The sequence below is a fragment of the Trematomus bernacchii genome, unplaced genomic scaffold (assembly GCF_902827165.1).
Source record: "Trematomus bernacchii unplaced genomic scaffold, fTreBer1.1, whole genome shotgun sequence".
NCBI lineage: Eukaryota > Metazoa > Chordata > Actinopteri > Perciformes > Nototheniidae > Trematomus > Trematomus bernacchii.
Genome location: NW_022987698.1, coordinates 8,819,074 through 8,963,252, shown reverse-complemented (window position 1 = coordinate 8,963,252; position 144,179 = coordinate 8,819,074). Strand labels below are relative to the sequence as shown.

General features: G+C 40.0%; 1 protein-coding gene across 1 annotated transcript; it reads right to left on the bottom strand.

Annotated features, from left to right (window-relative positions):
- Positions 1-42,759: 42,759 nt before the first annotated feature.
- On the bottom strand, positions 42,760-117,327 carry LOC117489344 (cadherin-22-like). Its single transcript, XM_034138560.1, has 12 exons — positions 116,437-117,327; positions 106,408-106,702; positions 85,704-85,823; positions 82,180-82,347; positions 80,418-80,599; positions 79,331-79,587; positions 75,690-75,826; positions 66,974-67,095; positions 54,181-54,298; positions 50,474-50,623; positions 49,533-49,634; positions 42,760-44,538 (listed from the first exon to the last, which is right to left on the bottom strand). The coding sequence occupies exons 1-12, from the start codon at positions 116,665-116,667 to the stop codon at positions 44,003-44,005; spliced, it is 2,418 nt and encodes an 805-aa protein (XP_033994451.1). The 5' UTR covers positions 116,668-117,327; the 3' UTR covers positions 42,760-44,002.
- Positions 117,328-144,179: the final 26,852 nt, after the last annotated feature.

The window sequence follows — 144,179 nt, the reverse complement described above, 5'->3', positions numbered from 1 at the left end:
TCTAAAATCCTAATTAAGATGTGTGACCTATTGAAAATTACCATGGACTTCTTCTGTATTTCTTTACTAAGCCAACTAATTAATGGCAATATAGCATGGGAAACTATATTTAATCAAAGTGCAAACATTAAACTAATTAGCCCTATATCTGTAATATGCGTTTTCCTTACATAAATATAATGGAATAAATATTATATTGCAAGCATACTGTAGCTCTAAACGGATGTGAATTAATTCCTAATTGTATCCAACTAATTGTATATAAAAACTGCCCTTGATACCCTTTTCTTTATTATCTATACATATCCATTTTCACCATGGTATATCTTTTGACTAAAGTCTTTTATGATGTACTATGTACTTTGAACTTCAGCATGTGTGGACTGGATGTGCGTGTACTTGAGCAAATAGAGTACACTTGCATGCATGAATAGATTCCCTCTTCTGTTTGTTGATGTGGTTAAGGTCGAGTTTGCGTCGGCTTTGTTCTCTAGAGTGCAGAAGGGTACCGAGGTGATGAAAGAGTGTTTGCCCTGACAGCATCCTTGCAGGGAAGGATTTAATGACAAGCTCAATATCGTTGTAACAATGTCGTTTGGAACAAACAAGTCCTGCCTTCTCCATCATTGATGGGGGAGATAATTGTCACCCAATTTGCATAAAAAATGTTGTCAAACCAATTGGGGTCTTGGGCAAATAAGCGTGTGCATAATGCCGCTGATGCGTAGTTAAAGGTGAAGAGTCACTGATAATTTATCGGTGACCTTCGAAAATGTCAATCAAAATGTTATCTTCTGATCATAGGGCAAAGGGAACAGAAGTTGAACACAGTGAGAAGGACAGAGACTTCGCCATCCTTGCACTCTCTTACTGTGTTTTAGTCCCATTTAATGATGCATAATATCATTACTGAGCAAGTAAATCAGCAACTTCTCAGGGTCTGGTGACTTTTAATAATGGAATAGAAATTCATAATGAGTTGGAATTGTAACCTTTGGAATGCATATTTTTGTGTCACCACAAAGTAATACAATTGCAATCCATTATTGCCTATTAGGTCTTGGGGTTTGAAATCGAACACAGGTTTGATCAAATTACCCGTAAAAAAAGACAACCCTCCAGGTTTTAACTCAGTCCAATTTCATGAACTCACCTTAATTGATTCAGGACTGCCTCTCTCCAGCTGGCGTCAATCCATCACCAGTGCTGCCTGTGTGGAATGTAATACAGCCACCAGTTAGGCAGGCTGCATACCTGCTTCTGTTTGCGCTCCTCCACTCTCCTCCCTGTGTCACTCCCTGTTTGAAAGACAGATTATATTGGCCTCCTCTCAACACACAAAACCCACACCTCTCAGCCGTATCATAACAAGCTGTAAATGAACTCAAATGCTGCCGTCAACTGGAGAGCAAACTGGCAATGGACAGGCCTGTTCCTGTTTTCTTTTCCTCTTTTTTTCTCCCATATTTTTTAACCATGGGCAAGTACTTTGATTTACTGTTTTAATAAAACTACCATAACTCTTTCTCCACTATATTCCACCAGCCATATATTTATGGTACCATGAATTATTCTAACAAACATTGTGCTAGTAAGGATAGAGTTATGGGGACATCCCGCATCACCACAGATGTATCAGCATGGTGAAAGATTACAACACATACTGTATGTACTGCTCTGCCACTTGGATAGACGGTCAGAAGGGTTTACAGCAGCGAAAACAGAAGATATTTCAGATTATACCCATACTTACTCAGACTCAGACATCAGTCATTGCTTCCCTCCTCAGCCTCCCATATACGGCAACAGGTCCTCGATCAGAATAAATGCCTTTAGCAGGTGTTTCTAAAAGGGGTTATTTCAGAAGTAAAATGTTTTTTGTTGCCTCTTGTCTGCTCAAACAGGCTGTTTAAATCAAGGCAAGTCAATTCAAGCATGTTCTCTTATATGAGTCATTCTCAAAACAATTATTCTGCTACAGTTGAATCCCAGGGGCTGGTAGCTTTCCACAGATGATCTCTGATGTCAGAGTTTAGAAATCTGGAGTGGCATAAGAATGAGATCTATCCATTTATATCTATATCTCATGGCAAATCCTCATATTGCCTCCCTTCTAAAGAGTATTGTCTATAATGCACATAGGCCAGGGGTCGGCAACCCCTGGCACGCGTGCCACCATTGGCACGCGGTACCGTAACCAGTGGCACACTAGGAATAAGTGGAATAAGTGTGCAAAATATTAAAATAGTTTTTTCGGATCCTGAACGAGACCGCCGCCAGAGTGTGTCTCGCCGTTACCTGCAGAAGGAAGCCATGCACGCAATGCAGCCCCGCTCTCTTTAACTCCAGGCGACTTTCTGCCGCTTTCCTCCGTGGTACAGTGCTGATCGTTTCACCACAGAGGTAAAATAATATGCTACAAAGGGGCGGACTGGCCATCTGTGTCTTCTGGAGAATCACAGAACGGACGATCGTACTTATTATTATGCCGTTTAAACCATTTATTTACATTCGTTTGTTAAATTCGGCATCATGTAAGTTGCGCTGACAGGTCCACACACTGCTTCCCCGCAGCGAGGCCCCCCCCCCCCCCCCCATTGATAATTCACGATCGTCGGCACGCTGATACAATTTTTTTTTTTAATGGCACATCATATCAAAAAGGTTGCCAACCCCTGAGATAGACTGTATAAATGGACGTAGTGTCTGTGACGTCACCCATAGGATTCTGCAGAGTTGCTGAGAAGCCTAAAGTAGGCGGTGTCGGCCACTGCCGTCTCGACATTGACGTCAGAGTCTAACTCCCGCCTGCTCCAGCCTGATCCAAATAAGGGCAAAGAGGCGGAGCCGAGGCGGGACCTGCTGCCACCGAGCTGGAAGCTCCAGAGCTAGCTGAGGCTACCAAGCTAAGCTAACATGCTCCCCGTCTGCACACTGCCGTCGCATTTTACGTTTCTAAGGTAAGCGGACATGAAACTATTCAGCAAAACTATAAATAATAATCTAAGTTATTGAATTTTTAGCATAATACTTCAGAATCTTAACCTGTTAAGCCCGAGAGACCCCGGTACCGGGGCACTGCCGTAACATCTTGCAGGAAACAGTGTCTGAGGGCATGTTCATTTAATAAACTATGAATGTTTTATATCCATGTAACGGGAAGAAACTCATCTAACTGATCTTTTTTTTAATTTTTTTTAAAGAAAACCCACAATGCTAACACTGAGCCTCTGAATTAGCAACGAGCGAAAAATGCTAACAGATTACTGCACCGAAAATCACTCACAAAACCTTATTATTTATCTTTTCTTCACATCCATGACATCGATTCACATTGTGAGGTGACACAGAATCGATGGGTACCCTCATTATCACTGAATTATACGAAATCGCGACGTTATAAGCAAAAACAGACAACAAAACATTTGACGCTAGGTAGCTAAAAATGCTAACAAGGTTACCTTGGCTCTGTAGTCTCTCCAAAGTGGTCTTCAATGGCATTAAAACGATAAAAACACTGCTGAAGTTAATCCATAGGTTAATCCAATGTGTCTGTGTCCCTTTGAAATGATTTCTGATAATCCATGAGCAATGACATTGATAATCCATGCTATTCCGTTTCTAGATGTCAGAGCTAGACTGTAGCTTCACTCTAACGCAAAATTACATGCGCAAAGCCCCCACCTTTTTTTTTCACAATGAGTGTGTGTGGGGGACTCCCCCTTCGATTCTATTGGCTCTAACGGTCAGAAAGAGGTGTCAACCATCAAAATCGAGCAAGGGGGGCCAGAGATATGGAAAATCCACCCAAATGACCCCAGAAGTGGTTTCTTTTTGCTAAATCTCTCTATAAAGCTCAAATGTCACTTGTTTTGCATCAATCTTGATACAGGGTACTTATTATATGTTGTACTTTGGATTCCTAAAGCTTTTAGTCTACCTTACCATCATCCAAGGGTAGTTTTCACTATAAGTAAAAAAGAATTTTTGGACGGACACTATAATTTACAGTTTTTTACTATGCAACATGATTGCAGCGTCCAGGCAGCTCCCGTTCGAGCATATATGCCTTGAGCTGCACAGTGTCTCCACATTCTCACACACACACACACACACACACACACACACACACACACACACACACACACACACACACACACACACACACACACACACACACACACACACACACACACACACTTTGTATTGCATTATTGTATGAGAGAGGTTCCAGGTTGAATTGAGGCGAATATTTGTAATGTTCAGAGGTTGTTGTGTTTAATATTCATGAGAATATTTGTCATTGTTCAAATGATAATAAACAAACATATAAAGCATATTTGTCCACTCATATGTTGATAAGAGTATTAAAAACTTGAAAAATATCCCTCTAAGGTACATTTAGAAGAGATAAAAAATGTGCGATTAATTTGCGATTAATCGCGATTAACTATGGACAATCATGCGATTAATCGCGATTAAATATTTTAATCGACTGACAGCCCTAATAAATATGTGTCCCCGGTGCGTCTGGGAACTCACGCAGCGTCAGAAAATAAAACCCTCTCTCTTTTCCTCCGTACCCAAATCTTTTAAAAACAGGGGTACAACGAGCGGATACAGATTTGCTGCCGATCTGACGTCAAATCGGCAGCGGACCCACAGAAAATTGCTATCAGAAACAATGCCTGACGTGTTTTGGACGTAATCTCGTCTTTGTTTACATTAGCAAGCCTCACTAACACTCAGAGCTAACCTGTACTGTAGAGCACATGTGTTTAAAAAGCAGGAAATAAAAAAAGGAACTCACCTTGTGATAAACCCGCAAGAGAAAAAGCATTTGAGCTCCATACTGTTTCAGAAATAATCTTTGATGTGGTTTAGAACAGGATGGCGTTTTATCACAGCAGAATTTAACTTTATCTCCGGTAGAATTCAGATCAGGCATTAGCTCCGCCTCCTTTTTTTTTTTTTTTCAAGCTAAGGACCCAAAATCCGCGTCTAACAGGGCTGCAAAAGAGGGGTATGAGCAGTATGAGGCATGGCTACAATGGGTGAACTGTTTGGTATTTTAAGCAAAAAACTTCACAGACATGTTTTGTATAGGTATGGCCCTACAATATATTTTTCCAATATAGCATAAGAGGTCCACTTTAAGTCAAGCTAAGGTACATGTGATGGTAGCTAGTTAGTGCTCTTACCTGTGAGGCCTCCTCCAAACAGCATTATAACCAGACTGTATCATTAAAGTACCAGTTCTAGATCCTTGACTTTAGACAAACAATTCAAAAGACAAAATCAACTAAATGTATTTAAAGACCAATCTTTATTTTAAGGTGCCTCTTAACCTGAGATATTAGTTATACAGTAATAGTATTGACAATCTAAAAAAACTGAGCACTCAACAGTTAACTTTATATTTCTTATTGTCTAAAGCATTTATTATTTTCATTGTTCCCCTCTCATATTCAGTGTGGACGGATTGAGACAGCGTGGTGTCCAGAGAGCTGCAGAGACTTCAGGGAGAAACCTCAGTCGGATGGACGTCCTGTCTGTTTGTTTGGCCAGAGAGGACTGAGGGTCTTTCCTCTGCGAGGAGGACCAGGCCTGATGGAGGAGGACCAGGCTGATGGAGGAGCACCAGACCTGATGGAGGAGCCCATGCTGGGCATAGCTGATACCAACTGCACAGGCCTAGTCTGTCACTTTATTTGACTAAATGTGTTTACTTATACATTTAATAGGTTTACACCTTCTGTCCATATGTGCTTTTTATTTAAAACATTTTTGATTCACTTTTGGTTCACATTTCAATAAATTGAATGTGTATTTGCACTCCTTTTGTCCATTATTCTTACTGATAATGTTAGATTACACATTCACATCTGACTGAAGATTGGCCCCATTTATTTGTGATGTTGCAAACTCTGCGGTAAAAGGCTCAAGTGTTGTGAAGCTCATAAAGTGAGGCAAATAGAAATAATCAGCTGATGGAGCGTACATTTCCCCTCTGTGGGACTAATAAAGGTATTCTGATTCTGATGTGGAAATAGGTGCATTCGATCAGCTGACTGTTTTTCGCCACACTTTATAAGCATATAACCACACCTTCTCTGAGTTGCAGCGTCACAAACAAATGATGGTCCTGATAGACTACAAAAATATTCGGTGTGCAGATCTTTGTTTTCACAATAAAAGTGTAGTTTATTCGTGAGTGTCCTGTACTGGTCTTAAAATCTCATAACATCAGCTTTTAATTTTCCTCTTGGATGTTCTTCTTGACCCTCAGAGAAGGAGAACATGTTGAATCGTGTCTTTCACGCATGTCTAACAAAAATTACAGGAAACATAAAACATATTATTGCAGAACAAGTGTGTTATTTATAAAAGAGGTGTGTTTGTGTGTTTAGGGGCTGTAGATATAATTATTTTGTAATAAGCATTAAAGTGAGCTGGGCCTAACAAGGCCTAACAAAACCGTACTAAGTCGAGCGAGGCCTGCGGTGGAAATGCGCCATTAGAGACTCTAGGAACAACCAACAACCCTGCATTCTTGGAACGCAATGCCCTAGTAGGACAGTAGGGTATAATGAGTTCTTTAAGGTAAGATGGTGCCTGCCCATTAAGGGCTTTGTAGGCGAGAAGAAGAATTTTAAATTCTATCCTGTGTTCTATAGGGAGCCAGTGTAAGGCAGCCAGAACAGGAGTAATGTGGTCCCTTTTCCTAACTCTGGTTAATACACGTGCTGCAGCATTTTGAATCAGCTGAAGCGACTTAACTGACTTCTTGGTACACCCTGATAATAAAGAGTTACAATAATCCAGCCTTGAAGTAACAAATGCATGGACTAGTTTCTCTGCATCGTTTTGAGGCAAGATATGCCTGATTTTTGCAATGTTACGTAGATGGAAGTAGGCGGTCCTTGAAATTGATTTTATGTGGGCGTTAAAGGATAAATCCTGATCAAATATAACACCAAGATTCCTTACAGTCTCACTGGAGGCCAAATGAATGCCATCCATAGTTAGTATATCTTTAGATAATTTGTTTCGTAGATTCTTTGGGCCGAATACAATAACTTCAGTTTTGGCCGTGTTTAACATCAAAAAGTTTAAGGTCATCCACGTTTTTAAGTCCTTGAGGCAGTCTTGAATTTTATTTAGATGATTAATTTCATCAGGCTTGATTGATAAATATTAACATGTAAAAGTTATAATAAGTATGTTCCGAATGTCGAAAAGATGACAATAACTGCACTTAATTTTCATCTACCACTAAACTGTGTGACATACAGCTGCTCTTCAGCTACACCACCACCAGAATGATCAGACAGCTGAAAGATCACGGTTCACCCTTTGAACCATTTCAGCTTCATCTGTCTTCCAGCTCTTGCCCCTAACTCACTCCTTCATAATGCTAGACATGTCAATCAGAGCTCTGAGACAGAGCACTCATATCCCAAGGAGATTATATGTCATCAGAGGATGGAGGGACTTGCAAATCCCCCTTTCCTTTCTCTACTCCTGTTGAGGGCTGGAGGAGTAGCCTATCTCCTCCTCTGTGATTAAAGTGGAAGATTGAGTGTGTTTGCGCAGCACACAGAGAGGCTCATTACAATGCACTAGCATGTTGTTGGAAATAGCTCTGGCCAGGAGCTGTAATCCAGAATGTGCTTAATGAGGGGCCACCCAGCCTCTTCATGAGTCCAAGGAGTCAGTCGGACCTGGAGGGTTGAAAAGATACAGCTCTCTCCACCACCATATCAATCTTCACAGTGATTGAAAAATTATTATAATAGAGCTCACCGCTGATATTTCAGCCTCTCTGTCCTGGCTGTCTTTGCTTTAATGAGATTCGTGTCAGATGGCTGTTCAATAGAGAAAATGAGAAAGTATGGAGAGTGCAACAGGAGTGTGCTAACAAAAGATAAACAAAGGAGATGCAGGCGACAAGATGTTATGGTGATTAGGGGAATATTGAAGAGACAATTGGAATCATTACATTTGTGTCAAGCACTACAGATAGGGTGGCGTATTGTCTGTGCTAACAAAAATGCAATATGTCTGTAAAAGTGTACTTTTTATATTAAAAGTACACTTTACTTTCAAGGGAAGGAAAAGGAATGTGCCATTGAAGATTCCACTGCATTACAAAGCTCTTATGGCTTCAGTGCTACAGACCACATTCCATCAATCTATAAACACAGTGGTGTTGACAGTAATGCAGAAGCTCCAAACAAATAAAAGCTGATATGGATTGACAACTATAAAGCAAGGTTTTACCTGAGAATGCAGCCACAGCTCCAAGATAAAGTCCCAATCTTAATGGGACAAAATAGGCCCGCTCGAGATTTTCTTTCAAGCTTCTTTTCTGGATGGCACAATACTTTTAGTCACTTTTATCTCCAGGCAGAAAGTGTTTTGTCATCCCAACTGTCTTTGTATAAATATACCTTCAAAATCCAGCTTACATTTGCTTCTGCTTCCTATTTTCGATACTATATACTCACTGGCCATGTCCATTGGACATTTGCCCACAGCCAATACTGAGCATACCTAAATTGTCAATCAATACACTGTTGATTGGTGTCAGTGCCAAAAAACTTTTTAGGAGCAATGCGCTCATGGTATAGATGTGACGCATACATCTTAATTCCTACTCTTTTCCCTCAACCTATCCTAAGGGAGTGCATGTACGTAGACACGTTGTGCCTCTCCACCTCTGTTCCTTACTTCCTACTTGCTACCTTTTTCCCTCAACCTATCCTAAGGGAGTGCATGTACGTAGACACGTTGTGCCTCTCCACCTCTGTTCCTTACTTCTTACTTGCTACCCCTTATCCCTCAACCTATCCTAAGGGAGTGCATGTACGTAGACACCTTAGTTTAGCTGCTATAGGCTTAGACTGTCGGGGGACACCTTACTTCTTCATTCTGTCTGTCCGTACCTGTGTACTCTCATGTTTTCCGAATAACCCAGCTTTCCCCAAATTTCTTTTTGGTGTCTATATCTACGCCGGGATCCTGAGTCGTTTCTGATCCTGTTGCTGTGGTCCTGTGTCCTGGATCCTCTATCCTGAGTTCTGGATTTGAGGCCTGGACTTCGAGTCGTGGCTGAACCTGTCTCCTGCCTGACTCTCATCATACTACTTCCCTGAGGGCTCCAACAGGATTGTTGACATCCTCGTGGATTCATCTTCTTATTATAGACACATGCATTTCCAAACATTTGGTCTACCTACGCTGTAAAATGTATTATCTCTTCGATTTACACATGGCATCTATTGCACGTCTGTCCGTCCTGGGAGAGGGATCCCTCCTCTGTTGCTCTCCCTGAGGTTTCTCCCATTTTTCCCTTTAAACTGTGGGGTTTTTCATTTTTTGGAAGTTTTTCCTTGTACGATGTGAGGGTCTAAGGACAGAGGGTGCCATATTGTCATACTGATATTCTGTACAAACTGTGAAGTCCACTGAGACAAATGTAACATTTGTGATATTGGGCTATATAAATAAACATTGATTGATTGATTGATTGATTAAAGAAGACGATCTTAAATTGATAAACCAATTTAAAGTAAATAGAGAATTGATTCATGCAGATGAAGGCTGTGTTGCTCTAAGAGAAGAATACTTGCATAATGTTAACAGAGTAAGCTTTACGTTCATTGCTGTTTAGCATCCAAATAAGTGGAGGAATAACGAAGCATTGGAGGCGTGGCTTTATTTATACCCGTCATTGAACTTTAACCTGGTTCGCTATTGGCTTCCAGCCATGCACAACAAATCACAAACACAAATTGGTAACACATTTACCTGAATGTTAACACATAAGATGTTTTATTGTGTTTTGCAATATAAAATGGCAATCTGCTGTTGCTGGAAATAAGGAAAAAACTGTACTTATAGTAGACCTCTGTGTTGTATTGTACAATAAGCACGATATAATAATACATGTTGGTAGCGCTAAATTAAAGTATTATTATTGTGGGGGAAACGTCTCTGTAGCAATGCAGTGGGAGTCACCTGACTCATGAAGGAGACACGGGAAGAGCAGGAGCTTTGATGTCAAACACTGATGGTTTATTTAGGAGCTTCGGCCGGAGAATTCACAAAACAAGTCACGAGTCAGAGGTCTGACTGCACGGGAGAGTTGCCATGTCAATTCTGAAGAGTCTGTCTCTTGCTATACCTTTTAACTGGTTCACAGAGAGTAATCAACATATTTGAGGAGATAGACTGAACAGCTGGGAACACTGAATTACTTGCGTCTGACACTTATGGCCTCGAAGATTTCACACCTTGGAGTCCACAAACACCGAGAAGGAAGTATTCCAGCGTTCTCACAACAATAAACCATTTGTGACCGAGAGTTGCCCGGTCATAAACTGGTTACAACAACATATGGCTGAAGCAGCCCCTTTCCTTAAGGGAGATAGCAGACGTCAGGGTTGGTCATAAACGTCAAAGGGCAAAAAGGTTAGATATCTAGGAGTCCAGGAGAATTATTCCCTAACAATTATTAAAGTTACTTTTTACTTGTTTACTGTTATTTCTACTCTATGGTATTCATTGGAGTACTAAACCTACTAAAACCTGGTATTGTAATTTGATTTGTAAATATCAATGGAAGGACATATATCAGATCACATAACAAAATGAATCACTTGTATGCGATGACATATTATCATAAATCAAACACTCCTTTGTAGGATAACTGAAATGGATGAGCAACATAATTGTCAGAAAACAAAATAGGCCTAATTTGAAGAGATTACACGTACAAGTGAGTCCCAAGCTTCCAATGTTATATGAAACCGTCCATGGAACAAAAGCCTGATACATAATTGAGAGAAAATTAATTTTTCCATCCCTTGTTTTCTCAATACATCTCCCCACAAGCGGGACTGCATTCATATCTCTAAATCCTCTGTTTTTGAGAGTCTTTTCAATTAATTTACTTAATATGTTTTCATCCCCTGGCTTCTATCTAGTCAAAAGAAACTGCCTCCTTGTTGCCGGGAGACCAGTATATCACAGTCATTCATCCTTGCTGCACTCTCTTGGGTCAGTATGTGACTAGAGTACTGTGCACATAGCTTGTTGTGCAGTGACATACAGCTTGTCCTTTTCAAGTCCCAAATTAGAGAAACAATTACTCACACAACAAAGTGTTCTGCAATAAAGAAGAGCAAGTCGGTGTGGAAGAACATTGCAGCTTATTTTAATATGTACATAGAAACGTTTTTTTAAAGTTCTAAAGGTGCATGCTGCTTGGTTTTAAACATCAGTAAATCATTGTTTTTTAAACAACAGTATTCTGGCATTACCATAACGAAACCCTCCATTTTGATATTGGAAGTGTTTGCTGTGCTCAACTTTACATCTTACATGATGGGCCACTTTATTTTCCTTTATGGAGAGATTCACTTCCAAAATCCTCCTCTGATAAACACCTTATTTTAAAAAACATTAATCCTATACATACATGTGCATGCACCAACAAAAACGTTACTTATATTTTTCCATTAATGCTTTGAGATGTGGAAGCTAACAGGAAGTGAGTGAATGCCATGCATATTGACATTTACATTTGGTAGAGTTGTGTGACATGGAAATGTGTTGTAAGTTATAAAAAAAAAAAAAAAACCAACAACAAATGTTACCGATAATAAATAGTGCAAACCTTGAGATTCCCCGTTGGTTTCTAGTGTTGTTTACTGCAGTTTGTAGGCGAAGGGATTGAGTATATGGCTCATGGTGACAATCAGTCACCAACAATCAGCTGTGTGTGCAGTTGGCACATCTACAAAGAGCGATGTATCATATTTTGAGAGACACTTTCCAGGCCAGCACACATGGTGTAATTATGCCACTGCGAACGTGCAAGCTCATGAACAACAGCTGCAAGCGGCATGTAGGGGCTTTAAGCCATGAGGCTCTCAAGACATATGGTCACATTGTTGACACATTCACTGGCATAAGGTGCACTTTTAGTATTTATTTTATTTTAATAATGGGCAACAAATAATACAGAAGTAGTTTGAAAGTGAAGATTGTAAAAAATGTTCCTCATAGGTTCAGCAGCCCTGTATATGCGGGACTCTTTTATTGTATCCTGACTTTCTTCATGAAAATCATAATTCATGTAATACTTCAGATTCATTCTTTTGTTTTTAATATTGTATGCTTTTTTTCAATGTTCACATCACCAGCATTATTTATGGTAACCTATAAATGTAATACTCATAACATTATTAACGTATCTAGTGAATTGATTGGTGGCAAGTTAATGTAGCAAAGCGTTCCCACAGTTACCAAAGCATGTCATCAGTACGCTAAGTAGCATTTTTTCTAAAGCTGTTGTGTTGTTTACCCTTAAACATTCTCAAATATGTCTCTTCTCACCATTCAATTTACAAACCTTAGTGTTGTATTTCACTTGATTGTTTTCCTTTACTTGACAGCTATAAAGACTGAGTATATCTTTTTGATAAATTATTATAGGCCCATATTTAAATTAGGATTGGTCAATTCCTTGCACAGGCTATATTAATTACTGTACTTCACCAGTGCTAGCGGGAAGTAGCATAAAGTGCATCTTGTTGAATTTATAAATATTGGAAGGTTAATATATTTGTTGCCAAAAACAGTAAATCTCAAAAAAGCTGTAATATAGAATAACATCACATCAACCAGAAACTTCCTCCCTTATGATCTCTTTGGAGACCCATTTCGGAGTACAACAGAGTGCTTTTCAGAAATTGACTGAAATTAGCTCTGCGCCACAGAACCATAAAAACACAGCGAGGGAGGGAGGGAGGGAGGGAGGGAGCGGGAGATGGAGTAGCTGGTGGCAAAATGCCAGGTGAAGCTCTCCTGAGAGGACCATGGGCACTGTGGCAAAGAGATCCAGCCAAAGAGCTTTGTTGTGATAAATCAGATTCACAACCCTATTTTTACTCATCTATAAATCTCATTGGAGAAAAAAAAAACATCGGAGCCAGGCAGCCATGGAGGCTCCGCGTAGGCAGGAAATTAGCAAGTTACGTCTCCGGTGCTGCATTGGTTGAACATGCTCTAATGACCATTATTTATTTTCTGCTGTCGTCCTGGTCCCAGATTCTAATCTGCTGCAGATCTGTCTAACAAAATGAGAGGTTCATTAGGGAAGTAAGAGAGAGCGAAAGAAAGACATAGAGAGACGGGAGGCAATTACCATGCTTTGTTAATTGCACTTATTTGCACTTATCATGGCAATAACAGGCCTCTGTGAATACAAATACAACAATGGTGATACCCAATGCTGGAGGTACATTTATTGGATGCTGTTGTGGGAAAAATATGGATTTGGCTGTATTTCATATAGCAGCAGTTGTAATGCAATTATTCAAAGGATTTAATCTTGGCTATACCTTGGATGTCGTACTGCAATGAATTCCAGCTCTGCAGCAGATGATCCATCAGCACACCATACAGAAATCCATTTACATTATAAAGCAACAGCTTCTCTCACAGTTTATGAGAACAGTAGTAAACTAGTGATGTATAGTCATTGTATAAGTGGTCAGTCACCTACACAGACCGTGATTAGAAGTAATGTGGGCAGAGCTACTGTCAGAGCATTTCACACTGAAAATTACAGGCTATGGTTGACAGCAGGGCCGGTCCTAGACATTTTGGTGCCCTAGGTGAGGGTGCCCCCCCCCCCCCTCCAAGCAATACACAATAGAATATATAAAGAATAAATGAAAAATCTCTACAAAAGACCAATACACTACAAAAACTGAAACGTATTGACATGTTGGTTATATACATAAAGAAGGTTTCAAATGTATTCATTATTGTATGAACATGTTTTAATTGGGGGGTGGTTGTCACATTCTCTAGGGGGGTCCGGGGGTATGCCCCCCCAGAAAGATTGTTTTTAACATTTTAAAGTAAAATGCTTCAATCTGGTGCACTTTGAGCAGAATTACTAGAGACTAGATCTAGGGGTACAACTCTAAACACCCATATGAAAAAGATCGGTTTACATTTTAATAATCAAATAAGTATGTGAACATAACCAATAACCTACCATAGCCAATAACAAATAAATGTAATGTATTTTATTTTTGTTGTTCATTCATATCTTATTTTACCTAGTTAACATTTATTTATTTATGCATATTTTTTTATCTCTCCAGTTATAAACTGTATTTGTGGTTACTGTCCTGTAGTATACATTGGAATGATTTCAAACCTGTTTTTATTTATTCTAATAATTATAAAGGTGTGCCTTGGAAATATTTGTTTACATAAATTGTGACCAAACCGTTGGAGACCCACTGAGATAACTTAGACTAAAGTGAACTATCTAAACACTCAGAGTCCTTTACCTCACTGAGCTATCAGCCTCAATCCAACAACAATCCGCAGTACCTCTCTCTCTCTCTCTTGCTCGCTCGGAGGCTCACTCGCACTTTGGCTGTAAGCTGCGGGCGCCTGATAAGTCAACATCCCCCACTTTCATCACTTACAGCGCCCATCGTACAGGGCAAATGAAAAGTGTAACCGGGGTGAAAAGGATTTTACCTTGACTTAATTATGAATGTTGTTACATCAAGGCTGAAAATTAGGATGAGCCAAACAGTCAAAAATGTTTTTTTCCCTCCCAGAACTGCCAGCGCAACACCCCCCCAGATCTGGCGCCCTAGGCGACCGCCTATGTCGCCAGTGCTACGGGCCGGCCCTAGTTGACAGACTTTATAATATTCAGAGAGTTTATCGAGGTCATACGTCTTTCCAGCAAGATGTATGTGCCTCACCACACTTGATATGTGTACTAATAGGGGCATTTTAAGTAAATGAAATTATGCTGGCTAATAAAGCACACCGTTTATGCTCATGAATGGTACTTGTCCATAATTTAACCAACCCTTTCGCTTTGACAAGCATATTATTGATTGCCTATGCTGAATGTAAAAGGTCCACTCTGTCTGATCCAGGGTGTATTTCCAGACATCATGTCTCAATTCTGAATTATTCAAAGGGTGTCTTTACATTACATCACATAAATTAGAGTTCCTTGTTTTAATATAACCTTTTCAAAGTGTCTATTTTTTTTCTCTCTGGCCTTGAAAAGCCTAATGATCTGTTTAGCCTTTTAATAAGTGCAAGGAGAGAATCCCAAAATAAATTGACTGTACAATCACTGATAATTAATTGGCTGAGATATCTGCTTTCCCGGACTACTAACTCAGCAAAGGGCAAAAACTGTATGCTAGTTGTCTATAAATGGGGTTTTTAATCCAACACAAAATAAGGTTAACAGAGAATCTCAAGAATTAATATATTTTAAATGACAAACCTAAGATATTGAATACAGTGAGAGTGAAAACAACACAGCAGTCATTATTTATCAAACATCAATACTTATGATGGCACCAGGCTGAGACTGAAACTGAGTGGCACAAAATGGGGAAGCTAGGAACATTTCCTCTTTAAACAACTATTACGACAAGTAGAATTCATTTAGATTCAAACTGGAAAATGTTTTCTGATTCCCTTCACTAAACTAACACGCTTTAAAGCAATGGTTAAACATTTTGGATATATGAGAAGATATGTTGTTCTGATAAATATAGGACAGTCAGTTGCAGGTTAGCTTAGCTTAAAGATAGGAAACAGCGCATGCAAAAGCCATTATGTACAGTAATAGACTATATGTATTGGCCTGTTGCGGGGCAACTCATCTCTGTAAACATCTTCACATATGAATGCTTAAACTGCAGACAACAGGACAATATTTTGGTTTCTTTTGATTATGTTTCAGTTTGTGGTCTGAGGTTGTATTGACCAATGTGTGGAGAGCAAAATAAAAAGCGATTTTATAAAATGCAAGCTTGGAACCAATTGACAATCGTCTGAGGAAGATTTATATTATATAAGTTTTAAAATGTATTCATCTGTATTTCAACAAGTCCTCCAACTCATACGACCAAATAGGTCGATTGTTCAAGCCCTTACTACGACCAAATAGGTTGTTTGTTCAAGCGCTTACGGCCCGTCCACACAGCAGCGTTAAAAAATCTTGGAACGCTTCTGCCCATTCACTTTGAATGGGGTGACGTCACTTTGCCTCACTTTTCGCCGAACTGCATTGTGGGCAGCAGAGCGGAGATTTTCAGGATTTTCAGGATTCAAAGTTGAGCAATGTTCAACTTTTGAAGCTGAGGTGGAAGCGTCAGCCAATCAAATCCCGTGTATGCAAATCTGACAGTTCAAGCGCTAGCCAATCAAACCGCGTGTATGCTGGGAGAGACATACCGCAGGTCATTTCCTCATATTCCAAAAAATGGAGGAGAAATTAGCGGTAGGGAATCACCCGGTGCTTTATGACCAGTCCCTATTTACCTACCGGGATATAAACCGGAGGAGCCAGGCATGGAGGGAGGTGGCAGAGACAGTGGTAGGTTTTCGCCTGTTTGGGGAGTTTATATCCAGTTTACTTCGGGCTTTTTTGCTTCGTATGTCGGGGGCGGGAGATTCATGTGATTGGTTGTTGGTGCCTTGCTCGCAAAAAATCCCCAAGCTTCAGATACGCCCACCTCCAAGATTTTTTTAACGCTGCTGTGTGGACGGGCTGTTAGTACGACCTATAATCACGTTTTAAAGTTTTCGACCTCTAGTGCTCCCGTTGACTGCAAACGTTACAGAGGGTCGTTTATTCACAAATAACCCTCTCTGTAAAATATTAAATTGTAGGATAGTTTGGCCATTAAAATGCTTTTTGATTACATTTCTAGCGAGAAGTGTATATTGTACTTTTAAAATCCATGTCCAGTGGATGTGTAGGATCTATAGTTTGATAGATATTACGAAGATGATTTGAGGTTTCGCCAGGAGAACGTGTATATGCGGCAGCTTCCATGTAAAGTTGGCGTCAACCCTCACAGGGTGAAAACAGTATTTCCGGTCTCGAAGTTTTCACAATTAAATCCGGTATAATGACAGTTCTTGGAAAACAGGATCGAAGTTCTGCAAATGAAATGCTCATGTGAAAGATGGCAGAGCGCAGTGGACTTAAAGGTCCCATGTCATGCTTTTCTGGTTATTACCCGTCCCCTTGTGTGTTATGAAGGTTTTTCTGAATGTAAACGGTCTGCAAAGTCACAAACCCTCAAAGTACACCCTGTAGCGAGTAAAACTCTAACACAGAAAATACCTGTATATGCTGCCCCAAAACGCCTCGTTGGAGATTTTTCTTTTTCCATTTTGTTCTTCCTGAGTATGGTGACGTAACCATGCCCAGGTCCAAATGGACAAATCTGTGGAGCTCCTCACACACACACACTCACTCAGCCTTATCTTTTGTCAGCCGCGCTACTCCGCAGAGTTTCGCCGGCACACATCTTATCTTTTCTTAGCCTCAGCTCCGTGGATCTCCACTCACAGTTCGCCACACACTCACGTGTGTGTGCTCAGGCTGAGTTCCTCGGTGTCTCGCTGTCTCGCAGACCTCACGCAGCAACCAGGAAACTACACCAGTAATCCAGCTCACACTGTCCGCTCCTCGAGTCTCAAAGGGCGGAGCAGCGAGCCCCGCAACGTCCCGCCAACACGGCACCCAGACCCCACGCAGCATTCTCATCTGTTTGTCATTACTGGTGTCCTTTTCTGGTTGCTAACAAACACCATTGTAACACATAAACAAACATCAGAGCACAGTGGGCTCATAGGGAGGGGGGGGCAGGAGCTCCAACAAGGCATGTAGGACAGAGAGTGAATACACATACTATACAGAGATGCTGTATGAGAAAACCAATGTGATTTTGGAACATTGAACAATGTAAATCTATTCTAGTAGACCTCAACAATGGAATTATGATCAGTAGAAATGGCCAAGACATGGGACCTTTAAGCATGATAGAGCCTGCTTCTGGATTTTGCATGCGAGGGAGGCATAACTTCAACTAAAGCAAATATTTTGGATATACAAATAAACTTTTTCTGAATGAAAATATAAAATGACTTCACTCAATTCATTTGGTTAGTCCTTGTCAGACTTAATAATCCAGACACCAGATAGACCTTGATGCATTTTGAGGCCTGATTTGCCTGAAAAAAATGTAAGAGATCAAAATTCCTGTCATTCTTACATACTCTGCAGAACAGAAAAGGTACATGTGGTTCGGCAGATGCACTTAGGACTGAAAAAGAGGCTCATGTCCTGAGTGCAGTGAACTCAACAGGACCATCACCACTGCTGTCCAGGCCAGGACGAGGGCCATCTTCGTCAAGGATTGAGGGGGGGGGGGGGGGGGGGGGGGGGAGGAAACACCGCTCCCGTTTCAAGACAGCCATGGACAACATGAGTATTTACCCTTTGATTGAAAAACATTTTCATGGCTGCCATGGTCTGAAAGCACAAGACAGTGATATGAACATCAGTGTTTCTCAGGGCTCTTCAGTCACAGCAAGAGTGTTTAGGGCAGGCTTCTGTCCTGGAAAAGCTTGAACAGTGAGGATATTTTCTTGTCTATACAAACAGACAACTGGCAAGTGGCAACATTTCGAAAACAAACAGAAAAAGCTGTAACCAATTTTGAAATATATATCCTCTAATGGTATTGAATAAACCAGACTGCAGTACATGCACATCATGTTCGTTCAGAGAAATTATGAATTCAACTTTGTCTCTTATAAACTGATGATTATAAATCCATGTAATGGTCTTTATTTCATGTGTGAGAGCTGATCTAGATCAAAAATCCCCAATACAGTATTTAAAATCCTATCTTTATCTTTGGGACATCTATTCTGAAAATTATTTCTCAGTGCTAAAAAGGTACTGTTTTTACCTTCAAAATGAGTGACTCCAATTTTAGTAGCAGCCATGATTCTCAATTCCCTGCCCATGTCAGGATTCGTGTCAAGGGACAATTGGTTCAAGCATATGGAGAGTTTTATTTAATCAAAAGTATTCAATTAAGATCACGCTTCTCTTGTGAAGACTGTAATTACAGAAGCAGTGAACAGTTCCAAGCAGCTGTTTCTACCAAAAGTTGAAATGAAAATGACACCCTTGGGTCTACCTGTTGGGTCAGCCACAGCCAGCTGTACGAAGACAAGTAGGCTGTTAAAACTGTCCTCCTTCTGCACCGTTTTGTTGACTTCAGCATTGTATCGAGGCATTATGCAGATGTTGTCGTGGACTGGCGGAACGAAGCAGAAGCAACAACATCATTCTTCACTGAGCCATGAGTGGGAAACTTTGTTTACTTTGACATTATAATCCATTTACATGATTAATGTAAAACAAAAAGCCCACTGTAAATCTGGATGAACAATTTCATAAGAAACCTTACTTGAAACGTTTTTTTACCATTGCCTATTCATAGGGTTCTGTTAGGCAACAGTCAATTCAGAGCCGATATATATCTAAATATTTGTTCAACCCGTAAATGTCTGATATTTTTCTAGACATTTCTGTGGCACAATTGTCCTTCTATTGTCGTGGCTCTTCCACTCCTATAGTAAGTTGCACTAAAAGTGTGTTTTCAAAATTCTCCTATTGAGATGATGCTGAGTAAAACTTAGAAAGAAATAGAGATGACATAATCATATGTTGCTCAATATGTGCACGGTTTAGTTGCAGGCCACCAGAAGATCAAATGTTTTGATACAATTGATTGATCAATTGAACATTTTAAATGACACTGTCGTTTTTTTATCAACAGCAGCAACTGATAAATGAACATCAAACCATTTTATTTATTCAGCGGATGAAAATGATTAAATAACCAACCAAAGTGGCTCTCTTTGCTTTGCTAATGGCTTGACAATTCAAAGTTCAGCCATGCTGCATGATGGATTTTTCCCAGGTTACAATTGTTGTCAAAAGCTACATACTGTTCATTTGCATTCTAAAACACTTGTATATTCGGAAATGTGGTCATTAATACTTTTAAAAGGCAGTCAGGCATTCACGATAGAATAATGTCATTAATAATTTGAACACTTGGTAAATGTTGTACTAATACTCAAGTGTTTCTTATTATATAAATCAAGTATAATCCAGAATAATTAGCCACTGAACATGTCTCAAGTAAGCCTGATTTCTCCCTGTTGTGCATTTTAGCAACACCATTGAGCAGCCGGTGGGTGGAGGTTATAATCCATTTACAGTCTCCTTAAAGAGACTCATGGGTAATGAGATTGGTACATAGCTAATAATGCATCACCATAGACTTTTTAACAATTGTCCTACTTCCCAGCATTAACAATTATTGTTTTCTTCTTTTTTGTTAACCTCAGACTGAGCTGACCTTAACGTTTGGTCAGTCTGTAAATGCACAGTAAGTCAAATTAAGTCACAATAACAAAAAATATTTGCAATACACATTAGATCAATAGAGCCTCCAACTCTACTTCCAGCAGGAAGCAGAACATTTAACTTCATGCAATCTTGTACAACTGCTGTGCACAGTTCACTCATTAGTGAATGTCAAATGTGAGATATAAGTGTGTACTTACAGTTTTTTTTAATCAGCTACATACTAAAGCACAGACCTTTTCACACTCATGTGGATGACATATCACTTTGATGTATCTGCAATGACGTCCTCCTTTTTTCATGCAAAAGAAAAATAGATCAAAATGTAGAGAAGAAGGGGATCGTAAGGACACATCAGGCGGAGTAATAACCTTGCCATTGGCATTCATTTTCTGTATGGAATGGTCTGTGTGTGCGATTAAATATGTATGTGCGTAGCGAAAGGCACTTTGTCGATGTAGGCAGGGACTTGCCCCTATGCAGACACACGGAAACGTACAAACTCTACTAATAATTGGAAATAAACTACCGACACATTAAAGCATGCACTCATTGAATGTTTCCATGTGGAGAGGGGCTGCAACCCTCTCACTATGGGGTCTAGCCTGTTGCCTTCACATCACTTAACAAACTGCTTGATTGTGAACTCTTCAGTAATAGTAATCAAATGTGTCAAGAGTGTAGGTGGAACAGAGCAGCCATTTAGAGGAGACTTCAGCAGTAAACATGCCACCCATGCGAGAATATGTGCTCGGCATAATATGAACATCAAAGCAAATAATTTAAGTAATTTAAACTAAACAAAGATAAATCTAATCTAAAGTATTTTATTCTTGTGCTATACATTTCTTGTCACACAAGATACAATATTGAAAGTATGATAGTAATTTTAATATTACCACATCACAATTTCATAGACTGAGAAGAAGGTAGAATCCACCGTATCGCTGTAAATATTACATGAGCCAGGTCAATGAGAAAGTAATTGGCTTTTAGAGTTGGCTGATAGTGCTCCATTGTCTCCACTGAGATTTATAATGTTGACTTACTGTACAAGACAGAGAGAGTAATCTCAGAGACAGTTTATTCTTAAACTCCATCTGTCTCTCCCCCTCCGACATTGGGAAAGGAGTGCAGGTGTTTTAGGGCAAAACAGGTGTCAAACTAAATCAACTTTGAATACTCCATGTCAAAAAGGACCAGAAACAAAATGGAAGGTTTCAATCTATTGAAATTAGATCTAATGCTTCATTCCAAATTCATCTTGTGTTATTTCCTTTTCATCTTTTTCTAATTCATCTTCCTCTCCCGCCAATTCTCCCTCCCTTGCTCTCTGGTTTTAGCTGAAATGAAATTGATTTGCATAATGAAGGGCGATCAAATTTACCGTACAGAAGCAAAATAGAAATAAAAAGGACTTTCCTCTGAGGGCGGATGGGGTATGAGCCACAAGAGGAAGGAGAGGTGAAAGAAAGAAACAATAAAATGCAATTATACAGCTTCAATAAACCCATAATTCCAAGACGTACGAAAATACCCAGATATGCGGTTCACATTATTTCATTTGACAAAGCTATAAAGGCTCATTCAAAGCCGCAGCGAGCCTTACAACACCACAAATTGGCTAAATGCTTGTGTGAAAAAAAAAGAAGGAAATTAGAATGTCGCTAACCCTAGTGACAGCCTCCACTTTAGTTGTTATTAATAATTAGATTTCTTTATGATGGTAATGCTTGGCAATCTTCAACAACAAATATTCCTCTAATTATTCCGTCATTTGTTATATCTCTGTGCTGGGTACCTTTGTGAAGTGTGGGATTGCTTTAGTTTCTGATACAATCGGGACGGAGATCTCCTAAATGTTGACATGACGGAGATGAAGGGAATGGGACTTGACTTAATGTCCGTAAGTAAATTCAATTCAGTTAATCCGTTTTCATTTGAACTGTTTTATGGATTTATCTCAAACATTTTGTGATTATCATCTATTTTCCCTTTACAGTATAGGACTGGTGTATTGTCATTATACTGTGTTTGCAGAGGCATTTTAGTGAAATCATTAACCTTATGATGATCTCTGTTCATGGATTTTACTAGACAAAAAACTCATTATTTTCATTAGTGTCAGAGACATCCTCTCCAAATCAACTGAAGGATAAAGGAGTTTAACGTGTTTCAGAGGATTGATATATAGACAAATGCTGCAGTTTCTGCCCATCATGGCCTCTCCTCTCCACTGCCATGCAGTTAATAATGTATGAAGGCTAAGTCTTCCTGTCTTCTTCCTCTCTTCATTGCTCAAATGTCAGGTGAGTAGAAAGGAAGACCGGACTGAAGACAATTATTGCAGCATAGCACACCATTTTAAGCAGCAATGCAAGCTTCATACCTACAATATTATTTAGTCATTTTAGTTTCTTCAATTCCTACAACTCAAATACACACACATATATACATTTATATATATAAAAGTGGTACCACTTTACAATAAGACTACCCTTATAAAGGATTCATAAAGGGTTTATAATTAGGTTATTAATTAGGTTGTAAACACTTTATTAATCATTAAGAACCATTTATAAACCAGTTCTAACATAGTTTTCATACATCAACACAGGCTCACTATTTGGCAAGATGACTAAGCCTTATATAGGCTTCCTAGCTTACTTTGTCTTCTTCATCAGCCAACATCCTTGGTATCTGTTGTTCACTGAGTTGATTCCCCCCCCCTTCCATCTTGATGTTTCTTGGCATCTCTTTATGACCATTTATTTACGAGTTACTAATATTTATAACTGCCAAAAGGGAGCCTTATTGTAAAGTGTAAAACACATTCCCATTTATTAATGAGTTACCACCATTTCTAATAAGGCTTAGCAGTACAGATAAATGTGGGCCCACTATTTGGCAAGCAACCGGTCACAGTTGCCCTGTTTATCTCATGTCTTATAAAAGCTTATTAAGGATTTATAAAGTGTTCACAACCTAATTAATAAATGAATTACAAACTATTCGTTAACCCTTTATAAGGGTAGTCTTATTGTAAAGTGGTATCATAAAAGTATATAATATATGAACCAAAACAAAGCAAATATGCATGTATATTTGCTTTGTTTTTAGTTTTTAGTTTTTTTTTAAAAGTATTTTGTCCGCACTTCTTTTCTACTCACATGACATTTGAGCAATGAAGAGAGGAAGAACACAGGAAGACTTAGCTTGCATACATTATTAACTGCATTCTATATTTATTTTATATATATACACCTACAATTATTCATTACTCATTGTGCACAATTTCCCTAATGGGAAATCATGAAAATAATGTGATATAAATATTTGTATGTATCCAAAAGTCCTAAACAAATGTTCACACAGGCATGTGCACAAATCTGCAGTTGTTCTCTATTGCCATATGTTCTGTTCTCAAATAAGTACAGATCCACTTAACCTTGTTCTGAAGGTGTAGACAGAGCACCATTAGCAGGGCTAAGATATGTAGTATAATCAGGGGAGGTTCTAGGGGGGGGGGGGGAACAGTGCCCCCCTAACACTGACTTTGGAGCCCCCTGTGGCCCCCCTGAAAATGAAAAGTGTATGGTTAAACGATTTCTTGGCTGACGGAATAGGCGGAACTGACGTTATTAGTGTGAATGCTGTGCCACAGCATTCCACTATAGTACTTCAATTCTTCATTCTTCCCCTTATTATTATTTCACCAATACTTTAGCTCTCCATAACTTCAGCTTATTTTCAGCTACAGAAACCATTCAAATATTAAACTATTCAGCCTGTTCAGGAATCGATGGGAAACCTTCAGAAACCTACTTTTTAAAAATATGTTATACTTTTTGAAATATTCAGCTTTTTAAACTCTTTTTTTAACATGGAAGTCAATGGGAGATGCCTTCAAATCCTCTTTTCCTACACCTTGCGCCAAATGCTACTCCTTCCACATACTTTCAGCTAGACACTTCATTCCAACTTCAGCTATTCAATTCTTATTCAGATTTTTGATATCTTTTACACTTTTTGAGATATTTAACTTAGTTTGGAGCTTGGTAGAGAGGCCTTTTTCAGATGTTAACATTAGTGTGGATGGAGCAGCTCGTTAAGTCTAGAGTGCATTGATCTCAAAACAGAGTGCAGCAGTGCTTCAAATTCTCCCCAAAAAATGTTTTAAACTTGCCATAATTCCCAAACCCTACACTCCTGAGACATATTTTTCATGAAAAACGTAGGAAAACCTCTCCTAGGTTGGAAAATAAAAAAAAATTAAGAAGAAATATTAAACAAAATGCCTCTTGAGGGCATGAAGAGACAAAAAGTCCATCTAGCTCCCAATTGATTCCCATGTTAAATCTTTCCGGAACTTTCTTCAGAACAGAGAGAAGTACACTTTAGACAAACTGCTCCCATCTCCACATTTTACACACAAAACCAAAACAAACAACATATTGGGGTTCCCTGATGCTCACGGTCTGGTAATTTTTTGATAGGAGCCATAGTTTTTGAACAGGTGGCAAAATTGTCAGATATAATCCTCAATGCATTCTTGACTCAGTGCTTCAGTTGGTAAATCGTCATAAGTCGTCACCATGGTAACCTTTCATCTCTGGGTTTACACACACAGGTGTTTGTAAACATTCATTCACTACTACTTACATTTAATATCTTTATTTAACTCCTTGAGCCTAATTTCAGCTGCAGGAACCATTCAAATATCAAACTATTCAGCCTTTTCAGCACATGATGGGGAAACTTTCAACTTTTTCAAAATATGTTATACTTTTTAAAACATTCAGCTTTTTAAAGTTTTTTTTTAACATGGAAGTCATTGCAATGCATTTGAGCTGTAACAATGCACACACACTCTCTCTCTCTCTCTCTCTCTCTCTCTCTCTCTCTCTCTCTCTCACAGACAGACATACAGACATACACTCTCTCTCTCTCACACACACACACACACACTATCCCTCTCTCTCACAGACACATCAAGAGAAGAGAGAGAGGGCGATCAAGAGAAGAGAGAGAGGGTGATAGAAGAGTGATAGGGTGATCAAGAGAAGAGAGAGAGGGCGATCAAGAGGAGAGAGAGAGAGGGTGATAAAGAGGAGAGAGAGAGGGCGATCAAGAGGAGAGAGAGAGGGCGATCAAGAGAAGAGAGAGAGGGTGATAGAAGAGTGAGAGGGGTGATCAAGAGAAGAGAGAGAGGGCGATCAAGAGGAGAGAGAGAGGGCGATCAAGAGAAGAGAGAGAGGGTGATAGAAGAGAAGAGAGAGAGGGCGATAAAGAGGAGAGAGAGAGGGCGATCAAGAGAAGAGAGAGGGCGATCAAGAGAAGAGAGAGAGGGTGATAAAGAGGAGAGAGAGAGGGCGATCAAGAGAAGAGAGAGAGAGAGGGCGATCAAGAGAAGAGAGAGAGGGTGATAAAGAGGAGAGAGAGGGCGATCAAGAGGAGAGAGAGAGGGCGATCAAGAGGAGAGAGAGAGGGCGATCAAGAGAAGAGAGAGAGGGTGATAGAAGAGTGAGAGAGTGATCAAGAGAAGAGAGAGAGGGCGATCAAGAGGAGAGAGAGAGGGCGATCAAGAGAAGAGAGAGAGGGTGATAGAAGAGTGAGAGGGTGATCAAGAGAAGAGAGAGGGCGATCAAGAGAAGAGAGAGAGGGTGATAGAAGAGTGAGAGGGTGATCAAGAGAAGAGAGAGAGGGCGATCAAGAGAAGAGAGAGAGTGTGATAGAAGAGTGATAGGGTGATCAAGAGAAGAGAGAGAGGGCGATCAAGAGAAGAGAGAGAGAGGGCGATCAAGAGGAGAGAGAGAGGGCGATCAAGAGAAGAGAGAGAGGGCAAGCAAGAGAAGAGAGAGAGAAGAGAGAGAGGGCAATCAAGAGAAGAGAGAGAGGGCGATCAAGAGAAGAGAGAGAGGGTGATAAACGAGTGAGAGGGTGATCAAGAGAAGAGAGAGAGGGCGATGAAGAGAAGAGAGAGAGGGTGATCAAGAGAAGAGAGAGAGGGCGATCAAGAGGAGAGAGAGAGGGCGATCAAGAGAAGAGAGAGGGCGATCAAGAGAAGAGAGAGAGGGCGAGCAAGAGAAGAGAGAGAGAAGAGAGAGAGGGAGATCAAGAGAAGAGAGAGAGAAGAGAGAGAGTAATGTAACCTCCTAATGTAATGTATAACTCCTATGAAAATGTTCAAAAAGTGCTCAAACTTCACATGTGTGCTAACAGTCCAGCCGTGAAGACATCTAAAGGACAGTTTTGAGATTTATTCAAATGCCGTTGCCATGGCAACACAATGCTCACCATGAAACACGGTTTTCTCATAACTTCAGTGAAAATGCTCGAAATGGCCCAAAACTTCACAAGTTTGGTAACGATGCAGCCATCAACACATCTAAGCGTGTTATGGGGTGTCATCAAATGCCGTTGCCATGGCGACAGATAATTCACCATCAAGTTAGTTCAAAAGTTTGTAGTTCAAATATTCTGCTGCTTTCCCAAGCCTTTTTACTTTCTTTTCTCATCTTAATACAAATTAATTCACTACTACTTACATCTGATATTTAACTCCTTCAGCCTATTTTCAGCTGCAGAAACCATTCAACTATTAGATTATTCAGCTATTTCAGGACATCAAGGCTATACATGTTGTTGTTTATACCTTTTTTTAAACCTTTTCTTTTAAATATTAAGCTTTTTCTGCATTTTTGTAGCTAAAAGCAGCTACCATTCAGCTTAGGGGTGTAACGGTTCACATAATTCACGGTTCGGTATGTACCTCGGTTTGGGGGTCACGGTTCGGTACGGGTTCGGTACAACAAGAAAAAGCTAAAAAAAAAGTCCCAAATGCATAATTCCAGGTTTGTTGTTATTTATTTTTGAACAGTGATGCAAGTTTCAGTATAAAAATAAGGAACTCTAACATTTTGAATAATTAACTGTATTACAGTTAAAAACAAACCACAAACAGTACCACACACACTCAGATGGCCATAGTATCTATAATGGCTGATCTCAAACAAGAAGGTTTCATCAAGCTGTAAAACGAAAAAGAATGTCTTGAAAATATTACAAAATCTATTGGCTTCTTAAAAACAGCGGGGATAAGCTGTTGAACTGCTGTTGTCTTTCGCCAGGCTCCGGTGATTGGCAAATCTGGGTGATGCCTTCTGATATGATTTAGCATGTTTGGCGTGTGTTACCCAGGTGTTATCATTAGCATACCGCACTGCTGTCGACCAACGCTGACACACCGTCCTCCCGATCCACCACTCGCACTCCATCGTTATTGTAGTCCACAGGGAACCCGAAATGTTCCCACACAGCTGATTTAAAAGAAGCAGGTGGGTCTTCTAGCTCCTGTGTGTTATCTGAAATCGCCATACTAACTTCTCTTCTTCTTGTATTTTGTTCGTTTTGTTGTGTTTTCTTCTTGTTCTTCATTTGTTGTTTAAGGGCGGCAGGCAAACCGCTTTTATACCGCCCCCTGGATTATATATAGTGTAATGGATACTGCCCTGAGTGACAGACTTTTTTCCCTTCATAAAAAAAAGGCGTATTCGTCGTGTGACTGCATGTGCCGAACCGTGACGGTTCGGGACGAATACGGATACCGTTACACCCCTAATTCATCTAATAACATATTCAGCTTTTTCTGCATTTTCAGCTAATTTCAGCCACAAATGTTCACAGTTTACAGCATTCGCGCGCATTTTCTGCAGGAAATGCATTTTCTGCAGGAAATGCATTTTCTAGTTTGTCATTCTAGTCGGACCCATTAGAGCGTACAAACTGTAACTATAAGTATCTGAAATAAATATGTGTACTGAAACAAATACCAATAACTGTATTGCATTGTTTTCTTATGCGCAATTACTTCATATTGTCTTTTTCGTCCTGCATGTATTGTGCCCCTCTCAGAAAATAACTGGCCCCAGCCTGGCCCCCCCAGTCAAATTGCTCTAGAATCGCCACTGAGTATAGTCCAACAAGAACTTTCAGAATCGCTTCCGCTGCCAGGGCTTACAAACTTTGTGTCTTTGAACTGTGTGAGGAAACCCACACTGACACAGGGAGAAAGTGCCACTCACACACACAAATGCCCAGCTGGCCAGCTGTGAGCTGCTGACCACGGACATCCTGTGCCACTCTTAAGCACACTAGCCACACATCAACATTGAACACGTATTTCGGCTTTTGAGTCTGTTAGTTTGTTATCCTGGTGGCAAAAAACACGGTTTTAGAAACTACCACAGAGTCCATTTTTAAACACCTTGCAAACTGTGAGGTATGTTACTGCGATTGGATCACAACCATGCAAGATATATAAAAACCAGTTGTGTAGCACTAAAGCACGTGACGATTAATTAGCAACTCTCTTATCAATGCAAGCACATGTGATTTTCTACTCAAACAGTGAAGCCTGGGCAGACCATTGCTCTTTTAAATCCATCTTTGAAGTAGCCTCTTCAGAGTCTGGAGCCCTTTTACTGAGATGACCTTAAAACATTTTATGCTCATGAATAGCAATGAATCGTAAAAGCATTAATGACATTTCTATTAATAAAGTCGCAGCACATTTAGGACAACACAATGTTCATTCATCCGACATACAAAAGTGTTAGTTAGTTTGTATTATTTGTTGGCCAAAGTGTGAAAACAAAGTGCTTCTGAGCATATCAAGCTGGCAGAGCAAGCCCTTATAATTATTTTCACCATTTACTGGAGTTTATATAGTATTGTTATTCGATATTGAATGCCAGTTCAAGTGATTAGTCATTGTTGTTCGTATGCTCATGACTTGAGGGCCGCCATAACTGTATGAATAGTCAATCAAGAGAGAAGGAGCATAGAAACCCATTTTAATATTCATAAATACAAATATTTATCACATCCCAGAAAATGAGTCCAAAACAACCAAAATAAGATCTGTGAAAAGACTAAAAGAACAGATATTGAGGATTTTTTTCCCGAACACATTAAGACAGTTAACCCAGTTCAACCATTCACAAGTTTAGTACTTTCTCAAACCTCTGCTGAGTTATTATCTCCATTTAGAGGCAAATTGATCGAACCGGGGCAGAAATGGTTGAGGATAGGAAGAAGACCTCTGCATGGATTGAATGCTCTCACTGTGTCTTCCTCCAGTATAGCTTGAGGCACAAGAGACTCAGTCTACCTCCCTGTGGGAAAAGAGACTTTGACTTGAAACACCTCCCAGTAGAGGGATCAACTACCTCGACGCCATTAATTCATCCATAAATCTTAAATGTGAACGTCACTGATGAAGTGCTGAATGTTCAATAAAACAACTTTTGACGTGTAAGTAGGAGCCTATATCCTTGGATAAGTCTTTGCAAGGTGCCGGTTAAATGGCTGGATCACATAGTATTAATATGCACTCCGTGTTGCAGGCCCTGGATCAGAAACGGCACAATGAGGCTTGAAGGGCAAAAAAATAGCATTTTTTTTTGGATGTCCATATGATAATAATAATAATAATAATAATAGATTTATTTTATATAGCGCCTTTCAAGGGACCCAAGGTCGCTTTACAACTAGTATAGGAAAAAAACAAACATAACAAAACAAAAGTCGGACAGACAAAACAACAGATCGATTAGGGGCCGAAAGCCTTTGCAAACAGACATGATGACATCAAACATGATTGTCTTCAACTTTTTAAATGTGCCATTTTATTTCATTTATGTTTTAAAGGTTGATGCTTCAAGGGGCCTCATGTTAAGTGACAAGACCATTTTCTGAAAACATTCATGGTACTGTAGATGTGTTGATGGTTGATGTCAGCTCAGGTCAGTGTTGTAGTCAAGTCACCAATTCACGAGTCCAAGTCACTCTCGAGTCACCACTCTTCGAGTCCGAGTCCAAGTCCGAGTCACCAAGGGAGAGTCGTAGTCGAGTCCGAGTCCAAGTCCGAGTCACCCAAGGAATGTCCGAGTCGAGTCAGAGTCCGAGTCATCATTACCTGTGTTCGAGTCCGAGTCCAAGTCCGAGTTACCTAAGAAGAGTCCAAGTCAAGTCCGAGTCACAAGTCTTCATGTATTAATCTTTGTGGATATATGTGTTGAAATGTAGCTGCTCCTCTACATTGCTTTTATCCTGTCATGTTATACTAATCTGTCTATTGAACTGCTGTGAAGCCAGTTTGGCTACAATTCTTGTAATAGGTGCTATACAAATATAAAGCTTATTACTAATATTAATATTATTATTATATATAAATAAACTATGTTTAAAATTAGTTACCTTTTAGAGAAGTGATAATATTTGTATGCCAATATTTTCCTATGGTAAAGTTTTCGTTTTGCACTTTTATTTTGATAGTAATAAGATCGGAACTCTTATTTTGAAGGAACTTTTACCGGTTAAATCGGTTTACTGATAAAGATTTAGCCCCAGAAAGCACATGGCTACTTAGCATGCAAAATGACGTCATTCTGCATGTTAAGTAGCCATATGCTTTCGTGTTATCGGCTGAATCTTTATGTATTGATTAGATCACGTTACTCTGATGATAGTGTTCAAGACAGCCTATATGTCTGAACTCGATGTTTAGAGTAATGTGTTACGGAGCCTTCTCTTCAATATTGTTTCCACATAGACAGTGGCGTTTTTATATGTACAAAAGTGGTGGGGCACAAAAGACTTAGATGTCTATAGCTTCTGCAGTGACGTGCAGTGAGGTTCATGGCTGGTGAGGCACTGGCACTGACTCTTCAGGTTTACAAATATTATATTTTGACCTAAACCAAAATATAATATTATTTTCAAAAGCTTTTTTTGTCTGATGCTTCGATTAATTTTAAACAGACAGTTCAACAAAAGGATACCCAAAAAATGTAATTTTATCATTTAAATATTGAATTGTTCTCTCTTAGTAAGATCCCATTTTCAATAAAATGGCGGTCTTACCTTGACTTGAAGATGAAGTCCATTTTCCTATCCTTCTGGACAAACATTTCTATTACTTTTTTGTAAAAGTCCTCCTTATCTTCTTGTAGTTTCAAAAGTCTATCATAAATCTAATCCATAGATTTATGATAAAAAAATTATAAAAGTAGGGTAGACATGTGGATGTTATCCGGCTAATCAAAACGTGCATTTATCTAACAGGTACGTTTCCCACAGATCTTATTTTGAGCTATTTTCTAAAATCCTTTTTTGTGCTTACTTCCTGGTTTTGGGACGCGCCACTGCAGCTCTCTCGTCTCCTCTTCACACAGCACACTTTTCGCGGCACACGTACTTACAGCCAATCAGCTCTGAATGATTTGAGATGACGTATGGTGGGGATGGTAGCTCCGTGCCCCTCTGGTCATTATTTTTTTGCCACACACATTACATTACAAAATACTCTGAGCATGCGCAGTGTAGTTTTTACAGTCACGTTCACTTCACAGCGAGAGGAAGGGGCATAATCAGGTTTTGTCCCACATGGCTCTAAACAGCTCAATAGGCACACACTGTGACTGTAGACACACTAATTAGAAGAACACAGACTAAAACAGCAATGTACAGACGAATCAGATGATTAAACATGATCTTAAAATATATTTTATATATTTTTTTATTTATTTTTTTGCATTTTTGTAATCATTATTTGTAATACTTTCTGCTGACACTAGGTGGGGCTGTGCCCCACCTGCCCCTAATGACCAGTCGCCACTGCACATAGAGCATTTTGCGCTGCTCTTTTCCAATGTGGAAGCAGAATGTGTGAAAGCATACAGCACGATGCGGGGTGTGTCTCTAGACATCTTTAGACTGGAATAGCGGGCCCCAGTACGTGAACTCGCCTCGCAGCCGGTGCACACGCCAGGATAGAGGACATCAGACTCCATAGAAAACTTGCTCGAGTCCGAGTCCAAGTCGGAGCGTCAATGTACAAGTCGAGTCCGAGTCATCATGGGGGGAAAAATTCACGAGTCCGAGTCCGAGTCCAAGTCAGCGTACGCGATAATTCACGAGTCCGAGTCCGAGTCCAAGTCATCGTGCGCGAGAATTCACGAGTCCAAGTCCGAGTCGCGTCAATCAGTGCGCGAGTCCGAGTCGAGTCACGAGTCCCGAAAATCGGCACTCGAGTCCAGGACTCGAGTACTCCATCTCTGGCTCAGGTTGAGTAATGTTCTAAGAGAGGAAGGTATCATCTAACACAGGGGTGGGGAACCTTTTTCTTCTCTAGGGCCATTTCAATTTTTACAACATCCTCCGAGGGCCGTACAAATTATTGAACTCAACCTCTGCTTAAAAAAACTAAAATCACAGCCCATTCATTTCGCCTTTCTTTCATGATCTGCAAAGAAAAAGCAACCTCTTAATCCAGATATCTTACCATGACTCGCGTATGCATGCACGTGCACGGTTGTGGCATGACCACCAAAACAGAAAGATATGGACACAAGATGTGTGCAAATGTATTTAGTGTCCTATCCATGTGCAGATGATTTATGTGGGGGGGGGACCTAACCTCCTCTAGGGGGGTCCGGGGGCATGCTCCCCCGGGAAGATTTTTGTTTTAAATGTTGAAGTTAAAACCATCAATCTGGTGCACTCTGAGAGCTAAATTAAAGGGCCCATGTCATGGCCATTTCCACTGATCATAATTACATTGTTGAGGTATACTAAAATAGATTTATACTGTGCAATTTTCCAAACTCACATTGGTTTCGCATACAGCATCTCTGTCAAGTATGTGTATTCAGCAGTATTCACTCTCTCCACTAAACGACTCGTTGGAGCTCTTGCCCCCCCCTCCCTGTGAGCGTAGTGTGCTCCGATTGGTCAGCTCGGCCACTCTGTTCTGATTAGTCAACCACCAGAGAGGCTCCGCCCGCTTTTTTCGGGGAACATCAGTCTTATAATGGCGTCGGTACAGCCGTATATTTTATACGCTAACTAACCGAACTGTACCTACAACTGTTGTTATAGAAGAGTGTGACGGCCCCAGGGCCTTTGTGCAGGTGTGTTGCAGGTCTTACGATGGGGTGGAGCTGAAGAGGCTAATCAGCGCGATCACGGACACCTCCGTAGCCGAGCTGCCCGGAGTCACACGGCGGCCCGTCTCTCTCCAAAGCGGCTCGGCGATTCTCTCCCCTCGACCACCTATCTCTGCATTTACCACAATAAATGTGCCGTGGTTTTGTAAACTCGTGTATGTCTCCTTGTCTTTCCGTTGTGGCCTACAAGCCGGTCATAACAAAGAGTAAGTTATTTTTACCTGTAATAAACTACTACTGTTTGATGAGAAATCAAATCATGGTTTGCTATATATGAATGATATGTTATAGGAGCAAATAATTCAGGGAAGAAAGGATAGGCCTACTAAGTATTTCCATTAAACTTTATTTTTAGAAATGTACAAAATGAACATAAATATACATATATACACCGCATATCATCCATTCCTCCCCGCATCTTGCCTGGGCGCAGCCGGTGCTTTTTATGACGAGGCCTCAGTAGTAGTAGTCCCGTCCCCGTCATGTATTGTCCGCCAGGATCTGGCTGGACGAAATCAAATGCAAATCACAAAATATTAGAGAAACTTAGTTGTTTTAGATTCGTTAGTAGTAGTTGTGGTAGGAGTGTGGATCTATCTAATCCATCTAATGAACAGCTTGCCAGCTAATATGCTAACCTAGCTTTCTTGTTTACTTTGGTAGCTAACACGATATGAACGCTAGCTCGGAGGAACGGCAACTATAATGTAGTGTAATAAAACTACTATGAACAAAAGCTAGTGGTTCATATTAGGCTAGCAATAACGTGTTTATAATTGCAATCTTATACGGGTATTCTGCTACGTTCGGTCATACATTGTAACTTGCATGAATACATTGTTTTGCGCTAGCATGTACTGTATAGCTAGCCTTGTTAGCTATACATGCAGTATGTACATGTACTGTCACAATGTACGGTAAGTCTTTCTTATTATGGTCCTTGGTCTTGGAATGACCTTCAATCACGCCTTAAACTGAGGGCACTTGTCTCTATTTCATGTTTTAAATTGAAGTTGTCTGAAGTCCTCACCACCAGCTGCTCTTGCAGTAACAAGTAGTGTACTTTTTTTATTGTCCTAATGTGCACAATGTAGTGACTGCTTTTTTGTCTTTTGTTTTCTTTATGTTCTCTGTATTTTATATGTTTGTGTTATGTGTTATGTGTAACGTTGCTGCCTTCTTGGCCAGGTCAGCATTGAAAATGAGATTTTATCTCAATGTTTTTTATCTGGTTAAATAAAGGTTAAATAAAAAAAATAAATAAATAAAAAAAATCACCCGGAGTATACTGTATGAGTATTCCGTGTGTGTGACTGCAGACATTCTCCTGCCATGACAAACATGCTGACATTGTAGTTGATATATTTAAACGCTAGCAACGTAGCATAACACAAATGTTTTTCCGAGCAAACCCATGTCTAGCTCCGTCGATTAGATCGGTAGCATACACGCTATGCCAGCTATAATGTAATTACGTTTCGCGACTGACCGCACAGCAAATCACCCGGAGTATACTATCAATAGGTATTTTGTGTGTGAATGCAGACATTCTCCTGCTATGAGATACATGTATGCAAGGCCATCTGCTGATATTAGAGTTGATATATGGAAATGCTAGCAACTTAGCACAGTTAGCACTGTGTCAATGGCTTAGCAGTCCAACACAGTTTACACATTTAAACAGTCTTGTTTGATAAATACACAAATAACAATGCAAACTTACAGGTTGTGTACCCGAATCTTCCCCTGCTCCAAACGGTCCAAACAAACTAGGAATAGCATCGTCCTTCAGTTTCAAATGCTGTGCATATCCGGCCTCAAACTGGGCAATGTTTTGGAAGCTTTCGTCTGTGAAATGCCGGTTCTTCGAACCTCTGAAGGAACAGTTTTAAAAAGAAATTTCAACCACTGACTTCGTCGTGGTTCTTCCGTCGGTAGGACAAACAGCTCAGATTTCTCCTCACATTTCAGGAAACAGGTCCTTGGCAGTGGCATGACTGGATCGATTGTGAACTGAACCAGAGCTTCCAACAGTAAATGTTAGGCTGGCAGAGGGTGCGGCCAGCGCCGCTGGGTGTGGCCATAGCTCTTCGGGATTGGTCCATTTCGTTCCGGGTACCGCATGACATCATGCCGTACCCGGAACTAAATGGAAGACTCAAATGGGCAGTGACGTATCTCCAACGAGGCGTTTTGGGGAGGTATTTTCTGTGTTAGAGTTTTACTCGCTACAGGGTGTACTTTGAGGGTTTTGACTCTGCACACCGTTTACATGCATAAAAACCTTCATAACACACAAAGGGACGGGTACTAACCGGAAAAGCATGACATGGGAGCTTTAAGAGATCTATGGATACATCTCTCTATTTTTCTTTATGGATTTTTTACAAATCACTCCCCTTTCAAACTGTATTCTTGTTTATAAATAACAACTTTTTTTTACTGTCATATAGTATTTTATACCAGTTTTTCCTTTATTCTCTTAATGTTGTATAACTATAATGATCATATAAAGATGTGCCTCTATACCTCACTGGTTGTAGAAAAAGCTTCTTATATTCGTTAGCATAGCTAGCTAACCAGATGCTAATAACAACAAAGTTATTGACTGTATGATCAGTATGACAGATGAACAGATCGCCACTGGGCTTACAACTAAAGACACAGCCATGCGAAAACTGCGGCATGTGTACGGCTCCTTATGGGTAGCCTACTGCAATTTTTGAAGTGGCAGAGCGGTGTTCTGGTGCTCTCCTTCAGCATGTGTCATCAGATGAGACATATACCACGTGATGACACGTTAGCTCGTGTTGTGTTCAAGGACCCTGACCTTGGCCAGTAAAAACAGGCACTCACTTATTTTGCGGTCTAGATTTCTTAAATTATTTATCAAATGGTCTCGTGGTCCGTATAAGGCCCGGAGGCCGGAGGTTCCCCACCCCTGATCTAACAGATCTGGCAGAGCCTCAGAGAGTGCAAGGATATAGACAGAGCTTCTCAAGGGCATCTTTAAAAGAGATATGAGAGTGGATCAAGCTCCTTTCAACTATAAACACGTTAGTTAGATTGTCGGCTTTTTCTCCACACCAAGCTTTTTTTTCTTTTGTGGTATGCCAGAAATGAAGAAGAAAAGATGTAAGGAGAGCAGATTATGTAAAGCCCCTTACACACCGAGCCAATTATCGGCGTCGATAGATGTCGATAGATGTCGGGCCGTCGATGAGCGTTGTGTCGCCCTACTCAGATTGGTGTGTAGCCTACTGCACCGTCGTGCACCGTCGTGTCTTTTTGGCCGTGCCGACACCTTCCGCCGCCGATTCGACATGTTGAATCGGGAGGCCGTCGGCCTAAGACCATCGGCCAAATAAATCACTCTGATTGGCTCTTCAGCTTAGCGAATCAGTGCATGAGAAGCGAAACGGAAGTGAGGGACCCAAACAAACTATTAAGAAGGCAAATCTGAGATTTAATTTAACTCCAACTCTCGACACAGGTTCGGGAAAGCCCCATGAGCTTCTCGTTGTAGAGTGAAAATGGAACGCACACGCTATTTGTTGTTTGTTTATATCACGCAGTCTGTTCTTCTTCTCTCGGTTATCATGCAGTCTGTCTTCCGGTTGCCTCTTTTGAATGACGAATACACACTACCGCCGCCTGCTGGTAAGGAGAGTTATTGCCACTCGCGCATGCGCAGTTAGTAAGTGCAACTTGGCCGTCGGCTGAAGTCTTTGCGGTGTGTTCCAGTGCGAAACATGGCCAAGACGCAGGAGACGTGAGGCGACGTTCCGTCGGGACGTGTTCTTTGGTGTTCTTTGGTGTCAGTTTGGTGTGTAAGAGGCTTTACACACTCACATTTCATTACTTTTAGGAAGATTAATTTTTCTCTGCTACAACATTTTACATTATATTCAGAGTTCAACGTAAAATAAGTTTCTATTAAGATTCCCATAAAAACTGCTCTTCAATCAATTAGGAAAGGCTGTTTGGTGCTCAAACATGGTCCAAGTTGAGTTGGACAATGTTTCCCTGATGTCCAGTTTTTATTGTTAACATTATCTGCCTCTAATTCATTGTTTTTGTTGCTGTCGTTTACCTTCTCAATGAAAATGATGCACTTGAAGAACCAACTACTGGTTTTGTTTTGTCCAGTTGTAAATTATAAATAGACTTAGCTACAACTGCATTTTACTGTGAAACTTAGATTTTGCATAATGACGATAAAAGATCCTTTAATTCCTTGTTAGTGTCAACCTGCAGGAGCGGATAAGGGAAGTAGCTGTAACTGAATCTGCAAAAAAATAATTTTAACATCTTCCTTGAAAGAAATAGTTTTTATTCATACTCCCCAATATAATCAAATAACCCCCAAAAAAACACCAATAAGTGTGGCTTATGGTAAGTAAGGTAGTGTTAAAAAATGTTGTTTGTTTGTGATAGTTTGTTTCCCTACCAAACCGCTGAGGGGAGCGTGGTATGAGTAACACTAACATGGTTTTCTGATGCATATTTTTGCATGTTAGCAATGTGTGAAAATCCTTTTCCCTCATGCATCTAAAGCTGTGAAACAATTCACTTCACAGCATCCACACAGGCCACATGTCAAGAGACTACAACAGCACTAATGTCCTCCGCATTGTATATTGAGGCCTCAGTGAGATGTCCTCCGTTATTTAAAGTGACAGAGATGCTGTGGAGGCAGACTCAAATGTAGTAACAGAGACAGTGTCAAATCAATTGTCTGCAACACTGTCTGCCAAAGTGCAATGAGTTATGGAGGAGTCACGACTGACCTCTAAATGAGGTCTACACACTCTAAATAGACTGCTTCACAATAAGAGTATAGGAAAAGCTTTTAGAATATTAATCTCTCTGTGAATGCCAAGACATCCTAATTTTAGGTGGTTTTTTGGTCATCTTAAACTTGAGGGCCAGATGTATGATCCCTTTAGTGCTTCAAGAAATAACCAAAGCCTGTTGTTGGGAATGGATTTAGTGTTATTTTAAAAACGGTTGTGTAGCAAATCCAGAAAGCTGTGAGCAGCAACAATTAGACTTACAATCTAAAATAAAACGTTTCAGTGCTATGTTTTTTCAATCTACCACCTTCACTGAGCAAAACTACCATTGCAATAAAGGCAAACGTCAAAACAGCAAAGCATTTCCTCAGCCAACAGAGAGGAAACAGCTTACACACTTAAAAGTGTCAAATAAAAAACTAGTAACTAAAGCAGTTGACTAGTTTACATTCTGCATTTAGAGATTTAGAGACGATTTGACTCGGACTGGAAGGAAGATAAATTCAAAATACTGTATAATAGAAAAATAACCTGTGGCTTTGTTCCTTGGGTAAGATCCAAAACACTGGATAAAGCACTGATCATGGGCTCATTTTAAGAGACCATGATACCTGACCATAAAAATTAAGAAAACAAGAGAACAGGAATGTATTTTTAAGTGACCTATTACATGTTTTTAGTCACCTTGAAAAAGTGGCTGCTGGTTATAGAGGGCCTAAGTCCCGCCCTTCTACTTCCAACCCATGGGACCTTATTTCGGAAAAAGCGTGTAGTCAATGGCGAGAGAAATTATTTTTTGATCCCGTTTGAATTGTGTCATGAATTACACATATGATGTTTGTCAATTTGAAAGATTATTTTGCAAGTCAAGAAAAAAAAAGTAACACCTATTTTTGTGTGAAACTACATCTCTGGTCTCGTACAATACACATCACCTTGGCACATTTCACCTTCAAACTAGGTGAAAATCATTACACGTCTGGGCATGTTGAGAGCTGCAAATACACAAAAGGGGAGTTAGGCGGTTCTGTAAGGGCCAGCATGCGGACCGGCTGTACAAGGTTTCGGTGAGTGTTAAACGAGTTATGACATCACTTACAAAGATTTGTGGTCTTTCTAGTTGCATATTTTCATTGTCTTATATTTAGACAGTTTTACGACAAACTGTGACTTTCTTGACTTGGAAATTATTTTTTTAAATGTATAAACATCATTATGTGTAATTCATGGCACAATTCAAATGAGATCAAAAAATTATTTCTCTCTCTCTCTAACATACATATTTTTTCCGAAATGTGGTCCCATGGTAGCTATGTTCGTATGACAAAATAATAAAGAACCTTGAACCCTTGGTGGTCCACCGGAAAAGGAGGGAGGGGGGCTCTTTATAGAGTCTTCATTTTAATCGCACAATGAATTAAACTATCTTTAGTCAATGCTCTAGTCTAAACACGGTCTTAAGAGGTAACTCATTGTACAATCTTTGTCTACAGCAGGCGTGCTGTACATAAAGTGCTGTAGATAAAGAACATAAACAGTGAAGTGTATTTTGTCAGTGGAAAGAAGCTCACTTGAACCAGACCACAAGGGTAATTGCAAAACATGACTCATGCACAAAGTCCTGCTATTATTCATCAATGTGGTGCTAAACCATTTCATACATGATTGTTGCTTGGGCAGAAAACAACAAAATAATTACTTTACTTTTTAAGTACAGCTAATTTCACCTTATTTATTTTGGTTCTCTCTTATTTTTGTGTAATTTTTTGAACTTTTAGAATGAAAGTGATGGCAGATGAAGGGTGTATGTGGCGAAGTTGTGACGCCAAGATTGAGTCATCCACATACGTACACCAAGAAATCAAAATAAGTGAGGATCTACATTAGTTGCATTACTAAAATAAAACAAAACAGGTGCTTGATGGAGTGTTCAAACACAGTAATCCTTGTTTAGCCTACTGTAACTCTTTTTATTGGAGTATAAATCTAAATAATCCACTAGCCTTCAAAAAGCTAAATTCTCACTCTAACACCTTTTATAGCCCGGTTAGGTGTTGCCCCTGGCTATACTGCAATCCCACTATAAGCCAGTGGACAGCCTGTGATCTCCCAGCAGGGCCCCCCCCGACTGATCAAACATTCAGATTTAAACGAATGGGTATCCAGGGTGTTTTTGAGGTGATTAGGAACAACCTATACATAAGGACCTTGGGCAATAACAGAATCAATATAGTTTCAGCACAGCTTCAAATATATTTTCTGAATCTGTTTTGATTTGACAGAGGTACTGTTACCTCAAACTGAAAAAATAAATTGTCTTTTGAGTTCACAGGCTTTTTTCTCCGAGGGTTTTTCTCTACATCCACCGGTTTCTTCCTGCAGTCAAAAGGCATGCAGGTAAGAGGAAGAGGAAGCTCAAACAGCCCTGCGGCTCTCTGTTAGCCTGTGAGAGACCGGCATCATGTCCAGAGTTTAGCCTGCCTTTTGCCCGATGCATGCTGGGAAAGAACCACTGCTCCACTGCCATTCTAAACAAGGTAAGTGGTTCAGAAAACGGATGCAATTTTTATTCAATTAACTTATCTACCCTTATCCTGTCTTATTTCGTTTTTTCAATGTTTAATATCACAAGACTGTTTCATCTGATTTTCAAGCACTTCAACCTCAATGTTTTTAAAGTGCTGTACAAATAAATTGAATTGGTTTTAGTATAAATTAAATGATCTGAAAGCCTAAGCAATTTAATGTCACAAGAGCAGCAACAACAAAATCATCATCAATATCCAAGTTTTCCTTAGCATGGAAAAGGTGTGTGGGAATAAAACACAAGCTTTCGCAAATGCAGTTTTTGTTAGGAGTCAATGGCCATCTGACTATAATAACTATTTGGCTATTAGGCTATATATGATTGATATTTTCTGCGGTTCACATTCACATTTCCCCACAATTTAAAATCAATTGTCATTACACTGCGAAGCACAGAGAGAAAGATAAATAATATTTAACAGCGCAGAGCTGTCCTCTTTGAGATCTGTCCATCACAAAACACCATCTGCATAACTAATGATGGGCCTCACGTTGCCCTTGGAGATGTGGATGGCATTTATTTTTTATGGGAAAAGACTCATATGTTCACATTTACAGGTCATCTCTAATAAGGAATGACATTTTCTTTGACAATGATGGAAGATGAACAAAATACTTGTTTTGTGGGGGAAAAGGGTTGAAGTGACCAGGGGAGCTTTCTTCTAATAATGTGCTCACTCTTTAACCTCAGCTTTCACAGCATTAGTCAAATGACCTAGCCATCCGGATGACATTGTCTGGTACATAGGTTCTTTAAAGCCACTCGTGTTTTATCCTCTTACTGACTGTTCGTTTGTGACTCATGCTGACCTCCATTTGTGTATATTTGTCCAAACCATGACATTTGCTTGTCACTTAGTGAGTACGGTTGGGCCATGTTACTCATTGGCAAACATACACATGTACAATAAATATATACGCTGCAGCAGTATGAGTAAATCCAGTATGAAAGAGTTTGCCACATTTGATAAAGGAAGTCATGTACAAGGGAAAAATGCTCTGATATCACTTCCATATTACGATACCTGAATTTAAATAACATAAAAAACATTGCAATACCAGTGATTTAAAAACACTACTGTATACACCATATTATATCTGTTACCTAAAAAGGTTGGGTTTTAAGTCAGGATTCCGACTTTAGTGTCAGCACTCCAAAAATAAATGAACTTTTGGTCAGATGTAAATATAGCTCACATGTGGCCCTAATCCTCCTCCGTATTATATATATATATATATATATATTCATAAAACTCTGTATTATTATTGTTTTGGTCTATTGTTTTGGTCTGGCTCAGGTTAAACCTTTTGAACTAATATTTATTTTGTACACATAGAAACAGAGAATACATGTTTTTAATAAGCAAAACCCTAATCTGCTATTTGCAGTATCATTCCTATATTTTTAGACAAATAATGAGTATGACAGCTGCAATACTTTGTACTATTCCAAGTTGCTTCCACTTTAGCTTTAACAGAACCCTAAACGTGGAGAAAGCTTCTTTTTTTTTGATAAGCAGCGACAGATAACTCGGCCCATCTCTACTCAGTTCTCAAAAAGTAGTCAGTGGATACAGTAGACCTACTTATGATAAAAAAGCTGACATATTCTTTGAATTCTAGTTATGAAGGCAAGTGAATGTGAATTCCACTGGCTGGCTGGCCATTTCAGCAGCAGATCACAAAGATGAAAGCTGCTTCATATGCTTCAGCAACCTCTGGTGACTACCACAATTACAGAAGTTTTGGCAGAAGGCAGCCAGGAGGGAGCCGTGCGGGGACGTCTTTGTTTGGCTGTGGCCTGTCATATGGGCTTTACTTTGAATCAACCTCTGGTGTAAACCCAAGCTAGCTCCAGAATTATTCATTATTCAGGAGAAACTCTCTGCAAACAAGTGGTAAACAATAGTTAGTAATACAGATGCTCTATTTACTCCATCATTATGTTCTTATTTAGCAAGTAGTTCACTGAGTAATGTACGATTGTTGCACACAGTGAGATGCAGGTTTTTACCAAGAAAAATTAAATATTTATTTGTTTTCATCTTCTTCTTTTTTTAAATGTTCAATACATTTGCAAGTTAATGTCAACATTGAACAGGTTGTGGATATCAGGTGGATGTGACCAGTCCATTCATTACACAACCATCCTAGTTCCCCCCCTCCCTCCCTCCACTCAAGTAAACAACACATCAAAAGCAAAATCAAACGTCTCACGTTATAAAATGAATTAAACACATTGAACACATTCTCACACAAAATCTAAAAATGAAAATTGGCTCCCTGTGGGACAATGCTGGCGACCAGCCAATTTCATGAAACAGTCACTTTGTTTAGTCTTAAATCACTGTTGCGGTTTGTGCCTTATTGCCTTACAATTGGCTGTGGAGAGGATAAGAAAAGAAATGGTTAACACACAATTGTCCTCAGTTGGTGACCGACAAAACCCCTTTTATAAATCACTATAATACATTTAAAGTATGTCAGTCTCAAATGTTCAGACTGAACTGCCGGCTCTTCTTTTCTGCAGTTTTTCACTCAATCTGTTCCCTTTTTGCCTTTACATTTCATTTATGTCTTCAGTAAGTTGTTTTACAAAAGTGGTCATAGAAAATAAATACAAATATTTTCCAGAAGGTAATTTATATTTGACCCCTAATGTCACCTTGTTGCCTATATTTGTGTTGTCATCTGCCACTGCAGTCCATCTTTCTTTCTTCCATGTTGTCCCTCATTCTTTTCATAATGTCCTCCTCCCCTCACGTTTTCTTAAGCACTTCAGCAGAGTTCACTGTTATAGTTACCATAGTGATCATGGTGTTAATAAATAAATAAATAAATACATAAAAACAAATAAATATTTAAATATTTCCTCAAATAAATACATGTTTGTCAGACAGCTTGTCGTGGCATTGTTTTATCCTACCTACATAATGATGAGACTTTGTAACCCTGAAAACAGTTTTTACAGCTTACAAATGAAAGTTTAGATGACAGAAAATCTTCCCTTCGGACTAAATGGCAATTTTGGTGACTGCATATCTCTTTCTTTATTCTATCTCGTATCATCGCCAAAGATTTCCTGCTGAGGTCTCACAAAAAGCAAAGAATGTAAAAAAAAACAAGAGTTCAAAGTTTCACACTGGGATTTGTCTGTCAAGTGATAAAGAGATGGTGCTCGGTCTTTAAGGAACACAGTGCTGGCTCTGATGAGTGCCAGAGGGTGAGAAGAGGAGGCAGAGAAGAAGAAGGAGGAAGAAGGAGTTTAAACGTCTCTCTGCAGAGGAGCTGTGCTAGGACCCTTCCTCCTCAGGGTTTGCTGGAGCATAGTAGCCTGCCAGTTGCCTGAAACGTGGTCCCCAGTCGCTGAGGTAGGAGAAATCCTGCTCTGAGGTGGTGGACATCGTGTGGATGGAGCTTAGTGAGAGCGCCGGTGAACTGTTGCCCTCAAATGCGTATGTCTGGAAGGAGTCATATGGTGGCACCGACAGGTCTGCATCAGCTTGTTCCACCTTCTTCCGGATGTAGCCTTTGAATAGGGAGAAGTCTGCTGCTGCCGCTGCTGCTGCCGCTCCCTCTGCACCCCCACCCACACGGTTAGCCTGTATCCACTGCGGCAGGGAGCGGATGTCTGGGCCAGAGTCACAGCTCTTGGCCTCTGGGAAGTCATACAGGTTCCTCAGGGCGCTCATGTCGTACGCCTGAGTGTCCTGCTCCCCTCCGCCCTCATCGTTGTACTTGATGACGTTATCCCTCATGTCCTCCTCGTCCTCCGCCATCCTCTGGCCCTTCCTGTGGCGTTTCAGGGTCAGGATCAGCAAGACGAGAACTGATGGAGAAGGAGACATAGCAATAAAGAGTAATATTATGATTTAAATTCCACTCACACAGTGAAATATGTACAGGTTAATTGTTAGTTTACAAAGAAAACAATGATATTCTTAATTCATCATCATACAACCCATGTTTTGGCACAGCACAACATAACGGTTACATAGACATTGTCAGATCAATCTGAAAAGTGGGAAGGAATAAAAACCAGGATTGCAATTAAGGGATTTTTTAAAGCATTTTATAAAACATTACAACATGCTTCATATTTCTTGCAGCACAGAATCCAAGAGATATCATGCTGTGTTTAAAGAGCTTGCATGCAAACATCAAATCCCCTCATGTTGCTACTGCTATGAAAAATAACATACAGAAAAACAACACTGAAGAAAACAGTGTGCTAAATGTGTACATGGTGTATGTTGCTTCACATCACACATACAGTGTGTATGAGGGTTTACAGGAGTACTTCTTCATGGAGGTTTTTAACTACTTCCATTGTAACTTTGATTTCACCTGAAAGGGCAAAGGCACAGCAGGGGGAGGATAATATATGATCAAGTTTTACATTCCAAATGCATGAGCATGGATTGTTCTCAATGGTAATTGCCTTGCAAAGAGATATCATTCAAAAAGCCCTAATGAATACCAAACTCTATTTCAATACTCATCCAAATCGAGTGAAACTAAAAGTTTGAAGTTCCATCACTACTTGAAAGCAGAGGCAACCACCTACAAAGAGAAAGAAATGTCTCGTAAAATTAAGTCTGGATTAAAGAAGAGAAAGCAATTGAGATGGATCACATCATAGACTAATGAGACGAGAGGAAAACAAAGGTTGTATGCAGAGATAAATCAATGAGTCTTTAATTTCAGCTTAGTTATTTTAATTAGTGCCTACATTTGTGATTAGACAAGTCTCACTTAGCTCAGACACCCACCCCCTGACTCAATCAGCCCTCCTCGGGGCTGCACCCTTCCCCAATGTAACCACTACCACATTTGTCTTAGACGTGCAGCAACATGAAATGTCATTTTCCGTGATGATAAAATCATATTACAGGCAGTTATGAATTAATTATGCATACTGGAGAGTAATGAGCAACATACTGAACAACTCAATGTAATAGTCTCATAGATGAACCAAAATAAAAGCTTTGTTTGATCAACTTATTGATAAGCAAAGAAAGAAGTGAAAAGAGATTGATATGCGAAAGGAGAAAAATGCTCTAAAAGTATGCAGACGTGAATTCAAAAAGTCAACAAAATTATAACAAAATATAACACAATTTATGAATCCACAGTGGTGGTCTCAGTTCATTAATTTATTTTTCTATAATGAATTACTAATCAAAATAAATCTGACCCTTTCCAGTACGTGTTTTTTTCCTATTCCCCCACTTCACATTATCATCTGAATTAATAAGAGCTATGAGTGGCCTTTTAAGTAATTATCATACATGCTGAGAAAAAAATTGATATTGGCGATAACAATCAGGCTTATTAATAATGCATTTTGGTGGGAAAAAAATGTAGTACTTGTGAGGAAAAAAAGAACATGTTCAAATGTTATCTTAATTATTGAGGTTTGATTGGCAGCAGGATCTGTTTCCTGTGGCCAGACAGACATGGACTGTGAAACTGTGTAGTGGAATTAATCCTTTTTTCTTCCCTTACGCAGGGGAAAAAAGGGATGCCAGTGAAGGGGACATTTAGATAGATCATTAAACAGTGGGCACCATGCATCTTCTGGAACAGATAGCCTGTTACCTAAAACAAATGCCTACAAGCCCACAGAGATAAAAAGACTATCAATTATACCGGGGCCTGTGCTGTCTGGGACAGATTGTTTGATGCTCTGAACCCACCAGAACACCCATCCATACATTGTGAAAATGAGATAAGCCTAAATCGCTTCACAGTCTAACTAGATCAATGTCATGACTTTATGTGCTGTGAAATTTACACATGTTAAAGCACATATATTAGTGTGTGAAAAAAGCCTAGGACATAAGCAGCCTGTGAAAGTGACCTTGTACGTCAGGGTGTGACTATAAAACACACAGTCTGGCTTTCATCTCCTTCTGCTCCTCTTTCTTTCTCCGGAGAAAAGTGAAACCCGACAAAACATGGGTTTCAAACATATAATCTGTACAAATGACTTGTTGCTGCTCCTGGTAATTGTCTTCATTTGGTTTAAGTGGCCTAACAAATAACTTGCGGTGAAAACGCCCCATGTGTTCCTTGCCTGAAGAGCTGTGCCAGCTTAAAGAGCATTGCTGATCTTGAAATGGGGATTTGATGCAGTATCTCCGGATGATAATGTACGCTCTCTTCTAACATTGTTTGCTGGGCTCCATTGGGAGAGCAGTGTCTGTAACCATTGTGTTTATTCTTCTCCTCCATGAATGGGGTGAATTAATTGCCACTGGGTTGAGGAAACAGTCATGGTTTGTGGTAAATTGCGATGCACACTACCATGCATACTAAACCAGCCCTTAGACAATTACTCTAAATTTACACTAACGAGGAGAATAATAGGAGGTAGAAAACTTGATGATGTAAACTCCCTCATATGTGCAGATCACATGCTGTTCAGTAAACAGTATTGAAGCAGTGAGAGCATGTGGCAATTCACTCTGAAGCAAAGTCGATCGGATAACCGCTCTTCTGAAACACACATCTTTACTGATAACATGTGAGTGTCAGTGCCTATTAGGGTACTACGATGCTTAAACTGTATGCTATTGGAAACCTGTTTATTAGATTGGAGATAAACATGCCTCGGGCCATGTTAATACAACATCGTGTACAGAATATACCTAAGTAGGAAGTGTATGCACCTGTGTATGGCTCCCTCCTATATGTAAGCTAGTCCCCATGTGTACAGATGTTGTGATAAGCGTTCCTGACAAGACGGTTAATTTACCCTTGGGCTGCGCTGGTTGCCCCCACCCAGGAGTTCATCACAAGCAGATGGGAGGTAATTGGAATGGATACATGCAGATGCTGCGACGCAGTGAAATGGATTCATCACATCAGGCCTATAAATGAACTGATGGAGGGACTGTTTGTTTGTAAGGTAATTAGGCAGAGATTTGTTTTCATTTTTCTCATCATCCAACAATTGATGTAATAGAGGCGGTCCAGCCTCTGGAGAGAGGGAGTGTTGGCTGGCTGGTTAGGTAGACGCTGTGTGTGGGGAGGAAGAATGTGTGTGTGTCTCTGTGTGTGTGTAATAGCACATCGAGAGAACGCATTGCATTGCAGTTAATATGTGAGGAGGGATTTGTCTAAGCATGTGAATGTGTGCAAGGCATGCATGAGCACACCCACTGTTTGCACAGAAGTGTGTGTGCTAGTGTGTGCACAATTTAAGGTAAAGCAGAAGCAGAAAGGTGTTGTGAAATGTGCAATCAATAAGATTGCTGACTGTTATTCACACCACAGTAGTTGTGAAAACACTGCTCATCCCCCTGATCACAGGCCCTGCAGCCCTGAGTCCGTAGTGGACAGATGATGACTGGCAGAAGCCAGGTACTCTGATGCAGCTTGTCCTTCAGTGCTTTGATGAGGCGTGTTCAGTCCATTTTGTACCAATCAGTATCAGTCACTCAAAGTGGAAGGGACTGTGCCATTGACAATATTTGAACCATCGTTGCATCATTTCATGAGTCGTGTCTAAATACCACGAAACATGATATCATTAACTAATAGTAAAGGCATTACAGCTTATCGCACTCTGCCAAATGTATGTTTTAATCAAAATCACTTAGGCTGCAATGAAATACAAAACATGTTTTTGCACCACATCATTTGAATGTTCTGCAGTGTCTAGCTGCCCACAAGTTTAAAGGCCAGAGGATTTGTTTGACTCCCAAAGCCTTTGAGGGCATGTCATCTAGCCCAACACACCAAAAATATCTGCTGCACACTGATTTTTATAACCAGCAGAGGTTGCCTCAGATTTATACATAACATTCTTGTTGAGGCTTTTAAAACCATGATGAATAAATGATGCTCGGCTTTTGAAGTTCACTCCAGTTGATGGTTTGGTTAATGGAAATGGAGTTCTAACAACTCTCATTAGAAAAGCTCTTAAAATAAATACATAGCAATGTTAGTCACAGTTAAAGCTGTCTGGTATCACATCATCCATCATTCACTGCCTGCAAGATGTGAAACGCGTATAGGTGTGAGGTGACAAAACAACGTGACAGCGTTCTAGTTTATTTTTTTCCTGTCACTGAGGAGTGGGATGCTAAGAAGAACAGCGCGGGTAGGGGAACAAGAAGCTAACTCATACATTTTTTAGATTTGACAATACTCAACCTCTGAGAGGGTGAGCGTGTGCATGCATGTGTATGTTAGCATGTGTGTGCATGTGTGAATGTGTGTGTGTCTGTGTATAAACGTCTGGAAAGCCTCATCTATTTAAAGCATGCTGTTCCAGAGGTATACAAGTGCTGATGCAGCTCCTTTGCCTGTTTGCTCTCTCTAACCCCCCTCCACTTTACTCCCTTTTATTCCATCCCCGTCTGTGCTCCAACAGCCAAATTGGCTTGATATCATTCATAAACTCAGGCATCATCTGGGCTCCTATTTAAACAAAGCAATATTTTCAGAAAAGAAGCAATAACATGTCTAACAGGAAAAATGCTCATAGGGACATATCAAAAATGTATCTTGTTTTTATGTCACCCGACTTAGTTTTTCTGCCACTGCATGTGCAATTCCATTCTTGAAATATATATAACTTCCCAAAGTGTTCAATCCATTAGGGCACATGCTAGGTTGCATGATTTTATGAGCAGCAAACATGGAGTCATTTATTTAGGTGCAGCCCTCCATCTTGCTGGTTGAACTTAGGAATGACCCCTAAAGAGCAATACTAATATGCTGTGCTTATCCCTTGCTCTAGTCATCCATCATACACCCATACATGTATCTCCTCATATATCCATACATACATGAGTTCATCCATCTGCTTACCTATGAGGATGAGAATGCAGACCAGAAGGGCTATGAGTGCCCCGGGGCTGAGAGCCGCACTCATCGAATAGGCTGTGGCGTTGCAGGATTGGATGGCTCCCTCTGTGTTGCAAAAGGAAAAATAACATTTAGTGTAAATAATTTAAGTTATCAGGCATATCAGTGGACAAGGATTAGGTGCTGTATTTTTAAAGGTCCCCTATTTTACTGTTTTTCATCAATATATTATAGGTCTCAGATATATACAAATCATGTCTCTGAAGTGTTTGGCTCCAAATACCAAACAGATCACCCATTGTAGCATCCCATAAACCCCTCTGTTTCAGCCCTGTTTCTAAAGTGCTGATTCTCTGTCTGTTACTTTAGATGAAAATAAGGTGCCATTCCCCACGCCCCTCTGAGAGATATTTGGTTAGAAAAAACACAATGGTGCTCTAGGAGGAGATTCAGGTGATAAGGTGGACGGGGGTTACCTTGGTTGGTGATTGGCTAATGGTTACACAAGCCAACAAAACGTTATGACATCACAAAGTGGCCAAAATCTGATCAGCTCATTTTCAGACAGGTTTTTATATAAATGGATCAGGACAAAAAAAGAGGCAATATTTTTTCCTGAAACGTTCAGAATATCTTAACGCTGAGGGGACACATGTTTATGTATAAAAGACAGGAAAAACTGGATTTTGCATAATAGGTGACCTTTAAGAGAAAAAAACAGTTTTTATCAGGCATATCGTTTCACACCACTGAAAACCCTTCTGAGGGACAATAGTGTGCATATTTGTGGCTTTGTGTTACATTGTTTTACAAAATATAAGCTGATAAGAGCTGTTTTCTGACCAAACCAATGGCACGTAGGTGACCTTTTATAGCACTGCTGCTATTGGTGCTGATGAAGGTGACAGTGATGATAATGTTAATAATGATGCAGTGGCTCTCACCTGGGTCGCAGCCGCAGACATGAATGGTCAGGGTGCCTGTGGAGCTGAGGGAGGGAGGCCCGCTGTCTACCACCAGGATAGGCAGGAAGTATACATTCTGCTCATGGCGGTTAAAGCCTGACCGCTGGGTCCGGATTCCAGCTGTGTTGTCTGGGTGGGCGGTGTGTGTGTGTGTGTGTGTGTGTGTGTGTGTGTGTGTGTGTGTGTGTGTGTGTGTGTGTGTGTGTGTGTGTGTGTGTGTGTGTGTGTGTGTGTGTGTGTGTGTGTGTGTGTGTGTGTGTGTGTTGGGGGTAGGGGATAAGAGAAACAAGGAGAATTACACATGAGCAACTTAATATTTGAAAAACAAACTCTGCTCACTGATGCTTGGTTTCATCTGCAGTTGGATTGATCATACTCCATGTAGCGAGAGCTTGAATTTTTTTTTTTTCATTTGAACTCGACACTGTACTTATAGAAGTAAACACATATAACAGCAGGACAGTTGTTTATATAGGCCTATTTATCCATACTATAGTAAAAGGGTCAATATAAAAAAAAGCACTATCCTTGTCTTCTTCTGAATAAATCATTAGCCAAAATGCATGCTTCAAGGACTTTAGACAAAGGGTGGCACGATTATCACGTACATCTCGGGGTAGAATGATTTCACTGGGGAAGACTGCTTTTGTGCTATTAACATTTATCATTTTTTTTTTCTTTATAAAAAACAGGAGAGAAAATGAGTGAGAGAGCCACTGTTTGAAATTAAACTTCACCATTGTGTATATGAGCTTTCTCCCGGAGACATAGATAAATGTAGCACAGAAAACAGGAGGAGGCTTTGACAAATAGACTCAGAAGCTTTGTGAGTAGACTTGCCGATACCAAGCCATCCATCTCCCAGAGCATATATCACCGTTATCCATGTCGCCCTAAAGCTCCTCTGGCAAATGTAGAACAATCTTCATATTACTGTTTATGTGCGCGAACGGTACGCCCATGACTATGTCCTTTTGACTTTTAAACAGCACTCTCCTCATCGGCTGTCTTCTTTAAAAAAACATCTCTAAATACATATAATCTAAGGCATCTTGTGTAGTTTGCCATTAAAACCAATTTTCTAAACCAATTTTTGGAAGTCCAAAGAAACATATGCTTGTAGTGAAGTGAACTGGATAACAAGTCATTTTAACAACACTACAAATGGCAGAGTGATGACCCTAGTGGGAGACGGATATTGTCTAAAAAGGTCAAACCTAAAATAAAAAGAGTCAACAGCCATTCTAGTGGATCTGTGAGTCTGTACTTCGGCACAGTGGTGCTTTGTGCTAAAGTCAAATGTCAGCATGCTAACACCAACAATGCTACCATGCTGATGTCTAGCAGGTGTTATGTTTTCCATGCTCACCATCTAAGTTCAGCATACTGATATTTGCTGATTAGCAATAAACACAAAGTATGGCTGAGGCAGATGAGAATGTCATTAGTGTTTCAGGTGTTTGATTTTAGAACAATTTATTGAAACCAGTGACATTTTGAGCTAATGGTGATGCTGAAAGAAATGTCAGTGGATCACCAAAGTCATTTGCATTCATCCTCCGAGGAAGCTTCACATTTTTACACATTTTAATGGCAATCCATCGAATAACTGTTGAGATATTTTCTTCACTAACAAAGAGTAGGACTGACAAACAGCCCGAAACTGCCATCATGGAGCCACGTCTCTTGCACGACTAAAAGGAAATGCTTGTTTAATGTTAGAGAAAATAGAAATGTTGTTCTTTAGTGGACACGCTTGAAACTGACCTTAAGCTGTCACATTAGATTTACATTTACAGGCAGCAAGCAGAGAGAACAAATACAGCCATACAAGCCGAAGAAATACGCTATAACAGCCTAGAGAAGCCGTTGTATAACGTTAACATTGCCATTAACTCTTTATAAAATTGGCTGACATTAGCATATGTTCTCTGACTGACCAACCCACAGAAAGAAATAAACCCAAAAACGTTCACAATATTGAAAACAGAAGTACAAATAATGTGCTATAAAGTTTCAGTTGATATGGGACTATCTGGGTAACATGATGTCAGTTTGTCACATAACAGCACACTTTTTTTGGTAAAGATGAGGTTTTGCGCTACATACTGCCAGCAACGACCTAAAAGAGTTTAGCAACATGGGGGGAAACCTAAAAAACAACCTTTTCATCATTGTATGTCAAGGCTTGGAGACAGAACGCAATGTGAGGCCATGATGGGGAAAATAAGAAGTGACAGATTGAAAGTGACAGGTTGACAAATGTGTCAATGAAAAGAGACACCACTGTGGAAAAAGAGGGGTGGGAGGATCAAAAGTACGTGCAGGGTTTTGTTTGTCTTCACCAGAATATATACAGGGGTCTGCCTTGGTGTTTGTTTTCAAGAGTACATATATCTTTGGTACACACAAGACAAGTGTGTACACATCCACCCACCCACACCCACAAACACCACACCCACAATATATATACACACACACACACACACACACACACACACACACACACACACACACACACACACACACACACACACACACAAAAACACACACACACCATATATAAAAACAGAGAAAAAAGGACATTGATGGACTGTTGTAGTGTGTTTATATGTATTTATGCATGTGTGCGAATTTATGAGAGAAAAAAGGGCCAGAGGGTCATACCAATTCCTGCCACTCTATGCATATGTACAGTATGTGTGTACTTTAAACAATGTGTGTATCTTTTCACATGGATGTAAGTGGCAGTGCTGCGGGCCTTGCTGCCGTCACGCTGTGACATTTCCCTTGCTAGGGCTGCTCCCCTGACATTTTCCTGGTGTCAGATCAATCTTGATTTAGCCAGATGTCACATTCACTTTGCTACACATCTATAAACGGGGGATTTGCAAGTGCGTTTGCAAAAACACAGACAAGCATGAAAAAACTCATCTTCCTGACAAAGCAGACTCATCACGGGGGAGCACTGTGATTGTAATGTTTTCTTACATTGTGTAGACACGTGTAAATGTTGTGTTTTCACAGAATGCAATTTTCATTATGACACTTGAGAAAATTATGTAAGCTGTTCACATTCTATTCAAGAGGAATCAAGATGCTGTGTTAAACTGTTCAAAAGTGATACTACATTAATACAAAACATAGACCTGCTTAGACCAAAAAGCTATTTGAAAAATGTGTCTGATAATAAGTTGAATGATAAATAAAAAAACGAAACTTTTTTAGCATTTACTTTTAGAAAGCCTCCTGTGATTGTTAAAATCGTTTGGTAGTGTATTCTTTCAGGTGTCTTACTTTAAAACAGCAACCATCTGGCATCTCAATGAACTGTGACATTGTCAAAGTACACTTTTAGAGCTGCAGTCTTTCAAACAAACTCCATTTTTCTTAAAGGTCTACATTTGGAAAATACCCTCAATCATTTTACCAAACTCTCATAATGCCAATCACTCAGGGAAATAGAAATCTATAAGAACGTCAACACAATCTCGAGCACTTGTCAGTCAAGCATTGTCTTCCTTTACCTTTGCACATTTAAATCGTGTGCACAGCCACTAAAACATATAGCAACCAGTCTTACAGATTCTTACTTGTATGTATGGATGTTGACATTCATACCATAAAAATCAGATACCCAAATATGCTTCTTTACCAATAAACCATAAGGTTCTTTGCGCTCTCACCTTTGACATCCCATAAGGTGAAGTGTCGATTGCTGGAGCCTTCAGGGGCCAGGGTAAAGTAGAAGCGATGTCCAGATTGTGGCTCGTCTTTATCTACCACACTGATAGTGTGAATTAGCTAAGAGAAGAGAAGCACAGAAAGAAAAGAAACAGAGGTTAGATCATATCCTCAGATTCATTCAATGGAAACAAAATAATGAATACGAAAAGCACTTTAAACTTTCCATTTCAAATGCCTCTTTTATGAGGCAGGAAGTGAGTCTGAGTAAGTGTACTTGGATGCAACAGACTCTGAAGGCTTCCTGTGAAAGTGCAGTTCAAAGGGGCTACAGTCACAAAGAGATAAACATGTCTTCCTCCAGAAAGTTGACACAGCAACATGAAACAAATGTCTTAATGTTAGAAGTAAAAAACGCTCATAAAATGCATGCATTCAAACAGTAAAAGGAGGATATATTGTGTTGGGCTGGCATATGTTTTTGCTCTAAGAAAGAGCAAAGACTAGGTGCAAATGTGCAGAGAAAGAGAAAGAAAGATCTGCAACTAAGTGAGGGTCTAGTAGTCCTATCTAATGTCATATAATAATAGTGATCCACGTTCAAAGATACAACTCAAGTGTGATCCAATTTTCAGAACTCTGTGTGGATACAATAAGGTGAGATATGATTCACTGTGATCTGAACAGACATCAAACAACCCCTGGAGATCCTTTCACATTAACACAGGCCTCTCAGTGACAATCCCTCCTCCTCCAGGTCTATGAATCTGTAGCAAGCATCAAACCAAAAGCTGATAAATGATAGTTTCACATCCCATCTCTCAGCTCTGTTTCTGCTCTGCTGCCACACATTTCTTATTATTTTGATTCAACTCATCTTTGTTTACTGCACACTCCAACTTAAAGCAAGCCCTTATTGCCTATATTGAGTATTGTCTTTTGGTAAGAGATGAATGGGGGAAACAAAACCAAACAAAGTCTACTCAGCATAAAAGTTGAAGACATTTAGGGAAATTATTTTTCACTAACGACCGTTACGAGAGCTGACATTGCACACCTAGAGCACTGGAGTAATGGTACCTGTAATTGTTGGAGGTATATTTATTTTCGAAGATGCAATGCTTCAAAGAAGTTAGTTTATCTTATGCCATTTATCTTCATTTACCTGCGCTGGTCTGCATGCATGGGCATACTGCTCTCAGAATGAGGTGTGGTTTGGCACTAATGTTTTGACACCCATGAATAATAAAATAACTAAGATGCCGTTTACACGAGGACAAAACGGGTTGTATCTGCTACTTTTCTCTCGCGTATAGCCCGTTCGTTCACACGAGGCCGACACGTTAACGCGGAAACGGACCCCGCAAACGATAATGGGTCCCAAGGTGGATAGATCTGCAAACGGAACGCTCTGGGGGGCAAACGGCTCCGTGTGTACGCCCTATACGATCATTTTCTGATAACGATGAAATAGCCCCGCCTCCCTCTCCCCACCTCTCCTGCTCAGAGATCAGCTGCTGGGCTGTCAGAAGAGGGGGAGGAAAAGAGAGGCTCCGTTTATTATTCTTATATTATTATATAGAGTCGTTATCAATTTGTTTTAAAGCTCAATAAATAACAAAGAAGACCTTTGACCGGCACTTTTCTAATGTTGTCCGGAAGATTTAAACTTTAACGGACATGTTAACGGAAACTCTGCCGCACGGTCCCCTCGTCCCTTGGAAGAGGCGGAGAGGTGGGTGTTTTTCATCTGCTGGTGGACTACCGGAGAGATTTACAGCAGGAGCACACGCCGTCCACTGCGGAGAATAAACAGAAGGGCAACCATGGCAACCATGCTCCGGGGTCTTCTTCGCTGCTTTTGGTGTATTTTGTGGCGGCAGCAGCGCCACTTACAGGCCCGGCATATGTACTACAGCGTTTCCAGCGGGTCGAGCGGTCTCGTGTGAACGGACACGTTAATTGAGCCGAATGCATGTGAACGGAAGACATTTTTGAAAACGAATTCGGTGCGTAAACGCAAACGTACCCGTTTCGTCCTCGTGTAAATGGGGCCTAAATGAAACCCCTTTGCTTCTTGAAACGTACTTTGCACCTAAATTGTGTGCCATTAAACTACACAAAGTGGATTTTGACATGCCCGTAGAGCAGCCATTACACTGAAATTATGTTTTCTATGAATAACCATCCCTCCCAAAAGCAAGAAAAACCATCATATTTTATAAATGAATAGCAATCTGGACAATGGGTATGATTTCAGATTTGTTATATAATTTAGTTCTGTCTCTATCAACTTTTGTAGGAATACAGGCTGTTATTCCTGGTTCCTTTCCATGTGTTTCTGTGTGCTTCTCGAGTGCTCATATTGCAACACGCTAAGGAAGAATCAAGTGATTCACCCTGAAATCATGCCGTAGCATTTTGTAATTACAAAGTAAGCCATATTATCCCAAACAACCTCCCTGAGCTCTGGGTATGACTAAGCCTCTTCTATGTCAGGGATGCAACATCAATGCTGAGGAGCTTTTTATTGTGAAGGTACAATCGAGGCCCCGGAAGTGTGCTCGGCAGTATCTTAGTCACAGTAATGCATGGGCTCGGGATCATCATTCAGAGTTGTGTGCATTGCTACAAATGAATGAGGCTGTCTTGCACAGGCAGGCAACCTGAGCCTTTAAAGTTGCACAATAAAGCAGATGTCTTCATGTGCCAGAAGGGTATGGATTATATCTACAGTATTGCAGTTTGAATAATCAATTTGCAAGTGGATGAGAAATGAGAGACACATGTTTCTGAAAAGGACAAGCGTAAGAGTGAAATGCTTTGGAGAAGATAAATGCAAAGGACAAATATTCATAGGAAAAGAAAATCACAGTGATGAATAGAAAGGGCAGGTTTAACATTTTACAAGTATCCTGCCCCATAAAGAAGAGACTGCTCTTGGAACAGCTGAGTAATGGTTTGATAGATTTCCCTTGATCTTATCTGACACCGTGCGTTTTTTGTAAGATCTCGTAAAGAAATACCAGCAATCGAACACCCTGCTTCAATCATTCTGATAAACGCCTCAAAGTAATAGTCCTTCGGGTTGTTTATCATGTAAGTTGTTGTGGATCCATAACAGTGTGTTTCTGTGAGAGAAAAATAGGTATGGAAGACTCCGCTTATAGTCTTTAACACCATGAACAACTCTGATATTTTTCTACAGAAATAAAAAGGCTGGAGCTAAAACGTTGCAACAAACATTTCAAACATTTCCTTTCTCAGAAAATGTACCTTCCATACACATTTTGTATATTCATGTTTTATTAAATACACATGTTATGATGGAAATCTCCCTGAGCCTGTGTAGCTATAATTTGTGTAGCAATAATTTGTTAAGACCTCTAAATGCAGCTCATTGAAGAATATTCATTGAGTTGATTATAAAGGAATGTATATTAAATATTCAGAGGATATCGCTTTTGTCGAGAGACCTCTCTGTAGAATAAGGCAAATAGGAAAAACTGACTGTGTGTGCAATAGAAGCAATAATATTGATACTAGTAAAATAGTGGGATGAACAAATACAGGAGCTTTGAAAATGTGTTAGACAGAAAGGAAAATAAAGTTATAAAGTCAGTGTCAATACTAAGCTTTTTTCAACTATTGCGTTATTGATAAAGTGACATTGCCATCTGTGCTACTTGTCTGCTGCTTTTTGATAGACAACACAACAGCAGTAAGGTGTATGTAGTACACAGCAGATTTTCGGGATAAAAAGAGGGACACAAGGAAAAAAAGAGTGCAAACTTGTTAAAACTTACAATAAATTAGTGTTTTAAAGGAATAGTTCCAAAATAAAAAAAAGTTTAAAAAAATCGATACTCGATACAATAAATCATAACCACCTGCAAAACTGCTGTCGCTTTGGCTCAGCTTAGCACAAATAATTAAAACATAAACAGTTAGCCTGGCTCTGTTCAACATATTCAAAATGAGCCTAGTAGCCCCTTTAAAGCTCACATATTAACATGCTAATGTTGTTTGTTTGATTCTTAAAAAACAACAATACATTTCTGTAAAGAACTTGTAAATATTAGACTTTAGTTTGTGTACGAATTAGAATTAAATAGAACATGCCATGTTAATTTCTGGTCTCAGCTGCCACCATATAAGAACAGCAGTTCATTTTCTCCCATCCGGATGTACAATGACCAGTGTGTAGTACCACATTCCACTACTTGTTCTGGCTCTAATGATATATTACCAGCAGAATGTACAATGTCACAAGAACTGCCACAATGCTGCGAGACTCATTTAAGACTTAAAAACACATGATATAGTAAGTCTTGTTTCATTATTTCAAATATCACACCACACAACTTCACAGTGATCTATGAAGAATCCCACTGTGTGCGCTGTGTGTCAAAGCAGGCATGGTCTTATCTTCTCATCATTCTTTGGAGCCCTTTCAGCTTTATTTCAGTCTAAAGGTATGGCAATAATGAGCAAAAGAGATGACACTTAAAGCACATTTTATTTTATCAGCTGAGAGATGAATCTACTCATTTCTTTGAAGAAGTAGTGAAGATGCATTAAGTGAGTTGAGATCTGCGTCCTGTGACTGTGCCCTCAGCAGGGGGACTCTCAGGCTGCCTCTCGGGGTGAGTGCAAACTGCTGAGGGAGAGACAGAAAGTGAAGCGAGAGAGGGAAATGCGAGGAGCAGAGCAAGCGTGTGGGAGTTTATCGAGCAGCTAGCGAAGCTCCCTCAAGCACAATCACCTAATTAGATTTCTATCTAGCAGTCCCCTTCCCTGACCCCCTTAAATCTCTTGCATCTCTGGAAAGCTAGGAGGGGAGACTTTCCCAAAAGTGCATCTCATCTGCACTGGAGGTGTCTAAAAGGTCAAGGTTGTGAGAGGGAGGAGGCTTACTCATTTGAAGCAGATATCAACCATTTCAACAGAGGTAATTAATAAATAAATAAACAAACACACGACTACTTAAAATGCGCTGAGAAAGGTTCATCTTGGAAGCCTGGAACACACTATAAGCATCTTAGGTGTGTGTTCAAACACATCCATTATTTGTAGTTGTTAAAAGCGTCCTCATGGTGTACAGTGGAGCATTAAATGTCTCAATGCATTGCTCCGAACATGATTCCATTACAGGACAACATAGTGGCTGCTTTTATATGTTTGGGGGCCACAGCCATAGGATTTAAGCTAAAATCTTTGAGGCAGCAATATGCATTATATGTTTGATTCATTTGAAGGACATTCAAATTCAAAACATGTTATACTCATGTATTACACTGACATGTTAATCAGTTAGCATACATGTAGCTATTTAGTCTGGATCGAATAGACAAATGATATACAGCAGAGTAATGAGTATATTTTAGGGTTCTACTATATTTGGGTCTGAAGCTAGCCACATTTTATGCAGTTAATCTGAAACTGTTGTTACCAGAAAAAAAAAGAATATAAACTGTGTTCTGCAGAAATATTACAGAAATGTTTCTTGATTAAAACAATATGTTTGCATGATTGACAAAGGCATAAGTTGGATGAGGTTGTTATTACGCCTGTACAGGTTTAGAAAAATAAATCTGCTGGTATTGGCTATACTTTCTTGAGTTTGAGTTTCTCTCTTAATGTTTTGATCCATATCAGAAAATCCTCCTGTGTGACCTTTTGGACAGCACTGATAAACCTGGAACCAATCAAACAAGACATCAGAAGGTCCGTCTAAAGCACCTCAAGCGTTTTGCTGTAGACATTGATATGAGCAGGGTGAAACTAGCAAAATATTCCATGAAACAGTGAATATTGCAGTGTCTCTCTCTCTGCTGCTTCTGATTCAACATTGAGAGACAACAAGGAAGAACAGATGACTCACTCTCCTCAGTCTCCTACTCATGAAATACTGTCTGGCAAAACTGTGGGTGTGTCTGGCTTTTTTTCTTTGTCTGGGTTGGTTTGCTACTTCTTTTATTTTCTTCTATTGTGCTATATGTATGCATTTACATGTTTGTTTTAGTCGTTTTTCCGTATGTCCATGAGGTTAATACGAGTTGCGCTCACGTGAATGCAATGTGACGTGTGTGTTCAAGACAGGCCTAACATTTAGCTATTTCTAACTGCCTCTCCCAGGGGTTGGAAGTCGGCGGTGACGTGGTCAAACTGAGGTGATCTGTCGCAGTGACCCACTCGGCCAGCTGTAAGACAGCAAGGCAGAGCTGACATGCCTCTGTTTCCTCAGGCCATACTAAGTATTGTACCCAGCCTTTTCTCTGCACACATGGCACTATATGATATCTGTCCCTTTGCATTCAGTCACATAAATACCACAAGGTGGGTGAGGAAAGGGCTGAGAGGCGTAGATTGTGTTCGTGTGTCATTCAGTACAGTGCAGCCGATTGGGAAACAGGCTAATCTCACACTAAAATATACTATTTTGTCTTGTCTAATATATGGCTGAAAGATCCTACTTTAGTTAAACTGCATCAGATCACTCTAGGCTCACTGAGACATTGAGTTTTGAGCACAGTGATCTGTGTGGCACTTACAGTACATGTACATACATTTGGGGAAGGGTTCTGTTGGTTGTGAGGGCTAAAGGATACATTGCATCAATTAGGGTTCTCAAAATGACATGGGCAGTATGAGAGAGTTTTAAGGTCAGCAATAACCATGAGGTTATGCTTATTAGACATTATTACATGGTTTAGTTGAATACTCGATTCAGATTGGTCAATTCAGAACACGTGACACGTTGTTAATCCAGAACAGACAGAGCGCTGTCAAGGATTTATTGACCGTTGTTAAGGACGCTCACATCTGCACAAACAAGTCCGTTCGATTTAACTGTATACAGTTTGGCCGAAAAGCAAACTGCATGCAGTTCATGCCGATCTAGATCCCTCCGCTTCGCGTCGGGCTCCTGATCAGCCTGTCCGTGTTCTTTTCCCCATAATGACCGCGTCGCTGCACATTATCCCTTACATAACTCGCCTCCCATCAAATCCTAAGAAGATTCCAAACACATGAACACATTTCCACCAATGCATCTTTATATAAAAATCAAAACTACCAAAATAAGTGACTGATAGGTTTGGACCTATGTTTTAATTGATAGCAAAGCAAAGTGTAAATCCAATATGTATTTACTGTGTGACCTTTTCTTTGCATTTATCTCTTCTAATGCCTTAATGTCATTTTTTTTCTTTCTCTTTTCCTCTCTGTACATCTATATGCATAACACCCCTGAAAGACCCTGCTAAAAAAAGGTGAGAAGCTATTTAACACTTTGTGTCATAGCCCTGGCCTGAACCCTGTCCCCAAGAAAAAGCTTCTTAGCCTTTGTCACCCAATGTTTTTATTTACTTCTCTTGCCAACCCTTCATCCTCCCTCCACAAGCATTCTCCATTTAAACACAAACAAAATAGGTTGCTTTGCCAACTCTCAAATGGGATCAAAACCAGCCACAGTTAAAAGGCTTAGGTTAATCTGATTTTCTCTGTGGTTCCACCAAAAGCTAGACCTGAGTCAGGGAGCTGACACTCAATGAACAAGACTGGATGATAACACGGTGCACAACAGGAGACAAAGGAACGCTCCTCATTAGCTAAGTAAACCGGGGGTTGATCTGACGTATTAAGAGTGTGACAAGCAAATATGTGTGTGTACAGCATGTGTGTGGGTGTGTGCATGCTTGTCTTGATTTCATTATAGCATGCGTCAGCACAGGGACAGGCATGTACTGTATTATTGTGTTTATGATTGAGTTTGTGGTAAACAGAAGCTGATTCGGTTGAAAAAGAAAGACAAGATGGATGCATTGATGGTTATGTGCAGAAAGATTTACAGATGGTAGGTGCGTCCAGACAATGTCTGTATTAAAACAGCGTTTGGTCCCCACAATGTCATATATACAGACATACACACACATACACACAGATCCAAAATAACACAACACATAGACTGGCTGACCTGTGTTTTCACAGAATTTGTCACATCAGTAAACAATAATGAATAAAAAGACCCTAAACTGATGAAAACAACACATATATGGCTTGTTCCACTGACAGCTTGATTGAACGATTTAGTTATAAAATAAATGACTGTTTGCTTATAATTAGCCAAAATCAAGTATTGCTATCAATCAAGGGATACTCATAATGCCTCACGGATGGGTTTGAGCTGATTTGCAATGGCGACAAAGGAAAAGACCACTCTTTTGAGAAAAGCATACAATCTCCAGCCAAACAATTTGACAGTTGAGTCAGTTGAACGATAACAGGTGTGCTGTTTTTCTTTAATTAAAATTGCCAGTGTCGCAGGCCTATAAAGAAGGTGAGACATAAGGATGTGTCGGTCGCGAACGAGCCAGCTCAAAGAGCCGGCTCTATTAAGTGAACGACGGGAGCCGGCTCGCGTCCGCGAACGAGCCATTTTTTGTTGTTGTTGTTTTTTGTTAAGTAATACAAGACAGAATGATACGATGATCTCCACGCTACGGGTGCTCCGTGCATGCATGCATGCATGCAGTGACATGTAATATCCAAGGATTAGAGACTGTTGGATGCTGCTGTTTTGAGGGTAATTTCTACTTTTGAATACTTCAGTACTAAGGATGTATTGAATCATTTAAGTGATATATTTGTACACATGTAAATCATTAGTCAAAACAGGGCAACATTTGATTGAATTACAAAACGTATATGTGGTAAAATTAAGAGGTGTTTGGGAGCCGAAAGAGCCGGCTCTTCTTGGTGAGCCGAGCCAAATGATCCGGCTCACTAAAAAGAGCCGGAATTCCCATCACTAGACGACAAACAAAGCAGCAACAACCCTCGCTATGGTTTTATTTTCACAGAGGCCAGATGAGGTGAGCAAGGGGCTCTGAGTCCAGAGGCGTCTGTGTGAGGCAGAGCTCTTTGACGTCTATTCCAGGTGAAAGACAAATTGACTTAATTACGCCTATTTCCAAGAGCTGTTGCCCTGTCCAAGTTTCAAAATTGATTAACAACATTCTAGAGAGCTGAAACAAAATTGAGGTTCATTTTACAAGCAAACATCTGTTGGTAGATGTTTATATCATGGTCTCCTCCTTTGGCAGCTTATTTTACTGCATAAATAAGTACATCCTTGGAGGCAGTAGAAAATCAAAGTGTTTCAACATATCAAGCAACAGCCTCTGCCTCTACAGAACCCTTCGTCTTTTACTTCTGAATGTATATTGTAAGAGAACACCAGCAAAATAACTCTCAAAAGTGGGGTACCTTATTCTAATATTAACCTACACTTTTAAAAAGTTATTGTTTTATGTATGATTGTATAATTGACACTTCCAAGCAAAAAAGGTCTAAACATGTAGTATTTCCAGCATTGTTTGTTATGGTTAGCTTTGGAAATTGAGAATTGGATTGTAGTTTAATCATTACATACAGGCACCACACAAGTACATTTAGTGTCTACGTTTTTCCCATCCTAGTATTCGTAGCAGCACCTGGCAGTAACTACAGTATACAGTGCCCCAGGAGCAGCGTGGGGGAAAAAAATACAATATATTTGCATGTGTATTGGCTAAGGTGTGTGTGATTTTGTGACAGATATTTTAGAAGCTGCAGAGGCAGAATGAGAAGAGGAAAATATGGAATGATTTATCAATGGCAATGATTCACAAAGACATCATCTTGCTTGTTCCGAATCCCCGGACCAGTGCAAGTGATAGCTTGAATATCGGATGTGGCCAAATTGCTCTGGTCGGACACTTGATAAACAACTTGATTACCTCTCAAGTGCTTACACTTACACAAGTGCTTACACTATTTTGATTCAAAATGTCAGTTATTGATTCAGTAACTTCGAACTGTATTTTGTTTACGAGACCATTTTTTGTGTCAGTCCTGTGTATCCTGTCTTTACCTAAACCTGTATGGGTCTCGCTTGGATGGAAAGGTAGAACATGATCTACGGGTAATTAATTCAAGGGATTTGCTCATTCAATTCTCTCTTTGAGTTGGACAACAACAGATTGACAAAAATAATTTTCTTTTTACAATCACCCGCTCACGGCACCAGCGTAGACACAGCAAATCAACGGAGCAAAATCTTTTCTTCACACCACTCAATCCACTTTTCAACGGTAAAATGCCTGACAATAACTAGAGAAAAGTGTTTTTTTTATATTGTTCTGAAAATAACATGGAGGAGAAAATTGTTTCCCCCATGCCCCCCCATTGGTACCCCAGGGTGAACATAAGCATTAAAAAAACCTTTGACCCAAGGCAAACACATTTCATTCCATCTCGGCAGCCAACTCCAACTGAGCATCTCACAAAAAGAGACTGTACAGAGAAAATAAAATAAACAGATATTGTCAGATGTTCCGGTCATTTCATGGTAACTCACAGAATACAGAAAAACAGAGAGGGAGATGGACATACAGTGTTGCTAGATAGACAGACATACAGATCTAAAGCTGAATGTCATTTTCTCCTGTGTGTACTTTGGAATCCCTTTTTTGGTTTGTAATTACACTGTGAAATATTTTTGCTGCATTTGTCTCTAATGACAGCATTAAAAACCCTTTATTTTACAATGCTGGGAGCCAGCAATGATCTTTTTGCTGGAAGACTAATCAGCTCTGTGTGATTAGGAGCTGAAGGTTAATGTGGGCTCTTGCAGATGGGAGAGAAAGTGAGGTGGGAGTGAGGGAGATGAGACCAGACAATGTTCTAGAAAGGCGCAGGCATGCGGCGTAGCGGAGGCACAGGGGGGCTATAAGTGGTTAAGAGTCTGTGGATCAAGGGGAGGAGAGGCCTGAGCCTCATTACACATGTAAATGCAGCTTCCAGCATGGAGGCCCCACTTTAAAGCCTTGCTTTTTTAATTATTTCTTTGCTCTGCACATGATAATTGGGTTTAACTCAGCCCAAGGCCTGTTGACTGTGTTAGGAGAATAAAACACCCTAATGACTTTGTCCATTTTTAATGGTGATCAGTGGAAAGACCTGGCTTCCTACTGGATTGCAAATGACCGTGGCATCACCTTTTGTTTTCATTTTTTAAACAGACTCCCACTGTTTGACTGGTGCTGGGTAATGATGCAACATTTATTTGTTTGCCATTTAAGAATTCATGTTTATCTGTGTTAACTGCTCTCTCACATTTGTTTGAAATGGTGTCATCTCTCGCAAATTATGTTAAGTTTATTTAAGTGTTTTTGTCTTTGTCTTGTGACTTTCCCCTTTATTTAGATTAGTAACCTTCCCTCTCGTTTCAGATATTCTGACCTCCCTTCCTTGTGTGTCTCCCACTCCTGTGATTGTCGACCCTGCCCCTGATTGTTTCCACCTGTTCTCCATTACCTTGTGTATTTATTGTCCTCGTCTCCCTTTGTCCTGTGCCAGTTCGTTTCGTTCTTTGTGACAAACAACCAGCGTTATCTTGCCAGGAATACTCCCAAGCAGAGCTTCGAGCCACGTCTTGTTTAAGTATCGTTTGTCATTTATGCTCCCAGTGTTTTTCCTCATTAAGAGTGATTTTGTTGTGTTACTGTTTTTCCTCATTAAGAGTGATTTAGTTTTTTGCACCGTTGTTGAGCTTTGGTTTGAATAAACCCTTTTTTGTTTAATCCTGTGTGAGTCGTGCATTTGAGTTCAAACCCGTTTACTCAGTCGTAACAAATGGTTTTAAAAAGATCAGCAGAGAAACACCATAAGCAGACTGCATGTGTTTCACTGTAGCTTTCGTGACTGCAGATTTGTCATGAAGAGCGTGTTAAAAAGCATGACAAAATGGTTTTTTGGCAGAGATAATAGTCATACAATTTCTGGATCTATAAAATGTGAATTTCCCAAGTCAATTCGATTTAGTTTTTACAACAACAGTGCTGACTTAGATCAGAACTCCAATACGGAAATATGAGAAATATTAATCCTCATGACTTTTATTCTGCATTCAGCATGAAAAAGAAAGAGCAAATTCATATATTTTTTGGAAACGGGAAGTTTGTTTCTGGCTCTCTTTCTGACACTCTACGGCAAATTATACCTTTGCTCAAAAGCTGAGTTTTTCATTTCCTTCAGTACAAAGTGTCAGATAGATCACAGAAGAGAAGTACTGAAAGGTAGCAGTTATATGCTGTATCAATGCGATGGCACAGATATCACAATTTAAACTTGTGATACTGTCGTATAGGTATATTCTGCCATTATTACTGACATTTTATCTTCAAACTTTTCTTTCTGGCAGTTCTGCCTTTTACTAGTTTACGGTTTTTACATTTGAATGACAACACATTTATTTATGTTCCCATTTGTATGTTAAATAAGCTCAGACCCAATTTTATTGTTTTGTTTCTCACACATCATTGAAATCTTTGTTAACTCTTCAGTCTTTTCGCATATCCTCATGAATTATTGCAGATAAGTATGTGGCAATAATTCACACCGCACAGAATTGATGTTTCACTTACATGTTCTGTCATGGTGTCGTAACATCTGGGACACATTAATGTCTAAATCAAGAATAATGCAGATTGCAGGAAGATACTACACATTCCCAATCATTCACAAATGATAAATGACAAAGCAGGCTAATAATTTAACTTGAGATGAATCAGCCTTAAGACAACATGTGTTTTTTTGGAATCAAGAAGGGCTAAGAATATGACTGTTATTGTAATAATTTCTCTGTGTATTTTAACTTCCATGATTATTGCATTTTTTCTACATCATTCCGACTTGTACTAATTCACATCTTAATATGACATGTACACATTCTAAATTAGGGAAACTCACCTGTCCTGGTTTGGCATCTTCACATATGGAGGCTTCGTACGGTGTGGCCAGTTCAGGAGGATTGTCATTTACATCCAGAATCCGAATACTCACTGCTGAGTGAGACGCCATGGTGTGGTTTTCTACAGGAGAGATGAAAAGGAAATGCATCAACAACATCTGTCCAGACATGTTTTAATAGCGTCAAGAGCTGTGGCAGAAATGTTTCTTAGCTGCTGCTATGTGCTGGTAGAGACCACTGTAGAGGTGTAGAAGTCCATGGACAAGACCCTTAATACTATTCTTGTCTGCCTTCAGTATGACTGAAACAACACTGAGATGGATGCAATTTCCCACAAGAAAGCAGACATTTGGTTTGGAATTGTGGCTGAGTGCTGATGGGTTTTAATCTAATGCCTCGACAAATTGCACCCATTACCTGAAAAACACTTTGTGGCACCATCGAGCGACATGGAAATGGTACCAGAGATCCCATGTTTGTCTCTAGGTCCTCACTATCTGTTAATGACACTACAGTATATATAGCTGTTTAATAGTCTCAGTTAAAGAGCCACACCTCAGCATGATGATAATGACAAATAAACGCTTTTGACAAAATTGCAAATGTAGTGCTGCAATTTTATTTCTCATGCCATTTTCAACTAGATAAAACAAAAGGAATATCATTGTAATGCACTCAAGAGAATGTTCTTAATGGGCAAGATTGTAAACGTGGGAGTAGAGAGGATTATATAATTAGTACAATCAAAACCTACTTTACATTAGCTCCACTTCTCATTGAATCTTAATTCCCATTTGTAATCATATGATAATATCTGATGGAGTTTTCCTTTTACTTCTAAAACACCATATAGCTGTACTACAGGAGGGGGGCTAAGTGTGTGTGAGCTGCAGTGTGTGTATGTGAGAGGTGAGATAAAGAGAGAACATTAACTCAGTGTTAAATGAGAGATCTGGTTGCTTTAAATGATGGTCTGGATACCTTGCTGAATTAGAATACATAGCTTATGAATAAATCAGTATACACAGCTGTCAGCACCAAGTTCATGCACCCTACAGAAAATATAACAGCAGCCACTGACAATTATCCACAGATGAAAAAACACATAAATCCTTGCAGTAAAATTAGATCAAGCGAATGAATTCATATAGTTGTAATCATGTGATAGTTTGGTGCAAATTAGATGAAATCTCTCATTCAACGAACTATGTAAGGTGATCCAGCGAATCATTTTCAATTTGAATCAATGCTTAGTTGTTATATGTACTCATTGCAAATAAAGTAAAAAATAAATCTCACAAACGTATGTGAGCTGGCAGTGCCCTACATCCAACTACCTTTGAAAACATCAATATTACTTTGAACCAAGATGTTCTACTCAGTATTTGCTACAATTTTAACCTCAGAAAGCTTAAACTAAATTCATAAACCAAAATTTAAGACAGCAAGTCTTTATACAAAACATCATGCATCATTCTAGATTTGCTTTCCCTATCACACAGGCAGACAGACTTTTGGAAATTCAACTACCAATTCAAATTTAGAGTAATCTTTTGCAGAATTAAGGGTAAACTCAATATAACAATTAATATACAGAAACATTATACAGTATCTCTGGTTTTGCAAACGTAAAATGAACAATTTCAATAGACAACACTTGAATACGTTTTAATAATACAAATACATGTATTGTTTACATTTTTGCTGAAGTTCATTAGAAAAAAAGTACAAATTGGTAACTTTATCAATTATTTATATTTTGTTGTTTCTCATAATTGCCGCTGGGTCTTCCAATGACCTTGACAACAGACAGATGTGCTAAACTTCTCCTTACAAAGTCGATGTATTCCCTTTGTTCTCAATAGTGACTTCTCCTCTAATTTGTGTCCTCACAGCAGTTTTTAAAATTATTGTTCCGTAAAGAAGACATTAGGGCTTAAAGGGTGACATGTTTGGAGGCGTGTTTGATTTAATTGATAAATCTCTTCCACACTCAGCCGTGGTAATTGCTGCTTCATGCCCCACCTCAGTTTCACCCAATTTCCTCTATGTAGTCACCATTTGGATTTTTCTGGCTCCAGCAATTTGTCAGAAGATAATGTCAAGGGTAGACTTAAGGCTTAAAACAAAACCACAGGAATTGATTCCTGTGGGTAAACTCAGAGGCATTGTAGCTGTTAGTTTATTAGGTATATGAACAGGAAAGCTAACATTCAGGTTAGATAGGAAAAATGTACAGGACAGCGGGGCAAAGCGATAATTATCAGACTTTTGCGGGCAAATTCTGAAGCTCTCTCCCTCTTTCTCGTCACATAGTTCTGTCCAACAGTGGCACAGAAGCTTATGAGAATTCTGGTCTCAACTAAACGCATAATCCTCACATCAATGCAGCATTTTAATTGACTGTGCATTTATGTTCTTGCTGCTCTGGCAGAAAAGCAGCGCAAGATATTTCATCTCTTCTTCCTCTAATTTTGTCTTCACATTATGCTGCTGTCCCCTCTGTGCCAGAATAAAAACCAACAATCATCAGATGTAACACATTTTATATTTGAATTCCCAGAATTGAAAACAGATGAAACAATATGAGAAAGCCCCGCCTCTACCCACCCCAATCTCCCTCCATGGAAAAAAAAAAAAAGAGTTATTTTTTGAGACAGGTTCATTCATCTGGACCAAGTGGTGGTGTGCTAAATCTGTCTTCAGATACAGAAGGGAAAAAAAGGATTTCAACAGATTATTGGCATGCTCTGCATCTCTGTGGCACTCACCAGCTGTTGCAAATCTTTAAGAATGACTGTGTAGTAGATCTCTTAGGCACTGCATTACACTGACATAACTTCAGCGAAGACAGATAGAGGATGTGAGTGTTCGTGCATGTCTTTGCACATGTGTGTGCTTGCATGCGTGGGTGTGTGTCAGGACTCTCATGTTCATGTGACCTAACGGCTCATCTTCTCTTCTGGAGGACACAGTTTGGTCTGAAATGTCACTTTTGTCATGAAGGGAAATTGAGGAAAGAAATGTTCACAACAGTGTCTGCTTTTGGTCTCTTTACTGAGCCAGAAGCCTGGTCACGTAGGCACAGAGGCTACAAAGTATTAGTGTTATTTTTCTTCAGTTGCACTGTTGCAATATTACAAAAACTCACCATTGTACAACTTAAAGTTATAACTGATTTTGTGTGTTTAAGAACTGTCAGCTGTAAATGCTTTGAATAATTGCCAATAGTCTCTAAAATGGTTAAAGGTCCCATGCCATGGCCATTTCTACTGATCATAATTCCATTGTTGAGGTCTACTAGAATAGATTTACATTTTTCAATGTTCCAAAATCACGTTGGTTTTATCATACAGCATCTCTGTATAGTATGTGTATTCACTCTCTGTCCTACACGCCTTGTTGGAGCTCCTACACCCCCCTCCCTATGAGCCCACTGTGCTCTGATTGGTCAGCTCGCCCACTCTGTTCTGATGAGTCCACCACCGTTACAGCGGAACATCAGTGTTTATGTTAGAATGGCGTTAGCAACCAGAAAATGACACCAGTAATGACAAACAGATCATAATGCTGCGTGGGGTCTGGGTGCCGTGTTGGCGGGACGTTGCGGGGCTCGCTGCTCCGCCCTTTGAGGATCGAGGAGCGGACAGTGTGAGCTGGATTACTGGTGTCGTTTCCTGGTTGCTGCGTGGGGTCTGCGAGACAGTGAGACACCGCGGAACTCAGCCTGAGCACACACACACACTCACAGTGTGTGTGTGTGTGTGTGTGTGTGTGTGTGTGTGTGTGTGTGTGTGTGTGTGGGTGTGTGTGTGTGTGTGTGTGTGTGTGTGTGTGTGTGTGTGTGTGTGTGTGTGTGTGTGTGTGTGTGTGTGCGGAAATCCGCAGATTTGGACCAGTGGCGAGCCGTGACTTTTATACCTAGGAAAATAGGGTATAAAAGTCACGGCACCCATTTAGAGGGAAGATATGATCGGTCAATTGTACTGTCATTTGACATTACTCTCTCATTGAGTTACTGTAGCGGGCCCTCTGTGAATTTACAGCAGGACCACCAATCAGCTCCTGTCTTCACAGTAACTCACAGAGAAAAGCTTCTTTCATTTAACCCTTCACATTCCAACAGAAACTGAACAGGCAGATTCGAAGGATTTATTTCTTTGGAAATGTTATTTTAAATACAATTAAATCAAGTTATTTTGGTAAAACTAATGAAAAATATAACTAAACAAATATTTAAAAAAAATATATTTAAAAAAAATATATTTAAAAAAAATGACGGCTCGCCACTGATTTGGACCAATCCGCCGTTACGTCACTATGACCGTTACGTCACTAGGACCACCAACGAGGCGTTCTGGGGCAGCATAGACAGGTATTTTCAATGGTTTTCACTCAAGCTAACTGATTCAGGTGCTGATCCAGATAGAGACAGCCACACATTTCCATTACATTATACAGCTGAAAAAAAGGAAAATAAGTTTAACCTCAATACAGATTTTGCATGCAACTGGGAATGAACACATACCAAGGATATTACAGACATGCTTCTAAATGCATACGTTTTTCTTCTGTAATGTGCCAGCTGCTTGTCATTCAGTAACATGTCAAAATACCATTCAAGGATGAAGAAAAGCAATCAATAACCGCACAAAACCTAGGGTTTAAAACAACTCTAATAAATTCCAATAGGATCTCCCATCTGCACTAACTGAAACACGGTTACACAAAACGCTATATGAAAAGCTATCTCTCCCTCTGAGATATCCACACAGTCCAGATAAGTCATACGTTAGTGGACTCTTGGTTCACTGATGTCAAGACATCCCGTGTAATATAATACAATACCTTTTTGTCAACATCACTTGTCTAGAACTGGATGCTGCTGTCAGAGCTTCAATTTCTAAAAAGGAAATCGGTAAACATAACCTCACAGTCTCTCTGCCAAAACACTCTGCTGGTGAAGACTGTAGAAGAAGAGGCTCCATCATCTGATCATTGATTGTGGTGCATTTGCAAAAAGGTGCAATCCGAGTTTAGAAAACGTGTGTAATGCTTCTACTCAAGATTCAAGAAAATGGGAGATTTTGGTGTTAGTCTATTTTATATCCTTCCAGTCACATGAAACTTTGATTTCCTGCTGACTGCAGATAGATAGATACCACATCGACAACATTAGCAAGTAAAAAAAGTTATTTTAACTACAATAGTCAGAAATGTAATTGCATCATCACGTTATTATTCAAATAATGAATTGAACATGCTACCTTTAGATCAAATGCATCATCTTGAAAGTCTTACTCTTCGACTAACTGGAGAGATGCACAGTTTCAGGTTTCATAATAACTAATAGTTATCATGCAATTGTGATCACAAGTGAGGTTTGAATCATCGTGCAGAGATGATGAAGCAAAAAAAGGTTCCCTTCATTTTCATCCCACCTAAGACTGCTACTCTACAAGACACATCAATACAACTCTCTGGCCACTATATTGTATTTGCTATGAAAGGTGAATACAAATACGAATGACAACCTTTCAAATCTAGGAAAACACAACACATCAAATAACTGTTTAAGTATTCAGGATCTCCTCCTTCAGCGCAGCTACCCCGACAGAAAGGATACTTCAGTAATTATATAACAGGACAGACAAACAGTACACATCCGCCAGGTCACAGCCTCTGGTCCCTGATTACACATTATTATGTCTTCCCACTCTTGTTCACAGATGTGCTTTGCACTACAATAATATAATGCATCCATCCAAGCAGGGCACTTTAAACACTCTCTGGTGCATCATTTACAAAAGTATAATAGCATCTCCTGTTTTGTGCTTTACAAAATGTCATCTCATTTTGAATGTGACCCAAGTATTGTACTCCACATAAAGGAAAAGTTGTTTTTTTTCCTTTCTTCTTTAGATGAATTTTCTTTAGCATTTTCCAAGTGTGGTTGAAAAGAGACACTTATCTCAGTGTGTGTGTGATTCATTTGGAGTCAGAGACAATAATGTTCTAAAGGTATAAAAACCAAACCGCATGCATTTGATGACAGCAGGTAAGAAAAGTTATGCTGTAGAAAACGTCTGTTCCCTTCAAAAGTGCAAGAGATAAAGACTTTCCAACTACTTCGGTGTCTTTTTGCCCTCGGGTGATGCTCTTTTTTTCCACCTACCTGTCTGGGGGAAAAAAAAAGCGGTTTTGCAAGGCGATATCATATCAGTTCTCGAAAATTATATGTCACTCTAACTTACCCTGATACTTTTCTATGGAGAAGACTGTCAGGAAGTAAGAGTACCGCGGCTAGTGACAGTGCGGTTAAATGCTCCTCCTGTACTCGGGGGGGTTCTGTGTTCTTTAGAAGGGAGACAAGTGCTATACAGATGAAAGGCTGTTTCCTCATATTTTACTGTGACAATGTTTTCAGGAAGAGATGCCAGTAGATGCTACTATTAATTGGGTGAATTTGAAGGCAGGCGGGGTGTGCAGGTGTGTGAATGGTGTTGGCATTTATTTGCACTTGAACTAAAACATGTTTTACTTGGTGCACATGCTGGGGTAATTGACATTCAGGATATTTCTCGCAGTTTTGCAGCCGGGGTTAATCCTCGGGCACAGACTTCTCGCATTGTCAGAAAGCAGTTGTCACTTGTCTAATACTTATACGGTAGCAATACAAGAGTTCAAAGGTCAGTAATGGACTGGGGGAATAATTAAGGGCCACAAAATTCGAGCTTTAACAATGTCCTCAGACAAGTTGACCTTGTGTCTCTCCAGCCTTAATGAGCAGAGGGACTCAACAAAAAAACAGGAACAAAATCATTATGGAGAAAATGAAGTCCTGTCTTAAAACACTCTGTCGGCTCCTTCACAAGCCCCATCCCCCATCTATTCCCATCTCTCTTGTGGTCTCTTTTAGCTTTCTATGCCTGTCCTTGTTTTTTTCTTTCTGTCTCCTGCCTGCGTGTCTCCAGCTCTCAGGACTCTGTGAGCTAACTGGTGATAAAAGCGTTCTGAATGGGAATTGTGACGCCGTTGACCACTGACTCCATCTGTCCAAATGCTTTCTTGGAAGGAAATGTGAGAGGCTTTATCTATCAAGTGCAGGCATGTGTTTATCTCTGATATTGGGAGGGCTAGGGCTGTGTTAAATGTTCAATTAACATTAAAATGTGGCTATGACATAATGCCAAGCACAAAGAAGAGGAGCACAAAAGCCCAAATTGCCCTGGGAATTATAGCAACAACAAAAAGAAGAAGAAAAAAACACTCAGAAAGTCCAATGTTGTCTTTGTGTTTGTGTTGGGTGAGTCTGCTTGCTGTTCTGTTTTGGCTGTATTGATTATTCGAGTACTCACAGTCTGAGGGTATATGAGAGAGGAACAAACAGGACATTGAGGACATTTTAATATCTGCTTTGTTTATGTGCATTGTTTTCTTTCTACTTTCTCGTGTGCAATGGTGGTAACCAGTTAGATGTGGAATGCAATCTCCTCTGCTTTCACTGCAATCCCAAAATCACTTCATCTGAATGAGATTGAAAAAGCGGGGAACACCAGACCTCCTCCTCCTTTTCTCAAGTTTACTTCTAATGGTATAGTAATAACTTCCTAGCTCCCACAATTTATGACATTCTTCATTTCCGTTGCTTTTACAAAAGGACCCAATGAGAGGAAAACAATGTAAGCTCTTCGTTCATTTTCCGTCATGTGTTTGTCAGCTCTGAGACACGTGATAGAATGATGACGGGGTTTTATCAGAAAGATGGCACTGATGGCTAAGGACTTACGATGAGTGTTTCCATATGATAAGCCTCTGAAGCTGCACACACAGTGAATATATTTCACCCAAAAGTAAGGAAAATAATCTTGAAGTAGTGTATATATTAGTAATGCTTGTTAAATACATTTTTTTATTAAGACTGGCACATTAAAGTATGTAAAATGTGGTCTTACACAAATTAATTCCACTTAATATTGTACATTTCATTTTTTATTTAATGGTGTGGGCATTTTTTACGATTTATTAATCAATTTTCATCCCATGGCACTTTATCACATTATCTTGCTCTCGGATCAACATTTTGTTTTACAACAAAATCTAATGCATATTGAAGTGCTGTTCTACTACCGTACTAAGCCACAACACTTTTCAGCTGAAAATGTGCCAAAAGCTTTAGTAGCTAATGATCACAGCAGTTTGAGGATGTCTGTCACCCATTATCACACTGGTGGGAGTGAACAAATGTTGGGAGAATTCAACTCAAACACATTCTCCATCACTGGCAGGCTATGAGTGTCGGCAAAGCTTGCCAATAAGAGCAAAACCTTCTCGTTTAAAAAACGGAAGCTTGAACGAATAAAAGTGTTCTCCATCAGAGCAGTTTTAGATTACCCTTATCTAAGTTAGGTACATGTTTACTTAATGTAGCAGCCTTATTATCACAAAAATAACTAACTGTGATTGTGACAGCTTACGGCATAATGTCGAAATTTAATTAGTCGTTAATCTCATTCATTTTATTTTGTTGGTATCTTGATGGTTCATTGCTTTGAGGCTTTGTTTTGACATTTAGGAGTTAATTAAGCATTCTCGTTTAACTCTCATAAACTTGGGCAAGTTGAAAATGTCAACAGATAACAAAATCCCACTTATCGTAGCAGTATACAAATATACACAAGCGATAAGCACAGTCTGAAAAGGGAAGCAGTGTACCTGTTTCTACAGCCCTCACAGTGATATTGTGCCAGCCTGCGGTCTCTCTGTCCAAAACCTTCCTCAGTGTGATGGCACCCGAATCAGGATCAATATGAAAGATCATCTCCTGGTCTGTGGTCCGATCAATAGAGAACCTGTAACAATAATCACAAACAGATAAGATATAGATGTGAAGATCGAGAAGTAAGAGTAATGAGAGAGAGACTACTTTTACAGGAATCAACATTTTGCTGTGCTCTAAATGTTGAGTTTCTTTGTTCCTTAAAAGCTTAACACACCCTGGAAGAGTTCACTTATGTCTGCACTAAATAATAACGGCTCATACAGAAGGGAACAGGGTTAGAGTAATTATAATTAAATGGCATTTACTGGAGACTTGTCACCAATCCTGTGACCCTAATACCACAGGGTCCCTTCACTGCAAGCGACTAGAGTAACTCTTTCCTTGCCTATTCATAGTAAGAAAATAGTCATTACATTTTCATTGTGCTCTTTACAAAAAAAAGCGAGTGCATCTTTCCTTCTCGGGTGCATGGTTCTCGGTAAGGATGGGTGAGTCAACAGAATCTGCTGAAAGGTTTCTTTGTTCTTAGTTCCTCTCCCCACCGCACACACACACACAAAGACACAGACAGACACACACACACGAAGACAGCTGGCTGCCTTACTCATGCCCACATAAACCAAAAAAAAGTACCATGGGCATTATAAGCTCTTAAGGCTTCATGACAAACATGCCAGACAGCATTCTACTAAATTATAATAAAAGTCACATGTTTTGAATATAAAAGATATTTGAAGAGAACCATATGTTTTTTTCAAAGTCATGTGGGTGTAGAATTGCATTTGCATGTGTACTTAACTGTCGACATGAAACTGAATCCAGGAGGACTAATATTTCTTTCACTGCTTACTAGAAATCAGCTTTGGATCAAATGCCCTCAAGTTAATGTATGTTTGATTGCTCACATGAATAACTTGTTTTTAACCATGGCAGTGATCCACTCAGGGGCAAATTCACAAGTATTGCCTGACTTTAGCGGCAAATAAACCTGCATAAATAAGAGAAAAAATGAATATAACTCTCAAAGCACCTACGTACCCCTAACTGCGCTACCAAGCGAAAAGCGTCTCTTTGCTCCTGGGCTATTTGCACATATTTAAATGAAGTAATATGCATCGCTTGGTGCAAATTGGCCCTTTTCTAAGCAAATGAGCCTTAAGGCAAAAACGATCCACTTTACAAAGATCACCGCTTATAGCCCCATGCTGTTACAGTCAGATTATAAGTGTCCTCAGAGTAAGTGATAACAGAAGCACATTTAGTTATAATGGATGTCACACCCATACTTGTTAGTAGTCATGGCAACAATGATTGTAGACAGGCAAAAGCATCATGCTCCACACAGTTATGCATTTTTGAATGCAGTGACAGGATGAAATAAAACATATATACAAAAAGGCTTCTGTATATTTCATTCTTAAATGTACATAAATGAAGAAACAATAATAAATGGTTCATACATTCTATTTATTGGGATTTTTCTCTGCAAAAATAGAGCAGAATGCACTTCTTTGCAAAATTCATCAGCATGTTTTAAGGTTTCTTGGACCTTGAGACCGAGGCAGTAGGAACATTTATTGAGCATCTCTTGCAACAGTTACAAGCGGTCGCAATCCAGCCCATTTAATGAGGCAGTGAGTAGATTTGCATAGGACACATTTACTTGCCATATAAAATATGTCTCCAGTACAATACAATTATATTTCTTACTCTTTACAAAACTTCTAATCCTGCTTTAGAATGTCTTGGTTTAGCTTTCTTTCTTGTTCATTCAGTCCAGTCCTGTTTTCAATGATCATTTGCTTTCCAGTGCATGACTGTTTTGGTGGGATGAGAGTTGGGGGAAATCATCACAATGTCTTTAGTCTCTTAACAATCGTTTTGCACAAAAACAATGTGTTTCTCTCATACCACCAGAATCACAAAGCTCCTTCTTTCTTACAAAATCCACCCGCATCACAAAGAACAACGTTGGCTGCTTCAGAGTTGGGTTTCCACATCCCCAACATAGTCGCATGTAAGACCTTTAAACTGGAGGATAATTGTGTTATCTGTTTGTTTGTTTCAAAGAACATCTTTATACAACTTGACTGCCAGCTGTTTGACACCCTGCTTGCACCCTTGTTTTTCAAACATTCTTTGTTTTAGTTGTTACATGACTCATTCCTTTTTCAGCAGCTTGTTTTTATCGTTGCAGCAAGAACCTCTTAACACATATTTTGCACTAAAACATCGCCATTTAGGGAGCATAAATATGCATAGTTCACAGAAAGTCTGGCGCCTGAGGCCATGAGCCCACTAACTTTGCCCAGTAGATGGCTCCTAGCCAACCTTTCTCCCTCTCTTTCACAAACTCATCTATTCATTTACTCACGCACGCACACACATAAACACAGACACACTTATATATGCTTGCACACGTATCACGCGCGCATCTACCGGCTGCCAAGACAATGGTGAGCGACAGTTCTGTCACTGTGTTGTACTTTATTACACCTGTAACTCTGAGCTTCATGCATTTTTAAACGAGGTAATTTGCACAGGCACTGCGTGTGTCGGCGTACACTCTGTCAGTGAGACTGTCTTAGCCCTTATCTACATTCCCCTCTCACACTGAAATTGCTCTTCTGAGGACATACAATCCTCAGACCTTGGTACAGAAGATTACCAGACGATATTATTTTTATCACACGCAGTGATCTGAGAGACATACAGTACAGCTTTATCCATTGTACAAGTCTCACCGTTTATAGTTTGCCTCGGCTTTTACTCCATCTCGAAGAGAAATTGTTTTTTACTTGCAGTTGGTGAGTTATTGGTTCTAAAGTTACATTTTTTCTTGTACACATTTAGTTGGTAAAGTCATATACAGTTCATGCACAATGCATTGAGTTGATAATAGCGTGCAAATGGGGGGGCGGTGAATGTGGCAGCTCTGCAGTGTCCCAGCCATGCCACATAAAAACAATGGACTCATTGGCATGCAAAACTTTGTTCCGCAATGTTATTATTCCTGTTCAGCAGTAATCTTTCCATAGCAATATTTTATTGCCAATGTTTTGGTTGATATATTTTATTAGGCTACCTACTGTTCTAGAAAGCACCTGTATGCCTAAAGTATCTAAGTACTGTTTTCAACCTATTTCTTTCATTTTCAGTCATTTATTATATGGCACATTTTGAACACACCCAAACGATTTTCATATAGCAAATGTAATAATATTACTAAATCAAATCATACATGCACATTAGCTATCATGACTACTATTGGTTCAGACATATTTCCTTCTTTAAAGCTTCAGTCTGTTCTATTTATTATATTTGAAGAAGTCGTGATTTGAACATGGCTTATTCTTTCTAACTTTGACCATCTGCACATTCTTGGATAATTTTGCGCAGCTGTTTTATTTTTGGTTAATTTGGATACTTTAATGTGGACTAATGCTTTATAAAACACACTTTCATATGTTATCCATATGGTCAGTATACACCAGTCAGGGTTATTAATTATCTTTCTCTATCTTTTAGTGCTTTTTGAGTGCTTGGGTTAGTTAGCTGTGATTTGTTGCCTTACCTAACAGGCTTGTTCTTCACATCCGGGTCCCTGGCACTGATGACGCCAACCAGTGCTCCTACTTTAGTATCCTCCTGCACTTCCATTATAGTGCCATCTGCCGGTTGAAAGATGGGTGGCTCATCTATGTCTGACACGCTGACCCGGACTATGGTCTGGTCGCGGAAGGAACCCAGGTCCACAAAGCGAGGGTCCACATGCTTATTTACTGCCTCCACCACAACATTGTGTGTGCGCTTGCTCTCATAGTCCAGCGGCTGAAAGACAAACAAAATTCAGTTTTATAAAAATGGTTCAAACAAAGTACTCCTTAATCAAATCCAACTTGTCTTCAGTCATCACCAGTGCTAGAATGATTAGGACTGCCACATTTTTTGACAGTCCTAATCAACCCCTCTTTTCAAGCGAAATACTGCTACAGGCTGTGTGTTGTATTTTCATTATGCCATTCGCAACAGAACAGAAATATACTACATCTCCCATTTTTTGTAAAAGTTCAAAACAGTTTGACTTTTGAAGAAACACGGCATTGACGAAATCTATTAAACCCACTGAGAAACCAATGTTGATCAAGATTCAAAGACAAATCACTTCCCCTTTTCCATTTCCTCAGCAGGCATTCTATTTCTCTGTCCGAACAGCTTTGGCTAGTGGGAGCAAAACAAACCTTTTTGGTTGGTTAGTCCCTTTACCTTATGTCTAGCTGTCAGTCCCAATAACTTTCTTTAGATACTGCCAGATATGGTAGGGATTGCTGTAACTAAAGATGTAATAAAAAAACTAAAAGACAACTAGCAACTGGTGATGCTAAAATACAAAAATTCTTGTTTATAGTACGGGTGAGCTCAAAACTGTGTTAATACATTTGTAACACAATGAGAGAATGCCTCTAAGCTAGAACACTGAGACTGTTGGTAGCATTCCGTGGAGTAAAGAGACTGCATGACAAAGGTGAGTATTTAATGTAAATGTTTTGAGAAATCATTTTGTGTATTCTTATGAATATTTGCCTCTTTACTGGTGGACAAAAAAGTTGCTTCACAGACAACAATGAGAGCGGTGCAGAATTCATTTCAGTTTACTGTACCTTCTTGATCGAAACAATGGCTTCCTGTGTTTCTACATCGGTGGTGACCTTGAAGAGATCCCCTTCCTCTTTGATCAGATAGCTCATGTCGGTGTTTTCTCCCATGTCTGCATCTGTGGCAATGATGCGCCCAACTGGGGTCCCCACAGCCGCCCCCTCCGACACAGAAAACTGGTACATCTCTGGTTTTAAGGAGTAGGTGGTCGGAGGTGGAAATCGCATTGAAGGATAAAACGAAGAAAAGTGAAGTTAAGCACAGCAAACGAAGGATGAAGTAACAAAAAAACAATGTGGGTGTAGAAAACAATAGAACAAGGACAAAAGACAAAAGTAAAACAACACAAGAGGAGAAAATGAAGGGGAAATATATGGATGGCTGGCTGTAGGTGGGAAAAGAACGGTGGGAGCAATAAGGAGCAAAGACAGAAACGTGAGGAGGAAGGGATTTTTTTCAGACAAAAAGGCTGAAAGAAGAAAAAGACTTATGGAAAAATACAGTCTGGATGGGATTATATTAAAATAACTGCAACAGACTTCTGACACTCATTCTCAGAGTAATCATTGCATTCCCATAAAAGGTTTACAGGTGAACAAAATACAATTTAGCCATAGAAAACTGTTTCTGTGTTATTTGTTTTGTTTAGTTAGTAATCTGCATGATCACCTATGACTTTTATTTGTTTTTATCTCCTGTCTTCAAGCCTAAATCTGAATTTCAAATAACACGACAGATCCGCCAGAGTTCATTATGAAAAACATAAAAAGAAACAAGTAAGTAAATAAAACTTTATTGTTCCCAGAGGAAGAACTAATGTAAAAACATGAATATATACAGCATTGATCTTCTTTTGCATGAAGCTGCTTTCCAGCTTCTATCTTTCCCATACTGGAGATACTATAATCCTGCAGGGTTTATCCCTCTGACTGCATGGTAAATATGATTTACTGAAATGAAAAAAAGGATTTATACAGAAATAAGAAAAGTTGTGCAGAGACATATCGAATACAATCAACCAGGGCTGTCAGATGCGGTTTCCCCAGCTGTAACACAAGTAATAGTGTTATGGTTTAACTGTAAAAAAAGAGGGCAGAATAAAAAGTGCAAAAAAGGGGAAGTGCTATTTCACATAGTCAACATGGTGAAATATGTCTTCTACACTTATTTTTGAGTGTGCTACTTCTTTTTGTGCAATATGCAATATTTCAAAAGGCTTTTTTTTATGTATTTGTGTGGTGAGTTGCAAGTTAACCTTTGTGCATACTGTATGTGCACAAAAGACATGTGAAACCCATTCACACCACAAAGGAACTCACAAGTTAAAAAGCCATGACATAACAACGAGGGAACAATTAACTGTATTGATTAAATCCTCTCTCAAGCCTCACTTGAAAATAAAAATGAACCAATTTAAATAATCAAATGTGCAGGGGGTCGAATCAATTTTCCACATTTGATAGACTACTTTGTTATGGGCTGCAGGTTTGATTGGGCAATAAATGTAACTTAGTTGATTTCTTGCACTAAATGCAAGCCATTCAGTATGGTTGTTGATGCTGCTCTTATGTGGTGTCAGATACACGCATGTTACAAACTACATTGTGCCTCTTTTATTCACCTTTTTTAATTACTTTCTTTACTTTCGTACCTTTCACTTCTGTCTAACATTTTTTGCCATTTTGAAATTGTATTACCATACTCTCCTCCTGTGTTCCACCATCTTATCCTCTGCCCAAAATAAGATCTTGTGTGGGATGAACTCACTCTGTGGGAAGCGCGGTGGGTTGTCATTAACGTCTGTGATCACTATGGTCACCGTGGTAGAGCCTGAGAGTCCGCCCATTTGTCCTGCCATGTCTGTTGCCTTGACGACCAACTCATACCGATCCTGTGTCTCACGGTCCAAATCTGCCACTGCTGTCATGATGATTCCTATTGATTGAGAGATGGAGCAGATATTGAAGGAAACAGACAGAGTGGGAGACAGAGAGTGGGAAAGAGTAGTAAGTTGGGCCAATGTAAAGATTACATTAGTGGTTAGCACTTGTGCAACAGCCGACTAAATCCCCCCTCTCAGTTTGAATATCAACTTCTGGTTAGCACTGTATTATGGAGACACAAGTGCAGCACATTCCATTTCACCTCCTCAGACTGGCTGGATGGAGGAGATTGTGTCATATTAGCGCCTCTGCTCATACACCATTTTATGGCTCAGCTGTATTAAAATGAATCATATATAGGGGTATAGAATGAAGGCAAGCCTCAGCCACGGTGAATAGAATTTCAACGCCTCCATGGGAGGTAAAACTGCTCTCAAACCTTGGAAGTGGATTCTAAAAGAGGCTGGACGGATATGGAGAAATATATATAATGTAGTGGGTGAGTAAGAAGGTGCACAGGGGAGGTACACATTAAGTGCTTCATTTACCCCTGATTGCACAAACTGTCACATTTAGTGTTCAGTTAAAAACAGGTTGTTTTCTTGAGTCCTGCTGGTCTGCGAATTTGAAGAACTTTCATAAAATGTTAAAGTGAAATTCAACATAAGATCAGCAGAACAAAAAATAACTGACAAACCATTGCTGGAAAAAAATCTGGTCGGTTAACTATGACCATACGCAGACAGCCTGCTATTATAAGGTTATGTTAGATCTGCCTCTAGACCATTCTGTCTTTTTGGGTGAGGATATAGGACATCCACTTTGTAAAGTTTACATAAAAACTATTTGGTATCTGAGACAGCCAGTACTGTGGGGTCTGGTTGTATTCTATAAATATATAGCTAAGGTATCTCACAGACTAGCAGTTAGTCCTTCTTGGTGTAAAAGAGACATTATCCTTGTTGGCCCAGCAGCAGTAGCAGCAGTAGCTGGCTGTGCAGCAGTAATGTATTTTCAGTTTACCCCTTGGGATTTTCCACATCAGAATCTATTGATGCATTTCCTGGGCTTGGTGTGCTGTATCACTCCCAAAGGTTTGCATTGTGTTTGGTACACAACTCACTGATTCCACTCACATTTAGCCTAGGGCCATTTTCTATGAGTAGCCAAAATACAGTACATGCAGCAGTGCAGTTAAGGAGGGAGAACGATGACATGCTCCTCTTTCATCCACCAAAGGCCAGAGGGAACGCATCTAAATTAGGGCTGTCACTAGTAAAGCCTCAATCCACAGCTAGTACACAGGACCATTGCTCAAACATCATGGTAGAGCAGTCTGCATGACCCGTGTTCATGAATGCAGTCTATGCAATTCATTTCAAATGCACATCACACATCCTTAAAGGTCCCATGTCATGCTTTTCCGGTTAATACCCATCCCCTTGTGTGTTATGAAGGTTTTTCTGCATGTAAACGGTCTGCAAAGTCCCAAACCCTCAAAGTACACCCTGTAGCGAGTAAAACTCTAACACAGAAAATACCTGTCTATGCTGCCCCAGAACGCCTTGTTGGAGATTTCTCTTTTTCTTCCTGGGTACAGTGACGTGCCCATACCCAAATGGACCCATTGGTCCAAATGGACCAATCCGTGGAGCCGTTACGTTACGTTCCTCACACACACACACTCAATCTTTTCTCAGCTGCAGCTCCGCCGATTTCTCCTCCCTGAGACGGCAGGATGCGGCGAGGCTGTGAGTCGGTGTGTGAGCACACACACAAACTCCCAGACAGGCTGCGGGTGTGTGTGTTCGGGCTGGGTTTCGCTGTGTCTCGCTGTCTCGCAGACGGCCAATGGGCTCATAGGGAGGGGGGGGGGGGGGGCAGGAGCTTCAACAAGCCGTTTAGGACAGAGAGTGAATACACATACTATACAGAGATGCTGTATGAGAAACCAATGTGATTTTGGAAAATTGCACAATGTAAATCTATTCTAGTAGACCTCAACAATGGAATTATGATCAGTGGAAATGGCCATGACAAGGGACCTTTAACATTAACCAATATAAATGAGTAATTGGGCCGTGTATACCAATTGTGAAATAGAGCAGCCTCAGTATTGCAATGCATTACATTAATATAAAATACATTCTGTTGTTCAACTTTTTTTTGTTTACATTAATTGCATTTATGTTTCTACTCTAGTTCTGCTTCTAGTGAATCAGGGCCTTTACTACTATACAACTTTGGTCAGATTCTGCCAGACATTTTTTCTCCCAATTCCTGAATAATGGACACAGGGAAACCTTTATGAAAATCAAAATGAAAACAGAATAAATGTAAAATCAGTAATAGAACCGAAAATAACATTTTCATATACATGTGTTTTAGTAGGTGGTTAAAATGTTTTTATTGTTACAAAGGATATAATGATCTACAAACAAGGAGAAGTTTTCCTTTGATTCAGATACGTCTAACACCTACAGACAATTCCAGCATGGCCAAAGTGACAGAAACAACACAGTGACTTTCTCCTCAGTTTCTCCTCAGTTTGTTGTCAGGTTGAGAGAGAGTGATATTAACGAGGCAGATTTCACAGCTGTTTTGTCCCCTTTTTCATTTTGACCTCCTTGACTGTGCCTATTAGGCTGGCGCGTACAAAATGGGTAGAGGGGGTGTGTGGAATAGGAGTCCTGAGACAGAAGCTGGAATGAACCATCCAGTATCTTGGCTAGTCCCACGGAGGCAGGGCCATTTATCATCTACACACCCAGGCTGACCAAATCAAAGTGGTAAAGACCAAAAAAGGAATCATTAAAACTTTAGTGCTTTTCCCTTGTGGGGCATTCAAAGGCAACACTGATGCTAAGCTACTCATGGAAGACTTTGGGTCAAGCCCCAGGCCAGTATGGCATAAGGGAATTATTCATTGTATAGCTGCAGGAGGGCCTCAATAGGGTGAATTTGGATCTGCTGGAAACACAACACATCATTCTATAATAACGGTACAGTAGGTATACACTTATTATGATTTCATCCTCAGCACTAGTGGGCAAACAAATGCTGAGCACCCAGTGCATTTGTTCTGATTGGCATCAACAGAGTGCAACAAAATCAATAAAACAGCATGTAAAAAATGTATATATGTATTTATTATTACACTCTGAATGCCCAGGTGTTTTATTTGTATGCATATATTTACAAAAAAAGTATAGGGCTTGAAGGTGACACTGTCATTTATGCCATATGGTATGTTGAGTGCTTGCTGAAAGGAGCCGTCAGTTATAGGCTAAAAATATATAAAGTTGCTTGTTTTTTGGACAATTGATTTTTAGAAGCATTTAAAGGAGCACAGGAAAATCTCTAAGAAGGTTTAGGGAGGTCTGCATGTGTGGATGTAATCATTCTTACCTTCGTTTCTGTCTACCGTGAAAATCTTTTCTCCATCCATTACGCTGTACACCACTTTGGCACTGCTGCCGTATGTAGGGTCGTCAGCATCAGATGCATTAACCTTCATAACGGATGTTCCTGTTGAATGGAGAAAACATGGTCAGAAAATCAGAATAAAAGCTTGCGAGCCAAGAGACTGGAAAATAGCTGGAATTTAGTTACAGTAAGATAATATACACCTTATTATGGAAGAGCAGCTGTGGGGATGTGGGTGTTTTATTTGTGTGTGTGAGTGGTTGAGTGTAAAACTCGGGGACTTCTATCTCACTGTTTATGTTTCTGAGGATAACTATGAGTTTAAGACCTTGAGAGTGAGGACACATTAACACAAGTAGGACAGACTGGCATGTTTGAAGGATTCACCGTGTCTTCGGTTTAGGTACGTTTGGAGTTGGACACATATTTGTGATGGTTAAGGTTGTAAGAAAGTGATTGGAAAATATCAATTATGGGGACTCACAAGTATAGTAACAGTTATGCACGTGCAAGTTTGTGCACACACCTTTGCATGCGTTCATGCATACTTTTCTGTGATTATACTGATTATATGTGAGAGACAAAGGTTCATGTGTTTTTGCTACCGCTGCACCAGGTAGCTATTTCATCTCTATGCACATAATTTTCTAAACACATTTTTTGATGTTTCAAATTACGTTCTACTAAACTGATGCTTAGAGTTGTTTTGCTTCTAATCGGCACAGAAGTTGCGCTCATAGATGAAAGGAAACATGGAGTCATAAAGTCAACATTATATCTTCAAAGACTGTTAGAAGCTTCAGAATTCTACAACAAACAATTACTGGCACTTAGGGAGAGAATGGATTCCTTTCCACATGAATCCTCCAAATGTGGATTTGTGGAGCAACAGTGTTGAAGTCATTATTTCTCACTCAGAGCTTTATATTTGTCAACAGTGCTTTCTGAAGCCTCTGGCAGCAAATAGGCATTCATTGACACATCTCTCCATTTAGTAACGCATTTTAGTTAAAGCTTAGCCTGAAGCATATCAAACTTTTCGATTCTTTTTACTTGATTTGATTTATAATTGGCATATAAAAAGAAAAACGTTCACAAAAGACCATACTGTATGCATAATACCAGAACATGCAAGGGAGGCAAAAGCCTGTTGTTTAAACAGTACTGCATACCTGCCTTACAGCAAGTAAGCACATTCTGTCTTATTATGAATAATTTCCCTAACAAAAAAAAAAGAAATGAAAGAGGGGACGTTACTGGGTGCCAAAGGTCCTCAAGGACAAGGAGTCGGTCTTTGTCTCCAGCTCTCTGGCCAATACTATGGGTAATTACTGACAGCTGGTGTTGTCGACCAAAGGTCACCACTGTAGCCTTTCTTAGAGCCCTGTCATGCTACTGTCCAGCCACATAATGGCCATATGCTAATGATGCTAATTAGTGGGAAGTGTCAGAGCACTGTTTGTTTCCTGTCATCCAATGGAGCTCCTAAGGGGGAGGAAAGCTACTGGATTATCATTAAAGTCATCGAGCCATTAAGTCAGACAGCTCAGATCACTATTCTGTCCCTGTCACCTACTGTATAGCACTCTTTTGTTCCCCCTGTATGTAGGAGCTTGCAGATTAAGCAGCACTACCTGGTCTATACGAGTGTGACTAATGAGGGTTTGCTATTTTGAGGCTAGTTTGTGGCAATGGGAAAAAATAGCTCAAATGTAAATTAACCTAAAAGCCTATTGGGTGAAAAAGATGAGGACACACAAAATACATGGTGCGTTTCCTCAGCAAGTGCAACACCAAAAACATTTCAACCACAGTTTGTTGGTTGAATCCTGATATGTTGTAGTTCCCAGTGGATTCATAGCACTGCACATATTAGCTTTTCATTCATATTCCAAGTCACATCATACAGTCATTACCCCATCCATACCAGAATACAAACAACCTTAATCCTTAGAAGATCAAGATATGCTGTATCCCATTGCGGGATGAGGTAGATTTCATTCGTATCACATTGAAAACATAAGGCTGTATAGGTATTTTCATTACTAGCAGCAGGCAGGGGTTTGCTAATTCTGCTACCCAGTTGGCCCTACCGCTGTTGGTCCAACAAAGCCATTTTCGTCCAAGGGATTACTTCCTTATCTTAATTTTCCCCAGGTAACAATCAGTTTGATGCTGAGCTGTCTCTGGGTACTGGCTGGCAGCAACGTCAGATGGTTTGGAAGAACTATATAAATGCAAATGCTTCTTTATTGTGTTTATATTAAAAAGAGAAGTGAAGCAGTGAGTTTGGCACTTGGGTTCTTATTAAAGCATTGGCTTGCATCAGTGTTTTCAGAGAAGGAAGTCATTACTTACAGTATCTGTTGGCTTGGTTGGCATCTCACTTAAGCAGATTCTACAGTTGATGGACTTGTGGGAATTCAATGAAAATGATTGGCTTTCTCAGATTCGAATGTAATGCATATTGCAGTAATAGAAGTATGTCTAATGGAGAGAAGCTCCTGAAATTCATTAGCTTAAGAGTTGTTTTTCTCTCACCGACTAAAAGTTAAATTAAAAACTGCTCTCAGATGAAACAGCAGGCATTGTAGCAATAATAATTTTAATTACAAAACATAAGTTGGTTTCTCTCTATTCCTCTTCAAAAGCACATTTGTTTGGGCTGTGTTTGTTTGTTTTGGAACTTTCCTATTCTTATAAATATCAATATCATTGTCATATCAACATAACTACACCAATGAGGACATTTATTGACAATTTCATTTATACCTTGTGTAATTGCTTCAGTTTTTCTTTTTGATATAAATACTTTAAAATAAATGTTATTGTTAACACCCGATGGTTAATTTTCTCTTATTGCTGCATTGGTGTAGATGGGTGTGATTTCACTGTAGAACACCCTGATATACTGCTGGGTGACCTGTTCAGCCATTAAGCTGAGGTCAAAGGTGCTACTGTCAATGACATCAACATTATAACAGTTTTCAACGTGCACATTTATATTATGCTAATCGTCAAGTGTAACACAACTGATTAACTGTTAAATAATGAAATGGTATAACATAAAATGTGCATGTTTTGTTTCCTAAGCGTTCACCTAAGTGATTATGGGTGACTATAATGAGGATATAGGTTGCTTATTTATTTAATACTCAGAGAGCAAAAGACGTCAGACATAATTGGTGTTCCTGTATATTTAACGTTATTTACCACTTCTATAAATTCTTAATATTTATATAATTATATTATTGTAACATGATAACTCTCTTTAAGGCACTAACAATCCCATATGGTGTCAAGGATTAAAAGCTAATTAAGTGTATCAATTAAATAAATAAATAAGAATGAGAAGTTTAGGGATTATTCCTTTCTATGAATTAGTCTGTTTATTACCAGTGCACACAATTATTCCTAAATGCTGTAACATTGTCACGGATTGAAGAACATGAGAGAGGCAACAGTCCTTCTAAAAATAACCCCATACAGTCTGTGTTGGATGTACTATTAAAGCAGTTACAGTATCCCTTGAGGAATAATGTAAATACTGTAATATTCAGATGCAAACTACCTCTGAGGCTATCTTTGGTGAAATGGAGCAAGGGGTAGGGTTGTTTTGGGGGTGTGGAGGATTCAGTAGATTGTGGGTGACGATGGCTTTGTAGTGAGATTTATGCACAAGTTTGGTTTAATGGTGTCAACACAGGCTGTCGGAATGGGTTCCCACACCATTTCAGCACTCCGGGAGAGATGGTTCAATTACTGCAAGGGGAGCTGGAGGAGTGTGCCACGTGCGAGACACTAGACTGACAGCTATTTAAGAGGCAGCCTCGTAAAAGAGATTTGTGCCTACCTCAGCTGGTGCTGTACTGGTGCGAGCTTCAGTGGAGGGGTCTAACGGCTGCAGCACTGAGCCTCTTTCTCACTACGACCCGCCTTAATCTGCAGGACTGAGTGCTCCCCGCCCGCATTATGGATCATTTAGTAAAGCCATAAAAGCTGAGGTGTTTTCACATGAAAAGTTATTTCTTCACTACTTCCACAGTGATTCATTCCTCTCTCATTCACATAAATGCCCCAGGAGAGAGAGGTGGGGAGAGAAAAGGAGGGTGAGAGAGAATGTAAAGTATAAAGGGGAGGAAAACCCGCCATGTCATAAAAGCCAATAGCCTGCTTACATTGATCCCCGTCCGGATCTCTACGAAGATTTGAGGATATTTTTCATCTCTCCTGACACAAATTGTAAATCTATTCTTTGCTAACCTTTGAATTTAAGTCTTTTGAAAGATCCCACCATTATTTATTTTGCAGACAATAGTGTGGGTCACCGTGGCATCACAAGATTATATTTGAACCTCTCATTACTTTTGAATATGTGTCTCTAGACAAACAATGACACAAAGATTTTAACAAATATTGAAGCACCGCCACCTTCCTCTCCTATCATCCTCCCCCAAAGGGCCAGGTATCAACATTATTGTTTCAGACACAGCGTATTCTTTGCACAGTGTCAGAATAAATAATTCACAAGACACTTAAGACAGTGTCCCTGTTTCTCTGCTTGATCGCATCTCTGCAATATTGAAAGAGTGAGAGCCTTAATCAATTTCACAATTGCAAATCTCTTGTGCTGCTTTTGTCTTTCACATCTTCCATGCCTTCTCACACACTAAATCGCACATATTTCTCTCTCTCTCCATTTCCCCAACATACACACTAATTCATACACATGACACCACACGTCGGCCCCAATCAATTATATCAAGCACTGCAGTTGAGCACATAATGGTGGATGTTACTAGTCATATACATAAAGGAGGTTGGCAGAGAATATTGATTGTAAGTTGCTCCTGCCTTGTCGCATCTCTCTCTCCTGTGATCCTGCTGCTCCGAATGTCTCATCCTCTGTTAGCATGACAGGCCCCGGCTGTCCGTATGTTGACGGCAGCAATTTGCAGCCTCCTGGGCATCCTCTCTCTGGACCCCAACAACAGGGGGGGGGTGATTATGTCTTTAATCCCCTTGCCGAGTTACATACATTACATAGAAAAGTGGGAGGGAATGTATCTCTCATGCTTACGATGCAAATGGTTAGGACAAAAGACAGGAAGAGGTGAGATAAAAGGTCAAAGAAAACGGGACATGTTCTGCTTATTGTGAACAACCAGTCATTAAAGGTACCCAACTTTATTCATACAAGGGTCATTTATTTCTTGATTTTAAGTTGATGTTTTCATGCGCGTGAACAAATCACTTGCCAAAACAATACTGGGAAAAGCAACCATTAAAAAGGTTTGTAAAATATCAGTACATTTTCAAACCATTATTGACAGGGCTTTCCTTTTTACTGATTTTAATTGCTATGTTTTGTGTCAGTTCTCCATTAACACTCTTCAGATGCCTGTGAGTTTTGTTTACACTGTGTACCCCCTGATAGATGGGCCAGTGACCTTCAGGAAGCCACTTAAAACCTACATTCCACAGGGCTTTTATTATATTCTCCGGGCTTTCATTATTTTCAATCTCTATACTTCACTTCAGGTATTTTTCGGCACATGCTTAGTAGATGTCTTTGTAGAAAAAACATTCTATAAGGGTGCTGCAGAGCTCATTTTATTCGATAGGTTCAAACAAAGTGTGGCTTATACTTGAAACCAGTACAGTTAAGTATAATAACGTTCAAATAATCCAACAAAATGAACAGGATCATAGTATTTACAGAAATAACATACCTTTAGGTATGGAGGAATGCAAGAAAGCGTCAGATGCTGACATTTGTTTAGCAGAATGAGGCGCAGTGAATCATCTTAAAACATGTCCATGTCGTTAAATGGCCGTTGCAATGCATATAACAGACTATGTTTTTGATTTAGACTAGGATAGATGTCAGTCCAAGTTGGGTCATTCTACACTACATCAACTAGTATCATTAGTATATAATAGCTTACGATAGCAGTCAGCTCAATGTCTGTTATCAGACTGTTATTTGCCTGCCTGTTGTTCTTTAGACACTGTGACTTGTCAGTCAGTGTTACCTGAGGTTGGAGGGCACGACAAGGCCTTCATGTCGTGCCACATCTTTGTCACTCAGAGGACCTCGGGTCATCTCTAATGGAACCACATCAATCACAGGATAAGCTCCTTGGAAACGTTTCACCCTGTTGTGATTCCACCATCAAGAGCTGCCCCTCTTAGCCACATTTCCATCAGACTCCCTCGCTATCACAAGACCTTTGAGTGGTGGGAGAGGATGTCTGCCTCAGTGACTAAATGGTTTCAAACTCAACAAACTGTGCTACCATTCAGTCAGCTCACATAAAAACGAAAAAAAAAAACGAAAAGAGTTGGATGTCTTAGTATGCATTTAGTAACACAGTGTAATACGGATTTCAAATTGGTACAGGCCTGTCTTTATTATTCCAATATGAGCTAGGTGTGTGGAGCATATGCATTAGCTGCACAGTCACAACCAATAATGTCTCAGCAGCATGTGTCCTATATATTGTGTCTTAAAGGTCTCGTATCATGCTATTTTTAGTCATATATTATAGGTCTCAGATATATAAAAATATATAAAAAACATGTCTATGAAGTGTTTTGCTCAAAATACCAAACAGATCACCCATTCTAGCATGCCTCATATCCCTCTGTTTCAGCTCTGTTACTAAAGTGCTGATTCTGGGTATGAAGCAAAAAAAAGGAAAAGAAAGAGGGTGCAGAGCTTATGCCTGCTCATGCGGGAGAATTCTACTCAGATACTCAGCTAAATGCTGTCGTGATGAAACGCCATATCATGTTCAAACCACATCAAGGATTATTTCTGAAACAGTATGGAGCTCAAACGCTTTCTCTCTCTCGCGGGTTTACCAGAATTTTTTTTTTATTTCCTGCTTTTTTACACATACTCTCTCCAGTACAGGTTAGCTCTGAGTGTTAGCGATGCTTGCTAATGTAAACAGACCATATTACTTCCAAAACACATCGCGCATTGTTTCTGATAGCGACGTTTCTGATAGGAGCGTGGGTGTAAAGCCAGCCCACATTGCCGATATTACACCATACTGGTAGAAAATCTGGATCAGCTCAGGCCCCGGCTCCCCGAGGACAAATACGGCAAAACGCATCGCAGTAACGCAAATGCAACCGCAAAAAACCTTCCGTCCCCACGCAATATACACCGGATTGTGTCAAGCTCCACGAGACGGCTCCGTTTACATCCAAACGCTGGAAAAGCTGCAGTACATATGCCGAACCTGTACGTGGTGCTGTAACTTCCTCCACAAAAGCATCAACTTCCTCCACAAAAGCAGCGAAGAAGAATGGTTGTCATGGCTGCCCTTCTGTTTATTCCATGGGTGGGGGCCGAGGGATCCGCGCAGAGTTTTTCGCCGGTCAACGTGTGTTAAAGTTTAAATCTTCCGGACAAAATTATAAAAGTGCCGGTCAAAGGTCTTCATTGTTATTTATTGAGCTTTAAAACAAATGAATAACGACGATATAATGATATATAATCATCAAATACACAGAGCCTGTCTCTTTTTCCTCTCTTCTCACAGCGTCAGTGTCTGTCTCATGCAGCAGCTGATCCTGTAATGAGTGACCCGACAGTAAAAATGAACATATTTATAACTAGTTTATGTAGTTTGAGAGGTAATTAAAATAGCTAAGGGTGATGATCTGACTTGAAGTGTGTGTTTTGCTCCCGCTGCATCACAGCGGCAGGAGCTGCGTGTCTCCGTCCTGTCAGATTAGACTTCACTCGCGTTTATGTCCATATCGAGATAAAGATAAATAATCTGAATTCAAGGAGGAGCTCCTGTAGATGTTGCACAAAGAACTGTAGCATGGTCAGTAGCGACTGGAGCACGATAGCAACCCTGCGGGGGAGAGGCGGGGCTATGAAAACGAATGACCGTATAGGCGACTCCACGGCCCCGTTGGACCCCCCAGAGCGCTCTGTTCCCAGATCTATCCACCTTTGGACCCGTTGTCGTTTGCGGGGTCTGTTTCTACGTTTCCCTTACGGCGTCGTGGAGCTTAGAGGGCTATACGCATGAGAAATATGCGGATTCAACCAGTTTTCGTCCTCGTGGAGCCGGGGCCTCAGTTGTACCCCCATTTTTAGAGATTTGCGCACGGAGGAAAAGAGAGAGGGTTTTATTTTCTGACACTTTGTGAGTTCCCTGACACATCGGGTACACATATTTATGTATAAAAGACATCAAAAAGTGCATTTTGCATGATAGGTCCCCTTTAAAACTCAATCCATCCAATGCCTTACTGTAAAAGATCCCAAACTATACAGCAATCTATCACTGGCTGGCTACTACTATTGGCATACTAGTTTGACATTGCTTTTGCCTCTTGGTTTTAAAAACATGTGTGTATCTCAAAGCTACATAAATATGTTGCAACTTACCATGGCAATGGAAAACAAAGGAAAAACAGATTGATCCAATTCAAATATTAATGACGTACTGTAAATATGAACACAGCTTGTTATCCTACATGAGCTGAATGTACATACATTATGAAACTGCTGTTCATTTCATTTTCATTTAATCGTTTATTTGAAGAGGGACAATGCACATTGATGAACATTTTTAACAATTAATGCTTCAAAATGTAAATATGCCGGATTTTAGCTTTTAGCTCATTTCCATCCGTAGTCCCTCACATATAACATTAATACAAAAATAATTAATATATAAAAAATAAATACATGATATGCAGAAAGAGCATGAGCAGCATATACAAGCATTTACCACATGGCAGTACAATGTAGCAGCTACGAAATATAAAGTGCAGGAGAAGATAAAAGGTCTACATAAAGTGCAGGAGAAGATAAAAGAGCAACATAAAGTGCAAAAGGAGATACTGGGAGGCTATTCCACAAAGAGCTGCCCTTAATTGATAGTACATTTTGACCGAAAGTGGTCCGTCTACGGTAGGGTTGGGAACCGAAACTCGGTTCCAGATGAGAACCGATCAGAAAATGCCAGGTACCGGGTACCCGTACAAAATACACAATTTCGGTTCTGCTTAACGGTTCCTAAACGCGGTAGACTGTGGGTGTTTCTCAATCGCGAGTAAAGCTGCTTCAGAGCCACTATTACAAGCATACTACGTCATCGAGTGCCGCCAAAGTACTGTTCCAATCTCCAGCATACTTGGAAATCTACCGAGCCCGGCGTACTCCGTTTGGAGAAATATCGAGGCTGCAGATGAGTAGACTCCGCGGTCTTAAAATCCCCACAATGCTTTGCGCACGGACCAATTTCCCCAAATCTGTGGCGGAAGATGTAAGGCGGGGCCTCTTGCACCTGCACACTTGCTAGCGTGTTCCACTCTTCGTTTTCCGAATGCCAGGAAGTATTCTTGATTCGCTTCTGAAGCAAGATGCTCGGCAGACATGTGCTACCAAGCAAGCGTACTCGCGATTGAGAAACACCCCCTGTATTCCACCGGGTCCATCTTCGCCGCGGGTCCGTCTGCACCACGGCGCCGCGGTGACCCGGTGGAATATGGGGACTGGCGATCTGTGTGTTCTGGAGAATCACAGAACGGCCGGTCGTCAGTGGGCCGTTGGCGGCCGGTTCGGTACGCTGACGGCCGGCACCGCCCCCCATTTTTTAAAACGGCATCATGTAAGTTGCGCTGACAGGCGACAGAGGACCACAGTTGCCCCGCAGCGAGGCTCCCCCCGCCCTCCCGTAGACAGTTCACGAGCTCATTCACTTCATAACACCAAAGATGGATCGCGGTAAACGCTCTAAAGTGAGGCTCCACTACACTAAAAAAGAAAAAGACAAGGCACAGTGTAATGCCTGTTAATAGCTTGCCACAGGCATAGCTCAGTTAAAATAAAGCACAAAATAAAGCACAACTATTGTGCAATACATTTGTATTGCATGTATATTTTTTATTTGTAAAAATGTCAGTTAAAGCTTAAAAGAATAAAGATATTTTTGTTATCTAAACGTTTGACCTCTTTCTTTTACAATTTTGGAATCGAAACGGGGAATCGATAAGAACCGGAATCGATAAGCAGAACCGGAATCGGAATCGATACATTTCAAACGATACCCATCCCTAGTCTACGGTGGACTTCACAGTCTCCTCTGGTTTCTGACCTAGTGCAGCGTCCAGTGTGTTTCTTGTGGATGAATTCCCCTAAGGGAGGGGGGGCCAGTCCATGTAAACATTTATACAAAAAACACATACTTTTAAAAGACTTAAAATTGGTTATTATATTGAAAGGTAAAGAGCCTTAATTCTTATGATCACATTTGTTTGTGCTATGAGACACACACACACACACACACACACACACACACACACACACACACACACACACACACACTGCCTAAAGCAACACAGAATAAGGAAATTAATAAATCTTTAATACATCTACGGTCACACTTATTTATCACACTATGTCCGATGTCCATCACCCTTTAAGCCAGGGGTGGGGAACCTCCGGCCTCCGGGCCGTATACGGTCCGCAAGACCATTTGATACGGCCCTCGAGGTAATTTATAAACACACGAAAAAAAGAAAAATTAAAGAAATCTAGACCGCAAAAGAATTAAACAAGCGAGTGCCTGTTTTTCCTGGCCATGGACAGGTTCCTTGAACACAACACGAGTGTAACGTGTCATCACGTGGTGTAGTGCTGATGGAGAGCACCGGAACGCCGCTCCGGCACTTAAAACATTTGAGTACCCAATCCATAAGGAGCCGTACACATGCTGCAGTTTTTGCGGGGCTGTGTCTTTAGTTGTAAACCCAGTGGCCATCTGTTCATCAGTCATATGCAGGCCCGGTCCTAGACATTTTGGTGCCCTAGGCGAGATTATGATTTGGTGCCCCCCCCCCCCCTCCAAGCAATACACAATAGAATATATAAAGAATAAATGAAAAATCTCTACAAAAGACCAATACACTACAAAAACTGAAACGTATTGACATGTTGGTTATATACATAAAGAAAGTTTCAAATGTATTCATTATTGTATGAACATGTTTTAATTGGGGGGTGGTTGTCACATCCTCTAGGGGGGTCCGGGGGTATGCCTCCCCCAGAAAGATTTTTTAAAATATTTTAAAGTAAAATGCTTCAATCTGGTGCACTTTGAGCAGAATTACGAGAGACTAGATCTAGGGGGTACAACTCTAAACACCCATATGAAAAAGATTGGTTTACATTTTAATAACCAAATAAGTATGTGAACATAACCAATAACCTACCATAGCCAATAACAAATAAATGTAACGTATTTTATTTTTGTTGTTCATTTTTATCTTATTTTAAGATAAGATAAGATAAGATGGACCTTTATTAATCCCCGTGGGGAAATTCAGTTGTACAAAGCAGCAACAGGGTAAGCGTGAAAAAACAGGACAGCAAAGATTCACTCAGATTAATAAAATAAAAAATAAAATCAAGAATTATTTTTTAAATAATAATGATAATAATAATAAAAGACTATGAAATAGGAGATGAGTAAAAATAAGAGTAAAATAACTGTCAGCATATATACATATCTTTTTTTTAATTTAATTTTACATTTTTGACTCCTTGTTGTGCAGCCTGATGGCTACAGGCACAAAGGACTGTCCGAGGCGCTTGGTGCGTTGTTGTGGAGGGATGAGTCTGTGGCTGAACGTACTCCTCATCTTCACTAGCTCTGCATGGAGTGGGTGAGAGGGGTTCTCTAGGATGCTGTCGAGCTTCCTCCTCGTCCTCCCCTCTGCCACCTCCTCCAGATTGTCCAGTTGTACTCCCACTACAGAGCTAGCCTTCCTCACGAGCTTGTTCAGCCTGCCAGTGTCCCTAGTGTTTGTGTTTCCACCCCAGCACACCACGGCAAAGAAGAGCACACTGGCCACCACAGACTGGTAGAACATCTGCAGCAGCCTCGTGCACACATTGAATGACCTGAGCCTCCTCAGGAAGAACAGCTTGCTCTGTCCCTTCCTGAAGAGAGCATCAGTGTTGTCTGTCCAGTCCAGTTTATTGTTTAAGTGCACTCCTAGGAACTTGTAGCTGTTCACCACCTCCACATCCTCCCCCCTGATGGTGATGGGGCCTCTTCCTGCTCCGCCTGAAGTCCACCACCAGCTCCTTAGTCTTGCTGATGTTGAGCTGGAGGTGATTGTTGTCACACCAGCCTACGAAGTTCTCAACCAGGGCCCTGTACTCCTCCTCATTGTAATCTGTGATGCAGCTGACAATGGAGGAGTCGTCAGAGAACTTCTGTAGGTGGCATGAGCCGGAGTTGAAGCGGAAGTCGGAGGTGTAGAGGGTGAACAGGAATGGTGACAGCACAGTTCCTTGGGGGGCTCCGGTGTTGCTCAGCAGCACATCAGACACGCTGCCCTGCAGTCTGACATACTGAGGTCTGCTGGTGAGGTAGTCTGTGATCCAGGCCACCATGCTGTGATCCACCTGTATCACTGACACCTTCTCAGCTAGCAGGTGTGGCTGGATCGTGTTGAAGGCGCTGGAGAAGTCGAAGAACAGAATTCTTAGTGAGCTGTGCGGCTCCTCCAGCTGTGTGTAGGCTCTGTGGAGCATGTAGGTGATAGCATCCTCTACACCAATGTTTTCCTGGTAGGCAAACTGTAGAGGGTCCATGGAGTCACACACGAGGGGTTTGAGGTGCTGCAGAATCAGTCTCTCAAAGATCTTCATGACGTGTGAAGTCAGAGCAACAGGCCTGTAGTCTCCTGGGGTGCTGGGGCGTGTCTTTTTGGGCACCGGGACAATGCAAGACGTCTTCCAGATGTCCGGCATCTTCATCAGCTTCAGGGAGAGACTGAAGAAGTGCTGAAAAACTCCTGCTAATTGACCGGCACACGCCTTGAGCACTCGGGGGTTGGTGTTGTCTGGCCCCCTTGCCTTCCTCACGTTGATCTTCGAGAGCTGATTCCTAAAGCTGGCTACACACCAACCCGATTTTGGGAGTCAGAGGCCGTCAGAGGCAGTCGGGCATTTGCGGCGCCCTACTCAGGTTGGTGTGTCCCGCACCGTCGTCTCTTTACGGCACCTTTTCACACCTCCCGCGGCCTCCCTTCAACATGTTGAATCGGCCGCGGGAGGTCAGAGAAAGTCGGCCCAAGCAATCACTCTGATTGGCTGTTCACACTACCGCTGCCTGCTGGTAAGGACAGTTATTGCCACTCGTCGACTGAATTATTTGCGGTGTGTTCGTAGGCGGGCGGCGTAGCGGGCGATGTAGCCGACGCAGGCGACGTAGCTGACGTAAAAGTCGGGACGCCTTCGGTACGCGTTCTTTGGTCTCAGGTGGCTGTGTAGCGGCCTTTACTTGTCCGGTGGTAATTATTAGGGGTGTGAAACTGCTGGGAGTGGCTGATGCCCCCCCTGGAGTGGTGTTGGGTGTGTTTGGAGAAGAAGGGGGAGTAGTGGTGCCAGGGTTTGCCCTGCTGTCCTGTTGAGCTGGAGATGGGATGGTCAAACCTGTTAAAGAACAGGTTTAGCTCATTCGCACCTTCAGGGGTCCCTTGCACAGCCGTGCTTTATTGTTTGTACCCAGTGATTTTCCTCACCCCTCCCCACACCTCTCTAGAGCTATTGGCCTCCAGACGACTCTCCAACTTGTCTCTGTATTTCTCCTTGGCTGCCCGTAGCTCTTTTTTCAGCTCCTTCTGTACAGTCTTAGCTTTCTCAGTGTCTCTAGCCATGAAAGCCCTCTTCTTCCTGTTCAAGAGGGTTTTAATGTGCCCATTGATCCAGGGCTTGTTGTTTGGGAAGCAACGTACCTTTTTGGTCGGTACAATGCTCTCCTCACAGAAACGGATGTAGTCAGTGATGCAATGGGAGAGTCCATTTATGTCCTCACTGTGAACCCTCTGAAACATGTCCCTGTCTGTTGACCTGTAGCCTAGTTTTACCTTGTTAACATTTATTTATTGATGCATATTTTTTTATCTCTCCAGTTTTAAACAATATTTTTGGTTTACTGTCCTATAGTATACATTGGAATGATTTCAAACCTGTTTTTGTTTATCCTAATAATTATAAAGGTGTGCCTTGGAGATATTTGTTTACATAAATTGTGACCAAACCGTTTGAGACCCACTGAGATAACTTAGACTAAAGTGAACTATCTGAACACAGAGAGTCCTTTACCTCACTGAGCTGTCATCAGTTATCAGCCTCAATCCAACAACGATCCGCGGTACCGATGCGCGCCCTCTCTCTCTCTCTTGCTCGCTCGGAGGCTCGCTCGCACTTTGGCTGTGAGCTGCGGGCGCCTGATAAGTCAACATCCCCCACTTTCATCACTTACAGCGCCCATCGTACAGGGCACATGAAAAGTGTAACCGGGTTGAAAAGGGTGTTACCTTGACTTAATTATGAATGTTGTTACATCAAGGCTGAAAGTTAGGATGAGCCAAACTGTCAAAAATGTTTTTTTCCCTCCCAGAACTACCAGCGCAGCGCCCCCCCAGATCTGGTGCCCTAGGCAAGGCAAGGCAAGTTTATTTATATAGCACCTTTCAACACAAGGCAATTCAAAGTGCTTTACAAAAATGAAAGACATTAAGAGCATTAAGAAACATATTATAAAATGATATCTAGAAACACTCATCTAAAAGCAATGATATAAAATGACATTTAAAAACACAAATTTAAAAGCAAAGATAATAAAAGTTACAGTGCAGTTTAAGGTATGAATATATCAATTAAAAGCAGCGTCAAAAAGAAAAGTCTTCAGCCTGGATTTAAAAATAGTAAGAGTTGCAGCGGACCTGCAGGTTTTCTGGTAGTTTGTTCCAGATATTTGGAGCATAATAACTGAACGATGCTTTACCATGTTTAGTTCTGACTCTGGGGACAGAAAGCTGACCAGTCCCAGAGGACCTGAGAGGCGACTGCCTATGTCGCCAGTGCTACGGGCCGGCCCTGGTCATATGATATCATACAGACAATAACGCCATCGAAAATAATATGCTACATTACAGTACTTGTACTTCTGGGTCTTTGTGTGTCATTCAAGCTCGGCTCTGTGTGTGTGTGTGGCACGAGCGTATTTTCTTTGTGCGAGCGAGAGAGAGAGAGAGAGAGAGAGAGAGAGAGAGAGAGAGAGAGAGAGAGAGAGAGAGAGAGAGAGAGAGAGAGAGAGAGAGAGAGAGAGAGGTACCGGGGATTATTGCATCTGGTTAGCTAGCTATGCTAACGAATATAAAGAGCTTTTTCTACAACCAGGTGGAAGAGAGCTCTCTCCTGTCAGACTGATACAGTTTAAAAGGGGAGTAAAGAAAAAGAAAATCTGCTTACAGTTCTGTTTCATATGGATGTTGAGAGATGTATCCATAGATCTCTTAATTTTGCTCTCAAAAGCCCCCGGACCCCCCCCCCCCCCACTTAAATCATGGATGCTAAATACATTTGCACATCTTTCTGTTTTGGTGGTCATGCCACAACCGTGCACGTGCATGCATGTGCGAGTCATGGTGAGATATCTGGATTAAGAGGTTGCTTTTTCTTTGCAAAGCATGAAAGAAAGGCGAAATTAATGGGCTGTGATTTTAGTTTTTTTTAAGCAGAGGTTGAGTTCAATCATTTGTACGGCCCTCGGAGGATGTTGTAAGCCCACTTAATCAAAACATGTTATCTTCTCCTTTTTTGCCATCTTGAAAGCAATTATTTTACACCATGGCCTAATTAATTACCCCTCATTCTATCACAATTCCTCTGATTATTGCAGCTCTGCTTTTGAGGGAAAAACCTTTCAAAATAATCATTTTAAATAACATAACAACCCTGCCTGTTTATTTACTTATCATTACCTTTTACCGAGGTGAAAAACTGACATATAAGTTATTTTCACCACCCAAGACTTCAGTTTTATGCCTTTATGTAACACTGCTCTTACTAAGAAAACATTCATTGTTAAGATGCTCCTTTCCTAGATCATTACTTTATGGAATTGTGTGCTAGAATGATTCATTAAGACACACCATTGAGTTTCCAGTAGTCTCTGGGTGCTTGGAAACCTCACAATCAGTCGAGAAGAATACTGGGTCGCTGAGAGAAAACGCATTAAAAACATGTTATTAAACATGTCCATTTTCTAAAGCTTGGACAAAAATATATAATATGTTACTGGTCCTACAGAAATGCGAAACTTGCCCTAAAGTTGGCGCTAGCTTTGTATTCTACTCCCTAGTAAAGTGTGTGTGTGTCTGTGAATCGGTAATATATTAAAAATACACCTCTCTGTATGTTAGCACATTATGCAATTTCAAGTGGTCTCAGTGAACTTATATTCTATTCTATTTTACAGGGCTTTTTGACAAATATGAATTTGAGGTATTTCATAATGGAAGGATGGGTGTTTTAAATGAACAGACCTAATCTCACATCACCTCGCACATGGACATGAGAAACATTAGCTTTTAAAAATTGGTGCTGATTTACATGATGATGAGTTCATTTTTATTCAGAAAACACTGGGGATAGTGACCCATAAAGAGAAAGATGACCCAACGGTTTGTAAATGAGCATCCATTAATTAAATAGACCTATAATACACAGTTTCATTAATATAAAACATCTTTATCTCCCTTTAGCCTGAAAAATACAGTGAAATATGTAATAAATTAAAATTACGCCGGAGTATTCAAGCGGCATTATTCTCATATCCATTAAAATCGTTGTGGGTGAGGTGTGTGAGTTTCACACACATATACTGTACAAAGAGTGCGTGTGCAAAAAAAACCTTTAGAGTGACGCTAACATAGAGAATTTATTTTGAAACCAAAGTTAAAGTCAGCAGGGAACATGGATGATTCATCGCTCCAACGCATCACGATGTCAATAAATTGGACATCGGGTATCTTCTCACAGGGGTAAATGTGTTTCTTTCACAACAGCCATATCCATTCCTTCCCTCAATCTGGCGATCATGCATGAACAGGAAGTAATGCATGGAAACACCATGAACAAACAGACAGAAGATACTGGGAGAACATTCTAATTCCCCAAAAATGTGCCAAGGACACAGATGAGCCACTGTCTTTCTGGAAGCTGTTTCTTTGTCACTGTACACTTTTGAAATAGCTTTAAAAACTATAAAAGTTACCCAGAAATCTCCAAAAACAATTATAATCTCAAATAAATTAAACAAGTGAACCAGGTAATATGTTTCTCCCCGAGTTATTTTATGAGTAGTATTACATTTTAGCAATTTAAGCTAAAAAATACACCTTCCGTAAGTAAGCCAGCAAACGGTCATTTGTCAATAAAGCTCTTCAACGTTAGATCTCACTGTTGTCTCAGATTGTTTTAAGTAAACTACTAATTACGTATTTTATTATCTCAAAATAAACAAATACAACACATGTATTTGGGCTGTGATAAATAATGTTATAATGTAATATAATAAGTCATTCCGAGGCAACATCTTCGAGTCACATTCTTCTTGGTTGTGTTCAGTCCAGGATGTCCTCTACCAAGAGACTGTATTAAATCCATTTTTCACAGTCTTTATCAACATGAGTCAGAGGACACCGCCAGCGTTCCGCATAGTGACTCCATGCATGTTCCCTCTTCTTTCCCAACAGAGAGACATGCACGGTTCTCAAAGCAACATTCAATCACCCATGCACTACAAATTTGATTTAAGACAGCAATTTCATTAGCCACACATTTTCCAAAGGACAACACAGAGCTCGGGCCCTCACATTTCATCATCATCTTTCCTGCTCCTGTTCTATTTGCCCTCTCTTCTCCTTTTCAGAGTTAACCAAGCTTTAAAAACCAACAAAGGTAAACATGTAATGCGTTTGGTTGCAGATGCTGAGCAAGCATGCAGAAAGACAGAAAAACAGAGGCAGTTAGACTGACAGACATGAAGCCTCTGCCCAAAGAGGGAGGGGTAAAAGCTGTAAAGCCATGACAAAGATGTGCACTGGGAGACATGACAGGAGTGATAAGTAAAAATGAATATGCCTCAGGCAGCTGACTACTGATTACTTTCTTACTATTATGGCCTGACGGTTTTCGAAGCCGTTTGCTGTAGGGTTGGCCATAATAAAACAGCACAGTGAGCATATCACTGGTGTGGGTTATGCTTGCATCCGGCTTCCATCATAAAATAAAACACAACCCTACCTCAGATCACAGGAGCTGAGTCTAAATTACATAAAACCTACTGATTCTTACCAGGTTTTGGGTATAAAGAGTGTTCACAAAGGAAAAATGAACAGAAATCAAGTCTTCACTATAAAAGGTGACAGTATGGTTATGTGGTGGGAACGGAAAGTTATATTGGATGATGCAAAGGACAACATACATGTAATAGGATTTGTTCATAGTTGGAAAATAAATAAAAAAGTGGATGCTGTTGAGCCTGCTCGAATGGACAAATAAACACAGAAATGCAAAATAAACAGGGGGTGTTTTGCTTTTTTTGTTTTCCTAATAAATCCATTGGAAGTCAATCAACAATGCATTTACTCCGTCTCTCCATGAATTCTGATTTGACATCTATGTCTACCAAACTCAGCCCCAAGCCAATTTGTAATGATTTCTATCTCCCAAAACAGGTTACAAAAACATATTTTCAGGCTTATTAATTTACCGAAACAGCTGGGCACTGCAGTTTTTATCAAGAAGAGCAAACAGTACATTTGTTGGGGATTATATTTAACAATGGATTAATACAAATGTAGTGCTGAGAGTGATTATTCACAGCAGCAGGACAGCGTATGTGAAATTGACCCAAAATAATTAGCAGTGCCCATGCTTATCGTAATCACACAGGGCAACACCACGGTTCACTGAATTATTAGATTGTTGACAAAAAAGAGGAATCAGCTATATCAGGCCCTTGGTTACAAAGGCAATACTTTATAGCATAGTAGTTTTTTCAGTTTGGTATTATACAATACTGTAGGAAGAACATATATCAAAGCTGAGTTTCCCTTTAAGTGATATTCAAATTCTGCTTCAGACGCGGTGGTGAAAGCCCATGAGCTGGTGAGTGACGTGTGGCAGTCAGACACCTTTATTTTCATTTTCCTCCCTTCAGATATTGTCATTGTACTTGTGACCTTATCACTGACATGCCAAAAAATACTGCTGGCGTTAGCTGATGTTCAACAGGCGCACAGCGTAAAGAACAGAAATAGGGATAGGGCAGAGAATGCTTGACTAAGCAGTAGCTGTTACCTCATTAGGCCTAGTGCTTCACAAAGATGTTTAAAACATGAACTGCACACTCATTTAGTGCGTAATTGGAGTAAGGTGTGACAGGGTCACACAAGGGGGAACAGCCAAAGTGGAAGGGTCGTGATCATTACGATTACATTAACTAACATTAACTTAGCATGGTCTCTATGACTCCATTCATTTCCTTCTTCTAGGAATAATAACTCTTGCTTCCCAAGGTTTTGCAAAGTTTTTTTTTTTAAACTGCACTTTTTCCTATGCTATTTATCAGTCTCCTATTTTCTGTTACCCTTCAATTGCTCTGTCCCTCACGCTCTCTCCCCCCCTCTTCCCAATCACACACACACACACACACACACACACACACACACACACACACACACACACACACACACACACACACACACACACACACACACACACACACACACACACACACACACACACACCCCATTCAGTTTTAGAAAGCACTGTAGGCAGAAATGCCCATGGTTCGGATCATGCTGAGGAAGCAGGAATTAATTCCAATCAGGCTTGAACAGGGAAGAGCCATTCCATTCTGCACCACTCCTGGAGACACTCAAACAAGGAGCACCCCCACCTCTCCTTCATATGCATGATAGCACACACACACATGCACAAATCAGTATCACACACAAAACTTTGAACACACATGGTATTGTGATATCACTTGGCAGCCAAACATAATTGTGTTTATTAAACATCAGTGGTGTCTGTGACACTAATACCATGCTAATGAAGCCCCTGACACATTTGTTCACTTGTTTTTGTTTTTCACATTTCGCTAAGATTTTTAGCTAGCCATGAAGTGTAGCTAATACTGTTGCTGACAATAAAAACACTGTTGTCAAGATTAAAAGCATTGTGGTATCAATGTCAAAAGCCTCTATGCAAATATTGTGCACATTTGCTGTTATCTACTCTTCTAGAGCACCTCTCCTCTGCTCCTCTTTCCTCATTCCCCCCTTCATCATTTGCCTCATAACGGTGTGTCAGAACACTGCCACAAAGCTCATCTGGGAGTAAAGCAATTTGCTTCGTCTTCCTTCATGTGCCTGCACCATCTCCTTCATTTTCACTATCTTTCATACCTACGGGTCATAGCTCTGACACAGTCCATGTGGGGATCTGCCTCAAATCCATGTCACCATTCTACCACCTTTCACTCACAATGAATTCACTGTCTCGATATCTATTTCCATCTTACTGTACAACTCCTGTCTGCTTTTTGCCATCTCAAGAATAGGGGAGAATTTTAGCATATTGCTTTACTTGGCATTTTTTGAGCTCCCTTGAGCCGAGGACAAAGCATTATGTTAAAGACCCATACTTATGCATCATGAAAATAGCTGTAATATAACTGGTCATTATATTTAGTAGTGTGCACCTTTGGGCCAGTCTGAGCCCGAAGCTCCTGACAGATTATCCCTGTCTGACCGCACTACATGGTTCTCTCCTTACCTATGGGTGACAGCTCTGCCACACTGCCGATGTAGGGACCCTCCAAGAACTTGGGCTCGCTGTCGTTGATGTCCTGGACCTTGATGACAAACTCTGACTCCGATTCCAGAAGGTCGTTGGACAGCCGGTCCCTGGCCCGGGCCCTCAGTGTGTAGGAAGCCTTCTCTTCGCGGTCCAGTCTCTCTGTGGCGTGGATGTCTCCTGTAAGCTCATCGATGATGAAGATGGTGCCTGCCCCTTCTCCTGTGATAGTGTACTTGATGTTGCCTTCACCCTCGTCAGAGTCTGTATGGATCTGTAAAATGAAATGAAATAAAAAATAAATAATCAAATGAGGCTCACACTTAATGTTTATTTTATTTAATGTGACAGAAGGGCAACCCTAATGCCTCAGAATTATGTTTACACCATATTACTTTGCAGCAGTAAGTGCAATTTACTAGAAACATAAAGTATGCACATGATTATGTTATAACTTATAACCAACATAATGAGGAATGTAAGTTTAAGAAAGTTGATATATTTGCTTTTGCAATACCACCACTTTTGGTTAGCATGTGAGTTGGTTGAATCTTGAAAAACAAAATCTTCAAATTGGTTTGAAGCAGAAACAGGCTGGTCTATTTTTGTCAACAAAAATCTAAATCAAAATGCTTTTGTTGCGTAACATACATAAACTCAGGTCACAATCTTTAAATGTATGATCACTTGATATCGCATATGGACGCTTCATGACACCTGAGCTCCATTCACTGATGGAAGCTGCTAGATGCAGTTGAAAGTTTAGTAAACCAGTATGCTTGCATTTAATTTAATACGTCACATATTTTGCATAGCATTTTCTATTTAGCTTCAACTTCTTTGAATACTGATGGTTTGTGTAATTGATAGTTGTCAGAAAATGACATTTGGTCATCAGCCGTGACCAAAGGAAATGAGTCCATACCTTCCACCCATTCCCGTATCTTATCCCTGCGATGGCAATTGCAGCTTAAGGCCTTCTCAGAGCTTCATATAACCAGCCATCATCGTTGTCTTATAAAAAAAGACACCTCAGTTCTAGTAATGATTTACACCTTTTTTGCACATGGTGCCCTTCACAGGATGTGACGCCCAAATTAGGAGTCCAAAGTCGTTTCAAAGATTGTTAAAGGTAGAGACATAGAGGTGCCAAGGCTGAAAAGTGAACTTAAAAGAGCCCTTATAAATCAAAGCTATAGTTCCCCCTAATGTGATTAGAAGACATTCCAGAGGCAGCAATAGAAGCAGCATTGGTCCCCCATCCAAACCTCCCGTTTGGCTCTTTAGTGGGCACTAGACCTGCTCCCTCTCTCTCTCTTTCTCTCTTTTTCCCCCTCTCACCCTCTTTCTAAAATTATAACTCAAAGCTATCTATGTAGTGTGAGTGTGCAGTGTGCAGACCATGCAGGGGAGAGGAGAAATCGCCCCGGCCTCCCTAGTTAATATTTTATAAAGGCTTAATTAAATACAGGCTTCTATCACCCTCGCGGGGGTTTTCATTAAGTATTTGTCGTAAAACTGAAGAATAATGCAGGGCTGAGCCTCGATATTGCCTTCCTCATCCATTTCCCCCTCCTCTTTATCTATCTGTTTTTGCCTTTTTTCACCATTCCAAATCATCCTGAAGACAAATACGTGAACAGTCAGAGGAAATATACGTACGGATACTTTGATGGTATCAATATTTCAGTTATAATAAAATAAGTTTCATTGGTGCAAACAGTGAAAGTTATCCAATAAAAGTGTGCATAGACATGTGCCACTGGATATGTTTCACCAAGACACTCTCTGTATTTCTCTCTGTATTTCTCAATTAGATTTTTGGAGACAAGAATGTGTGTGAAATGTTGTCCTCATTTATTAATTAAATTGCACAAATGCTGACACCATGCTTGTAAGTTCATACCTACTACATGTTCTCAACCAGCCACACGCACACACCTACCTACTGTGTTTGCTTGCTCACACACACAAACACACACACACACAAGCATATTCATAGATAGTGAGTTCATCATTCTGCTGGGATGATGCTATTTTTCCCCCCTCAGGCTGAATATACCCATCCGTCTGTCAGTCTATCCTCACTGGAGTGATTCAAGTTGACAGCATGAAAAACACACATACTATGCTTAGCAAATTGTTCTCAGCAAACTAAAGGTCAGAGCCAGGACATCACTCTGTTAGCCAAAAATAAACAGGCAAATCTACCCTTAACAAATGTACATGAGGAGTCCGCTGCTGATGAGCAAGAATCATGCTCCACTGGTCAATCTTTCTGAGAGCTGCATGTTTTACATTTTGCAACAGTGTCACCCGATGAAACAGTTATATGAAGTGGGGGGAATAGAGTTTGTTTGGGCTGGGGAAGATTTGCATTGGTCAGGGCAGTAGTCTTGAGAGAAGGGAAAAAGACAAAAAACAAATGCATGCAATCATATAGATTTAAACTCAATGTCTACCTTTAGGTAATGATCACAGGGTTTTGCAGTTTGATATTTTTTTGGGGCATTACGATAGTTATCTACCGCAGATAAAAATGGGTATCTATTTAAATCCATTGTTACAGGCAGACTACAAGGTAAGCGCTGCTGCTGATCCCAGCCTACACTACAAACATTTTATAACCACCTCTCAAAATTGCAGGGAGAAAAACCAGAGCATACTTTAAGGTGGAAGATTACTTTGCCATGCTTGCCCACATAATATTAGCAGTGTTAAAGGCAGGTGCACACATTCTGCACATTTGTGAAGAAGCATGCTTTTAGAAACGGTTAGAAAGACATAGACGCGAAGGACATATTTTTAGATCAGTGTAAACTAAATGAAATGATTCTAGTTATTTTGTGCTTTGCAAATAACGACCATAGAAAATGCTTGGAAGTCGTAGAAAAGGACACTCCTTCCTCCAGGAAATGCCTAGGAATGATCGTTTTTTAAAGTTTTAGCAATAAGCATGACTCACCAAATCAGAATATTTAATGATTATTAGACATTCAAATTATGAAAAGGCTATGTTAAGGGAATTTGTAAGAATAATGTACCCAATACTCATATTCCCATGTGTGCATTTCAATTGTAAGCAGTTACATTAATTTTCCTACCTTAATATGTTCTGCCAAAAACTAACATTAGCCTCATCTGAACTTTTGAAACATGAGTGCGCAGAAGGACTTAAAAAAGCTTTACATCATGGCCAGTATGGAAAGGATGATTACAGTAACCAACAACTCTCTCAACATGCATAGCCCGTGACATAGGGGTATAATAACAGCATATTGTAGATTACATTTATTAAAAAAATCTGAACCTCTTCTTTAAACTTACTTAAAATGAGCATTTCTCGCTGTGGCTTAGCAGTTATTATGAATCAGTATTTGGCTTTAAGCTAAACTTTATGCAAGAAGTAAGCACTGCCTAAGGGTTTACAGTGGGGGCTGTGGGGTGAGTCAGGGGAGAGTGAGGCTGTTAAAGCCCTGTCAGGTTCACCTTTGGGTCATAACAAAGTGTCTAGCTGTGACACTGTAGGCTAACCTGCTTAAGGGAGTGAAATATGACTCACATGCAGTGACACAAAGTTTCATTCTTGTCAGCTCTTTTGAGTTTGTATATTAAAAGTACATTATTGCAAAAGCTCAGCTTCGGTAATGCACAACAGAGTGGTAAATTATGATTTAGAAATTGGAGACATCCCTTTTAAAAAATGTAAAACATCTGTGAATCTTTGGATCCCGCAAATCGCACACAACATTTCAACAAACGTGTCAATATGAATTTAAAGTGTTTACAAGCGCAAGTCCATGCCTTTCACAATTACAGAATCAAGTGGCTTAATAAAATAAAATATATAATAGAAAGGGGAGACATGTGTTGGTCAGGATTTTTCATTTCCAGTGGAGATATCAGAATTTGGGCTTCACTGAATCCTTGGTTTATTGAGGGTTTCAAAGCGGGAGCAAATTGGCTGTCTTATATTTAAGTCTGTGTAATCAGGAGTAGGCCTGCCACATTTCACTGCAGCTTGTCAAGCTCTGTGATCTTAACAGCTTCAAAGTGTTAACAAGGTGACTGAATCAGAGGCAGCCTAGGTGGAGACAGCTATGTGGAAGCAAGGGTACAGACCATGGGAGATGGAAGGGAGGGCAAATGGTAGCATAGAGAAGAGGAGAAACAGAGAAAAGAAAGTCAGTGGGAGAAGAGAGATTTAAATGAGGGGGCAATGGTGCTTGGATAGTGGGGGTTGGAGGCAGAACTTCAAAAGCTTAGACAGGAAATAGAGGATGGAAGTGCACAAGTAAAGAGCCACAAAACATAAATCAAAAGATTATTTATAAATCATTTCAAACAATGACAAACCAGAGAAAAAAAAGGCTCTCTAGTAACAACAAATGGGAAATGTGGCTCCTTTAAGTTCCGTGTCCAATAGCACCACCGTTTTTTTTTTTTCATTTCTCTGATCTGTTCCTGTTTGATGTCAGCCTTGTGATGTTAGGACCTAGATTTGACTAATCAGGACTTGGATCATTGCGATGGGGAGAATTGCTTTAACAGACCATAGCACATGCATGTTTCTGTTGTTGAAATAACTGTATCCACGGTCAAACACTGTTTTCCCCTTCATTCATAAACACACACACAAGGCACAGCAAGTATGCCAACCAAGACTACTTGGTTATCACAAAGGAACTCTTTGTTGACTACACTGTCACAGTTAAGGGAACAGAACAAAACAGCTAAAAGAAATAAAAGCACATGCAACATGCTTGTTATAAGGTTTATGCTTTACTTTATATCCAGAACAAGACTGAACATGTTGTTGTCCAAACCAGATACACTGAAAGTGATATCCCATAAATCAAACAGATTTTTTTAGAAGACGTTTCGGTGAACAAAAAAGACAAGGCCATCTGTTTCATTTGGCTTCAGATTAAATGCATATTTGAAAGAAAAGGGATAAATAACCACCTTGCAAATGGACAAACATTATTTCTTAACTCGTCATGCTGAAAAATGATAACCAAATCCATGCCAGATACAGAACATACAGATCAGAGAGTTGGAAGGATACAAAGATCAAAGCATACTGCATGCATGCTACACACACAGTCCAATTCTATATCTCTCCTCTGTTACAATAGAGGACAAAAAAGTTGTAATGTTTGCGTTTTAACAACAGCCATTTAAGATAATCTGGGCTCAACAGCAACTCTGCCTCTTATGACATTTTGAACAGTAATTCACAATAAGAAAAGGTAATGGCACAATCTTAGTCTACAAGGATGCATTACCTTACTGATCAAAGCTGCCAGTTCAATTGAATGGGAGTGACCATTTTATAGGTTAATCTGATTTCATTAGCAGAGTAGTGGTACATTGTAAAACGGACACAGCTTGGCAAGTTTGCTGAGTTGGGGAAAAGTAAAAAAAAAAGAAAGAAGCTTGTCGTAATTATCCAGTACAGAGCCACAGTGCTTAGCTTTAATCCTCTACTGCTCAAATTAAAGTGTTGATACCAAAGGTCCAGCAGTCCATCTGTGTGCTAGAGAGAGTTCTACACAGACATCCACACTCACACAAACCATTATTATCACTATTCGCATGAAGTGCAATAACTTTTAGATAATATTATGAATAAGATCATCCCTCTTCGCCTCCTGCTGTGTCACTCCCTTGAGCTTCCCTCAGCCCTTTAAAATCAGTTCACTGCCTTCCCTGGAACCCTGTCCTTTAATGAATAACAAATCAGTGTATGAAGTATTTCCGTCCCTAGTTTCCCTTTGCAGCCTCTCCTCTCCCTTTGTTCTCCCCTTCCTCATGTACCACTCATTTCTCTCTACAGTATGTCACTGTCCCCCATCACACGGACAGCAGTGCCTGTTGGCTTTGTATTTGGTTGTGCCAGCAGGAATGCAACGTAATTACAATGTCTGACAAATAATGGCCAAAGGATAATTATTCTGCAACAGCCAGCCCTGCTGTGAAAAACATCTCCATTCATTTGTTTGGAATAAAGAGATCAATATATGCAGATGCAATATTAGCTGGTCAATTGCCATGTCTAAATGATTAGAAACAAGGGGATCACAGAATTGCTGTCTGTGACTCATCACTGAGTCTCATGCTGTCTACATTAATATCCCATCTTTTCTAATCTTGTCAGATGTAAGGCAATCAAATTGTACATGCTGTCAACTCTCATCAACTGACTGCAGTGTGTACAACTGAAGAACAGGATGTGAACGAGAGGAGGGAAAAAGAAGAGGAAAATATTCTAAAATGAAGGCTACACATTGGACTACAAGAAGGGCAAACTGATTTGATTTGACGTATACTTAATCTCTATAATCACATTAGAACAATAACATCTCTGGTGTCAAGATATCGTCCTGGACATTAAAAGGAGAAGGGCAATGCTGAACCTGTCATCACTGAGTAATGGGGCTGTTTGACCAAATAGTTGCTGGGAAAAAATTGCCGCAGGAACTAAAGGAAGAAATAGGGTTTTCGATTTTGAGGATAAGACAAATTAGTCTGATAACAGACTACAAAAAATGGTCATGTTTGAGATTGTTTTCACACACAGCTTATTATGCAACATTTTTAAAGAATGCAATGGTGGAAATGGGTCAAAAAAACTCCTAAGCACATGCCTCCAAAGTCGCTTTAATCTGCATTTTAAGTGTTTATAATAATAATAATAATAATAATAATAATAATAGATTAGATTTGTAAAGCGCCTTTCAAGGGACCCAAGGCCGCTTTACATGGTGAACTAAACAAACAAACAAACAAAAGGGGCAAATAATAAAGTAAAACATGTAATAAATAGCCGTAGGAGTGGAAGCAGGGGGACTGTGATGGGTTAGGGGTCAAATATGGTCGGATATATATGATTTAGGTAACCGCAATGAAACAATTAGCAAATGTTTCTTTGGTATTGTTACATTTCTTGTTGCGTTCTGTATTTAAGGACTTGAACACTAGTCGTGTTTGCCCAGTAAAAGCAACTATGATAGTTCCTGTGCCATCAAAACGTTCTTCCTCCCACTGCATCAAAGTTAAATGATCCAGGATTTATGGATAATAAAATAAATGTAGCCTCTGTTTCCCATCGTGTAAAAGCAGGCGTTCTTGAGAAAAGTCAGCTAAATTGTGTGTCATTTTTATTGATTGAAACTGGATTCAGGCTCACTTTCATTGGATTCCATAGGTAATGCAAAAGGCCATTCACAACATGAAGGTTTAAAGTTAACACTAAGTGCTTATCTCCGCTTATTTCCACCCATTTACCTTCAAGTTATATTTGAGGCTACTACCAAAGCAAGTCTGTGTGTATTATATATTGCACTATTCTGGGAAAGTTGCCTTTGAAGTGTGTCTCTTCTAAAAGCGTAGCTGCTTCATAAATAACTGTTCCAGTAGTTCACCTTTGGAAAGTTTTCGCGTGACGCATCAGCAGGATGTACTTATTTTGCATTACAAGAAGCAAATGACAGAGTGGATCAGAGAACGATGATGTTCTCATATTTAGATAACAGTGACAACAGGACTGTAGGTGTGAAACAACATTTAAAGCTATGGTAACTCTGCTGCACTGGAGCTCCACAACTACTGACAGGTAAAGGTAGAAACTATTTTACAGAATGGCTGTTTCTCTTCTATTGCATTAAGTCACAGTTGTGATCAGCCAGAGCTATAGATGTTATGAAGAGACAAAAAGTAACAGTATTTTTTAGGGCTGTCAGTCGATTAAAATATTTAATCGCGATTAATCGCATGATTGTCCATAGTTAATCGCGATTAATCGCAAATTAATCGCACATTTTTTATCTGTTCTAAATGTACCTTAGAGGGATATTTTTCAAGTTTTTAATACTCTTATCAACATATGAGTGGACAAATATGCTTTATATGTTTGTTTATTATCATTTGAACAATGACAAATATTCTCATGAATATTAAACACAACAACCTCTGAACATTACAAATATTCGCTTCAAATCAACCTGGAACCACTCTCATACAATAATACAATACAAAGTGTGTGTGTGTGTGTGTGTGAATGTGGAGACACTGTGATGGATCGTTGGAGCTATGTGCAGCTCAAGGCATATATGCTCGAATGGGAGCTGCCTGGACGCTGCAGTCATGTTGCGCGCACTATCCGTGGTGAGTGTGCTGACTTTTCGTACAATGTCCCACTGTCTGGCTACCTGCATAAAGTCAAGTGCTCGGCGCAGTTGTCGGCGAAATGTCGCGCCTCTGTTTTCATTGAAACAGCTCCTTATATCCGTTAGCGCAGCTAGCTAGCACCAGATGCTAACAACAACAACAACACGTAAGGTGTGCCTCGCTCAAGTCGCGCCACACATACACACACCCTCCCGGTCCTCCCGATGGCCAGTCCGGGCCTGCCGGTGAGCGTGGAAGTGTGGTCTGCCACAAGCGGGTGGCAGGAGCGGGGCTGTCAGCATCAGCTTGTAGATGGTATTTTAAACTCGATGCGCTCTGAAACTACGGGGCGACCGAGGACAAAAAATACACATGCGTTAATCGCGTTAAAATAATTAGTGGCGTTAATTTTTTTTTGCGACAGCCCTAGTATTTTTATATTTTCACTTTTGTTCATAATGGTAGGGAATAATTTGCTTAGGTATTCAACCTTTGACACAGTTCATAATTTTCTCCTTTCACGGTCTCTTTTCCCATGGCATAGGTCTATGGCCTTGGGTATTGCTGCTATCTCTCTTAAGGAGGGGCAGCTTGGGCGCATTGTTGTTGCCAGCTTATGACCGAGCACGCGCCGTCATGAGGTAGTTTATTGTTCAGGGACATCTAGAGGCTCTTCTTTTTAGGAGCGTAGGTTCCCTGGCGCACATTATTTTCTATGGACGACAGCTCTAGTTAGATTCAGGGTCCATATTTGTTTAGTCTCGCTGATAAAGAATGTTGATTATTACACTCCGAACTAGTTAGAACCTTGAGCTACAGAAGAGTTCTTCAGAATTGGTTTGACATCTCTACCGTGTGGTCAACTCGTGGCTCATGACATGTCTTGTGAATTCTCCAGCCGAAGCTCCAAATAAACCGTCAGTGTTTGCCATCAAAGTTCCAGCTCTCCTCGTGTCTCTCTGAGTCCTGTTTCCAATTGCTTCAGAAGTTTCCCTCACACATAACTTTAGATTTATATTGGTTAACTGTCTGTTTACTTGCGATAGAGCACTGATGTTTAGTGTCTGTTAGTAGTTCTGTATGGTAACGAATTGTAACCTTCGTTCTATAAACATAGGCGGAGCCCTCTACTGGACTGTTTGGGTAATACTCGGGTAGGCTCGTCCTGATTGGCCAGCTACGTTGACTAAATTCAAATTGAGCAGGCAAGCATCTGCCTGCTATTGGTGAAGAACATTACCCAAAGATTCCAGTAGAAGGCGGAGCCTGAGTGAGTGAGAACAACTTTTTAGACCTTACCGCAGGTTATAGACTATGCCATCCCTGCTAGACTACTGCAATTCCCTTTTCACCAGGAATTGGAAGTCGTCCATGAACTGTTTACAAATGGTCCACAACAATGCCAACAGACTCACATCACACCCATCTCATCCTCTTTACATTGGCTCACCATTAACTTCTGAATCAAAAAATATATATATATCCCTACATGGTCCTGCATATGAGGTCTTCCTACCAAGTTCTACTGAGGGCTCTTGAGTTCTACTGTCAAGAAACGGTGATTTTGCTTTGAAGAGCTTTGATCTATAAAGTTTGATGGTCTTATTCTTATTATATTTTATTCTTGTCAAGTACTTTATGATAATATTTTATGAAGGTGGTATATTAAAAAATACCTTCCTTCAAATGCATTCATCCTCACAACAGGAGCATGCATGCATTCATACTTCAACTGAAAGGTTTATCATACAAAATACCTTCAATTCAATAAATCAAGTCTTATTCAAAACATTATTCAGACAATACATATATACAGAGTAAATGTAAATGACTTACCTTGCCAACATATAGCGGCTCTGTGCCTGTATACTCCTCCACCACAAAAAACTGGTTCCACACCCATCCTCTCTTCACTCTTTCATATGGCGAGGGTTCTGGCTCTTGTCTACTCCCTTCTGAGTCCGAACCACTAGTCCTTGAGACCTCACAATAGCCAAAACTACAGCAGCTAAACAAACTTAATGCTGCAAACAGTGTCCAAGCTCCTGCTTTAAAAAAATGAGCCATTTTGATTTTTAACAAAATGGGAAAAGAACAAAAGATAGAAATTCTGCCGGGGTCTACATGCAATAACAAAGATACATGTAGAAATAAAACGTTTTTGGGTTGTATTTTATACCAAATAAAACTCCACAAGGGCAAACATAAAATGTTTTTGTGTCAGAACTTGAAAGTTAATCCATGAGATTGCAAATAAATCTGAGGTTATCTGGTGAATACAGGGCACATCATGGAGCATATTGGATTCCTTCCTCCTGCAGAGTGCCTGTTTGTATCGTAGCATGGTCAGTCATTCTGATTCTGTTATAGTATCCACCCCACCTTTGTATAGCACTTTTTGCAATTATGCCTGAAAGTGAAACAAACAGACTTTGGCAAATGTCTTTCAAACTAAGTTGTTGAAGGCAACCAAAACAACAGATTTTACTGGAGCATGTCACTGATTAGTAGGGAAACTAGTGGAAAAAAGGAATACAACAACAGTAAGCAGCACGCCCTTGAAGAATGATGGTGTCCATCCATTTTGGACTTTGCCATTTTAAGTGCTTAATTGCATCTGGTTACACTTCTAGCCATGTCACTTCCAAGGTAGGTGCATGTTTCCAGAGGTTAAATACTAAGCTGCCAAAAATAACAATATATATCTTGTTTTTCTGCTGTGATCCAGTTCCGTGAAAAGTCATGAATAGGTTTGCCTCCTGAAGCAGAATCCTTGAATTGAGAAAAGGTCAACTCATTTTACTCTTGCTGATTTTGTTTGAGCTTCAATGTATTTTCCTTGCAGAACAATCCAGTGGGTTGTAAAGTTCATCCTTCAAAGGTCTTACAGTATTTCTGTGGCCATCATGACAACTCCATCAGTGATTCAAAGGCAGAAGTAGGACACACCTGTAAGACACAAAAGAGGAAAATGTTATAGTTGCGATTTGGGCTGAATATAGACATTCTTTTTTATCCTTCTGAGCCTTTTTTAATGTTTTACTTTGTCTTCTATAGCATGCAAAGTGCTGAAACATTAATAAGAACAAACATCCCCCTTTCTTCATCTTTCTTTTTCCATTGTGTTCTGAGGGACAACACCCACAATATGTTGGTGTTGTTAGGATTATCTGAAGAAAACTGTTTTCCACTAGCAATTATTGTGTTCAGCAAGAACTCTAACAACGTGCTGTGAACTGGAGAGCGATGGCTGAACGGTGAAAAGAGGACAGGAAACCAGGTGTGTGGAAAATAGAAAAGGAGAGAGAGAGAGAGGGATGAAGAAAGAGGTGAGAGAGGGAGGGGAAGCAACAGAGAGAGGTCATTGTTCATCACACACCAGACCCAAAGCATCTGTCTGCCTTTCGTCCGACTGATGGAGCGGCCCTAACATCAGCCAGCTGATTAATTGCATGAGGGAGCACTAATTGGATAAAAGTATTAATCAATTAATTCTATCCAATAAGGCAACAACCTCCTAATACTTCAGACAAACATTGGGGGGTAGCAGGGGGGAGGGGCAGATACGGTCCTCGGCTGTTGTGAAACACGCACAGAGGTTAGACAGAAAGACGGAGCTGACGGAGCAGAGAGGGAGGTAAGGGAGGGTGAATGAGAAAGAGCAAGACAAAGAGAAGTGAAAAATGAAATAATGACTGAAAGATTAAAAGAGAAAACGAGACAGACTGTATTGTGTGGCTGTGGGTATGATTAATGGTCTCTCCGACACATTCACAACAAAAGGCGGATAACAGAAAAAGAAGAAACAATAACATTTAGTATGTCTCTGGCCTTATGACCCCAAGAAAGGAAGATTGGAACAGTAGTGGAAGAAAAAGCTCTTCGGGGCAGCAGGTGGTTTAACCTATTGTATTTGCACCGGATGGGAGAGGACTTCTAATCTCACACTTCTCCTGCCCAGTAGCGTGCTAGGAGCTTCCGGAAATAATTCCTTCTCAGACTGTTGGTGAAGGCAATGTCCGTGGTATTGGAAACCGACTGCTCTGGGGAGGTTCAATCTCCAGAGAAAACAGTTCAGGAGCAACTTAAACAGCTTATACCTCTTTGTTCACTTGGTACTGTGGTGGTTGTTATTGGAGGAACTATGTTGGGATCAGTGTTGTGAGTCATGTGATACAGAGGTTCATTTGCTAAACCAAATGAGTAGTCATGCAACACATTCATTCAATGTGACATTTGCTTTAACAATGCTCCAGTATTGAGGAATTTTGGAAACTTGCAAAAGACCCACTTGCTAAATGCAATATTGATGTATGATATCAGCATGCTAAAGTTTTCAGTTCTGTTACATCTTTCGCCTCCTTTCAAACCAACCACCAACATAATATAAATGCCATGCAACATGAAATAATCCATGATGTTTTACATGCAGTTTTTGATTTTGTTGGAATAACACTGTCCAATTGTTTCGCAGGCTATTTAGGACTGTATATAAGACTAAAATAAATGTCATGATGGAGTGCCCGCTTTACTGTATTAACTCGAACATTTATGTACCATTCTTTGCACAATTATCATTGGTTTATTGTCACACAGAGATACCTTAATAAAAAAAACCTATAACATAACCATACCTGATTCAGGAACTATTAACAGGGTTCATACACTTTTTCACCAATGATTTTCAATGACTTCTCCATGACCTTTACCTAATTTTCCATGACCAAAAAAATTACTCTCTCAGCGGTACCACTGAAAATGGTTTATTTTAACATGGAACAAGAAAATAAGGCCTGAAACATGTTGTGCCTATCTAAAACAAATCAAATAGTAGGCTTACTAGCTTCTACACGCTAAAGCAACTAAAATCTCTCACCAGCAAAATACCTCGACAGTTAAATGCCATTTTACGTTTCATTACTATACGATACAGTATGTATTATCATTATAGTATTACTATTTCGGCGATTAGATAAAATATAAATTATATTTGATGCAACTTTAGTTATATTTCCATGACTTTTCTAAAACTTTGGGAAAAATATTGTTTTCCATGACTTTTCCAGGGCCTGGAATTAGCATTTTGAATTTCCATGACTTTTCCAGGTTTTCAATGACCGTAAGAACCCTGTATTAACTGAAACATGTATGTTCATGAACCTGCCAACATCCATGGGAGACAGTGCCAATGGCTGCTCTGAACCATTCACTAATGATGCACGGGTCACAGTTTTGTATTATCCGCACCAACCCAAGAGAGAGAGAGATAAGGTGAAAGGTGGACTAATGCACACTATGTCTCTTTAAGGAAGTTAATTAATAACTTTAAAAGCTTCTGTTTTATCCGTCCACCCAAACCTTGATATTTTTTAGTAAGCTCATCTTAACACCACATGTGGGAAATTAATCTATACCACACACATACCATCATGATATACCAAAACTAAACTCAGTGGCTCACTTTTTCTATTAAACTTGTTCCTGACAGTTAATTCACGCTCCAATTCAATTCAATTCAATATGATGTATTGGCATGAATGTCCATACAGAGTTTTGTTTAAATGTTTTTTTGTTACCCTGGTCAGATAACTTACCAATGTCAAATCTATAATTAGGGTTTTTTAAGAACTTGAGAGGGACAATTCAGCCTTCAAATCTGGTCTCTAGACACAGACAGACTATCCCTATTGTGCCATGGCAGACCAACACCAGCGGTGCACCATGGGCCTTGGCACTGTGCATGCCACTGCCTCTGTCTCGTACAGTAGGAGTGTGCTTTTTGGCAGTGATAGGAATATTTCCCAGCCTTCTCCAGCTTTGCTCTGACAGCAGTGAAACAAAATCTGACTGGGCTCTGTTAACTCTGCCCTGTACCTTTCTCTGAGATCCGCCACTTTCCCCTGCAGAGAACCAACGTGGCCTGGCACTAAAGATGACACACTATTATCATTCTCTGTTGAGGTAGAACTGTGTGCCTCTGCGACCAGGCCACCCCTATTGTGTTGTTAAAAAGCTAATTTCAACATGTCCTTGTCTCAAGATCCACATTTGCTGTAAGCCAGGTTATGGCTGTATGTCTACAGAAGTCACAAATAGACGATCCTTCTGTCAACTCATTGCCTGTTTGTCTGCTATGTTTCCTCCAGACATTTGAATAATCTTCTGCTCGTTCATTATCTGCTCAAGTACGAAGAGCGGCTTTCTGTGATCTTTATTCGGCCAAGATATGAAAGGGTAGCACTAGGGCATTCCTGCATGCTTTTGAAATGCTCTGACCGCTGAGAGTAGGACGAATTTTAAACAATGCAATGCAGCATCATTGGGCGACATATTGCAATGGCCAATCAAACACATTCATAATCCATTGTACTTTGCGTTTTGTGTGAAAACTGTAACATATTGCCAAAATCACTGTTTCTTCAAGACAGATTTATAAAATTATTTCTGCCATGACAACTTTCCACAGATGATAAATCTTGTTTCAAACAGTAGGGGTATAAACTAATGTGTTTTGGATTTTGTGAACTGCAAATTCTGTATCTTATTTCATCTCACATCTCCACTACTGGTAGCAACACTCCCACACCAATGCTTCACAAAGGTTATTAACACAGTGCTATATTAGGTTCGGAACATTGACAATGTTTTGAGGCGTCGCAATTTAACATAAATGTTCTCACATGGTTTAGAAATCACCTTAAACACACATTTAAATTAAATGTTTATCGTATTAATAAAAGTTCACCACACATACCTTAATGAGATAAAACAGTGAGCAAACTTGAATGATAGTCAATCGAAATGAAAGAAAAAGTCTTATTAAGTCCTTGCTTGACTTAAATTGATCAAAAGTTTTTTTTTCTTTTCAAGTTTCCAATTAGATATTTTGGAGCTGTGGAGTGATAACTTCAAAGAAAGAAAAAAAAACTAACTGTTTATTCCTCTGTGCCTCAAAGGCAAACAGCATTGGGAGGATAAAATTAATTTGTTTTTGCCTATCTACACTTTCCCTGTTCCCTTACAGTAGATGACTTAACAATGCGGCAGGCAGTTTGAGTACGTTTAATCAGAGAGCATTTGTATCAACAAAAAAAAATCTGTGTGCATGAACGGCCTACAAGTTGCTTTGCAAACTAAAACATTCACTGAGCACCAACTGTTTGGTTTCTAAAAAACGAAATCCACATTCCTCCGATGAATCTCCTTCTGTTCTGCCGCCCCGCTTGGGGAATTTCATTAAGTGTGTGGACACTTACTCATGATTACATATGGGTGTAAAAGTAGGAAAGCTAATGAGTCAGAGGAGGAGACAAAAATACGAGATTTATTTTAGTGTGTTCATACTTCACTCAAACTTGGCCATCACTACAGTGATGTCAGGAGCCTTCACTAGCGGAGGCAAATCAGTAGCATGTCAATTACTGCCCTTTCTTTTCAAGCAATGGCCAACAAAACGTGTTGATGATGAAAATGTGGCTGACATATCTGCCTCTCCCTGTGTATCTCTCTCTTTCCTTTGCACTACCTCCTCTACTCATTCTCCAATCCAAAGCTATTGGCAAGCACTGTGCAGCCATACGTGACCTATTAGAGTGCTGGATTGATTTTAGAGCATGGCTGCAGCCTCTCATCAGTGGGCATGCCCAGAGCACGCCCTTTGACAGCTGGCCGTGGACAGACGACAGCCAGGCAAGACTGATCACTGCGAACTGATAGGCAAGGAGCCAATGGCCAGCAGACAGCCCTCTCTATCTCTCTAACACACGCACTGACATGCAAGCATGTGTGTGTGTGTGTGTGTGTGTGTGTGTGTGGGTGTGTGTGTGTGTGTGTGTGTGTGGTGTGTGTGTGTGTGTGTGTGTGTGTGTGTGTGTGTGTGTGTGTGTGTGTGTGTGTGTGTGTGTGTGTGTGTGTGTGTGTGTGTGTGTGTGTGTGTGTGTGTGTGTGTGTGTGTGTGTGTGTGTGTGTGTGTGTGACAAGGGGCATGCAAAGTGCAGTGCCAATAGTAGTTCAAATCAGTGACCTCTTGCCCTCTTTGGCTGAAATGCTGACCTGACCAAAAATATTGATAAGTACTGTAGACAATACTCTCAAAAATAAAAACATAACTATACAATAAAAAGCATACTTATTTAAAATAAAATATGTTCAGTCTGCACTGAAGTAAAACATTTGCGCAACAGTTAAATAACAACAAATTAAAATGTACATTATTGCTATTACTAGCATATTTGATAGTGTGCCCTCAATATATCATGGAAGAGTGTGCAAAGGTCACAAGCAGCACACAGTGATATCAATCATGTTATGTGTTTTAATATGTATCTGATCAGTTATTGATGATAAGGGACTGAACAACATGGAGGGTAAAAAGGAGAATATATGAATCTTCATATACCGGAAAAAATAACCCATATTCTGGTAAACTAATAGCTAAAGAAAATCCCAAAATGTATTAAATAAATGAACATAGAAATGCATACAATACACACAATATAACACATCTGAGAGATAAATCAACAAAACAAATTGTTTCCATTGTTGGGAATGTCCTGAAGCTATTATAATGTTCAATAAAAAGGATTGATTGTTGCATGAGGCTGACACCCCAGCTGTTTTGTCAATGGCTAATTTCAGTATGTCTCCAGATTAAGTATTTTTGTATTTTTCCCAGCGTCATAAGCTTGTTATCTTTGCCTCTCTGCTATGCCATTAGCACAATCTCCTTTAAATTGGGCACTTACTGACCAACCAGGTTAGATTGTGCTTTAGAGAGATGTGTGGACCGCAATGAGTACTGTGAATGCTTCTGCTTCTTCTTTTCATGGAAACAGTGTTTAACTTTGGTTGAACATGATGAATCAGATTCTTCAATTGTCAGGGATTTCTGAGTAAAGCAGATCAAGTGGGTTTGTTTCTAAGGAACTGACAAATTCAAACAAAGACTCCAGGGATGTGAAAGAAACTGGCATAGCAGGTAGCGTTCAACACTTCCTCAGATCTCTTAAAAGCATAATATATCTGCATTTAAATGTCTAAAAACAACTACAGCTTTTTCTTTAAATGTAAGTTGTGTTCTTACAGTTTCCTAGATGTTTACAGAAATGTTAAAACCTATAGAAATCTGTGATTTTAATCAAGGAAACGTTTTGTTTACATCCAGTCGCCTTTTACAGTAGGATTGCTTTGCGCATTAGCAGAAAAAGTCATGTTATAATTTATTAATCATGTTATCACAGACATTGGTGAGTGTTGGTCCAAAAAGCAGTATGCTGTGCTCAAACTCTTTCCATCCTTGGAGTCTGGTAAAACTAAATGTATGCACTCTGAGACACAAACATGCACAAACACTATTTCCACACCAACATATGGGTAGAAATGTATGCAAACTTTAGTATAAACATCACATTTTATAATCTTATGCAAATGTGTACAACTCACGCACAAGCACACTTACCCTGTCCCTCCATCACCCATCACCATCCTTTTTTGCATTCCATGCACATCTTTGCTTTTCTGTCTCTGTCTTTCTCTTTGTCTGACTTACTGTCAACAAGTTCTAAAACGTATTGCGTTCAGCTCTCTGCTCTTTCTCAGTGAAACTTTGTCTGGCTGTATTTTCTTTAAGCTTCTGCTCACTCTTCTCCTACATCACCCTGCTCCTACACCTTTCCCATAATCCCTTATGCTGTCTATCCATCCACACTTTCTATCTGACTGGTTTCTCCTTTGACCTCCTCTGTCACTTGTATTTGTTCTAGTATTGCCTTGTTTTGCCTGTTTTCTGCTTAACAGTCTCATCAGAATCCCTTAGTTATTTCTCCTAGTTTTGTTTTTTTACAGTCTTTCAGTGCCGTCCTGTATTACTTGAAAATGCATTTTCCCAGGTCAGTGTTGTATGCTGTTCATTAACCTCCCCTTGTGCTTTCTGCACATTCTCTCACACATACCCAAACATACAATGTGACAACTCAGTTGAGCCTGGTATCATTAGGGAATATTGCTGCATCTCTCTCTCTAATAATGAATTCTCATTTCAGGGGCCACGGTGACAAAACGGCAGAAGTGATTACTATCTGAGGAAAGGAGTTTATATTTGGAAGTTAATAGCTTGAGGTTAACACATGGCCACATTTACTCCCCCCTAGCGCGCTCACTCGCCACAGTATATCTCTGCCTAAGATTGATGTGTGCAATGATTTTGCATTTACTCAAAAAACATTCCTATGCGCACACACAAGCATGCACAGCTTAACACACGCACATGGTAGATAGCGAGGCAGACCCAGCTCCATCTTCCATTGCCAGAATCTCCCCATCAGATGGATGAAAGCTGCCATCAAAGCCAGGCCCAGGAGGAGTTCAGACAGTTTGCTTATTCAAATGAACCCAACACCAGAGTCCAATCCCCTCCACCATGCTTATTAAATAGCCTATTTTGTCATTTCCAATCCCAATTTGTCACAGTCACTTGGCTCAGCGGCCCCTGCCATGACACAGAGGAGTGAAAAACCAGCACAACAGAAAACATGTATTTTTGTGTAGTGTTTATCTTGCTATGGTAAAGTTTTAATGGGCTATTTGCTGCAAAACTGACAAAATGAAAATAACAAATAAAATAGAAGGAAACAAACAAAAAGAAAATAACACGTTCCTTTTGAGTTAAGAAAGGTTGCTGTGAAAACAAGTCTACTGGCTAATGGAAATTGTGACTATATTCATAAAAAGCATAAAAGATGAGCTTGATAATCAGACAACATTCAAATAATAAAAATATCAGCAGCTCAAATGCAACTTCAAAGTTGTCAGTTGTATTGTAATGTCATATTATGTTTTGAAAAAGACATAGATGAAGTCAAATGATGGTAAATGTCCCATCATTCATAAACAAATTCTACACAATTGTCAGATGAAATGTTGATACAAATAGCCCACAGCATCAAAGCCCAATTCAGTTCTAGTGCCATAATTACCCAACTTCAATCCTGACAGAAAACAACATCTAATCCTCTATTCAGACCACCTCTGCACAAACATCGAACACATTTCATCCATCTGAGTTAATCATTCTCTATGTAGTTTAAAGGATCCCGTCTCCTTTCTGTTTGGCTGCCAAACATCCCGTACTCTGGCAGCATGCTAGTTGGAACTTGCTATTGTTTGGGTCTCTCCAACTGGACTCTATATTCTGAATCCAAAACCCCATGTTGTATTGGCAAGTCAATGATATGCAGCCGAGCGTGACTGGGGTGAACAAAATCTGCATTGACACAGGGAACTGTCTGGAGAATGGGTGCTGCCTTGCATTAGGCTGCTGTGTTTGCTTATGGGTTATAATGAGAGGTGACATATTGTCAGTGCCTTGCTAAAGCTGGTCTCCTAATTACACTAATTGCTGCTTTTCCACCCCCGTCCCCTCCCTTTCTGTTCAAATCTTTGCCCCCCTCCCGCTTCATCTCCCTTGTTCCCTCTCTCCCATGCCAATACTGTTGCTGAAAAGCTTCCACCCACATATCAAGATGCTCCCACTCTCTTATCTATCGCTTCCTTTTAACGTCCATACATGTTTTCTTCAATTTATTTCTCCTTTCTGTCTGTCTCTTCGTCTCTGCCTGTCAGTCATTGTCTTTCAGTCTTTCTCTTTCCTCTCCTTAGTGGACTAGTCTTTGTGCCCATACATGTCACAGTGTCCACTACTGCTGCAGAGGCCCCCATGCCTGGGCTGCCAGCTGCACAATTACTAAATCGCTCATCTCACGGGTGGCTGGCGCTCTGTATCCCTGGCTTTGGCTCGAAGAGAAAGCGAGGGAGGGAAAAGACTCGGAAAAAGGGAGAAAGTGCTAAGAGAGAGGAAGAGAGAAAGATTGAGAGAAAAGTAGCATACTAATAAAACAAACATAAAGGAAAGGGCAGTGGGATCTGGAGGGGTTGACCGGACTAAGGGCCCACGCCAAAAGCTTGCTCCTCTGTGAACGTGTGTGTGTATGTGTGAATGCTTACACACGTATGCTTGTGTGCATGCATGTGTGCAAAGGAAATATTCTGCGTGTCAGTGTGTGCATTCACGCATCCATGTAGATGCATGTGTGTGTCTCCGCGAAAGACTGGTGATGGCCAAGGTAGTTGACAGCTGTCAGTGCAAATGGGCTCAGGATGGTAGAGGAGCGCTGGTGTCTGTCAACACACTGCTCTCACTCTGCCCTCAGCTTCAGGCCTGCTATACCTAAGTCCCTCTTAGGACAATCCTGGTGTGCCTATGAGACCCTGCTTCCTGCCACTGTAAATGCAAAAGTTAGGATAGGGTGACTGCCACGATGTACAGTTCAAGCATCTTGCATAACAACTTTGAAAGGTTTCTTTATCATTTCTACAAAAGGAGGATCAATCCTTCATGAATCAGAAGGTCAAAATGTTAAAGCAATAGAACCACTATTTCACACTAGCCTTAGGTTTGCTTGGCATGGAGTCCTGATAACATCTGCCTATAAACGAGTATACTGTGCCATGGGCACCGGTTTCCTGTGCAACCTGTTCTGGAGCGTAAAGCTATTAATGCAGGAAAGACTCCGCAACAACAAGGTTAGGCAATTTTCTCAGCAAGTATTTTTAAATAGATTTGTTCCTTGAATAAAAACATAAAAATAGACATGTAGGGATAGAGGGCAAATTCAGCATTGCACAACATGTCATCCAATTTGTTCTCTTTCCCAATTTGTCACCCCCAGCGATATCATACTTCACCACATTTGTCACCTGCACAGGACGTATTCACCGATGTGTTTTGAGCAATCACAGTGTATTGAATCGCCAAAGGGAAACCTCGAGAGGATGAGGGCTGGTGGGATGTTAGTAATTGACACCAAGTCCCTATGTGAGAACATTTTGACATAGCTTGGGGGGAGGCTTTTGAGAAATTAGTTATATACTTCAATCTCAGTAGACAAGCCCAGTTCAGCCCTTAGTTTTAGGTGGATACTATTAGCCCCGTCCATAATAATTGATCCATGATTGTAATCAAAAGACCCTGATTTTGACTCAATCAGTCGCTACTTAGTAGAGCTTCTCCCTGCAGTGTTGTGTTGGCTGGAGATGATTAAGGAATAAGAACACTTAGCAGAATGATCATTTTTTGAGCCTGGCAAGACATCGAGCAGAGCTGACTTAATCTGTAATATTAAAATGTACAGAGGAAATGATACCACTTTCAACTTGCTTGAACACTTTTGGCAAAATAATATGCATAGACTTTACTTTAACTCCAGGATTATGTGATGTATCTAATAAATGCATAAGCAAGCAAGCAAGCAAGCTGAGGATATTGGTTGACTCAAAGGTTAAATCAGAGGAATACAAATTAGAGATCAGAACTATTTGACCACATCTGTGTTCTTGTTTGTATTGAAATTCTCGACTTAATAGAAGTTACGTTTCATAGCTAACTTACACTGAAAATATGCATCAAAGATATATAGGACACTAACAATGATTAACTCACTAAAGCTCCATTTATAATTAAATATGCATGCAACTATATTCTTTTAACTTTTAAATAGACTGTGTAAGATTTCCAGCATCTAGCATTGAAGATTGCAATCAACTTTTATAGCACTGCACTCACCCCTCTTTAAAATGCGGTAATGACACAAAAAGCACAAAACAAGTGACAGCAGGGCATCCAAAGACTTTAGAATAAAAGGTAACAGAGCATAAAAAACAATTGAAATTATTCCATATAAACAATTTGGCATTTTAACTCACTACATTGCCATGGTGTTTCAACCTTATCTCATATAAGCATCTGTATGTTTTACACACACAAAAACAAAAAACAAATTAATGTTGGAAACAAATCTGGAGAAACAAAACACTTAATTATGGCTTGCCAAGCATATCGTGTTTTGACACTTAAATGAATGCTTGCACTGTGTATTGAACCTGCAAGAGTGAGAGCTGATCAGCCAGAGCCCAGTGGATATGTTTTGAGCAGAGCTCTCATATCATAGAATCATGGGCAAAACTTAAAAAGTGCCAAAGTGTTTTTCCAGACTTTCGCATTGATCCATAAGGTGCCAATGTTTTGTTTTCGTTAATGAAAAATCCCGTTCTGAAGTAATCTCTTAATCCGTCTCATAATGTCTGTTTATCCTGTACCTCTTCCACCTCCTGTGTGTCTGTGTGTTTACTGTCTCCCACACCCTGATAACACTTCAGCTGCTTTGTTCATAATCATGTTACATACGATCTCTAATCCTTTAAAATATTCAGAGGAACACACATTCAAGAGGACTTTGGAAGTTACATGTTTATTTTAGTTTTCCCTTTTCTCACTGTGTGAATACAGAAATCAACACGCTGTGGCAAGAACCATCTCAAACCTCAAAGTAAAATGCAATGCAAACACTGTACACAGCTTGGTGTTTGTCTCAGGAATTTTCTTTCAGTCTGAGTGAAAACAATCATGTGTGTCAGAATCATATTCGCAAAAGTCGTCTACTTCAGCTTATTATGAATAATAATTGAGACATTATTTTCCAAATGTTCGAAAAAGGAAATCTTAGACCCTGATCTTTTGTGTCTCATAAAGAGGACAGAAACACATTGCTGTGTTTATCTCCAACCCAATGCTGTTTCTTTTCTATCAACTGCAGTAACCGTCCAATAATATGGCCCTACTTTTCTCTGCAGCGTAGTTCATTTTTCCTGCTAGAATGCTTTCACTAGGTGGCCATACATCTCGATCTGTGTGCTGTGTGGCGCACTCACGCATACCATCAGAAAGGACCAATCATGTCTGTGTTTTCTTCTCACCCTCAACAACTATTTGATGGTTGTGTGTGTGTGTGTGTGTGTGTGTGTGTGTGTGTGTGTGTGTGTGCGTGTGTGCGTGTGTGCGTGTGTGTGTGTGTGTGTGTGTGTGTGTGTGTGTGTGTGTGTGTGTGTGTGTGTGTGTGTGTGTTCCGGGTGCAGCACTATTCCAAACGAGGCTTGGTGATTATCACAGTCCAAAATAGAAAGAATTATACTGGCAAAGAGAAAATATGGAAACCCTATGGTGAATATATAAATGGCATCATTGCTGTCATTATTGCTAGTTAGAGCTTGTTCCTCACACGTATGGAGTATGTGTAGTTAATGCGAGCTGACATCCTTAAGTTTAGTTCAGAGCATACAATAGGAAATTACATCCTTGTTTTCACTTTAAAGGAAATGAACATGTTATTTGTGGAAAGGTCAACTTCAAAGCCCGGGGACAGATTGTATAACAGCAGTAATTATTATGTAGCTGCTCAGAAATTAGAGGGAACTGTATGTCAAATGTGAACATCCAGAGCACATGCTGCCTGGGTCTGCATCTACAAGTTAGTTGAAATGTGAAATGAAATGTCAGTTTTGAGGAAACTGAGAAAAATAGTGCACTAAATAATACTTTAAAAGACTTATTAAAGATCAGTTCCTGGAATTGTAGCTTTCTAAAAGCCAGGTGTCTCTAGCTGCCATCTTGTTTCAAAGGCATTTTAAATACTGTATGGAGAGGAATTTTCTCTACGACATCTCTGCATTTACATTCTACAAAATGGATTTTGGCATGTCTAGCAGATGTTTATTCGCTCTCATCAATGTCTTAAGAGACTGTTTTCTTCTGTCATCAGTTCCGATGTTTACACTTTGGAAATGATGGCAGATGTTGGTAATACAGTATTTTAAAGTTAATATTACATAACTCTAAGTTTCTATGCTTATTAAATTATTCTTGTTGAGCATTCAATAGAGTAGTGTTAACACATGTTACCCCTTTACATATTCACCAATCAGCTGTGAAGCATTTCGATTTCAAAATTACTTTTTCTTAAGCCAGTATTGTAATGTGTTTCCATATTTTGATTGTGTTTAAAGTCCTGGATCCCTCATCTTGGATCATATTCAGAAAAAGTAAAAATGTCCTCCTCTATATTCAAAGTGCTCAATAAAGAGTTAAAAACCAGCATGTCCTCCTACAAAAAACGACCAAATAGGTTGATTGTTCAGCAGCTTAATACGACCCAGAGTCACGTTTTAAAGTGTAGCACCTCTAGTGGTCGTGTACATGGCCGTATCCACCATTGAGGTCACCGAGGTCCGGACCTCGGTAATATTTTTCGAGCTGTGTATACAAAACTTTTGAAATAATTGCACTAAACGGGGTTCTTTGTAGTACTTCCATTTACTGACGATGGGGGCGCTGCATAACTACGTAGCCTCGATTAAAGCAAACAGAAGAAGACGACATGTATCAACCATAAACAAACCACCGCAGCCCGGACTTGTACCGGAGCAGCGGAGGAGTGATGAGGTATCTAGAGATCTGAGTCCAGCGGGCTGCTTGTGTTTCTGTTCATCAGGACATCATTATGACCAGCAGATCCTGTGTGAACGCTCTACGTTAGTCAGTGGACGTCCGACAACATGCACACTAACTTATATTGCAGCCATAGGCTATACTTTGATTTAAATTGCGTGAATAAACTAGCTAGAGAGCTAAAGTTAATTACATTCATCCAATGTCAGAAGGATTACCTTTTAACAAACGTTGTAATGCTTTTCTTTCATTTCAATTTGAGTAAAACATTGAAGATATAACATTGTATTGTTTTCTTTTTACACTGACTCAGATATAATGAAAAGACTACGTCAGTCGAAGCTCAGCTTTGGTAATGAAGAGACAGGACAGGCAGAGAGAAAGAGAGAGAGAGAGAAAGTGATGGAAGTCAGGGAGGAACTGCAGATACAGTCACACAAAAGATTGTAGGCTTAATAACCCCATCTATTTATCTATCTATTTATCTATAACAATAGTCTTCATTTACAATAGGCATAATTTTAAAACAACATACATGTACATCTATTGCAGTTGTGATGTCATAACATACAATTGTATAAAACACAATTTTCTTACATCTTTGTTCTCTTTTGAGAATCAAACAAAACAGATTTAAATAAAAAAGATTATGCAAACAAACAAGTGAAATGAACTAAATTGCTGAATTGCTTTTAATTCACTGGCAGGAGCGACAAGTGAGGAGGAGCAAAAAGTGAACAACGAGGGAGAGATTGAACAAAGAGAAAGAGTAGAGGACAGAGAGAGTAATGAACAGGAAGAGGACAGAGAGACTAAAGAAGATGGAAGAGAGGGTGCAGGTTATGGAAAGGAGAGAGACATGGAAAATGAATGTTGACAATGTTTTGTGATCATTTTAGCCTCTTCTGCATGTCCAGATCATTCATAGTAACAATCAACTGATTCTTATGTATTACACTTTCAAAAATAATTTATGCTGATTTATTGCATTGTCAGCCCACTGACATGGTTTGAAATCAATATATTATCCAATTTGTGACCCCCCAGAGGACTTAAAAAGCACCTAACTAGATCATGAAAATCCCAAATATCTCGGGGGGTATCCCCCAAACCCCCCTAACATATTTGGACCTCGGTATTTAGGAAATCCTGGATACGGCCCTGGTCGTGTAAGAAACAACATGCTCCCGTTGATTGCAAACGCTCCGGAGGGTCGTTTATTCACAAATAACCCTCTCTGGAAAATCCTAAATTGTGGAATAGTTTGGCCATTAAAATGCTTTTTTATTAGATTTCTAGCGAGAAGTGTATATTGTACTTTTGTAATCTACGTCCAGTGGATGTGTAGGATCTATAGTTTTGATAGATATTACGAAGATGATTTGAGGTCTCGCCAGGAGAACGTGTATAGCGGCAGCTTCCATGTAAAGTTAGCGTCAACCCTCACGGGGTGAAAACAGTTTTTCCGGTCTCGAAGTTTTCATAATAAAACCAGAAGTATTCCCCTCACTGTCAAATTATTACACAGTGATATCTGCATTACTCATCCACTAAAAAACATCAGTGTATCCTTGTTAATTACACAATATTGATTGGTTTAAATTGTGTACAATGCTTTTGTGTTTTTTTATCCTTCGATTCGGAGAAACAAATAGTTTTTTCGGAGTTTAGACACGAGTTTCCGAAGACACTACACTACCCAGAATCCCCAGCTATTGTTTGGGACTACAACATCCGCCTTGCTTTACAAACCCCGTGATTAGTCCTCAAGCTCTGTGATTGGATGTTGGAGTGGCAGTGCGACAAGGTTACGCCGAGCGTCAAACAGCTCTTTGAAATGGCAGACTATCCAAAACTGGACTTGGACGGGTCCTCATACCCACATGACAGCTAAGGTCAGAAGAGCTTTATTTAACAGCTGGTCTTATGTCTGTGACCCCTCCTGTTGTTAATTGATAAGCCTGAAACATGCACTTGTCAAGGTTCAGAGGCACATTTTGCAAATATGGCAGAAGCCATCGATCATCTTAAGATAAGATAAGATAAGATAAGATATACTTTATTGACCCCAAGTTGGGAAATGTTTTTGTTACAGCAGCATACTACTTTGTTCTACTCCACTACAATTCAGAGGTGAACCTGGTATTTTTACTCCACTACATTTATTTTAGTTACTTTGCAGATTCTGATTAATGATGTGAAATATAAACAACCCTTAGACTTTAGTTACACCTGAGTCAAATTCAGGGAAGGTGATTGTCAAGTGCCAAAATAAACTATGCAATATATTAGACGTTAAGTACTTTGTCAGGCTTAATATTTATCTGTGGATACCCCCAAAGTTTTTTTCTTATTCAAAAGAAGACCTTAACTTAAAGTATTCTTTCATGTTTAAATAAAGCCTTATTAGTGTGTCTGTTTTGCACATCCTCCTGTTAATATCTTTGGACGTCCTCCACTAATTGTTTTATTGTAGAGATCACTACAGCATCTTCTTGATATTTTCTATTCTATATTTCTATCATGCCTTCTACTTTCCCCCTATGTTGTGTGTAGGCTACTCGTAATATTTAAATGTTTTCATCAAATAAAACTTCTTCAACAACAACATTCAATAACGTGCTTTAACCACTAGGCGGTGCGGGTTAAAAAAACAGTGGTCTAGTTAATAAAACATAATAATATCAAACATAATATTACTATTAACTTTATTGTGAAATTCAAACAGAACGGTAAAGGAAAATACAGTTTCAGTCTCTCGATTTGAAGCTTATGCATTGTACCATGAACCTGTATTGACCTGTAACAGTCAACTGCGTGAGGAGTTGGAAAGGTAGTTCAGTAAATCAGTAATATCTTTAAAAACTACAAGTCCCTTTCTATCAGCTGTGCACCGTTATGGTGTAAATACAGCCTATCTACTAATTGGATCAAATATAAAAGTCAGCCGAATTAGTGTTGATACTGCAAGGAGACGTATTGTGTGAAAAGAAATGGAAGATGTTGTTTAATTGCTGATATATTTATGATCCACGTCACGTATTCAGTTTCGGCGGCATTTCTTCCTGTTTGTCAAAAGGTCTTCTGATCAGGGCTCTATAAATACAGAACTACGGCAGATATGTAATATTTAATGCAGCCGAACCGTGTATTACAATGCCGTTATGTGATGACCTCCAAAGAGAAAAGCAAGAACACTCGGAATAAAATATTATTTTATTTTTTAAATGTTTTCCGATTTCATATCGCATAAACACCATCTCCCAACGTGCATTGCGGCTAAAACATCCAGGATTATGGGTGTAGTTCAATGTTTTATCAAAACCTCTGAAAAAAGAAGTCTCTCAGAATCTAAAGGGAAAAACCTATTGGAAAAACACAAAAGCATTGTACACAATTTAAACCAATTAATGTCGTATAATTAACAAGGATAAACTGATGTTTTTTAGTGGATGAGTACTGCAGATATCACTGTTAAATCATTTGATCATTAGTTTTATTATGAAAACGTCGAGACCGGAAATACTGTTTTCACCCCGTAACTTTACATGGAAACTGCCGCTTACCTCAAATCATCTTCGTAATATCTATCAAACTATAGATCCTACACATCGACTGGACGTGGATTCTAAAAGTACAATATACACTTCTCGCTAGAAATCTAATCAAAAAGCATTTGAATGGCCAAACTATCAACAATTTAGGATTTTACAGAGAGGGTTATTTGTGAATAAACGACCCTCTGTAACGTTTGCAATCAACGGGAGCACTAGAGGTAGAAAACTTTAAAACGTGATTATAGGTCGTAATAAGGGCTTGAACAATCGACCGATTTGGTCGTATGAGTTGGAGGACTTGTTGTTAAAAACAGTTTGGTGGATTTCCAAACAAATCTTACTTTACAAAGGTGGTAGCATCGAGACCACTTTTAGTCACTGGTGTGTTGTTTAAACTAGGGAATTTTGAATGCAATTTGCGCATCTGAGGAGATCCAAACCAAGCTTTTTTAGGAAACGGAAAGCAATGAATATAGAGAGCACACAGAATCAGGCAACAGCAGCTGATTTCACATAATAGCCACTTCACAGGACACACCTCCTCATCATCCCAGTGAAAGCCTTTTCCAAAATCAATAGTTGGCTGAACATTCACTTCTTCATAGTTTGATGCACATGAACACAAATGCCTCTCCCTACTTCAACATTGTTTCTCTGCATCATGGACACACATACACACACAGACACAAACCTAAACTAGTATCTTACGGTTGTTAGAGGTGTGTTTGTGAAAAATACAACTTTTAAATTGTCCTGCATTTGAGAACAGCTTTTCTAAAGCCTGAACTATATTTTAAGTTGCTCAGCAATTTCGAACAAGCCGCTGAGGAAATGATGAGATCCATGAAAAGATATAAGGAGAAACACTTATGCGGAGAGGGAGAAACCCGCTAGTTTTCCGTCTGCTCGTAGATAAACAGAGCAAGTGTTCTAGGATAAATACATAGATCACACCCCAAAACTGAACTCTGTTGGAGAGGGTCATTACGGCACCCATTTGTTTTCTGTAGCAAACCTCTTCTGGGTTAGGGGAACCAGAGTTGACAGTTTATGGGGCGAGAAGTCAAATAAAACAAATTGCCTCCGCTTCGGATACAAGCGAATTTGCTCTCTGTGCCTAGAAGCAAAACAAATGGAATGGCCAAGCTAAGGTTTCTCTCCTTTTAGGTTTATAAGTCACTTGTTCACACTGGAAATGACTGGGCACTGTGAAGTGCATTATCAGTCATTTGTGTATGCTACCAAATGGATTTTTGTATGTTTGCAGTTGAAATTAATTCATTTAAAGGGAGGTGCATGATGGAGAATAGTGCTTGGTGGTGGTGATGCATGTAGATGCATGGTAGCTCCCATGAACTTTGCTCCATTTGTGGATGAACTCTTTTTCATCCCCCCTCATCAGTTGAGCATTTATGGCCTATGACAGAGACACAGGAATCAAAATAAGATAAGGAATATCATGGATTGAATGAAGTGTTCCAAGTTACCCACACAAACCTGGCAGACCCGTCCCCACAAAGGGCGGAGTGGGCATTCCAGGAAGAGAGCTGGGATAGGAGCTAAGCTAACCCAGCTAGGACCTAACGTTATTGTAAAAGAAGATGGTCCATAGGCTAACCCAGCAACGGGGCTGTAGTTTCCACATATTTAAAATCTGGCTATTTCACTTGACGGGTGGACTTCAGGACAGATCAAAGGAGGCAGACTCTGTGTTTACATCACTGATGCTTGGTTCTCAAATTCCAAAGTTCATTTTTTTTTTGTTTGCTGCTGTTTACCCTAATGCAAATTCAACATTATGCACTGAAGGAATTCACTACTGGTGTTGTTATTTTATTTTTTTTACGTGCGTAGCATTACGGGATTAAAATAAATGATTCTTGTATCATTGTATATGATATGCGATCACTGTGTGACTCACCAGCTTCATGTTTTGATGTGCAGTATGGGTATTAAGGTAGCCATAATCATCCATTTGTTTGTGATAAATACAAATCATCATTGTGTACATAATCAACAATTACGTAATGGATGGGATAAATGAACTCTTAAGTGCAATATGTGGTTTCCATTTGTAGTCGTTGTATTGAAAGAGAAGGAGTTATTATTTTGCCCAAAGAGTTTCTGTTTCAGCTGCCCCTCTATCTACGAGCAAAGTGATTTTGCTGGCAGGGCGTATTTTCTCTGTCAGACACTGTCCGCTGTATGATTGACAGGCTCATTACCCAATCCCCATTACGATATTGCCTAATCAATCTATTCATTGTATTCGCCTCGAGGCAGGAAAGGCAATCTTTTGCATGAAAATGACCAGGCCAGTGAAATAAGGATTCCAAGGAGAGACGAGGAGAGTGGATGAGTGTAAGGGTTCAATTTGTGGCGGAGTAAAGTAGTGGCGTTTACTGGCGAACTGATCAATATTAATGTCAAGATGAGCTCTATGTAACTTTCCATTGCTGTCTAATCCAAACTGGAACTACAGTCCATGGCCAAGATAGGCATTATGGTGATATTACAAAAAGGATGGACTATATAGAGATAGTATACTGTATGGATGAGCAGTTAAGAGCTCCACTAAAAAAAGAAAAAGAATATTACTGAAGACCTTTTATCTCTCAATCCAAGTGCCTGGGCAGCGAACAGCACTCATATTGAAATAAAGGATCAAAAAGGAGAAGTTCAACAAGAAAATGACAGCCGCCCACGGTTGCTGCAATGCCCTGCACTCCTCTGTGAGGTAAATCACATCTTTTGAAGTCAGCTCAATCACCCCCCACTGAGGTTGCTGCACGGCTATCAACTGACTATTCGCCGAGAGTGTTCCCAGCATCGTGATCACTATCATTAGGACTGCATTGGAATTATTATCATCATAAAAGGAATAATGTCCATCAGAAGTCCATCAGAATCACGGCATGTGGCCAGAAGTGGACCGGTAGGAGGAGGGCATCCGTGATAGTGGGGGGTAGGGTTAAATTAAGCCGAGTAAGCTTAACTTTTTGGACTTCTTCACAAATAAAACTACCTAATTTCCCTGGTGTGTAAAATATGATGCAAACGGTACATTGCTCCGATTGCAGAAATGACAATGTTGTTTTTCGTAATGTTTTTAAATGACTGCAGCTGTATAGAAATAATAATTGCTCGAAATGTGCACAGAAAATACAAGAACAATATAGAGAAGTTGTGTTATACTGAAGTAAGAGGCTGCTGAAAAAGTTGTAAGATAAAAGAAGATAAGGAATGTATGACATGCTACTTTATGGACTAATATGATTCATGAATGGAGAATATAGAGGAAAACTGTTTAAATTACACAGTAGTATATTCGTCTATTTAATAATGAGCTCGCACAAAGAAACAAATCAAGTGCAATTTGCACAATAATACCCTGAAATTAGCATGTAACTAAATTAAGATATGAAAATATTGTAAATCAATGCAAAAGGTCAAATGAACACTTGGCACTGAATTAGTCCTCCATTTAAAACCTTTTTATAAACGGAGTTTACATAGCATTAGGGATATGACAATGAATTTAGGATTTTCACTACTACTAATAGCTTTGATTACCCAATAGCTACTGTATTTCTCTACAGGATCCCCTCTAAATCCTAGAAGAAAAAAAAAATACTACTGTTTAAATTAAGAACAGAATACATAAATAAATATGATTCCTGTTATCTGGTAAATTCAACTGAATTAGCAAACCCAAACTTGAGAGGCTAAAGTGTTATCTGTTATATTCTAACTATAAGAGCCAGGGAATACCATGTTCATTATAGAATGTTCTTATACTGTACTTATAATCAGTACCAATTAATAACTGTTTCATCTTGATGGCTCTTGATGAATAATAATCACAGCTCCATTGACCCTGCTGTTAAAACTAAGTAATGAGAAGTACTCTAAGGTACATCCCCCTCTTGATGAAGGTCAGGTGAAGAAATCCCCTTCTGGCTTCTGAAAGCTTCCGGCTGACTTTTAATATAGAGCTTCTGATTTTGAGGAGGGCTGGAAATATTCCCTGGCAATTTACTGTATACCTTTAAGCAGTTAGAGTGAATTAAAGCTCTTTTTTTGTGACACCATAATGGGCACCAAGTGATGGTGAAAGTGGTGCCTATAGGGCCAGCTGAGTAATAGTACATTTCACAGTTTTTCAAGACTTCCAGCTGTGTCCTTTCTAAGAGCAAAATTCACAGTTGAGCACACTACACAACCATTACACTTAATGCTTAATGTAGTCAGCAACAAATTATTAATCATCCAAGGTCAGCATTTTAGCTTTTTAGGACATGTAGAAATACCTGGGCGACTGAATGACCTTTAAGACATACAGAATAATAAATTAAAAAAACGATGACAACTTGTGCAATCGTCTAAGATTAAATAATTAGACAGAAAATGGCTTAATTTCTTTTATTTCTGATCCTATATGTGTTGGAAAATGTCATAAATAAATGCCATTTTGCCAAATTGTGAGGTCAACAGAGAGAAAATGAAGTGACAAAGAAATGGTGAGACAGACAGAGCTCTTAGGGCTGCAAAGACTAAGACGTTAATGAGACTTGAATTGAGAAGAGTGTACTGGAAAAGTATAGCCTACGCCATATGTCAAAGAGAGGACAATTATAGCGTGCACCCGTGTCAGCTTTCAAACTCCACTTCCTTTCATTTTTCTTAATTACTGGGCAAATATTCTCTCCTCTTCTGCTTCATTAGCTACTTTGTTGAGCGTTGAGTGATGTCAAAGAGATGATGGACGGACAGAGCAGTCAAGCGAGAGGGGGGAAAATGATATCACCAAGAGCCCTTGTCTTTTGTCTGAGATTAGGTCCTTTAAAAAGGCCTTCTGAGCGCCGCCTGCCTCTATAACTCAACCAACAACTCTGACAACCAAATGACTTTAGATTATTGTTTTTGATGGGTGACCCACTCCTGTCTGGCAAGTAAAAAGGATGCTCAGGCGTTATGAATTTTAGAGGGTTATCTCTCCACACCAGGCACCTCTCCTGGTGTGGAAAAACGCTATTGGTACTTAGCTATTGTTTCCGAGAGAAGGTATAGCTATGAGACTAATGCAATACCCCAAACCAAACACACACATATACACACAATGAGCATTGCCTTGTTAGTTTATATTCAAAATGTCTACGGTATCCCATAGGGGAAAAGAAGATATGGTCGGCAATCAACCGGACTCGTATCAAAACAAATACATCAGTGAGTCCATTGTTTTAGTTCATCAGTGCTACTTGTCTCAGAATACAAAGCTTTATCTTTTCAGAAAACCCACAGGGATTCTGACAATTTTCTCCAATTTAGAAAAATGGTGTTAACTCGGCCGCCCCTGGAATCTGTTCACTTACGTCTGCCTCTTTTTTCTCCCTCTCTTCCTTATGGTCTTTAAGGCTTTCTTTGTCTGTTACTCCTTGCTCTTTCCTCCCTCTGTGTCTTCCTCTCTCTCCAATGCCTTCCCAAACGGTGCAGCGAAATTGTTATTCCCAAGTCATTATCTTATTTGTGCGTCTCCACTCAGCTGTAAATCCTCTAGGTATTCCTCTCTATTCTCTATTAACTCTTCTGCAGTCAAGCTTCAGCTGCCAATCACAAAACATTGCTTAGGGAGAAAAGAGGAATAGAGACAAGGACAAGGAGAGAGGGTACAGACAGACAGACAGACAGACAGACAGACAGACAGACAGACACACAGACACACAGACAGACAGACAGACACACAGACAGATAGACAGACACACAGACAGATAGACAGACAGACACACAGACACACAGACACACAGACACACAGACAGACAGACAGACAGACACACACACACACACACACAGAGACACAGACAGACAGACAGACAGACAGACAGACAGACACACAGACACACAGACACACAGACACACAGACAGACAGACAGACAGACACACACACACACACACAGAGACACAGACAGACAGACAGACAGACAGACAGACAGACAGACAGACAGACACACAGACACACAGACACACAGACACACAGACACACAGACACACAGACAGACAGACAGACAGACAGACACACACACACACACACACACACACAGACAGACAGACAGACACACAGACACACACACACACACACACACAGACAGACAGACAGACAGACAGACACACACACACACACACACACACACACACACACATACACACACACACACACCACACACACACCACAAACAGACAGACAGACACACAGACACACACACACACACACACACACACACAGACACACAGACAGACAGACAGACAGACAGACCACAGAAATAGTGAGACATAACGGATGCAGTTGCAGGAATAAAAAGAGGCAAAAAAATTAGGCAAAAGGAGGGAGAATAAAGATATAGAGAGTAGAGAAAGAATCTTTGAGGGCTAATAGTGGCTATGGGGCAAAGCGAGAGTCCAAATGAAGGGTCAGGGACTGAAGTTTGCTGGCTGCTTTATAAATGACTGGAAAGGGAGATAAGTTAATTCCTTCTCTTTTCCATATTTCTGTGAAAAAGATAAGCCATAGCACGCTAGAAATGCATAGAATATTCTCTACTAATTTCAGCATGGGTAAACATTTGCATGAGAGTTTCGGGGAGAAGGATTGAGACACTTAGACAGTGTGCATGTGCGTGTGGAGGCATTGTATATTGTATATTGTATATTTAGTAATCAAGCTCCTGTTTAGGAATAGTCTGTGTTGCATGTTAAATATGCGTACACAGCCATTTAAGACAACACACTGATCTATAGTGTAGGTTAACTGTAAAGGCATTTAAAACACAATCACATACAAATACAGAAAACGCATTTAAACAGTTAACTGATCAAATGTGCTTTCTGTTGTTAAGCTGGAGTGCCTCATGTTTCAACGTGCCATTCAATATTACTCATACAGTAGTACTTCAACCTGCACAGTCATATAACATCCAACCACAGTGTGTTACCATTATGTTCACACTCATAAACAAACATGTCCTCTGAATAGATTCTAGTTAAACCAACCACAAATGATATGAATTCCATTTATTTGGGTAAAATAGTTATGACTGAATGAAAATAAAGATATTTAGTAACACATTTAGCTATTTCTTTCATTTTAAGATGTTTTACCTTACCAAAACATTTCTGCAGGCTCCACAAAGATGTTGCAGAAGCCAAACTCAGAGAATCTGTGCCCTCACTGCCAAAAGGATTACTAAATTTAAGCAACCGATTAGCACCGTTGAGAGTAGAGGATTTGAGAACTAATGACCTACATAGAAGCAGCTCTATACTGTATGTATATGGTACTCTTTTCGGAAAGCATCACTTTCCTATTTAAGAATGCACTTGCCTTATGATAAACTGATACCAGAGACACCCACATCCCACTAACTGTGGAATCACATATTTTTTTGTATGTTTTTGCAATTCAAATGCGTTCTTGTTAGGAACATAATCTTTTGTTTCCAAGTCGTGCTGTGTTTTCCACTGCATTCAAATTCTGCAGACAAAAACGTATATGCTGACTCCAATTTGGGGTTTGTCAAGTAAAAAACTAAAACACCTCCTATAGCATGGTCAAACTAAATGTGTTGTTACTATAATAACTTCATAAACACGATGAATCCAAACTTTGGCTTAATGCATGTCGTGTCAGGGAGGGTGACACTTGTACTCGTTTTGCACCTTATCTTTGGTAACAGCTAATTGAGAATAATGCTGCTTCAGACTTACAAAAGAGAGGCGACGTCACGACTTCACCTCTCAGTTCAAGCTTTTTTCTACATTTGTTTCCAATCATTGTGAAGCAGCTTTCAGCTTTTGTACAATGATATGAGACCATGAATTATGACTTTTAAATCAAGGCTGAAATGGGATTTTCTGTTCATCACTGTTTTCAAAAACAGATGCGATGATATTTCATAATATTTCTGTTCTATCGACCGTTTATTGTTGTTGTTGCTTTTGTCTGATGCCTTATTTAAAGTGCATTGAATTGGCGTGTGATTGTGTTATACAAATGAAATTGCCTTGCCTTGAGTATTCTCTTATACATTTACAAAGCCATATTTACATTTTCTTGGTGGCCCTGACAGATTTGCTTTGCTTCCACTGAATACGCAATTAAAGATATTGCTTTTTGCTAAAGATGAAGTTTGGCTGCAAGCAATGTTTGAGGTTTGTTTTACTGCCCACTCTTCTGTTCTTTACACCAGTATTGCTTTCAAATTATACGCTTGTTGGATACATGATTGTTTTCACTGAAGAAAAAAACACTTAATAATAATAATAACTCCCTGGGTAAATGCAGTCAAAGTTTGCTTTCTGTATTTAATTATCAGAGGCATTGGAGCCCAGAAAGTTGGGACAAGCTAACCTATGTAAGCCTTAAGGTGTGTGGCATACACGGCCCCTACTTGAGACCCACTTTGACCCCAGTAACAAACCACACTGGGAGACATACATGAAGCACATATCTGTTGCCAAATACCAGACCCTCACAGTGGCTGACACGGACATTTTGGCTGAAGTTGAAGTGTTCTTTCAGTTTTGCGAAATAACACGCTGATTATTCAAATACAAGCTGATTTGGTATAATAGAATAGAACATTGAGAATATGGGTTTGTGCATTTTGACCACACACACAAACAGACAAATGTACTGTGTATCACATCTCTCCCCTCCTGCAGTCTGATGTGACACAGTGAATGTAGTCCGAACTGCTCTCCCTGAGTGAGGAGGTGGTACTTGTTGTTTGTTCTCCTCTTCTATCTCAGATTGGTAGACACAACTGGTGTCTGTGCTCTGCATGGGAATCAGCCGGGGTGCCTGCTCGGCCCTGTCTGCTTGGATTAATCCTTAACAGGTCAAGGTCAGACACATTACAACAATGCCAGCCCGGTAATAAGCATGTCTGAAGATTTCGCAAGCTCTAATTTAATTCCTAGAGCGTTGTTTGAAACGGTTGAGGGACAAAAAAAGGAAGAGGGAGAGGGTGAGAGGAGGAGAGCGAAAGGGAAAGACAAGAGGTGAAACAACTCAGTAGCTGAATTAACGGCAGGATGCCGCAGGACCTCGTCACTGCGCCGCTAACAGTTTACCTCTCTAACCCCCATACACACATCTGAATGTGGCAATCAGCTTCATTGGAGAATTAACAAGAGCATTAGAGTGGAGGACACAAGCAATCAGTGTCCTCTAAGTTTGCCGTGCCGCCATGCCAAAATAACGCATTAGGGCTCGTCTGATCCTACTTCAGAGAAAACACATTTCACACGCGGCAAATATACAAACAGTTGGAGCGAAGCTTCAAGAAGACATATTTTTAAACAGAGCATGATGTTGATTTAACACAAGGAGACAAGACCATGCATTTGCTGTAAGTCTTATGGGACATCTGCGCTGCCTTGTTTCTTGTTGTTCCTATGAATGGTAATGGCCTTATAGATCCTGGTAGGCCAGGGTTGTTAGCAGAAATTGCTGCTGGAAATTGAAAATCTCTTGTCAGGTTTTAGGAGTTTGAATGGGAAGGCAGGGGAGGGAGAGTCGAGCTGCATTGATATGTGAAGGCAGATTGGTTTTGTTAAAGTGATATTAGTCCTGTATTCTCACTCTAATGTGAAATTATCTATTTAAGGATAAGAAACACATCGAGCCTTCA

What these genes read in the sequence shown, in the direction of transcription:
- LOC117489344 (XM_034138560.1), bottom strand. Translation starts at nt 116,667, where the DNA reads ATGGCTCATTTTTTTAAAGCAGGAGCTTGGACACTGTTTGCAGCATTA. An exon ending in CACGGTAGACAGAAACGAAG is followed by an intron (nt 82,348 to 85,703) that starts GTAAGAATGATT and finishes CTCAATCAATAG; the next exon opens with GAATCATCATGACAGCAGTG. An exon ending in TGTGAGGGCTGTAGAAACAG is followed by an intron (nt 67,096 to 75,689) that starts GTACACTGCTTC and finishes TCTCTCCTGTAG; the next exon opens with AAAACCACACCATGGCGTCT.